At 38.9% G+C, this 144,179-nt stretch overlaps 18 non-coding genes across 18 annotated transcripts; 8 read left to right on the plus strand and 10 right to left on the minus strand.

Moving 5' to 3' along the window:
* Positions 1-1,899: 1,899 nt before the first annotated feature.
* TRNAR-UCU (transfer RNA arginine (anticodon UCU)) lies at positions 1,900-1,986 on the plus strand. The gene is given in 2 exon segments: positions 1,900-1,936; positions 1,951-1,986. It is a non-coding gene; the product is annotated as a tRNA-Arg (tRNA).
* Positions 1,987-20,328: 18,342 nt separating this feature from the next.
* On the minus strand, positions 20,329-20,435 carry TRNAL-CAA (transfer RNA leucine (anticodon CAA)). The gene is made up of 2 exons: positions 20,398-20,435; positions 20,329-20,374 (listed from the first exon to the last, which is right to left on the minus strand). It is a non-coding gene; the product is annotated as a tRNA-Leu (tRNA).
* Positions 20,436-26,315: 5,880 nt separating this feature from the next.
* Positions 26,316-26,388, plus strand: TRNAK-UUU (transfer RNA lysine (anticodon UUU)). Its single transcript has one exon. It is a non-coding gene; the product is annotated as a tRNA-Lys (tRNA).
* A 14,389-nt stretch (positions 26,389-40,777) lies between these two features.
* TRNAD-GUC (transfer RNA aspartic acid (anticodon GUC)) lies at positions 40,778-40,849 on the minus strand. The gene has a single exon. It is a non-coding gene; the product is annotated as a tRNA-Asp (tRNA).
* A 6,497-nt stretch (positions 40,850-47,346) lies between these two features.
* On the minus strand, positions 47,347-47,419 carry TRNAK-UUU (transfer RNA lysine (anticodon UUU)). The gene has a single exon. It is a non-coding gene; the product is annotated as a tRNA-Lys (tRNA).
* A 1,364-nt stretch (positions 47,420-48,783) lies between these two features.
* On the minus strand, positions 48,784-48,855 carry TRNAM-CAU (transfer RNA methionine (anticodon CAU)). Its single transcript has one exon. It is a non-coding gene; the product is annotated as a tRNA-Met (tRNA).
* Positions 48,856-51,612: 2,757 nt separating this feature from the next.
* Positions 51,613-51,694, minus strand: TRNAS-AGA (transfer RNA serine (anticodon AGA)). Its single transcript has one exon. It is a non-coding gene; the product is annotated as a tRNA-Ser (tRNA).
* Positions 51,695-54,787: 3,093 nt separating this feature from the next.
* On the plus strand, positions 54,788-54,894 carry TRNAL-CAA (transfer RNA leucine (anticodon CAA)). Its single transcript has 2 exons — positions 54,788-54,825; positions 54,849-54,894. It is a non-coding gene; the product is annotated as a tRNA-Leu (tRNA).
* A 2,509-nt stretch (positions 54,895-57,403) lies between these two features.
* TRNAL-CAA (transfer RNA leucine (anticodon CAA)) lies at positions 57,404-57,510 on the minus strand. The gene is made up of 2 exons: positions 57,473-57,510; positions 57,404-57,449 (listed from the first exon to the last, which is right to left on the minus strand). It is a non-coding gene; the product is annotated as a tRNA-Leu (tRNA).
* An 11,327-nt stretch (positions 57,511-68,837) lies between these two features.
* Positions 68,838-68,910, plus strand: TRNAT-CGU (transfer RNA threonine (anticodon CGU)). Its single transcript has one exon. It is a non-coding gene; the product is annotated as a tRNA-Thr (tRNA).
* Positions 68,911-95,721: 26,811 nt separating this feature from the next.
* TRNAI-UAU (transfer RNA isoleucine (anticodon UAU)) lies at positions 95,722-95,815 on the plus strand. Its single transcript has 2 exons — positions 95,722-95,759; positions 95,780-95,815. It is a non-coding gene; the product is annotated as a tRNA-Ile (tRNA).
* Positions 95,816-112,492: 16,677 nt separating this feature from the next.
* TRNAF-GAA (transfer RNA phenylalanine (anticodon GAA)) lies at positions 112,493-112,565 on the plus strand. The gene has a single exon. It is a non-coding gene; the product is annotated as a tRNA-Phe (tRNA).
* Positions 112,566-115,157: 2,592 nt separating this feature from the next.
* Positions 115,158-115,231, plus strand: TRNAI-AAU (transfer RNA isoleucine (anticodon AAU)). Its single transcript has one exon. It is a non-coding gene; the product is annotated as a tRNA-Ile (tRNA).
* A 2,287-nt stretch (positions 115,232-117,518) lies between these two features.
* On the minus strand, positions 117,519-117,591 carry TRNAR-ACG (transfer RNA arginine (anticodon ACG)). The gene has a single exon. It is a non-coding gene; the product is annotated as a tRNA-Arg (tRNA).
* Positions 117,592-118,829: 1,238 nt separating this feature from the next.
* On the minus strand, positions 118,830-118,911 carry TRNAS-CGA (transfer RNA serine (anticodon CGA)). The gene has a single exon. It is a non-coding gene; the product is annotated as a tRNA-Ser (tRNA).
* A 5,524-nt stretch (positions 118,912-124,435) lies between these two features.
* TRNAV-AAC (transfer RNA valine (anticodon AAC)) lies at positions 124,436-124,508 on the minus strand. The gene has a single exon. It is a non-coding gene; the product is annotated as a tRNA-Val (tRNA).
* A 4,232-nt stretch (positions 124,509-128,740) lies between these two features.
* TRNAT-AGU (transfer RNA threonine (anticodon AGU)) lies at positions 128,741-128,814 on the minus strand. The gene has a single exon. It is a non-coding gene; the product is annotated as a tRNA-Thr (tRNA).
* A 2,311-nt stretch (positions 128,815-131,125) lies between these two features.
* On the plus strand, positions 131,126-131,199 carry TRNAI-AAU (transfer RNA isoleucine (anticodon AAU)). Its single transcript has one exon. It is a non-coding gene; the product is annotated as a tRNA-Ile (tRNA).
* Positions 131,200-144,179: the final 12,980 nt, after the last annotated feature.

The raw sequence follows: 144,179 nt of genomic DNA on the forward strand, positions 1-144,179 counted from the left end.
AGAAAAGAAATCACTTACTATTCAGAAGTGTTTACCACGTGGTTACCAAGGCATAGAGGTTGCCTCTAATTCTTACTCTCATGTACCTCATATTCTATGCCATGTGCTATATGTCACATTCTATTTCTTTTCTTCTCATCCTTTTCCGTTGGCCAACAGGAAAAATGAAGGAGAGAAAGTACAAGAGGGAAGGAAGAGGAAATCCAGAAGGTGAAGAAGATTGAGAGAAAATTGAGGGAAGACGTTGTGGGGACGATGGGAAGGGAGGAATAATGGAACAAAGAAGTGTGAAATGATACCCAGTATTTCTGCCTTAGGGGCCAGTTAAAATGCTGAGAGAGAATAGTACAAGGAGCCTTCAGCCTTTCTCAGGGGCGCCCTCTCCACCTATCTTCATTCTTAAACTAACTTGTGGGAGGAAGAACACTGCAGTCAACTGGCTGAAAAAGTTCTCCACAGCCAGGAACTGACCAGATCTACCTACCACCTTCTCATTCCTTTAGTTTCCTGAAGTCCCGCCCAGAAACTAAAGAAGTGCTGGGAGGAGTGGTCCCTGGAAGAAACCGAGCGCAGGGAAAGCAACTGGGGCAGAGAGGAGGGGCTGGAGAGTGGGAGACGGGTGTGAACCGAAACCGCCTCTCAATACCTGGCTCCTAGGCTCTAGGGCAGCAAGAACTTTTTCTCTAAACTCAACCTTCAGCTCTGGTCTGACATTCATCCTTTCTGCTTTGGTTTTTCCAGACCGTCAGTTCAGAACCCGTGTTTTGTTCTGTAAGTTTCAGAATTAATTATTTTCTTTTCTGGGTGCTACGTGGAGATGAGACCAGGGGTCGAAGGCCAGAAGTTCCTTTCCCGCACTCGTTATGAATGACTAGAATGTGAGGGTGGTTAAAGGGTCTTTTGGGTCCCGACTCCGAAGATTCTGGTCTCTGCGTGGAGGAGGGGGCTTGAATCCCACTTCTGTGAGGGTCGTATTCGTTTCTGTCATATTGCCCTAAGTCGTCGTTTAGTAGGAGTCACCTGAGATTTCCTCTCTTCCCTCCACAACTCCCCTCCTGTTGCTCAGATCACAACCGCTCGCCTCTTCCGCGTCTCCGACTCTTGGACTCTCTCACACTCGAGTTTCACCTTCAACGACTTCACCTATAATTCATCCCTTTCTGTCTGCAAAGACATCAACCCACTTTATCGACGGTCGCTAAAGGAGCCACTGCTGCTGGACCACACGGTCTCACAGAAAAGTGGCAGCAAAGAAAAAGGCGTCTTTTGCATCTCAGTCCAAAGAGTCACCAAAAGAAAATTCCTGAATTAGAAAACCTGAGATATTTCCAAAGCTACCCGGATGCATTTAAGAACCTTAGCCCTCTCCTTCGAGAAAGAGGTCGACAGTGGGTTTACGTCGCAAGGTCCTCCTTTGTTCCATGAGCCCATTGAAAAACAACATATGGAAGCTATCTTTTTCAAAAAGAACACAGGAACGGACAAGAAGGGCCTCCCTTTCGCGAAAGAGAACTCTAGAATGGAGTCAGAGGAAAGGGAGCGGTGGGACCCACCTAAGTGTTAAAAATCTCTCCCAACGCCACTTGCTGGAAGCTCTTCAAATTCCATTGTTGGGAAGCCAACGGTCCCCATCGTGGAATTGGAGAGACCAGATGAAATGAGATGTGGTTTTTGATCCTTGGTCAAACTGTTCCTTGTCTCATGGAAACGAATTGATAAGTCACTGGAAGGCTCAGACACGCCCCCTTGTCGGGTATGGCGTGTCTCTTACATTATCTTATTTGCTTTTGTGTTTCTTGAGCTTTCGCGGTGATAGGTACAGAATAAACTTCCACGAAATGTATTGATAACCAAATAGTCAGTGATCTTGGGGCTCCAGCCACGCTTCAAACTTGAACAGGCTCTGTGGCGCAATGGATAGCGCATTGGACTTCTAGCATAGACAAAGAGATTCAAAGGTTGCGGGTTCGAGTCCCGCCAGAGTCGTGTATATTTTGACGTCAAGTGGATGGATACCCATGCCAATAACTTCTCTGTTCCTGTAAGAATTGGACGTTTTCTGCACAGGAAGCGATTTCCACGTCCCCACACTTCTCACTGCAGTTCATTACTACTTTCTGGTGTTTACGCCTGAGGAGTATCTTCAAAAGCTTTCCCACGTGTGTCTACAGTGGCTCCATGACCAAATAAAGGGAAAGAGAATGGACGTATGTACTACAACTTAAATATTAAATGAATACTAGCAACTGTATCTTTGTTATGAAAAACAGTTTCCAACTGGCTGTTCTCCCAGCCTTTGCTTGAGAATTGCCGGCAGGCCTTCCAAACTGTGCCCGCAAGAATTCAGCAGCGTACTCTTGAAAACGCCCCTATTTTCTAGCTGGTGAAGCTCGAGACCCAAGTCTCCCCTTTTGCCTCTACCCTCTAACCCAAAAAGCGCTCATTCGTGGCATGAGGCTTCAGCTCTAAGAACTTAATTAAAATTTAATTTGCTTTTAAACGAATGATGGATGAGGTTGCTTAGAACTAATTTTGATCCAAAACAAGGATCAGTAGGTTATTCTCTCCTCCCCCTGCCCCCACCTTTAACTGAACAAATGGAGATAGAGCCAAAAAAAAAAAAAAATAGGTCTGCTTTCCGTACTAGAACGCTCCTTCCTTAATTCCCTCAACTGGTGCCTAGCTTCAAGTATCCTCCCAGAAAATTATGTACTATTCTACAGCATGGGTCGTACTATTGTATTATAAACACCTCATACCTTAAATCCAGATTGCTTAGTATCTAGTAATCTGGCCCACCCCTACCAAAGGCCCCTGAAAGGGTCTTCTGCTTGCCATAAGATTTCTTCTTCTGGGCTACAGACCCACTGCATTTCCAGCAGTGCCTGCACCTGGCATGCTTCCACATGATATGAAGGGAGAATTGGTTAACTTCTGCCTTTGCTTGCTGAGCCTGGGTTCATAAATCCCCCAATAAAGTTATTTCTTAAACCATGTCATGTGACATGGGGGGTTTTCCCCCTCTTCAACTTGAACAACAATTTGGTAATGGTGTATCCTTTCACTACAATCAGCTGGTGTCACGATTAATCATATATAGAATATTGTCCATTACACACTCCTTGTATTATGATGTAAGTCACGTGTCTGGCAGGTTAGGCAATGAAATGGGGTGTGATGGTTTCACAGCCTCTGACCCTTATGTATTCCTGTATAAATTTCTTAGTAAATTACTTTTGTCATGTATTAAATTTACACGTGTTGATGATTTCTGAATTCTCTATTCCATTACATGTTTTATTTGTTTAACTCTGCATCAGCAATGCATCCTCTTAATGAAACGAGTTTTCTAATACGTCTTGATACCTAGTATGATAAATACCATTATCTTTTCTTCTTCAAAGTTCTCTTGACTGGTGCACTCACAGGACTCACCTTCTCTATTTCCCTTCCCTCAAAGATCACAATCCTGCACTGCCTGTTTCCTAAAGTCTGTTTTCTAATGGCTATTTTATATAATTTTTTCTGGTTTTCTAATTTTTGTATAGACAGAGGGCAACTCCCCTAACTACTAATCCTTCCTGGGTGGAAGTAGAATTTTCATTTTAAAAAATAATGCATCACAGAGATCACCAATTATTTTCAACACTCCACAGTATTTCTGCTAGATTTTTAGATTACTTAGTCTGTAAATGGGTTTGTGTAGAGATTCTCTTAATCAGTTGTTTGATTTCTTTTCATCTACATATTCTATTCCCTGTATCATTCTTCTTTATAGGAAACCATTATAACGTATTAAATGTTTACATTTTTATCATATTTTCATATAGAGTATGTAATATTTTGTTCATATCTTATTTTGTATTACATAAAGTATATTGTATATACCTATCATTTTATTACTGATTTTTTCCATAACCATCATTATTTTATTTATATGTCCTTTAAAAGCTGAGCAATACCTTATGCTGTGCATCTGCCAAATTTTGCCTTTTTATGCTCCCAAGAAGCTGCCCTCTTAGTTATTGAAACAAGTAACTCTGCCCAAACACCTTCATACACATCCCTTCAGGGACATGTGTGAAATTTTCCCTAGATATATCCCAAGCAACATAATAGTTAGAGAATATGTTATGCATATATGTTGATGGGGTTGATTGGTACCAGATTGGTATCCAGAATGAATGCAGCATTTCCAACAAAATTGAATATCCACAAAAGCCTGACTCTCTGTGGCACTATCAAGCTTAGCAGTGTTAGAGTTGTAAAGTATTGTCACACTGAGTTTGCATCTCTCATATAATCGATGCCTCTGAGCACTTCACGGTTTTTATGGTTGTGAATTTTTCCTGTAAGCTCCTGTAAACTGTTAATCTCTATTTCTTGCTCCCTAATTGTATCTGCTGCTTTTAATTGAAGATTTACAGGCAATTCTTGTATATTAACACTTATCAGTCTCAAATAATTTTCTTGTGGTTTAATAAGATCATTTTTTATTTTCAGATCTGATAAGAATACCAAAAGCTATTTTGCTAATGATATACTATTAGCATCAAGATTAAACGTCTTCAAAGTTAAGCACCATACAAGACATGTGGAGACAGAAACTAAAGCCAAAGCCACTGCCTAGATGCCTGACTGGAAAATCTGCTTTCTTTCTTCTTTATGTCTCTCTCTATGTGTATCCTCACCACCTTTATTACCCTTTATATGCAAGAACATTCAGCCCTTCATACTTATAAATTAGTACAGAAGGTCCATATAGAACGTCTCCAGCTCAGAGCTGTTGCAATTCCTGAATCCTCTCTTCTTCCTGGTGGCTCATGATGTGTAAGCTCTCCACATGGCAATACGGGGAGAATTCCTTCCAATGCACATGTGTGAACAAGTGGGGATAATAATCCAGGATAGGGCATCCACAAAGAATCTGATCTGTCACAGTGAGAAAAAAAAATTGCTTGGAGTTTTGCTCAGTTTTGGGGAGTTGGTACTAATAATGCCAAGGTTCCAGGCCATAGCTTTTGTTTTGTTTTGTTTTGTTTTGTTTTGTTTTGTTTATTGCAGTAAGATTGGTTTATAACATTGTAAAAATTTCAGGTGTACATCATTGTACTTCTATTTCTGCATGGACTACATAGCTTTATCTTACACCATATCTTGCTTTCATGCATTCCTTAGGAAACCAAAATTACGAGTAAAAGTGACTGCTTGATAGGAGAAGGGGCCAGTGATCCCTTTCCCAGGAGAAAAGTGTGTGGTAACTGGATGTGAACACAGCTGTGGAAGTGAAGGCCTTGGCTTCTGTTCTAGGATGACAACACAAAGCTTACAATTCTGAAGAAAAAAGAGCAGAATGCTAGGAATCCCTTGGAGAAGAGTGGCACCCTGCAGAATTTAGAGAGAAATCAAGAAGGAGTAAAGGATGGCTCCATGAGGAGTTCAGTCAATATCTCCTCAGTTTGGACAAGGCACAGCTGCCCTGGGCTCTGGGATGGTGGCCTAGTTTCACCACAACACCTCATCACTTAGAAAGCAATTGTCTCTTTTTTCCTTTACACGCTTGAGACATTGGTACCCTGTATTTGCAGATTCCTACTTAAAGCTTGACCTTCACTCATCCTTAGAGCATTTTGTCTCTAAATATTTTTACTTCACTGCAATGTAAATTCATTAAAAATGAAATAAGCTAAAATTATGCATTTGAAAGCCAAGAAGTAAGTATGGCTCACTTGGCACCTGGTCACAAAAGAAGGAGACTAAAATTGGCTTCAACAAAGACTTTGATGAAGGAAGGATCATAAGTTTGGACTGTGATAACTAAAAGATTAATAATAATACAGAGGACTAAGAGAATGTAAGATCTGCACAGACTTGAAGAAGGCACCAAAAATGTCTGAACAAGGTTTAGTGACCACTCCTGCTGGGCAAGGAAGGAGTCTCCCTGGGAGAATGGAGAAAGGAGAAAGCTAGTCTGTGAAAACAAGAAATAAAGCTGAGGGAAATGGCTTTGCCTGAAAAGGATTTAATAAAAGAGTTTTAAAATGACTTTGCCCAATTCCTCATCTGGAATATTGTGCTGGTACTGACTAAAAAAAAAAAAAATCCACAGAGATTACCATAAAGTGGTTATCTTAGGCTATATTTTCTGACCCATCCTCGGCAGACCAAGTGGTCAAGACTACAAAAAAAATCCTTTAGTTTCCTGTATAAAGTGAATTGGCCACTTCAGTTTTCTTTTAAAAGCAATATAGACAACAATATTGTACTATAATCATCAAACTTGCTAAGAGACTAATTATTCCAACCAACCACTAAAAAGAAATGATAATTATGTAACATGATAGAGGTGCTAATTGTTGCTACATGACAATCATATTACAATATATAAATGTATCAAATTAAAAAAAATTTGATGAGCATCTACTATATGCCAGTCTTTAAGTTACATTTTAGATAAACAGTAATAAGTGAAAAGAAATATGGTCACTACTTACAATCCTGACTTCTCTTTCTGTTATATCATTTTGTGTTCAGAGATAGAATAATACATTTTTTATACAGTTATAGTCAGATGACTAAATGAAGATCCAACTTACAAGAAGCAGGTGGTTTCTTCAAAATTGAATTTCTGGGTGGCTCTGATGGTGTAGTGGTGTGATTGTGTGTGGGGGAATGTAAATGTTCAAAGTAGATCCTATCTTCATTAACAGAGAAACTTGTGAGATCAAAACTTAAAAAAATGAATAAACAGACAACAAACAATAAACCAAAAAATTTTATTGTAGATGGAATTTGGTGAAACAAGTCACTTGCTACATTTCTTCCTATATATCATTGATATTGTCTCCAAACTTCTCAGTGTCTTTCTATTGAAATGCATATTTTATAAACAGCGAATGATTGGGTCTTCTCCTTTACCCAATCTGACAATTTCTCTCTTTTAATCAGAATTTTAGTTTTTTTTTCTTTTTTTTTTTACAACTAATGTAATAATAGGGTTGGGTTTCAGTGTACCATTTTGCTATTTGTTTTCTATTTGTTACTTTCATTCCTTGTCTCTTTATTCTTCCTTTTCTGTCTTCTTTTGGGGTTAATTCTCTCAATTTCTAGTCATTCTAGCTTCTCTGATATCCAGCTTCCTCAGTCTAGTGACGTTACCTCTTTCTCCTTGAGCTCAATCCACTATCCACTGAATGAACTAGCAAGTGCCCCCAGGGGAGACAGACTTGTATAAATGTAGACATAACCCAGTGTGGTTCCTTCCATTGTGTCAAGTCCCCTCTGTTGTCTTCCAGCCTTTGGTCACTCTCCAGCGGTTTTTAAATGGTTTACATTTTCTTCAGAGTTTATAATTATTATCAGCAGGAGGGCTAGTCCAATACAACTGACTTCATCATTACTGGAAGCTGTGAGTCGTTCTTGTAGATTTTATCAAATGATTAAAGTGAACATCCATAGAACCACCATAGTGGGCAAGACAGAACATTATTGAACTCTCAAAATATTCTGTGTCTTTTTCCAATAATAACGTTCCCTCCCACAGAAGTAATAACTACCTATTCTGATTACCATGGTAATCACATCCTTATTATCTTTGTGATTTTACTAATTTAGCATGCATTTCCAAACATTATAGATTTGTCTTGCCTGTTCTTAACTTTAAATACATTGTCATACAGTATGTATTTGTTTCTGATGCTCTTCTTTTTGGTCAATATTATGGTTATATGATTTTTTTGCATATTGTTGCTTCATACAGTTCATTTATTTTAATTGTTATATAGTATTTCATTATTTATTTGTTCTATTAATTTATTCTCTCATGTACATGGCAAGGGATGTAGTGGAGGTGTATTCGCGAGAATAATTAACACTGGCTGCTGAAATAAACATCTCCAGGATCTCTGTGGCTTAGTACAATGTACAATAAAATTTATTTCTTGCTCATGCAAAGACCAGTTCAGATAGTATGGCTCTGTTGGATAACCTGTCTCCATACAGTAACACAAGTATCCAGGCCTCTTCTAATTTCTATATCCTTTATCTCTTAGTGCTTCACTTCTATCCAGAATGATTCAAAAGCTTGGGGAAGTCACATTCTATACAGAAGATGCTTGGCCTGCAAGTTACTTATATCACTTCCATACGTATTCTATTGTCTAGAACTAATAACATACCCAAAAGTGGTTGGGAAATATAGTGGCACATACGGATACTGGTGAGCACTAACAGACTCTGCCATTTGGATCTTCAAGTCTATTAAATAATACCACTCTGTTTTCCAAAGTAGTTGTACCAATTTACATTTTCACTACAATATATGTGAGCTAGCGTTCTAAATTTGTAGCAATAAATTGTTTTGACAGAAATATTTATTTTTGTCATATACAGAGTGTACAATGGTATGTTACTGTGATTTTTAATTCCCATTTTGTTAAGTGTTAATGACTTTAAGCACCTGTCTGCATGTTAATTTTCCATTTGGATTTCATTTTCTTTGAAGTGCTTGTGCAAGCCTTTTGTGTATTTTTCTTTTTGGTGGTTTGCCTTTTATCAGTAATTTTTAATAGCTTAAATAATTATCGTAGTCCTTTGTCAGTTATATGTGTTGTAGATATCTTCTCTGTCTCTGCAGCAACTTTTTATGATGTCTTTTGATAAAAAGAAAGTTTTATATTTTAGGTAGCTGTCTATATTAACTCTTCTAATAATACTTAGAAATTTTTGTAGCTTTGTTTAAGGAAAATTCCATTGCCAAAGTCAGGAGTTAATTTTCCTACATTCTCTCTAAAATTATATGCCTTTCACATTTTATTTTTAATTTTTCTTTTTGTAAGATGAGCTGTTGAAACGTTTGACATAACAATAGCTGTGTAGTAGCACTTAAGACTCTGGAGATTAAACATTTGAGCATTGTAACATAGAAAATTAGTAAAAGAAAGATTTTTATCAGTGTTTGTAGCATATTTTCAAAGTAACGAATCATATGTATCCAAATTAAACCAAGAGAACAGACCTTAACCCACTTTGAAGTGCCCGCAAAATCAATATGGAGATATTAGCTGAATTACGTATTTTTCATTTGTTTATTTTTTGAACTTTTAATAACATTTAGGGTCCCAGAAAAGCCTATCAGGATGTAAGTATAACATCCTTCTCCTGAGACAGTACGTGTTTTATGTCGATGTCAGTATTATATCAAATGTGGCTCTATTTCTGCCAAAACTTACAAAAGCTAAATCCCATAAAAAGTCACCAAGATTGTTTGGTGGAGATAGAAATCTCCCTTTCTGGGTGTAAAGTGACAGAGAGTTTGGGAATTTTGTTTATTATCTAAATGGTCACTTGGTGGTTAAGTCCAATTTTCTAGGAAATCTAATTCTATGTCACAAGGAATTTGCACCAAAGAAATTGGGTGAGATCCAAAGGAAAGTGAGTACAAATTCAATAGTTGGTTTAATTGTATTTTTTAGCTGAATTATGAGCAAGTTGTAGCCAGATGCTGTACTCATACCAAGAAGTTAGTCAAGCTACAAAGAGTAATATTAAAGATAGGGACCCTATAGGTTTCATAGTTAAGAGATAACGTGTCTGTCAACAATTCAAAATCTCAAACCAGCAAAAAGAAAATAATATATCTTAGAAAATAACAATAGTACACAGTGTAAAGCATGCCAATCTATTGCTTCCATTATTTTGTTTCACGGATCTTAGGCAGAAGCTGTCTACTTCACATAGTTATCATCCTGGCTCAACAGTTTTGGGTGGAAGCTGTCTCCTTTTTGTAGTCATCTGCTTTTCAAAGATTCCTAAGAATCTGGAGTTTGAGGTCTCCAGCTGAGATAGTCTTCCAGTGACTTAAGGGTGGGATTTAAAATATGATGATGTTTCTGTGGATGTTGTAGAAAATATTTCTGGTACCTGTTGAATATGAAACTATGTTCTGTGCATGTCTTTTGTAATATTTAGCTATATTACCCTGTAACAAGATAGAGACTGGGACTAGGGGCAGCATTCTCAGATTTGTGATATTCAGTTATTGGTTCATAGGCAGTCAATGGGTTCCCAAGGGAGTTTATCTCTGTTATTAAAGCCAAAAATAATACTTCAGGTTAAGGAAGTTTAAGAATTTCTGGAAGTTTGGCAAGCTTAAGTTTGAAATTTTCACTTATCCTTTCTATCTTACCTGCAGAACAAGGATGATACGGGCAGTAGAGAGTTTGAGTAAGCATTAACATCTTACAAATCTCCTTAGTAACAATTCTGAGTAATTGAGTTTACATCACTAAATAGGTAATACAGATTTCATCTAGTGGGAAAAATGAGTCATGCAACATTTTTGCTATTGTTAAAATCATGGCTTTTTGACAAGAGAAAAGCTTTGATCCATCTCAAAATTGTCATATAATGACCAAGTATATTTATATACTATTTTTGGGTACAGTGAAATACAATTAATTTGTAGGATGTATGAAAGGGTCTCAAGGCTTTGACTCCAGCGTTTTCACAGTTTTTAGAGGGTTACATTGTAGGCAGGTCAGATAAGCTTAGAAACATCCTTGGCTTTACCTTTAACATTTTCTTACCAATCCTGGTTTAAGATTGTAGTCAATGTATCTATGGCATGGTAGTAAGACTACAGCTCCAGCTAATGTATTAAAACAATCAGCACTAGCAGAATGGAAGATAGTGGGATCCTCTCTTGTAGTATAACACAAATAATTTATGAGGTGTAGCCAAAGATTACCCTGTGAGTAGGAATATATCATGAACAGTAAGGACCTTGACAAATCTCCAGGACCTTTTTATTTACATCATAAAGTATACTACAATGGTCCCTGATTGACAATCACTTTATAGACAATTATTGTAGCTATCTTTGTGCTTGAACATGAATATGTTTTCTGTGAGCTGAAAAGTTAAAGATCATTGAAATGTATTTTTTTTTTTTTTGCTGAGGAAGATTTGCTCTGAGCTAGCATCTGTTGCCAATCTTCCTCATTTTGTATGTGAGCCGCCACCACAGCATGGCCACCGACAGAGGAGTGGTGTAGGTCCATGCCCAGGAACTGAACCAGGGCCACCGAGGCACAGCACACCGAACTTAACCACTAGGCCACTGGGGCTGGCCCTGAAATATGTTTATATTAATATATTTTACTGATTGTTACAAATTGAATTGCTCCCGCCATTCATATGTTGAAGTCCTAACCCCCAGTATCTCAGAATGTGACCTTATTTGGAAATATGGTCATTGCAGATGTAATTAGTTAAGATGAGGTCATTAGTTTGGCTCCTAATTCAATATGACTGGTGTTCTTATCAAAAGGGGAAATTTGGACACAGAGACAGATATGCACAGAGGGAAGACAATATGAAGAGATACAGGGAGAACACCATGTGAGCATGAAGATGATCATCTACGAGCCAAGGAGAGAGGCTTTGGACAGATCTTTCCCTCACAGCCCTCAGAAGGAACCAACCTTGCCAACGTCTTGATTTTTAATTTCTAGCTTCTAGAACTGTGAAATAAATTTCTATTGTTTAAGCCACCCAGTTTGTGATTAAGATTGTTAACATTGTTTAAGCCACCCAGACTGTGATTGTTTATGTTGTTTATGCCACCCAGTTTGCTTTGTTATGTCATCCCTAGCAAACTAATACACTTATGCATAATTAACCTAGGAAGATTGTTCTTCTCTTTTGAATTTGTCTTCTTTTTTTTTTTTTTTTTACTCATAAGCTTGGTAAATAAAGAGTTCTCACAATATTTTTGAGTTAGTTAAAATTTGAAAATGACTAAGTACACCTAATTATTCCTATTATTCTTCCTTTTTAGAAAGTAGAGGAGCAAATCTTTGTGGTACCTGGAAGCCATTCTAGAAAAGCTAAAGAATTTAGGCATAAAAGACATCTTAGTTTTTAGTATTCTGAATTTAGGGCTTATTCTCGGGAAAATCAAGTTAAGGTGAATTGCCGTGGGAGACAGGACATGAACACAAAATCACTTGAACCAATGTGCGGTAATTTGAAGACAATGCTTATAAGTCATAGTAATAGTTGTCATATTTTGGAAAGACTTGAAGTATTGCTAATTTGATTCAGATGGACTTAAAATTTAAAAGGATTATAAATTACATGGAATTTCTATAACAAACATTATCTATATTGAAATTAAGGTATTGAGAGAGAAATTACGTATTTTATTGCTTGTCTTCCTAAAACTATAGTAAAAAGATTTTTTAAAGCACAAATATGGGAAGAACAGAAAAGATAAAAGCAATAAACTTTAAAGCCGAAAAGCAGGTGGACAAATAGTAGTAGATTTTGCACAACCAGCCTGATTTATATAAAAAGATCTTCAGAAGACTCAGGAACTGAGAGCACTATGTACTGGTGGCTAAAGGGAAACTTAAAAGAAAGCACATTATCTGAAATCTGAGAAGCAGCTAGATACCTAAATTCTCTGCACCCACATACTAATGAATGTTTGCCCTTCCTCCACCCAGGAAAAAGTCTGGAGATTTATTCTTCAAAGAAAGTAAAGAACGGGGTTAGACTGTTACAGTTAAGAATATGACTACCAGAATGCGAGCAGCAGAGGATAAGCATCCAAATGAATACAAATCCCCCTCTCTCCCGAGCCCTATTCTCAGATCTCTGCCACTTAGGCCTTCCTCCTGCTGGCAGGACTGAAAGAAAAAATCTGGGAATTATGACCAGTCCAAAATGAAAGATCAAAATGCTAAAAATATAAGTGTGGGGCAACCAGTGTCAATCGGGAGAGTTTAATTTAAAAGACAAGCATATCGAGCCTTCTTTTCACCATTCCCTCAGATTTTGAGTTGTTTTTATTTTTATAACCTAAAAACCCCTCTAGAATACTCTCCACTAAAACAGTGGAGAAAAACAAACAAACGAACAAAAAACATATGAGACTTAAGCAGCAGGAGGTCAGCTCAGGAGAGAGATAAAACACACTATGAAGAGGAGAGCAAAGAGAAGTTCAGTTGACAGCTGTGCAGCAGGCCCATGAGCAACCAAGTAGAGGTCAACTGGAAAAATATCTTCAAGAAAAAATATTGGGACTGATAGATGACCTGATTTGATTGATCTTGTGGAAAACTCTACCGAAAGCAATTTGGAAGTTAAAGAAGAATTAGCAATAGATGCACAGGATCCTAGGCACATGAAAGGTTTCCTTTTAAAGTTTGCCTTTTTAGGCAATTGTTTGCATCCAACAAAGAATGGAAACATAATCATAGCTCGCAACAATGCTTATATAATACTTTCACAGGAAAGTAACATAAACAATGAATATTGAATTAAACAAAAGCTGAAATATAACTATTTAAGAAGAATAACAAATAGTGGGTGACGGTGGTGTAAGAGTTAACTATTTAACATGATGGAAAGTAAATAGATAATGTCTCAATCAATTAAACAATAATAGCAATTATACATATTATTTAGGAAAATGGAGATCTGTAAATTCAAGAAAACAGTTAAAATGTTAATTTTTGTGGCATCTACACAAGATAATTTGAGAAATTAGGGGACAGAAGGTTTATGTATTTCACAGTAAGCCTTCTAGTAATATTAAATTTTTTAAGCATATGAATGCTAGAGGAATTTATAGTGAGACATTTGGAAAGCACTCATTTTTATTTTTAATATAGAGACTATAAAGATGTGTACAATTAGACAAAAACCACCAGGGATAGTATAGTTCTCCAGGACAAGTAACAGTAGTGGTATTATCATTCTTATACTTGAGAAGGCATGGGGAGAGAGTAACTACTTGAACCCAGAAGGAGAGAGCCTTGTAGAGGGCGCTGCCTTGACATGAGGTGCAGCCTCCAATCAATGGATGCAGCCAGTCAGAAATGACCTGCAGGAGAGACACAGGAAGTAAATACCTGCAGCTCAGCCTCCTTGGTCCCACCTGTCTCCTGCTGGAACTCCCACTGACCTAAACTGACCTGAAGCCAGAGACCATGAAAACCCACTCAGGTCAGTTCCAAGGGCCAAGATCAGCATGGAGTAGGGTGAAAAGTGAATCAGGAGAGCCACAAAAACATAAATATAGCATGAGCACAAAGGAGAATTGACAATGTGAAAAACAGTAAACAATACAGAGGACAGAGAAGGAGAACAACAAAAATAGAACTAAAATTTCACAAAGGATTAGACAGAATACGATATGTAAAAAGAAAAGCAAAGGAATCCAACATAGGAATTACCAGATTTGCCAAAAAAAATCAAAGAAATAAAAGAGAACATACATTTAATAAATAATTTGGGCTCTGGTAGGCAGAGCCACCCTTAGGGTCAGTGGGACTTGGGGAAATTTCTTTTTCTTTCTTTCTTTCTTTTCCCTCTTATTTATTGATTTATTTGCAGGGCATCTGTATGTAAAAACAACTTAATTTTAAAGCGTGTTAAAAAGTTATGGGCCAATATGTGGCATAGTAGTTTGATGAAGATTTAGATTAATGGACAGAGGTGCTTACATATTTGTTTATTGTCCAATGGATGCAAATGGAGATTTTTTGGGGGGCCAGGGACCACATCTTCCTGTTCAGGTCTGGGAACTACCCTTCACATGCTTTACTGTCAAATGCACTGTTCCTGACTAATTTCATACTTCCTACCAGGAGAAAAAGATAGCTGCCACTATTCACAGTGCAACGGCTCTTCTGTTTGTACTTCAACAACATAGATCTCTTCCTCTGCATTTCCTTAATACCATTTATGTAATGCTAGTTACATCATTATTCAAGACACTTTATCATCCATCTGTCAACAGTAAATACTAGCTTATGGTGACTCCAAGTTTACTGTGCTTTGTTAATGAAGACCACAAATGCAAGTCTTACCCAGAAAATGCAGGATAATGTGAATGATAATTCATTTTTCTGGTCGTGTTAAATTTATCTCTTTTTGGAACTGTAATGAGAAAATGAAGAACAACATTTTACACTCCTAAAATGTGATTTCTTTCAATGCTGATTGCGTTGCACCATGCATTCCACACATCGCCACTAGAGGGAAGGTTAGGCAAAGGTCTTGTAGGTGGAGTTAGAAGAGGGTCCCGTTCACGCAAGGAATGTCTGTTGCTTATCCGGCACGATGTCCAGCACATCAGTTGGAGGCAAGAGGGGATATCAATCATAAGGGCCTGTTGGCGCTGTGTGGCAACCGTTTCGAGAGTCTCGGAGGAGAGAGGTGTTGCCACTCCCGAGGACACTCAGACGTTGACGTGGAGCACGCGGAGGGGATGGAGTGACTGCCTTTGGGGCCAGCAGCGGGAGTGGGAGTAGCACACAGGATGAAGGATACCTGTTGCGACCTCCGCCGCCCTCAGGTGCTGCAGACCGGAGGTCGCCTGGCGGTGAGAACATGGACGGGCGAGCCCAGAGACCTAAATTGTGTCCGATGTGAGTTGTAGTCACCCCAAAACAGCGTATCAGCACCATCTGGCGGCCGGATTTCTCATGATACATGTAAGAAATGCCACACCCGTCAGCCGGAGCTATTTGCTCTCCAAGCGGCTCTTCTGGAACCGGTCGCCGCTACCCCGTCAGGACCATCCTAAAAGCTAAAGAGAGTCTCAGACTTAGAATTTTCAGGAATGTGCTCGAAAACGCTGGGCCCCCTGCGGCGAGGGGCCAGAGCAGGAGCCCGGAATCCCCCCGGTCCAAGAGTGGTACTGCCAGAAGGGGCAGGGCAGCTGCTTAGTTGGAATCTTCTGGATTCCTCACCTGGAGACCATAAAGAACAACAAGAACTTGTACACAAGAACAAAATTCTCAGTGAATTTACAACACATTAAAAGCCTGACACTCCAAAATACATGTAAGTGCTGCCTAAGAAGGCCAAACAGGAGTCATATAGGGAATTAGGACAGGGCCTCTGGGCAGAATAGGGAATACAGAGGAATCCCAGAGGGAGCAGTCCTCAGAAATACTGAGCTCTAATCTCTCCTAGAAGGAGAGAACCAAACCTAAGCTGAAATCTCTGCAAATAGAGCTGAGATTAAACAAGACAGTGTCATGGGTGAAGGGGGCTAAGAAAGCTTAGAAAGTGCTTGTGTTTGACTTGGGAGCATCTAAACGACTGCCAGAAAAACACAATTTTGGAAACTGAGTACTTCACCTTGAAACATCAAGGCATACCATTCATCATTTTAGCCATGAAAAGAAGTCCAAGTTGTTCAGAGTGACGTATAGAAACCCTCCTGACCTGGGCTAGGTTCTGCGGGCCAAGGGAAGAGTGATCACAAAGAGACCAAACTTCATGCCTTCATTGAAGCAACATAACAGGGAATCTTTGAGACCTGAAGCCCGGAAAGTTAGTTACCCTGCATCCTCTGTTCTCTCCCGTAGCTTCCTGCTACCAGTTCAGGGAAATCTCTCTCATTTAGATCTGAACAGAAAATAGAAGTATGCTGGCATCCATGAAAGCTGCAGTAAATATAAATATAAAAATTACAGCTTGATCTTCCTCTATACATTACAAATTTGTCAACAAAATATGGCTACAAAGAATAATAACAAACAACTTATCATTCCACCATTAATTTATAAAAATCATAATGAAGCAATAATAGCTATGAAGAAAAAGACACAAAACAGAAAAACAAGAATTCAGGGAATATATTGCCAGAAATAAACATTTCATGATACGAAAATGAAGGTTATGAAATGAGAAATGAGATAATTCATAAAGTAGGGGCAAAAGACAAAAATATGTCAGGATTAAAGACAAAAATTACAAAAAGCACAAGGGGGAATTGACACTAGTGAGGACATATAAAATGGATAGTGAAAATAGAAATGAAAACTGGAAAAAAAAAAAGAAAAAAGTGATCAAATAAATTATAAAGGTAATCACAGATATAGGACGGAGGTTGATAATCTACAGCTAGAGACCAAATCCACCCCACTACTTGTTTCTGTATGGCCTCAAGCTAAGAATAATCTTTACATGTTTAAATAGTTCAAAAAATCAAAAGAAGAATAATCTTTGTAATACATGAAAATTGTACAAAATTCAAAATAAATTTTATTTAAGTAAAGTTTTAATGGAAGAGAGCCATGCTTATTCATTTATTATTGTCTATGGCTACTTTCATGCTATTCTGCTCAACATCAGATCTGAGTAGCTGCTGTAGCAATCTTGTGGCCAGCAAGGCCTAAAATATTTATTCTCTGGCCCTTTACAGAAAGAGTTAGCCAACTGCTGATATAGAATATAGGCAAGGGAGATTTAAACAAATACACGTCAGTGGAATTCGTGCAAAAAGAAATACAAATTATTGAAACAGAGTCCAGAATCTATATTATTATATGAGAAAATATTCAAAATCTAAAAGAAAGCTTGAATATATCTATTGAAAGGTCATGAAGTGTATTAAGGAAAATCGATCTAGAATGGTCAGCTCCAGGATGTTTTCTAGTAATGTTATTTGACTTTGAAGATTAAGAATCTTTTGGGTAGCAGCTACAAAGATTAAGTCAACACTAGGGGAAAGAAAATAATGTTGGCATCTGATTTCTCTATAATAACATCCAATGCCAGAAACATTGATGTAGAGAAACATCTACAATGCACTCAAGGACATAGTGTGAGCCAAGGATTTTACATATGCAGCTAAGCTCTGTTTTAAGTCAAATATTCTGGATTTTGACTTAAAGTCAAATATTTGAAAATGCAAGAGGTCAGGAAATATTGATCATACAGGCCTTGCTTGAAGAAACAGCTACAGGAAGTATCCTAGGCAAACAAACAAAAAGGGGAGAAATTTCAACAAAAGAATTACGATGGGGTACTGGATGTATTAAACTGAAGATCTAGCACCAAACAATGAGAATGTTAAGGGTAACCAGAGAAAATGGAAATAGTTTATGCCATAACAATATAGAGATGACATAATTAAAAATTTGAAAGAGTATGGAGTAATACTATGGAAAGTAGAATAAACTTACTGTATGTCTAATCTCTATCACTAACAGAAAAAATATTATTTAACGACAAATAGTCTATGCATAAGATTATTAAACTGTACCAAAACAAACACTAAGAGACATAGTATTGACTAAAATTTGGTTGGAAAGAAGGAGAGAAGAGAAGGCAATCCTATGAGTTAGCTCCAATAGAAATCTGAATAGCCTTCTTTCAGAACAGTTGCTTAAAGAGTTGAAAACACTGTGAGTAATGTCAATAGTCAATTACAACAAAACAAGGCAAGTGCTTTTAAATAATTTTCCTTGGCTTTTGATGTGTGGATAGATGTTACCAATTCTGCTTAGTTTATTAGATGATAGAGAATATTAACTTTGAATCTCAATTAAGCAAAACATTATTTCCACCAAAAGAATTCCATTCTTCTCATTAATAGGCCTATATTACAAAAAAATTTACTCAATTTTGTAATTATATTTTGAATTTAATTAAAAATTTTGTTTTATCTTTTATTATGTAAGTATCTACATCATATCCTTGATTTTGCCTCTTGGCCTATCTGGCTCTTTACAGAAAACATTTGCTGACTTGTGATGTAGATTATGTTGGATTCGGGTTATCTAAAGTAGTGCAGGGATATTTGAAGTCTTCAGCTACCGCAATTCTAGGACATTTCTTGGGACGAGAAAATCTTACCTTGTAGAGGGGGCCTGAATTTAAACTCATATATGTATTTGACTCAAAGTCCTCCTGGTTTTACTTTTCTACATTGCTTAAAATAATATTTGGGTATTCTACCTGAGGAACAAAACAAATATAATTAAGCAAACAACAGCAAACAAAACAACATTCCCAAATCATCACCCACACATGAAATAGGTAACCTTAGATAACTGACTGCCAATTGTTGCTTATAATATTTGGAACGTCTTCCATGGGAATTAAAATCCTCTGTATGAAGAGTGACCAGTGCCTGAAAACTCCAAGTCAGGAAAGATAGAAGTCGTCACTTGTGGTAGGTTGAGTAGTGCCCCACCCCCAACAAAAGATGTCCACATTCTAAGAACCTATGAATATGTTATCTTACATGGCAAAAGGGACTTTGCAGATGTGATTAAGTTTAGGATCTTAAGATGGGGAGATTATCCTTGATTATCCAGTTGGGTCCAATGTAATCACATTGTGTCTTTATAAGAGGGAAGCAAGAGGATCAAAAAGAGAGAAACAGGAGACGTGTTGATGAAACCAGAGGTTGGAGTGATGTGCTTTGAAGATGGAGGACTGGGCCATGAGTCAAGGAATGCAGGTGGCCTTTAGAAGCTGGAAAAGCCAAGGAAACAGATTCTCCCCTGAAACCTCCAGAAGGAACACAGCCCTGCTTAATCTTAGATTTCTGACCCCTAGAACTGTAAGAAAATAAATGTGTTTTTTAAAGCACAAGTTTGTGGTAATTTGTTACAACTAGAATAGGAAACTATTGTTTTCTTGTTTATTCCTAAAAACACCACTTTTTACTCAACAGTGATTTAAAACAAGGATAGAATTTCCTTCTAGTCCAGGGTTTCTCAATCCTGGCATTACTGACATTTTAGGCCAGATATTTCTTAGTTGCAGGGGCTGTCCTATGCATTGTAGACTGTTTAGCAGCATCCTTGACATCTTCCCACTAGATGCCAGCACACCCTCCCCCAGTGTGACAACCAGAGATGTCTCCAGACATTACCAAATGTCCATGGGGGTGGGATGGGGTGCAAAATCACCCCTGGTTGAGAATCACTGTCCTGGTGTTTCTGCCTCTCACATCTCTCTTATCTTATGCCACAGAATATATCACATCCAACCTCTTCATTTCACAGTCCATAGCTCTAGGCTAGCAGAGAGAAGTGATGGGGAGAAGGTATGCAAGGAAAGAAAGAGGAAGACCAGTAGGTAAAGACAAAAGAGGGTCAAGTGAGGGCAATGGAGAGGGAGGGACACACTGGACAAGGGTGAAAGAATGCTCAAAACACCTGCCACCTACCCTCACAGAGCAGTTAAAATACTAAAAATAGGAACTTGTAACCCTCGCTTCATCTATCTTTTAAGACCTATATTTTAATACTGATATATTGCTATTATTCCATGTAGATATTCATAAATATGTAATTTTTATCTAAAGGAAGAAAGAAAGAAAAAGAAAGGAGGGAGGGAGGGAGGAAGGCAAGGCAGGCAACTAGGCAGAGGGGAAAGACATCTAAACCCCACTGGTCTAAGAAGGGTGAAATATGGGTGGTAATGAAGGGGGAAGGATAGAGTTCGGTAATGCCTCCTAAAAAGGAGAAATTGCAGAATTTAAACGTGGCAAAAACAAAAACAGAATCATGTCAGAAGTGGGATTCGAACCCACGCCTCCATTCGGAGACCAGAAACCCCGAGCACGGGAAGTGGAAACTTGAGTCTGGCGCCTTAGACCACTCGGCCATTCTGACACGCTTGCCTATAGCCGTGGTATAATCGACTACTGTAATCAACAGCCAATGAGACCTGTTTTGCATCCAGAACATATAAGGTGAAACACAAGCTCTGAACTGATGGGCTGCGAAACGAAGAGGCGAAAAGACAAGGTCTCATGGAAACTAGAGGCTGTCGCTATGGCACCAAGTTAAGGCAGCCCCAGAGCCCGAGAGCCGGAGGGCATTGAGAGGCCGTTCCCGCCACCTCCCCACTCCCCCCTCCCGCACCCTGCTCCCCTCCTCCCGCTGACCCGCCGGCCGCACGGCCCACGACGGTCCCCGTGGTGTGGGAATTCTGCAGATCGTAGAAAAGGCGCATGTAGATCATGTTAGCGCTGGCTGCGAAGACCGCTTCAGCCAGCTTCCCGCGGTGCTCATGCTCTCTCCTTCCCACAATAAATTTAAAATGTAACGTAGGTAAGGAGAGAGCCAGAGAAGGACTTAAACTCCCCTTTTATAAATCTTTGTAAAGCATTTGAACTGTCCCTCTAAGACTACGAGGGGGGCATATTGCACACTCTTCTCGGTGTTGCTCCCCACGACCTCTTTCCATCTCTATTCTTCATCCACTGGCTTCTTTTCCCTCATTTTCTTTCTCCCATTAATTTCTTCCCAATGGCCTAGGGAAAAGGAATGAGATATATTATACTATATATGATAATAGAGATAGGAGTGAAAAGGGTTGATGGCCATTACCAAGTAAATAGTTTCTCTCTCTCTCTCTCTCTCACTGGTAAAGGTGGGAGGTTTTTATCTATTGTTTATTCTTCACTTTGAGACATCATGATTCTAGCTAGCTCATACCGTCCTTGTTTCCACTTCCTACGTTAGGGCTCCCAGCATTTTAGAAACCAATTGTAAATCAGTAATTGCAGGCTACTTTGTGTATGGCCAAAGGAGAATTGGTTTTAGTTTTGTCGTTGTTTAGTTGTCTGTAATTTTTTTGTCTGACTGAGCACCTGAAGGAATATTTTAATGCCATGTAGAGAAGTGTAAAGAATGAGCACCTCGGTTCAGATATAAGTGGGTTTGAATTCCGGCTCCATCCTTAGGAGAACATTGTAGTAATCCAGGCAAAGATTATGATGGTTTGGACTAGGAGAGCAGTAGCGCAGGGTGTGAGAAGCACCAGATTGGGAAGATGAGCCAATAGCTTTTTCTGTAAGGAAGGGTGAAAGGATGTGATCCACCGGCAAGAAACATATTTAACAGCAATAAACTTGGTTCTGCCCCATTCACAGGCCATCATATGATATTGGATCACAATTTGTCACCTACATGTCCACAAGCCAAAATGAACAAATTAGAAATATAAAATCAAAGTGGAAATTCTCATCAGTAAAACGATTTTTAAAATGCTCAAAGGACGCCTTTTTTCCCCCCGTTCCAATACAACTGAAGGCAGTCTTTGCAAGAACTATAAAAAGGTCTAAATGATGGAAGGTAGTTTGAGATATCCAGTAGGATTTTGAGCAGGACTACCAACAAACTTATTTCCAGAGTCTTCATGTAAAGGAAACTGTTCCATTTAGAAAGGTGACTTAATTTTTTCTTTAAGCAGGAACGTCCATAATCTATAGCATAGCCCCCTGAAATTCATATGAAGAACAGAGGTGACTCGATCAGAAGTCACAAATGCAGTCAATCAAGTGACCTATGAGTGGTGTGAACAGAAACTTCCTCAATAAGGTGATGTTTATTAGGGAGATCAAACAGATTTTTACTTTTTTGGGTCTTTAAAGTGGGAAATATATAGAGATATGGTTACATGGTAGAAGGAAGAGACATGAACTGGTAAAAAAGAAGGCACAGAAAAATGTACTGACTCACATTATTCACTGTTTATTTGAATATGGATCAATAAACTCTTAATTTTGATGAGGTTGGCAGGATAATCTAGCATGGATCCTGACAGATGAAGAGAGCTTCCCAGTTGCGTATGGTTGACTTAATTTTAAAACTCTCGCTTACACCAGATTTTGCTTGGTAATGTAAGGAAGGATTGGAGGTATAGAGAGTATACACCAAGTGGATCTGCATAGAAGAGCTTGCCAAGAAGGCATCACAGTACTCTAAATGAAAATAGCTACCTTTTTTCCACTTACTGATCTACTCTTTCTGAGGAGCCAGTCATATGGCATTATCTGCTGCTTTTTTGACCTTCCCTTCCCAAGAATCTGACCTATTGCTTTCCTGTGAATAAAGCTGACTTTATTTAACAAATATTTATTGAATGTATACTCAGTTTCAGATTCGGTAGTGGGTACAGAAGATACAGAAGCGGAGCAGTGGAGGGACAGACAGTTCACCAAACTAAAGAGTGCCAATGCACTCCTGCCAAAGACCACCAGGGACACACCTGTAGTTGAACAATTTGGTTTCATTGCTTGTTGCAGCGAGAGGGAGAATGCACACCAGGGGAACAGTGGGGTGTCTCAGTAGGAGAGTGTTAGAAAGAACTGATGATAGGATTTGGAATTTGAGTAGGTGGTTTGGGGGAGGGTTTAAGGACTTTGCTCTGGTTTGTATACTGTCAGAAGGTGGGGGTAGTACTATAATTGGATATCCTAATAAATCTTATCTAAAGGGAGGACAGACTGGAGCTAACATAAAGCTGAAGTTGGTAAAGAAGCAACAGTCATTAGTATTTAGTGGGAGAGGGAAATGTTTGGTATTCTGTGGCTTGGACAATGTTCATGTTTTATTTGCATTCAGACATGATTATGGAGTGGTCTTGTTTTTGTCTTAATCTATTAGAGAGGCCTTGCCTGATATTGATGTTCTGGGGAATTGTTTATATTCTACAAGAAAATGTCAAGACCTAGCTGTAAGTGCTAGGTCAGCTCCTGGGAGTCCAGGGCTATTTTTCTCTTTCTTATAACTAAAATATGTGGACAGCTAGATGGTGATAAATGCCATAACGAAACATTAAGCAAGGAAGAGATATGGGATGTTAGGGAGATTTTCATAGCATTAAATAGTGTTGTTATGAAAGGCCTCATTGAGAAGGTGACATTTGAACAAAGACGTGAAAGAGTGAAAGGCTGAGTCATATGAATATCTGGGGTAGATACTTCCAGGCAGAGGGAATAGCAAGGGCAAAGCTGATGAAGTGGGATGAGGCCTGGTGTTTTTGAGTAAAAGCAAAGAAACCTAGGTAGCTGGAATAGAAATTGTACGACATACAATCTCATTGCTTAACCTGTCTCCACTCTTTCCCAAACCAAGATTATCATCCCTTCCTGCCCACTACTCCATCTCTAGGTCACACTGGATCTCCCATCCCATCCTTTCTTCTACCTCTGATTTTTATCTCATCAATGACCTTGAGAGTCAGAAAAAGGTACCTAAAATTGTGTGAAGCTCAGAGATAGAATGAGGATGTCTATTTCATGTATTACTTGGACAGTAGGTGAAGTCAAAATAACCTTGGTGATGTCGTAATTTATAATAAGAAATATATATTTGATCTTCGTCCCTGTTCCTGGCACAAATTCCTAAAACCCTTGGAATTTCCTGTGATGAGAGCGACAAAGCTGTCTTTTATTGTGTTAATGAGGTAACTTTTGGAAAGCACCTAAGGATGGTGGAGGAGGGGAGGCCGGCTGGGGCTGGTGTTGAGAGGGGGTGAGGGGGGGATGGGAGCACCAACCAGGTTATTAGAGGGTTGGAATTTTCAGTTCTACCCCCTGACCTCTTGGGAGGGGAGAGGAGCTGAAGATTGAGCTCAACCAACAATGGCCAATGATTTAATCAAACATGCCTGTGTAATGAAGCCTCCATAAGAACCCAAAAAGGAGCCGGTTGGTGGGTTCGTGAATACGTGGAGATTTGGGGAGAGTGGTACACTCAGAAAGCATGGAAGCCTTGTGCCCTTTCCCCATACCTTGCCCTATATATCTCTTCATCTGGCTGTTGATTCATATCCATTAATATCCTTTGTAATACATCCATAATCTAGTGAGTAAATGGGTTTCCTGAGTTCTGCTCTAACAAATTAATTGAACCCAAGGAGGTGGTCTGGGAACCCCCTCTATAGTGGTCAGTCAGAAGTAACAACCTGGGCTTGTGATTGGTGCCTGAAGTGGAGGGCAGTCTTGTGGGACTGAGCCCTCAACCTGTGGAATCTGGTGCTATCTCCGGGTAAGGTAATGCCAGAACTGAGTTGAACTGTGGGACACCCAGCTGGTGTCTGAGAATTGTTGGTGTGGGGAAACCCCCCACACAAACACACATTGGAATTGGTGACCAGAACCTTTACCTCTGATTGACATTTAGTAATATCTAAATATTACTCCCCGAAGTATACATTTGTCACATTATTTTTAATTCCTGAAATTCTATGTGTAACATATAATACAATGACATTTACACATATATTATTTTGTAATAGTTGGTATCATGAGTAATGTATGACTTTTATGGATTATTTTCTTCATATTTGGTCAGGATTCCATTTCTCTTCATGTATAGAAAAACCAATAAATAATATCTTAAATGATAGAAGGATTATTCACTCAAAAATAAGTAGTCCTGGGTTAGGCAGTCCTGGACTGGTACAGCTACTCATGGAACGAGGCTCTTCCTATCTTCCTCTTCTGCCACCTTTGCTGTGGGATTTTGTCCTGTAGGGGATCAGAATTGGCCACCCCAAAGTGTGTCTCTTCGGCTTGATTACTTTTTAAGGACAAAAGACTCTAAAAGAAACTTTGACCTTCCTCCTAACTACCTATAAGAAGTTATGATAGAAGCCCATCCCCAAGACAGGCCATCACCATAGATAACTCTGGGTATGATAGACTGGGAGGATCCTTGCTAAGGTCGCATTGTCTATAGATAGCCCAACAAACATTTGTTTCACAAACATTTGCTTTTTCCATGTGAATTGCCTTCCTCTCCTTTGAAGTGCCAAATCACTACCTCCAACATCCTTCTTTCTCTTTAGCTGAAGATGGTATTTAAGGAGGTGGCTGCAGCCATTTTGGCGAGTTACTCAGTTTTCCTGGGTTTCTCCTATGTATACACGTTATTAAACTTGTTTGATTTTCTCCTGTTGTTCTGTCTCATGTCAATTTAATTCTTAGACCAGCCAGAAGGATCTAGAGGGTAGAGGAACAGTTCTTCCTCTCCTATAGTCTCCATCGTCTGTCTCTATAGGTGTGCAAAAAAATGTCTCATGAACCAATAAACACTGAATGAAGCACAAGCACTATTTCCTCAACTGCCAACTCATTACTGTCTTTGAATGTGTTGAGGTTCAAGATAAAATGTAGAGAAAATTAGAGGAGGCCCTGGATTTTATTCCCCCTGCCCTAAAGAACCGAGAGATCTCATTTGCAAAACTGTGAAGAAAATATTGAAGGAGGCAACTGGACTTGATTCCCCTGCATTGTGTCAAAGTTACAAGCCTCATCTTCTTTATCCATCTCTTCATTCTCTCAAAGATTCCCCTCAATTATGTATTCCAGTTGTTGCTAAAAATGGTCATCTCCCCCCTGTTCACCTACAGGTTGGTGAGGGAGCCTGCACGTCTACTCTTTTCAAACATATCTGAGGGGTAAATACAGTCTCCAACAGTACTTCTGCCCAAACCAAAGAATTCCCCTCAGCAATACTTGACCCTAGGAATGATATTCATTTTCTCTGCAATTGTGCACATTAATCGGCTGCTTAAATGAATGTACAGTGTGGAGGTTAAATGATCTGCTTGGTGATTAAATGACCCAAGTGGTTGAGCCACACTTTTGGAAGACCCTGGTAGTTCCTGAAGCCAAGGATTGCTCCACCTCATTTTAATGGTCTAAATTATTTATGGAGTTTAGTTATTCATGGGATGAATTTAGAGCTATGGTCGGGGCCTGGATAGCTCAGTTGGTAGAGCATCAGACTTTTAATCTGAGGGTCCAGGGTTCAAGTCCCTGTTCAGGCATAAAGCTCAAGTTTTATTTCAGTCACCTATAGAAGAAGGACCCTGCACTTTGCCCAAATGAACTCATTGTCCTTACCGAGTTCCAAGTCTAATCTGGCTTCATTTAATTTTTCCTACTAAAGACAAACTGAACCACTCCTAGATTTCACAAGATAATTTAGAATCATGGGCGATAGGGAAAAGAGTATTATAACAACAACAAAAATAACTTGATTGAATTACTATGAATTATGCCATTTTAAAATTCCCTCACATGGTGTGAGGGTGACACCACACTCTTTATTCTAGAAGGTAGGCTGCAGTTTGGTTGGATCCCACCAGCATATAAACTCTCTGAGAGCGGTGGCATTTATCTCTTTGATCTCTGAGGTTCCCCAGGTCTTACACTAGAAGGTAGTACACAGAAGTTTTGCCTATTCTGCAAAACATAGCTGATAGACTAAAATCCAAGCATGCTTTGAAATTGTTAGCCGTCCACTTTGTGCTTTCATTAAAAAGTTACTTTCCTTACCCCAGAATTTAGTTAATCTGTAAAAACTCTGGAAATGTGCTTCTGTGCATTTTTTCTGTGTACAGTACTATAGATTTTTGTAAGAGTTTAGATAGTTTGTGGACAAAAAGTCAAGGTTCTCACTTGGTAGATATTGTGTGTGCAAAGCAAGATTGTATTTATTTCATAATCATTTCCCTCATTTCCACTATGTCATGTGTCCCCAGGAGAAGAGGAGTGAAGAAATTCCTGCCTGAGAAACACGGTATCTGAAAAGTTGTGCGGGATTTTCCCTTCCTTAAACTGGACCTCAGATCCTCCAGTGGACAGGGCAGCAGGAATTCTCTGTATCTAGATGTGCCTGATGTAAAACGCCAGCTAGCTCCTCAACAGAAACACTTATTAAAAGGTCAAAAGTCTGCTGTTCTCCAAATTGAATCTCTGGCCCGCTCTTGAGTCCTAATTCCGTCAGTGAAAGGTTGAGATCTCTGAGAAGAGCTAGAAAAATCCATGGCTTCAGGGACTCTCAGGTCTCTGGAGTGGCTTAGTCACCTAGGGCTCAGGCTGGAACCGGAGCGTTTTACCACTGAGGACATCATTTAATCTCCACACTATACATTCCTTAAACAGCTGATTAATGTGCACAATTGCAGGGGAAATGAAGATGAAAGTTGAGCTCAAAAAAAGCAGGATCCATTTGGGAATATTTTCACTGGAGTCAATCAGGGATTGCAGAAAGGGGGTAGTTGGCCAGAGCAGAGCCCTGGGAGATGATATACACTTACAGGAGATGAGACAAGAGCAGGACACGTAGGTTCTTTCATGAACTTGAGGGGAGGATGTGTCCAATTTAGTAACGACTGGAGTAAACAAGGAGAAACCTCAGGGGAATCAAAAGATAGGAAAAGAAGGATGAAGGTTATAATTTACAACAGAGGGGATTTAAGTCTGTTGCCCTCTTCGGAGTTTTTTCTGCACTTTCATAATTGATATTTCCCAGTTTCTTTAGGGTCAGAAAAAAAAGGGAGGTGACACCCACTTCCGGGGGCTTCTTCAGTTGGAGAAGATCATCTCCCTCAGAACCCGCTTCTCTCCTGCTTCTCACCTTTCAACACACCTGCCCTACTGCTTGCTTTTCTTCCTCTTTCCTTTTCTCCACCTCTCCCCAGACCCCTCTCCTCCTTTCCCCTCTTCTCTTCTCTCTTCTCTGCTACCCCTTATTTGCCACCTAAGCCCTTTCTTTCCTATCTATAAAGGCCAAATGAAATCACTTGGTAATGTATCGCCTCCGATACCTGGAGATTCCACATTACTCCCGGTCCTCCTCTAATGTGTTTCACCACGTCTTATCTTGAGCTCCATTTTATTCAAAGACAGGAATGACCTGGCCATTGAAAAAGTAATATTCACAGCCGTGGTCATGTTCGGTCTTCAATCATCTCTGACACATTTTTGAGTACCTTAGCAGAAGAGAGAAGGATGCAGTGAGGTAGAAAGCAGAGACAGACGACAAAGGACCCGATAATGTTTCCCATAATAATGTCATTTTTAAAAACGTTGAGAGTGATGAAAGGTTAGATTCTTTGGGATACAGAATAGGACAACAAATGGAGAGCAGTGTGTTTGGCTGTGGTTTATGTAAGCTGCTTCTGTTTCTCTCACAGGAAAATCTTAGGGTTACAGAAACATGGAATAATTTCGGGGCCCATGCAAGTGTTTTGTTGCAAATATTAGGGCAAACCTACTTTGCACAAGTTGCCAGGAAAAACTGTCTTACTCATTTACAGAAGTTCATTCAGCTCCTCACAGAAGTAGTTTCATTCTTCTTTCTTGATTTATTTTTCCTCTGTTTTTACCCGTCTCCTCTACCCCTTCTCTTTCATCCCAAGACTTTCCTGCATTTCTTTCTTCTCTGAATATTGTCTTCTAGCAACCTCTGCCAAAGAATGGGATGGATATGAGAGTGAGTGTGTGCCTGGCTGTGAGCATGTAAGGGCGAAAGCTACGCAAAGGAAGATGGAAACCAAGTTAATTTTAAATTTTCCTAAGTTTTCTGTAGCCTGCGAAAGTTATATTCAGATTTTTTTTCCTTTTCCCAGATTATATGTTCTCAGGATTTTTCTACTTAGGTAGGCAATTGCCTTGTCAAAGTGAATATTGTGGAAATAATTTTACCAGTATGAAGAGATGGTAGAAAGGAGATCAAAAGCCACTCACTGTGTAATGAGACGTTTGTTTAAGACCTTAGTCTGTTAATTGAGTTTGAAATATTGGTTTAAATCCTTCGTTGTCAGGAATTTTATTTACGTTGTGATAAATGTTATTTTTGGCACTGGTATTTTCATGAAGGAGACTTCTTGCAGACTCTGATTCACCCTGGCCTTTTTGGGAACCACTACAATTCCCTCACCCCTTTACTCATTCCCACCCAGTGCTCCACTGAAATTGCTTTCTATCAGCTCTAGCATTCTCTAAAGTCTAATATAACATTAAATGTTTACAATATACTCTCAGCAAATGATAATAAACAATAATAATATTAGCTGTAGTTTCCTGCATTTTACTTTAGTCCCACATATTATTTCAACGACTCTCCTATATTTCTAGTTCACTCCCTCTAGCATGCTACCATGCTGGAACTGATATCACGATTTAGAAGTGTTAAGGAGATGATCAGGCCTTGCCAATTTGAGTGTTTTCCCTCCTCGGCCCTGGATGAAGACAGGCCTACAGAAAAAGAATGTGTTATTCTGTGACTGGCTTCCCAGTTTCCTAAAAAATTTTGCCCTCACATTGTCTAACTGTGTTGGTTTTAATTAAATACGATGTTCTTTTTTTACTTAATCTAAATATAGCTTAATTAGACATGAACAATTTGATAACCAAATTTTAAAAAATAACAAAATGCTGTATGTGCCAATATTATTGTGATAAAGAGTCTGACTCCACTTTTGATGTTTGACTGCTAACAGCTTTCAATCTCACCATTTCCTCTTCTTTTGCCCTACATCTGGGCAAACTGGTAAGAAAGGGCTTGTGCTCCCTTCCTTCCTTGGCCATGGCAGAAAGTTCAAACCATGAAAGCCCTAGTCTGCATATGAGAATCCTCACCCTGGCCTCACTTGTTAACCACAAAAAAATCCAGCACCACTCTCTCCTCCCTTCACTCAAACCAAGTAGACTCTCTGGGTGCCTGCTCTGCTCTCCCTAGAAAGCCTCCACATGTGAGTAATACATTTTTCATACCTTCTTGGTGGTGGATGGCAACATCCAACTATTAATGAGAGAAGGGAGTCTATCCTATCTCTACTGGGTGTGCACAATTGGTACCTTGAACAGGATGTCTGGGTCATGACACCACCACTAAGGGTCTTTCTTCTCTTGCTTTGGATTGCTAACTGGCTCTGCTGCCTGCTGGTGAGCATGTACTTTGAGCCGCGGCCTGCTGGCTAGCACATTTTTGAGATGTGTTGCTGCCTGCTGGCAAGCCTGTGCTTTGAGCTGTGCTGATTCTGCTGCATTTACTGAGTCCTGACAGTTATAGATTTAATAGACCTAAGTTGGAAGCTTTAATAATCGGTGTTTAGGGACAGGAGTATGATATTGAGGACCTCCTTAAAGTAGCCCTTGTCCTATCATGTGTCTTGGCCTGGCCCTATCTGTGTGTTTCTGACTGAATCTTGGGTCTTGATTCCAGCAGAAGTTGTGAGTGACGTTAGGTTCAGGGGAACAGCTCTTACCCTGCAACCACTGGTTGCGTGTCTCAACTAGGCATTGGCCCATTCTATAGAGCACTCGGGGAAAGACTGATACGTTGTGCAGTATACAGACCCATTCGGTGGTTGCCTATGTGAGTAAGAGCGGTTACCACGTGGTATGCTGAGGTCAATACTCCTAAAGACAGATGGCTCACTAGGGCCCTATACTGTTGCTGCTGCTGCTGCTGCTATTGCCCATGCCTCTGACATCAAAAAACATCCTGATCCTGAAGATTATAGGCACTCATGGCACCCTCGTGGCACAGACCATGAAAAGTGGCCCTGAATGCTTCAGCCCCTGCACCTTTGAAAAGCCAGAGGACACCATCACCTTATTAGATAACTGTGAAATAGATCCACAAAGACTCTGAGTTTGATTGAGTGCTGTGTCTTATCAACATGCCAAGGGGTTAATTCAAACTCAACTTAAGCCCAGTTTCCCTAAACCTAGTAAAGCAACAATTGCTATGGAGAACACCCCAAACCCTGAGGATACTGATTTGGGACTCTCTGGAGGAATAAACATAAAAACGAGCAGAATAGAGAAGACTTCTCCTCTCTGCCCCAAGTAAATCCAGTAACAAAATACACACACACACACCCCCTGGATACAGGGGGAGGAAATAAAATACTGAAAGAGAGGTCCCCAATTTAACCCCATTCAAAATTCAAAACTTACTAAAAAATTATACAATAAAAGATTTAAAAGGTGCCATTTGCCTTTTGTGTGTATACAACATAGGTTCTAAATAAGCTTTAACATCTGCTGAAATGCACCAGTCAGCAAACCTTCATGGCCTTAATTGAGACTAAGGCTCAAGTTACATTAAACAAAGTACCCAATACCTGGTGATACCAATAAATTTAAACTAGGTATCCTGTACTCTTAGAGGAGTTACCAACCATAAAATAAAATTAAAATAAAATAAAATAAAATAAAATAATAAAATTCTGACCTTAACGGTCAGAACTATTGCCTTGCTTAAATTCCCTATGGTCACAGCTCCCATTGCCCTAAAATATCCCATAGTAGGCATGGATACTCTGTCCTAATGAGTAATAATTAAGATAAAATTAAGTTTTTGACATAATCAACTTGACAAAATGGGAATCTATGAAGCTCCTCTGCACCCCTGCCAATTACAGTAGTTAATATGGCATAATATAAATTAAGACAGAGCCTTCAAGTAATGAACCCACTATATAAGATCTAGTTAGACAAGGGGTGATTATTTCCACAGTTTCTCATTTACTAGCCCAATTTAGCTTGTTCTTAAACTCGGTAAGAAAGAATGGCACCTAAGGGTAGATTACTGCTCTTTCATTCCATGGTGTCACTCATTAAGGCGCCAATACCAAATATTGTTGAAATTACTGACTCCATCCAATCAGTAACTTGTGTACACTTTGCAGTCACAGATTTGCCTAATATATTCTATTCATTGGCTATTTCAACAACTTCAAAGCATCTGAGTTTGCCTTCATCATCGAAGGGACACAATACGCATTTAGGTGGCTACTCTTGGGTTATCTCATCAGTCTTGCTATAGTACACAATCTTTCCTGGCAAGACCTTAACTGCATTCAACTTTCTCTAGGAGTAGATATAATATTACATTGATGACATCCTCCCTTGAGATGTATTTGACACGTTCATTGACGACACACATTCAAGAAGCTCACAAAAAGGGATAGGCCATTGCCCCCCACATGGAAAAAAATCATATAATTATTTTCATAGATGCTGAGCTTTGATAAAATTATTACCATTTCCTAGTGAACACTCCTGAGCATGGATGGATGGTCTTTTTTTTTTTTTTTTTTTGTGAGGAAGATCAGCCCTGAGCCAACATCCATGCTAATCCTCCTCTTTTTGCTGAGGAAGACCGGCTCTGAGCTAACATCCATTGCCAATCCTCCTCCTTTTTTTTCCCCCCAAAGCCCCCCAGTAGATAGTTGTACATCATAGTTGCACATCCTTCTAGTTGCTGTATGTGGGACGCAGCCTCAGCATGGCCAGAGAAGCGGTGCGATGGTGCTCGCCTGGGATCCGAACCCTGGCCGCCAGTAGCGGAGCACGCACACTTAACCGCTAAGCCGCGGGGCTGGCCCTGGATGGTCTTTTAACATGATGAAATATATACACCTCAATCTGCAAGCCAACATCTTCTTTCTTACTTATCCTTCAACATGGCATTCCTGTATCTCCAAACATTTATACTCAAGATACGCTTCCAACAATATGAAACCACATATACACATTCATTGCAGGACTATTTGAAACTGCAAAATATTGGAAACTGCTTAAATATTGAAGTATAGGAGGTTAGTTGAATAAACTATCATTTCTACACATAATAGTGTAATATGCAGTTATATAAAAGAATGAGGGGGACTGGACCAGTGGCGTAGTGGTTCAGCTTGTGCGTTCCACTTCAGAAGCCTGAGGTTTGCTGGTTTGAATCCTGGGCATGGACAGATGCACTGCTCTTCAAGCCACGCTGGGACGGTGACTCATATACAAAAATGGAGGAAGGTGAGTACAGATGTGAGCTCAGGGCCAATCTTCCTCACAAAAAAAAAAAAAGGAAGAAGAAGAAGAATGAGGAAAATCTCTATTATTCCTTTAATATCTCCTGGAGTTGTTTCTGTGAGCTATTATTAAGTGAAAGCAAAATATAAAAAAGTGTATATAATATGCTACTTTTCTGTAGAAAAAAAGGAAAATAAGATAATCTGTGTATATCTGCTTATGATTACAAAACACAGCCTCCTCACACACACACATGTGAACAATAAACCAGAATAAAAAAGTTGGTCAGTGGGCCGGCCTGGTGGCATAGAGGTTGAGCTTACAGTTTCCGCTTCCATGGCCCAGCTTTCACAGGCTGACTCCCTGGTGCGGACCTACACACCACTCAACAAGCCGTGCTGTGGCAGCATCACACATACAAAATAGAGGAAGATTGGCACAGATGTTAGCTCAGAGACAGTCTTCCTCACCAAAAAAAAAAAAAAAAAGTTGATTATCTTCTAGGTAGGAGAAGGGTGAAGGGATATGAAAGTGAGTGACATTCTCTAAGTATACCTTCTGCGTCGTTTTAACTTTTGAAAGCAGGTTAATATACTACACATTCAAAAACAAAAGTAAATTGGTAAAAATGGGAAGGGAAAAATTCTTAAAACTAGTACACAAACTGAAAAAAATGAGCTTAATTGTGTTTCAAGTTAATACTGTAACCAGACAAGAGGAAGGAAGACGGGAAGGAAGGAAGGAAGAAAGAGGGGATAGAGGGAGAAAAGTAAGAAGGAAGAACTCAAGTAACACATGAACACAGTATTTATTATATAGCCTCATTCTGGCACAGAATAGAGTATATGTGTACAGGTGTGCGTGCGCACTTATGTGAGTGTGTGTGTTGAATTGCAAACAAATTCTGAACTTTTTAAGTAATTTGTTTACTGTAGTAGTAGGGGGGAAACAATTCTGAAACTATAGAATGGAGCCAATGAAAAACATGATACTTTGGGAAGTCCCGGTTATTGCTGTGAAAGAAGGGATATACAATATGGAATGGGAGAAGACAAGAAAGAAACCCGTGGGCATGAATTTGAATTGTAGGTATTGATGTAAACTTATGATTTCTAAAACATGTATACGTGTATGTATATGCGTATCTGGTGGTGTGCTAGAACCAGCTTGTTAAATTTTCAGGAATTTTCCAAGCCAGTTGTTAAACCATTGTTAATTTGAAATTTGCCGTGATAAGAGTATATATTTACACCACAGAAACCAGCTCAGCAAACACTATAAATCAGCATTCCCCACCCAACACCACCACTGCAAGAATGGTGGTTAAACATTTACTGCTATGTACGTGTGTGTATGTGTGTGCATTTGTATATATATATATATGTATTGCTAAAAAACAAGACAACAGGGGCTGGCCTGGTGACGCAGAAGTTAAGTGCGTGTGCTCCACTTCGGCAGCCTGGGGTTCTCAGGTTCGGATCCTGGGTGCACACTGACGCACCGCTTGTCAAGCCATGCTGTGGCCGCGTCCCATGCAAAGTAGAGGAAGATGGGCACAGATGTTAGCCCAGGGCCAATCTTCCTCAGTAAAAAAGAGGAGGATTGGCAACAGATGTTAGCTCAGGGCTGATCTTCCTCACACACACACGCACAAAAAAAGACAACAGGCCCAAAATGGAGTTGCTTATGCTAAGCCCAAGTCATCAAACCAAAACTTAACTTAATTACAGTTTCAGGTCTCCTAGAAATGGAATCTTAAACCAGTCAATCAGGAATCGCTTGAACAGCACTAGTTAGGTAATCTGTCTGAAAGACCTCTGCCATCCCCTGAAGGAAAGTAACCTTGCAATAACCAATCTGCATTTGTTTTTTTCTTGCCTAGTATAACTTTCATGTCCCTGCTCCCTTCCGCCTATAAAAATCACTCATTGTGTATAGCTCCTCGGAGCTCCTTTCTATCTGGTAGATTGATGCTGCCTGATTCGAATCAATTTTTGCTCAAATAAACTCAAAATTTTTAATATACTTCAGTTTATCTTTTTAACTGTACATATATTTGTATGTATGTGTATGTAGATGAATATATGTGTACATATATTTCCTAGGTCTGTCTGCTTAAAGGGCCAAGAATCAAAGACACCCCATAGCAATAGTACACCGGATCTTGGGCTCTAACACCATTCTGCATTAAAAGGAACCAGGATTCTTGGGCTGGGGAAGGGTAGGTAAAAGATAAGCTTTGAACATCTTGTTATAACAGAAAATAAGTGTCAAAAGAAATGGTGATGACATCTAAAATGTAATAAAAAATTTGAATATGTTAGTAACATAATCAGAGTAATTAGTGACAGAGAAATGGTCAGTGGCTCCCAAACTTTGGGGCATATTGAGATAACCTGGTAAATTAGGTTCTTAGATCCAATTCCAATATGGGGAGACAGGGTACCCCACACTTCAACAAGCAATTCTTGGACATCATCAGGGTATCGGAGAATTGAATTCAATTCAACACTATCTAGCAGACATAGTGTCCCACTCTACAGGTAGAAGGCTCAGTCCTACAAGACTGTCCCCTCTCCCCCTATTCAGATGACAATCACAAGCCCAGACTGTTACTGTGCTTCTGATCCACCTGCTACAAATTGGAGATTACCTTGATCCCCTCCTTGGACTTCAGATGGCAGTCAAAAGTCCAGATTGTTACCTGTACTTCTGACTTATGGGCTACAAATCAGAGGCTCCCACAACTTCCCCGGGTTTGACTAGTTTAATAGAGCAGGTCACGGAACTCAGAGAAACATTTTACTTACTAGATTACAGGTTTATTATAAAGGGATATAACTCGGAAACAGCTGAGTTATGCATAGGGCAAGGTATGGGGAAAGGGCAAGGAGCTTCCACACCCTCTCGAAGAACCTCCATGTGTTCACCAACTTGGAAGCTCTCTAAACCCAAGCATTTTGGGTTTTTATGGAGGCTTCATTACTTAGGCAGGATTGATTAAATCATTGGCCATTGGCAATTGATTCAACCTCCAGCCCCTCACCTCTCCCTGAAGGCTGTGGGGGAGAGGTGAAACCAAAATTTCCAACCCTCTAATCACACAGTTAGTTGTCTTGGCAACCAGCTCCCATCCTTACATGGGGTCCAAAAGTCACATCATTAACGTAAGAAAAGACACCTTTATTGCTCTCCTCATTTAGGAAATTCCAAGAGTTTGAGGAGCTCTGTGCCAGACATAGCAGGAAAACCAACTATATATTTCATATTATTATAAATCACAACATCATACCTGGGAATCTTTAAAACCTACTGAAGCCTCACTCCCACTCCCAGACATTCTAATTTAATTGCTATAGGGTGCCAATCCTCCATCAGGGATTTTTAAAGCTCCCAGTTTACCCTAAAGTACAGTAAATTTGGGAACCATCAAGAGCTTTCCAAGGGTGGATCTGTAACCATGGGCCCTCCAGGACAGGTTCAACTGACCCCATCTCTTATCAACAGAGTGATTAAGAATTGCCTTTCAGAAAATCTACAAAGTCACATAGCCAGGGCATGTGTAAAAGAAGAAATCGTGACCTGAAATGACCTCGGAACCAAAGATCCTCCTTTCCACAGAACCAAGACACAACTGGAACTTGACAGTTGGACTCTTACCAGAAGGGATGGGTCCCTCATTCAGGAATATCTGGTGTTAAAATTCCTTCCCCATCTCATCAAAAATGTTTGGAACTCTGTCATAAATGTTTAAAACCTTCCATAAATACTTGAAGCCCATCAATCAAAATCTGTCCCACCAGTGTTTCTGTGTGCCAGCCTGTTCTCCCTAACCTCTTAAATTTCACCCCAAATCCTGAATCAGGGAGATAGATCCGAGGGCACACACCCCATGTCTCCCTGCAGATCGATCTCGCAGAATAAAGCTGATTTCTTTTCACAAAGGCTGATGCCATAGTTAATTGGCTTGTTTATGTGCATTGGGCAGAGAACCCCAATTTTGTGCAGTAACAGAACCTGGTCCAGCAACATCTCCATCCCCAGGGGCCCTGTTGGAAATTAAGAATATCCAAACATATTCCTGATCTACTAGAGGAAAATCTGCATTTGACAAAATACCCAGACCATTCTGACACACTTTAGAGTGTGAGATGTGCTGGCTTACAGCAGTGTTATTCAAAGAGTAGTCAGCTGACCAGCGGTTTCAGCAGCACCCAGCAACCAGCTAAAAGTGCAAATTCTCAGGCCACACTCCAGGCTTACTGAATCAAGATCTCTGGAGGTGAAGCCTAGGAACATGTGTTTTACCAATTGCTCCAGGTGATTCTTATGCATGTTACATCTACCAAACAAGAATCGTCTTTTTAACCAGATTCCCAGTGTTTTGTAAACCCATTAAAGTGAGAAAAGCTCTGGCCTAGACGACTTAAGAATAAAAAGGCTATTGCTCCAAGATGCCTCAAGGAGCACTTACCTTAGACGTGTAGACTAACTCTATGTAATGCAGTTTGTTTCAAAAGTTTTTTCAAAGTCTTTCAAAATTAAAAAAAAAAAATTATTTCAAAAGTTTGTTTCAAAGTATAGCTATTTCCCGAACAAAATTGTAACATCCTTGAGATAAGTGGTAATCACTTGCAGAAGAGTTTTTATTCCATTGGGCTCCAGTATATGAGTCAATTACACGCTGTTGTGCAAAGTAGCTGGCCATCCCGTACTACCTTTTTTGTGGTGTAAGTGGCACCAGTCCCTGTTGATGACATCTTAAAACAACTTATTTCAGTTGCACAAATAAATAATTTCACTGCTCCCTATCTTCCAAAAGGCAGCTATGAAGTGAAAATGGTACCAAACCAAATTGAGTTCACCTCCTGGTGAGTTAAAATCAGGCTCTCCACTAGAAGTAGTTGTCACACAAAGTAAAGTGTATTTGCAGCCAATAGGAGACCACGCGGAACCATTTCCAAAGTTGTGGTCCTCCTCAAACAAAGGGAGGCAGGTCCTTTTATTTCAGGTGGAGAATGAATCTTTGAAAGGGAAGTTTGTCATCACATGTAGAGGTGGGTATTACTTTGCACAGATGCAGTCTGAAAACATGCTCTCACGTACATCGCATGTTATGCTAATAAGGCCTAGCTCCTCCCAGGGCGGAGATTTTAGCATTAAGATGAAGTAAAGGGCATCTTTTGGTCGTCTCCAGGCCATCTGCACAAGCGTTGCCCTTGCAGCTGGGATCAATCTGCTTCAGGCCAGTTGACCCGGTATTTCTTCCCAGCAAAGCTCTGAGAAACAGCGTTGAGGAAGCGTTAAGCACCTTTAAACGTCCTTCCAGCTGCTTAGGGCATACACGGGTGACAAAAGCTTAGAAAACTCCCCTGAAGAGATTGATATATGGAGTGAGTTACTTCAGTCACAGACTGTAGAGCCTCTAATGACCTTAGCTATATCTCTGGACTGCCAAGTTTTGACCATCTCAATAGACTCAGACTTTTTATTGCCCTAGAAAAACAAAAGTAACTTGCATTCTGGAAATATTAATGCTATCTGCTGATCTTCTTTGCTGAAGTCCCTTCATACCACAAACAACAGAGATTCTAAATGAGGGTGAGCAGATAGGGAGTGATGGAAAGAAGATCATGGAGAACTACCTGAGAATGTCTTTGATTTCATTCATCTTCATTCAGATGAAGAGTCTGTTAGTAACAGTGTAAACTAAGGAAAGTATAAAAGACTTCAAAATGCTTTATCCAACCATAGTACTAGAGTTAAAAACATACACAACTAGATTTACTACTGGATAAACAGTGACCTGATCAAAGGTATCTCCATCTCTGCTAACACTTCCAGATTAACTCAGTTTGAAACAGTATATAACAGCTTATATAAAGGTTCACATGTGTCAGGAAAAAATTGTCAAAGTCTTGGAAATGGGCAACAGAAAATTATTGGGTGTCCTTTCAGTGAAGTGTCAGGCCTTGCCTAATGGGCTTCTGGAAATTATTTGATTCTATCTGAGTGTGCACCTTTAACTGAATTTCTATTTACTAAACTATTCTAGAGCTTTGTATGGAAAAAGTCGACTTGTAGATAACTTATACTAATGCAAACGATATTTGTCCATACCATTCAAAAAAATTTTGCCCAATAGAAAATATAATATCAAATCTTACATTTTGTGTTCATATGGATTATTAACCAGTTTTCCATTAATCACTCATTCATTAATTTTCTCAAGAATCATGAGGTAGGGGCCAGCCCAGTGGTCTAGTGGTTAAGTTCTATGCTATCTGCTTCTGGGTTCAGTTCTGGGCACCGACATACATCACTCATCAACAGCCATGCTGTGGCGGTGACCCACATACAAAACAGAGGAAGGTTGGCCACAGATGTTAGCTCAGGGTGAATCTTCTTCAGCAAAAAAAAAAAAAAAAAAAAAGAATCATGAGGTAGAATTGTTATCCTAAATGTACAGGTGAAGGGAGGGGACCGAGGACAAAGTAAAGGAAGACATTACCCAATATGTAAGGGAATGTGATGGAACCTAAATTCAAACACATATATACTTGAGGCAGAGCGCTTATGTTTTCCTTTACTCTACATTGGCTTAAAAATAATATCTTAGGTTGTTTCCTTTCTTTTTGTTTCTTTCTTTTTCTTTTTTTTTGCCAGATCCATTGAAGCTCGTCCTTTCCCGCTGTTTTAATTCACAGACATCTCGGAATTGCTGCTTCATCTAGTCTTTCTCTCTCTCTCTCTCTCTTTTTTTTTTTTTTTTTTTTTATAAATCTATCCTTCCTGAAAGCGATTTTGATCTAGTGTTGCCTAGACACTTTGCTCAAGTGTTACCACAGGAATAGATATACCATATGGCAGGGTGCTCTGCTGATTTTAAGTGCCAGTATCTTTGCTTGCGGCGTTCCAAGCTTCTGATTCTTACTGACAAGCTTGTAGTTTTGTTCTTGTGGGACCAATTTACAGTCCCTTTCACCTAAGGTTTCTTCTCGCTCTTGCCCCCTCAACTCTCCTCCCAGTCTTCCATGCACAAGGCTCGCCCTGCCCTGGCCACATCGCCCCATCTTGGGTTCCTCCGCGCAGAGCATCACTTCCATTAGTTTACCTTCCTTCCCCGCCAGTAGTTCGTTCCTTTCTTCCCCAAAGACACCTATTCCCCCAACCCGGCCCCTACCGACTCTCACCCTCACCTAGCGTGCCTGAACACGCACCAGCAACGATAGACGCATCTCTCGCACCTCAAACAGTCGACAAATGAAAATTCCTAGTTAAAAGTCCTGGAATATTCCCAGAGCCAAACGGGCACATTTTGAATCCCCGCGCCTTCGGTGACTTCTCCCAGAGGGAAGGCGGCAGTGGATTTCCATCAAAGGTCGTCGCTTGCTCAGTGAACGCATTGCTAAGCCAACACGCGGGAATTAGACTTAAAACAACTACAGCAAAAAGAGATAGAAACAAAGCAGAAGGATCTCTTTCCTGAGGTGCAACCTAGAGAAAGATTGCTATTAGAAACAAAGCAGAAGGATCTCTTTCCTGAGGTGCAACCTAGAGAAAGATTGCTACTGTTAATACCCCAGGCAAAACAGTAATATCTGCAGTCTCCCCGTCGGGGAATCGAACCCCGGTCTCCCGCGTGACAGGCGGGGATACTCACCACTATACTAACGAGGAGGACGTTGTGAGAGCGGAAAAGACTCTCTATTGAAGAGGCGCCCACACGTTGGGTCCTGAACTTTTTTTCTGGGCAGGGAATAGGTGGGAAATTCGCGGATCTTCACAATAAGAATATGTTACAAGATTCTGTAAAACGTATGTCTCCGTGTTACTTCAAAAGTCTGAAAACGACAGCCCCACAACAGATTATGACATTGCTGTAAATGATTATATCACTAATAACAAAGAAATGTTCATTAACAGCAAGGAATGCATTAAACTTAAAAAAAAAAAAAAAAAAAAAGCTCCCTCCGCTCAGAATAACTTCTCTTCTTCTTCACTTCAAGTTTATTTCTTATCTTAGATTTACCTCAAGTGTCAGCTTCCCCTGGGACATTTTCTCAGACCAACGTGAGTTAGATGTACTTCCTCTGTTTCAGTTTGTCATGATAAGAAGCGTACATGTATGTATGAATTTCTACATGGAATAAAGGTAAGAACTTAAGTCTTAAAGTCTAGGTCTTAGATTTTGCAGCATTTGCATTAAATAAGTGTTTGTTTCTGTATGGCCTTTAATTCACTATTACGAATATTCCTCAGTGAAATTCCAGCTCAGTTGCATAGGCGGCTTCACAGAGGATAGTCATTGTAGTAATTCAAGGAAGCAGAGAATTGGAGACAACCTGAACATCTATTACTGAAATGAATGTATGCACTGAGAGAAAATTGGTAAGTTTCCTAGGGCTGCCAGAATAAATTACTACAAACTGAGTTGGCTTAAAAAAAAGAGAAATTTATTATCTCTCAGTTCTGGAGACTAGGAGTCTGAAATCAAGATGTCAACAGGGCCATACTCTAGAGAAGAATCCTTCCTTGCCTGTTCCTAGCTTCTGGTAGTTCCTGGCAATCCTTAGTGTTCCTTGGCTTGTAGCTGCATGATTACAATTCCTGCCTCTCTCATCACATGACATTCTTCCCTCTGCATCTCTGTGTGCCCTCTCTTATAAGGACACCAGTCATTGGATTTAGGGCCCACCCTAACCCAGTATGACTTCATCTTAATTTAACTAATTACATCTACACAAACCTATTTCCAAGTAAGTTCACATTCTGAGGTTCTGGATAAACACAAATTTTCAGGGGACACTGTTTAACCCACTACAATTAAGAATGAAGGATAAAGTGTTATATTCATAAACTTAGTTAACCGCACCACAGTATACATTAAGAGTTGTAAAAGTACTGATTAAAATTGGTTGTGGGTGGGTGAGAGGGAAGGGAGGCGCGGAGGAAGACTATACAGTCTTATGTTATCGTTGCTCAGACTAAAGAAACAAAAGATATTGTCTAAAGAAAGAGGAGAACAAAGCTCTTAAGTAATGATGTAATGATACCTGATAGATAAAAAATACAAGGTTTCTAAAAATATTAGAAGAGGTAGAATCACAAAATAGCCTATTTTCAAAATAGACATGAAAGACCTAAATAAATGGAGAAATAGATCACGTTTATGGATAGAAAGACTTAATATTTCAAAGACATCATTTCTTCCTAAATTGACCTATCAATTCGATGTAGTTCCAATATACATTCCAACAGTGTTTTCTAAGAACTAATAAACTGCTGTAAAATTGTATGTAAGTGTATACGTACATATAAGTGTACATATGTATAAGTGTATATGTAAGTGTAAGTGTATGTAAGTGTATGTAAGCCTATAATAGCAAGGACACTTTTACTAAAAATAAGGAGAGAATTGCCAACAAGCTTGCAGAACTTAATAGACACTCCAGTAATTACTATATTACAATACAGGTACCGTATAGAACCTCAAATTGACAAAATAGGATAGAGACCTCAGAAAGAGATCTATGCTTATATACAATTTGGTATATTGACAGAGGTGTCATGTCAGGTCAGAGGAGAGTTGAAGCTATTTAATAAATGAGACTAGGAAAAATATACTATTCCCATGGGGGGAAAATATGAAATTGGATAAAGATTAATACCAGAAAGATCAAGAATGTAAATGGCAGAAACTCAATTTAAAACTCTCAGTAGCATATATATGAATCCATCAGGAACCTGTATATACTATTCTAGGTAATACTATGGAGAAATTTAATATAGTAAATTGGCTACAGCAGTGATAGAAGAGCTGATATGGCAAAGGGGAAAGAGATTAGCAACAGCAGGAAGCCACTAAAGGCTAAAAGCCAGGGCGACTTGGAAGAACCTGAAACCATAGCAGATTCGCCCTTTAAGCATTTGAAGCATTGAAGAGATGCAACCAAGGCCAAGCAGTAGTAGGTAACATCTAGCTCTCACTCTTCCTTCTTACCCCTAATCTCCATCCAGTGCCTAACATTGGTTAAGCTCAACCAGAAGCCATCTGAGAAGGAGTTTGGGAAATGCAGTTTATACAGTCCAGCATCTTTGTGGTATAGAGCACAAAAAAGGTGATGAATAAATCTGAGCACAAACAGACATGTGAGGCCCATCCCTTTTGCTACTCATCATCCAATATCAGCATTTTACCAAAATTTAACTCACATTCAAAAAGTTAATGCTCTGTACACATGAAGATGTCCTCAAAGTCTCCCAAAAAAGAAAAGCAAAGTACCATCATACCTTCAGGAAGAGACAGGAATTGAAACCATCCAGACCCAAGGTCTAGTGATACCAGCCCTGTTCAGTGAGAACTGAAGCCGAGGAGCATGTGTAGCTATTCTCATAGATGGTGCCCAAAGTAGAGAGAGAGAGTAGAAATTATCTGGCTAGTTTATCCCATTTGTGCTCTAATCTTCCACAATATATTTGGTTACTAAACTAAGCTGCCAACAGGCGGGAAGTTAGCCTGGGAAATGCAGCCTGAGGAGTTCAGCCCTCTTTCATATAGATTAGCGCAGGAGAAGGGTGAAGAAGAATATGAGAATTAATAGGCTAGTGACCATCACATCATGAGAATGTATATTGGAGTAGTAAAGTCTGGAAAGACTAGTTAAAAATGACACAGAAATGCTACAGGTTCAAGAAAATCTTGATGTATTTGTGCATATGAAATTAATAGTTTTTCTTAGCCAAATTATAGCTTAAAATGAAAACACAAGTTACACTGAGAAAGATTAACTGCAATTCAAATAGTTGAATTGAATTGCAAGGGATTAAAGAAAAACAAAAAATATATCAAGAATTTCCATGTATTAATAAGTTAAGCATATCAACCCAATAGAAAAATGGGCAGTCCAATAGATAAATAAACTAGCATTTAGAAAAAAATTCAAACATATAAATCCAAACCTAGGTAGAGATATTCAACCTCATTGTGATAAAGGAATGCAACCATGACCACAATAAGATGCCATTTACCTCCACTTGATGGAATAAAAATTAATACAAAAATAACAATGGTTGGAGAGGATTTGAATATACAATATCCCTTATACATTGCCAAAAGAGATTGTGATGGTTAATTTTATGTGTTAACTTGACTGGATCACAGGGTGCCCAGATATTTCGCATTTCGCTAAATGTTATTTCTAGGTGTGTCTGTGAGGGTGTTTTGGATGAAATTAGCACTTGAATCAGTGGATTCAGGAAAGCCTTTTGCCCTCCCCAATGTGGGTGGGCATCATCCAAGTCTTTGAGGGCCTGAATAGAACAAAAAGGCAAAAAAAGAAAGAATTCATCCCTCCTGTCTGATTGCTTGAGTTGGAACATTGATCTTCTGCCCTTGCCATTCCTGGTTCCCAGGCCCTTAGACTCGGACTGAACTACATGGGGCAGAGTGTTATGGACTGAAGGTTTGTGTCCCCTCAAAATTCATATGTTGAAATCCTGATCCTCCCTGCGATGATGTTAGGAGGTGGGACCTTTGCCAGGTGATTAGGTCATAAGTTTCTCCCTCATGAATGGGATTAATGCCCTTTTAAAGGAGACCCCAGAGAGCTCTCTTGTCCCTTCTGCCACTTGAGGACACAGCAAGAAGACAGCAGTCTATGAACTAGGAAGCTCTCACCAGACAATTGAATCTGCCAGCACCTTGATCTTGGACTTCTCAGCCTCCAGAACTGTGAGAAATAAATTTCTATTGTTTATAAGCCACCCAGTCTGTGGTAAATTGTTATAGTAGCCCCTGCGGACTAAGAAAGAGGCATACATTTTTACAACTTTGGAAAAGAGTTTGTCATTACCTCAAAAAGTTAAACATTTACATAACTTAACAAATCAACAATTTGCCTTCTAAGAACATACACACAAGAAATGCTTGTACCTCTATATTGTACAGTATGTGCATAAGTGTCTATAGTAGAATTGTGTACAACATCAAATATCTGGAAACAACTCAAATGCTCATTGTTTGATGTGTGAAAGTTCTGATGTATAGATTCTGAAGTCTGCGTCTTGAAATGAGAAAATTGCCCACGGTATATTCATGAAAATTGCTCATATATTAGCCCTCCCTCCCCAAGAAAAACTTTATGTAGTCTAAAATATAGTAATAACAGAAACAACATTTTCTGACCACCTAAAAATGATAAAATTTTGTTTTAACATCTAGGGCCAAAGGAAAAAGTAAACAAAAAGTGTACAATTTCTAGAAAACAAAAATACTTGATAGGATAATCTGAAAGGATACAGCTAAAGCAGTAATCAGAAGAAAACTTACATACTTAAATATTTCTATCAATAAAAAAAGAAATAATATTAAACTCAAGACTCTGTCTCTGAGAGAGACTTAATTTGGGTTCCCAGGAAGCAGACCCTGAGACAGAGATTGTTTGCACAAAATGTATTGGAGAGTACACATACAACAACATCAGATATATCAGTGACCCATTGGACCTGGGCCCAGACTCCATTTATTACATGGCTTTCATGTGTCCCCATTCTAGCAGGGAGGCCCTGATAATGCATTGGATTCTTAGATATCAATGCCAACTGGGATATTTGACTAGCAATTCCTTGAAATTTCTGGGTATTCCGCTTTCCCTAAAGGAAAGGCCCTTATACATGTGAAAATATGTCCAAACAATCTAATAGATAAAAAAATGCAATTGAAATCAATCTAGATACCATTTTTCTGCTATCAGATTTACAAAAATTAAAAAGTATGTCAAGGCTGAGGAGAGTAGGCACTCATTTATTGCTGGTGGGAATGCAAATTGATAAGAACTTTATGGAGGGGAATTTGGCTGTATCTAATAAAATTACATATACGTTAGTTGTTTCACCCAATAATCTCAATTCTAATGATTTACCCTGAAAATCTATCTCCAACAAAATGAAAATACACATGCACATATATTGCAGCAATTTTTGCAATTGCAAAATATTGGAAAAAACCTAAATACTCATACATGAGAGAATAGTTAAATAGATGGTTACTTCCCCACAGTGGAGTAATTACGCAGCTGTAAAAAAGAATAGGGAAGATCTCTATGAACTGATATGGAGAGATTTCTAGGATTATTATTAAGTGAAAAGATTAAGTGCAAATTAATATATGTAGTATACTATCTTTAGTCTAAGAAAAAAGAGGAAATAAGAAAATTATGTATCTGATTGTTTATTCAAAAGGACATACAGGAAGGATAGGCCAGAAACTGATAAGATTACGGAGGATAGGTGGGAATGGTTTGAAAAGGATGGAGGGAAGAAAGGGGAAAGAACCAATGAGGCAGAGTGATATTTCTCTGAGTATCTCTCTCTGCGTAGTTTTGGCTGTCAGAATGATGTTGTGTTTCGTGCATGTACAAAAATAAATAAAATAAACAAGGATGCAGCAGAGATTCAAAATGGTATGGACCTAATTATTTTAAATTAATAATATAAGCAAAAAGAAAGAGTGAACACTAATACAATGAACTTTTAAGTGCATTATTTTGACCATATCATCAAGCTAAAGACCAAAAATCTATAAACAACATTGAACTCTCAGTGCCTTTGTTTCATACTGCCCACGGAAGTCATGTACAAGAAGCCCGTGATTAGGGCTTTGAACCATAAGGCAAATCCTGGAGTAATGACAGAAACTTTTTAATGTAAACACAAAAAAGACAGCTAGTACAATTTCAAAATGTGTTTGGATATGGGTTTTTCAACTAGTAACTTTTGCAAGGTGGCGCAAATTTTCTGTGTGGGAAGAGCTGTTGTAAACCATGGGGAACCTCAGAGACAGACTATGCAGTCACTGCTCTCTTACATTCTAGTCAGTTCCACCTAAATTGCTCCCCCACACTTGCAGATTAATGAATCATTTCAAGAGAATTTTAAAATGGCTTACTTTTCAGTAATTCTATTGCTAGTGTATTATTTTTATATGCTGCCCATTTTCAATTTCTCTTGGAAACTTGGGGAAGTATGCCAGTTAATATTGGGAAAGGATAATTAAAGACTAGTCATAAACTGTTTTTGGGCAATGGTTTTGTCAGCTTTGGCTGTTAGGTTTCCCCACTTCCAGAGATGTTCCTAAATGGGCTCTATTATCTAACCAAAATAAACGTCGTAGGAATCGCCTGAACAGGGACTTGAACCCTGGACCCTCAGATTAAAAGTCTGATGCTCTACCAACTGAGCTATCCAGGCTCCTCGACAGTCTTTTTAACTCACTACATAAAATGACTACGAGCACTAAGTGCTAGTCATGTTTATGATCTTATGATGAAAGTACTAGGGTCTTCTAACGGTACTGGTTACATGCCCAAGGACTCAGCACTGGAACCGAGCTTTATTGTATCCATCATTCCATTTAAACCCCCAAACTGTGTTTTCATTACCCAGACGATTATTGGGTGGTATTTATTGCAGGGGGAATGACGAGGAAAGTCTGGCTCAGAATAGGGTGTGATCTGTCCGGGAGTGAATATTCCTGCAGTTAATGATTGCAGACAGAGCCCTTAGAGGCCGCACCTACTAGTTAGAGGCGGCTTTAGGGCGGACGCGCAGGCTCCTTCACCAGTTTACCGAGTACCCGTTCCACCAATGACTTCAGTAGGTGGGAAAAAACTTTAGGAGAATCAAAAAGTGGGTAAAGAAGAATGAAGGTTATGGCCCAAGGCAAGTATTTCAATTCCCGTTGTTTCCCCCGGTGTTTTTTTTTTTCAGAGTTTGGGGTTTCCTGGAATCTTAATGCCAGAGCAACAAATAAACATACAAACGTGACGCCCACTTCCAAGAGCTGCTTCTGTCCGGGAAACTAACTCACTGAAAACCCTCTTCTCCAAAATTTTCGTGCATCTCATTTTTTAGCATGCCCACCTTTCTTCACCTTGCCTTCTCGCTGCTTCTCTTCACTCTCTCCCCAATCTCCTCTCTCCTCTTCTCCCAGCTCGGCTCTTGTCCTCGCCTCCTCGTCTCTCCAACCTCTCATTTACCAATTTAGCCGTTTCTTCGTCTATTACGTCCTTCAGTGAAAGTGAAACTACTAGGTAGCGCCCTGCCCGCCTCCCCACAAGCACGCCGAGAGTCCACATTTATCCTTGTCCTATTCTGTTTTTTAACTCCATATTTTATCTCGAACTCCATCCTATTTAAAGACAGGAAGGACCAGGCAGGTGAAATAGTGTTCACGGCCTCTGTCATGGAAGGTCTTCATTCGTTCATGAAACGTGTTACCACCTCGGCAGAAGCAGTGTTAGAGTGACCTGGAGAGTCTGAAGATGTGGCAAAAGACTGGAAGGAGAAGGAATATCATTGCATATAGACAATAAAACAGATGCTGCATTGTTTCCCAATACGTTGTGATCTTTAAAAATGTTGATAAATACAATCTTGATAATGGCCAATTTTCATCAAGATTCAAAAGAGAACAAGGAGTGTAAGTCAATAGTGTCACCGTTATGAGTGTTTGGACTTCGTTTCCTCTGCCTGGTGTTCTTGTGGGAATCTTGGAATTTGACAAAACAGATAATAACCTGTGCTGATGCGGCGTCGTGTGAAAACAGAGTTGCTAGCAGAGGATGGTTTCGATCCATCGACCTCTGGGTTATGGGCCCAGCACGCTTCCGCTGCGCCACTCTGCTCGCTACTTGCTTATGCTTTCGTATTTTTCATTAATTTGTACTTGTCTTAACACAAACGTCCAGGTCTATTAATACTTTTTCCCTCTCTTCCACCCAGCTCTAACCTCCGTCTTTTATTCTGGGTCTGCCGCACATTTCCTTCTCAAAATTGCTGCCGGCAAGAAAATCTCTTAGGACGTCTGCGCCTTTGCAACTTAAGAAAACCGAAGCTCTGAAACCCTTTCTCAGGAAGTTGGTATTCAACCCGTTCTCATACACTAATTTGTAGGGATGGATTTAGAATTGATTTTTTTCCCGGCATCTCCCACAGCGCACGTACTGACCCTGGAGTTGGAATGCCTTGGCTCCTCGGCGTCTTTGGCAAGGCCGAGGACAGGGCAGGGGCACTGTGTGGTCGTGTGGCTCTGTCCCCCGCCAGGCTGGAGCGACCAAGGAGAAACTGAAGATGTGGCGGAAGAGAAGAAGAAAAAGAAAACACATCTGAGAATCTAACTCCCAGAGTTGAGGGAGACGTGGAAACTACATAACCGACTCACAGGAGGTGCAGTTCTGTTTCCCCCACCACAATGAAATTTCCTTCACAAGATTGTAGCGGATATTTCTATTTACAAGATTGAATAAGTTTGTGTGTCTGTCTGTATATTTTGACCACTTGGACTATAGACGTTGGATGAGAAAACAGGCTTGGATCGCTTTCTAGTTTTGTCTGTGGACCCGTTTTTGTCAGCGCAGCTGGGTTCTTCTAGAAAAGGAATCCTGCAAAGCCGTTTTAAAGCTTTTCCATCTTGTCATTTCTTAGGTAACGTCCTTTCCCTCAGCTTTCCTTCTTGTTCCTCTGATCGACTGTCTCTTTTCTTTTCTCCCACCTTCCAAGGATGTCCTAGGAGCATCCTTGAAAAAGCCACTCCCTCTTACTCAGACGTATTTGAAGCATCCTCCTGGTTCACACAGGTTATTTTTCCTTTTCTTCTCTAGGCACTTGGCCTTACAGTTATCAAAGTCCAAAGTGATCCTCCCCTGCTGGAATCTCTGTTAGCAGCTGAGCCCATGGCCACCTGCTGCCTGTTTATTTAAAACCAGACTTCTCCCATTTCAGCATCATGGTTACATGCCACATTCATTTGTATGATTTGGATTGCTCTAACATAAAAAAAAAAAAAAAGTCTTGGACATAGAGGTGCTACTAGAGAGGTGAAACTTTTAAATGGAGTTTTACAAAAACAGGTTATCAATACTCCAAACTTCTTAAGGAACCAGAAATCATCCTTTTCCAGGGGCAGAGAGAACTCTAGTTTCTTAAGATGAACCTGGCCACCAGTATCCCAAATCCAGATGGGTGATTTTTGCTGCATAAAGTCCAACCTCAGGAGATGCTGATTGATCCCTTTTCTGAACTGTTCTTTCCATTTCAATTCCCCTTTTAATTCTGCAGGGCTCTGGTTCTACTCTTTCTCATTTCCTCTGCTACAAAAGCTGCAGAATTTGTGTAGACCTCCTAAGGCCTCCTAAGAGGCCATGGGGTCATCCCTTCTCCAGCTGGTTTCCTTCCCAATAACCTCCCAAATGCATTAAATACAATAAAACTACCACCTTCAAAAAGAGAATCACTGGCCTCTGCTCTTGTACGCCAGTAACTTTTAGTCTTAAGTGAGTGTTCCCCCAGGAAAACCTTGAAAGGAAGGTCTGGAAACGCGATGAGGTACAGTCGTAGACCGGGCCTTGGTGTTGTTAGCGGTCCTCTATAAAACTGTTCAAAATTTCGGTGCAAATGTTCTCATTCCAGCAAAACTAACCTGAGTTCTTGTGGGTTGCTCCCTCTTTGTGGGCATTTATTTAGCTTTGGATTCCAGGGAATAAGCCGCATATATTTCATTGCTATCACTCACTCCTTACTGCCTCATCTTTAGCTTCAAAATTATCTTTCCATTTCTATTTAGCTGCTTCAAGTTTTTATTTAGAAGGTCTATGTTGCAGTCACAATTCAGCTACAGCTTATAGCTGCTAGAGGAGCTGCAGGTGACATTTTCATCACCAGAGGGACCAAGCCAGTATCTCTCCTACAAGATGCTGAATGTGATTTATATTCCCCAAAACGGCCAGCTTTATGGGCCTGAGACCTATGCAGTAGCACAGCTCACCCCTTCCCCCAAAACCCGCACGTAGAAGGGCCTTGCTCCTGGGGTTTAATGATCTGCAATTGCTCTCTTGAAATTCTTAATAGTTTTATCTTGAAACATGTGTTTTGCAAGTGAGGTCCAATAGGACGTGGAGTATGCACAGGCATGGGGCTTTAGTTGAAGCCTCTGCTCTCACTGGTCCTGCCTCCCAGAGATGTGTTTTCAGCAGCCGATTCGCCCTGCCGCTGGCCCCCTGCCCCACTCTCCTTCCTGATCCCCCTCCCACACCTGCCTCCATCAGTAAGCCCCATAGGAGGTCTAGGGGAGTGGGGCCAGGGTCTGGCAACCTAACCCTCGTGCCTCTCGGGGTGTGGCATAGTGACTGTCATCCCTGCCCCAGGCTGACAGGCTGGCATTGCCAGGGTAAGTTGGGTGTCAGCCTCTAACCCACCCTCATATGGGCATATTTTCATAAGTTTAACAGCACTTTCCTCCTGCTTTTTGAACAAGGGTCCCCCATTTTCATTGGGTCCTGTAAAACGTAGCTGGTCCTGCTCCCCAATTTCCCTGGTATGTTGGGTAACAATCAAATTTCTAGCAAACCGAGAAAGTGTCAAAAGATTTAATATCTTAAAGGTATCGTAGTCGGCAGGATTCGAACCTGCGCGGGGAGACCCCAATGGATTTCTAGTCCATCGCCTTAACCACTCGGCCACGACTACGCGGGATCTCTGTTGTTCCTTAGCCTAAGTGGCCAATGAAAACCTGTCCCACCAGCATTTCTGTGTGCAAACCTGTTCTCCCAAACCTCTCAAATTTTGCCCCAAATCCTGAATCAGGGAGACAGATCTGTGGGCACACGTCCCCTGTCTCAATTTTGTGCGGTAACACTCTCACCTTTGAAAAGACAGGCCCTGGATTCTCAAAGAAGGGGCCTGATGTCTTCAAGAGGAGAACGTGGAGCCTTCATTTTGAAATCTCACTGTTTAACACTCGCCTGTGGTACTCTCTCAGTAGATTTTTTTAACTTGATCATCTGAATCGAATTGTACTGAACTGACCTTGAAGTGACTTTCATTCCAGAAGGAAGAGAAAATATGAACATTTAGAGGACACCAATGAAGAATATCTTTAAGAATCAAAGATAGAAAAGGACTTTTAAATAAAAGAAAAAAATTCCAATGATAAAGACAAAGATGGACAGATTTGACTATATTAAAATTAGGAACTTTTCATTAAAAATATCATACTCATCATTCAACACTCAAAGGTTAAATAACAAATGTTATACAAATTAAGAGAGAAAAAGTAAAAGAAATATACCTAAGTGAATATTTGAGAATCAATATAACAGAGTTTGAGATGAAAGATATGAAAGACTAATAAAGAAACATGAAAACTAGATTAAAAGTTCTAAATGAGAAAGAGAGAAAATAGCTGTACATTGACTGCAGAATCAGCCAGTGATTGCTTGTATTTAGTCTGTAGATCCTGAAATTAAAATAATACACCATAGATATTCTTCCTGTTAGTATAAAAAGATAGCACCATGTCTCTTAAAAGAGAGAAAATATTGTAATCTCCCTAAAGTTAGATATTAAAACCTAAAAGAGGGGCCGGCCTGGTGGCATAGTGGTTAAGTTCACGGGTTCTGCTTTGGCAGCCCAGGGTTCATGGCCTCGGATCCCGGGTTTGGACCTATGCACTGCTTATCAAGCCGTGCTGTGGTGGCGTCCCATGTACAAAATAGAGGGAGATGGGCACAGATGTTAGCTCATGGCCAATCTTCCTCACAAAAGAAAAAAAAACTAAAAGAAAAATAGAACTCAAATATGTTAGTTGTATTTTATGAAATAAAAACACAAGGTAATGAAAGTAGGGATATTAGAATTACAAGTCGGTGAAGATTTGCCTATAGCTCCTATAATGTAAATTTTCATTGGTGCTAGGGACATTATTTATCTTTCATTATGGTAATTGTTTTAATCAACAAACATTTAATGAGCACCATAGGGAAAAATTTCTTGAGTAAATTGAAAACTATGCATTGTCAGCCTTTCTGATTGTGTGTTGTCTCCTCTTCATATTCTCTTTTGAAGCGGTTTTATCAGCTTACTCATTAATTAGTGATATATTAAAACTTTGACACTGTTTTCATATTATATTTGTTTGAAAGTCAAGTTTTCAGCTTTTCATCTGATTTATAACACCAGTATGTTTGGGGAGTTCAAAAGAGGGAGAGAGAAGTGCTAACTGGGATATCAATGGCTGAATGACAGAGCACATGAGCAAGAGGGTAGGGGGTTGTTAAGTGTGAAAGATTATTAATTGGCAGAAAAGGGGGACTCAGAGCACATTTTCTAAGTGTTTGGAAGGTAGAACACCGTAGTTCAGAAAAGGCCATGGAACGGGGAATTTGGGTTGTTGCAAACCGTGTAAATGCCAGAGGTAGTAAATAGAAATGTGAAGTGAATGGTCTCTTGAGCAACTGCTACTTGTCGTACGGTTTGCTATGGAAAGTACCTACATAAATTCTTTTTAATCCCTCAAGAATCTTGAGGGGATTTAGAGATGAAGGAAATGTTCACAGATGGTCAAACTAATGTAAAACATCACACCACACAACACATTTTTGCAGGTGATGGAGCTTAAATTCAAACATACTCGTCTGATTCAAGTTCCTCACATTTCTACTACTCTGCATTGACTTTAAAACTATGTTAGGTTCTCTGTATGAAGACCAAAACCAAAACCAAACAAAAATCCAAAACAACGAAGCTCTGATCGTTATGCATACAAAATAGGCTCTTGCAATAGCTATTTGCCAGTCCAAGCATATATGTTTCGATTGTCTTCTGTAGTTAATGAAAAGCTTCTGAAGGCTATTAATTTGGGGGACTAACTAAAAATGTCACTACGGGACAGAATGGAAAGTAAACATTGGATGAATACCTCTCATCTTAACCAAAGCAGGAAGGATTCAATCTTTTTTTTTTTATTTTTTATTTTTTTACTCAGTAGAGATTTTAGACCAAGACCTTCCTTTTAGTCCTCCATGCTCTCATATCTCTCTTATTGTGTGTCCTATAATAAACCATGCCCTGCCTCTTCACATCCCTTTTCCCATGGCAGGTGGAAAGAATGGAAGGGGAGGAAGATAAGTGAGAGAGAAAGAAAATGACAGCGGAAGGAAGGGGAGGAGAGGGGAAAAGAGGAAAGTGGAGAGGAGGAAGGTGGAGGGAACCTTGGGGAAGGAAACTGGAGGATTGTGCAATAATATTCAAGACCTCATACCCTTGCAGAAACCATTATTATGCTGAAAATAATACTGTACGGGGAATATTTAAGTCTCACTCACAGGCCTAGTCCTCATTAATAAAACTTGTTAAGATAAAATACTATGAGATACTGTGGTGGCAGATACTGTGAGCATCGAGGAAAGCTCTTGAAAGACAGTAGTTTCAACACGGCGCCAACAAAATCTATATCCCAAATCCCCTACTCCTTAAGATGAGTCGTGTAACTCGCGGTCAGCAGGGACGGACTCGCGAGGCCGGAGGTCAGTGGGAGAAAGAGACTCAGGAAGGGAGCGTGGGCTCCCGGTCTTCAGAGCTGTATTAATTCTGTCTCCCAGGGCAACTCCCTGCTTCACTGTAAAACTCGTCCTTTCCTGCCTTTAGGTTTTATTCAGCAGATATTGCTGAATACTTGTTTGCTCTTGTAACGTCTAGAAACAACTTTTTCCTGTCCTTCGTGGGTGGAACAGTCTTCAGTCATTAACATAGGTGTTACCTCTTACAGCGCACACTCGTCGTGTCAGGATGGCCGAGTGGTCTAAGGCGCCAGACTCAAGCGTCCGCTTCCCATGCCTGGGACTTCTGGTCTCCGAATGGAGGCGTGGGTTCGAATCCCACTTCTGACATGGCTTGGTTGCCTTTTTGTTCCTGGCGTACGCAATCCAAAATTTTTGCACTTCAGTCTTCTCAAAGTCTCACTCTTAAACATTCAACTCTCCTTCCGCTCTTCCAATCACAACTGTTCGCCCTGTCCACGTCGCCTCATCTTGGCTCCCACGGGGCACTAAAGCATCACCTTTACTTTGTAGTTGGGCTCTTTCTGCCCCCAAGACACCCCCACTGACAGCTCCACTCCGGCGGATGCTCGCCCAAGACCTGGCGCGCTTGGAACACACTGCAGTAAAGCAAGTCTCTCGCACCTCTAGCCAAGCAGTTGACAAATGAAAATTCCCAGTTAGAGAACCTGGAATATTTTCACAGCCAATTGAGCAGATTTTAAAATCTCGGCGCCGCCAGTGACCTGTCTTCCCAGAGAGAAAGTAGTGGATTTCCATCAGAAGGACATGTCTTCCTCCGTCAGCCTGTTGACAGTAACGAAACCCAGGGACTTAACTTAAAAACGAACAAAACAAAACAGAAACAAAAAGTAACCAGAAAGACCTCCCTTTCCAGGGAGAGACTTCAAGTCAGATTGTTGTGGGCAGGAGGAAAATACTACGTTGTCTGCCGCCCTGTTGGGAAATCAAAAGTCAGTCTTCTGCATGAGCACACAAACGAGAAAGATCTAAGCTTTCTGTAGTGGTAATTCAGCTGAAAGCGCTCCGGCACATCTGTCCTAGGGCTTTTCCAGTGGAGAAATTACTGGAAAATTCACTGTTTTTCTCCACAGAGAGAAATTGAAAGAAATAACATGGAAACAATTTACAACTGCTCGAATCGATTTGCAGCCTTTGTACTTTTGTATTAGTGAGAAAGATATACTATAAGAGTAAATACATACATTTTCTGGTTTTGCCTTTTGCATTTAACAATAGCATCAAAATACCTTCTATTGCCATCCTCCAGGTTAAGTAAGTAATGACACATTGAGGAAGGTGGCAAATACTCAAAACATTGCTTCCTGAGTTTCTATCAAGCTCCATAACATTTTCCTGGCTAGAGGGATCCTCAGAGTTCAACACTTAGCATCCTGAGCAGGTATTGGGTACTTTATAAAGGGAAAAAAATATTGTAAAATGATTTTTATTTTATTTTACTTTTTAGGTTTCCCCATCTAGCCCAGAATATTCTGTGAATGCTTTGAAACACAGAAAATAAAGTCAGTAACAGGAAAATGAACAGTCTCACTTCAAAACAATGGTTGAAAAAGATGAAAATGCAGACTGGAGAAAAATAATTTGGAATTTCATCATTTCAAGGAGAATGAGGGGCAAGAATGAGTGGTGGGTGCTTATGAATCTGTAGGGGTGAGAAGGAAAGTGTAAAAAACGGAATTGAATCATGGGGGAAGGGGAAAGGAGGCTTCAGGTTCGCAGGTAAGTTAACCACACTTGGCTGTCCGTGGCTCGTTTGTGTTATTGGTCAATGAAAGGTCACTTTCAGTTCTACTTTGTTTCATAAACATGTTTTTCCCTGTCATGTCCTGTATCCAGCCCTTTCCTCTCCCCCAACATATAGATTCTCTCTAAAGTATTTAATATTCTTTAGAAAAAAACCTACCCTCAAAAAATGTTGATATGTGTGATTTTAATGTTCATTGGCACTGTTAACCTTAATTTTTTTTTCTTATACTCAACACAGTTTGAAAAATCTATCATCTTGCTACATTTACATCTGCTCCTACACGCGGCTGCTGCCTAGTACAAAATTCACATGCCACCACTGCAATACATATGCCTGATGGACATCTAGGTTTCCTCTAATAATCTGGTACCTCAAAACGCTACACACTACACTAGGCAAGGCCAACCATGAGCTGAGCTGGAATTTCACTGAGGTACATTTAAAAGCTATACAGGAAGAGAAATTCATTTAATGTCAAAGCTGCAAAAATCTAAGATCTTAATTTTAAGACCAAGATCTTAGTCTATGTAGAATTACATAAAATGCATTTTTTACCTTCATAAAATGAAAGAAAAGACACCTAAATCACATCATTCTGAGAGGAAATCTCAGAGGCAGCTATTCATTTAACAGCGTGAACGTTTCTTTGATATTCACGATCTAAAAATGTTTTCAGCAGTGTCATAATCTTGAGGGAATTTTCTCTCTTAGAGTTTAGAAGTGGCGTAGAAGTGTGACATAGCAAATTTTTGATAGAACTTTATAACAGATTCTTTTCCGTGTGCGAAAAAGCAGCGATTTCAGTAATTCTCTCCACAGTAAAAACCCAGGGCCCAAGTGTGGATGACTGATCATTGAACCACTAAAGAAAAAACACCACAAGTTGTTATGGTACTTTTTTCTGGGAAGAGGGGATTTCCGACCCCACTGGAGGTTGTGTCCGCATGGCTCTGAAAATACCCCAGTATTCTCTAATGGGGGTAATTTTTGTTTCGCTTCGTTTGCCGAGCGTTGGTCAGGGCCATCAAGGTGAAACGTTGATCGGACCGTGGCAGGAACAAAATGAGGGTGTGTCAGAAGTGGGATTCGAACCCACGCCTCCATGAGGAGACCAGAAGCCCCAACAGCGGGAAGCAGCAGCTTGAGTCTGGCGCCTTAGACCACTCGGCCATCCTGACACGCTGGCATTAGGCTTTTAAAGTGTTGTATTCTAAACTCTGACGGATCAGCGCCCAGCTACGTCGCAGAAAAAAAAAAATTATTTCCGGAATTTGTCAAACTAAGCTGGAGCTCTGAATTCACTGAAACACAAAGGCAGGCGAGTACGAGTGTTAGTGTAGAATTCTTACAGCCTTTGAGACCGGGGTGCCGGGGTATTGAGGGACACTCGCTCCTCGCCACTCTCCCTCCCACAGCACTCCCAGCCCAGTTCCCTGTCCTCGGTCCCGCTTTTCTGCCAGACCAGGGCCTCAGGCCTCGGACAAATCTCCGCCTACGTCTCTGACCCCTCCTGTGACCCGGACCCCAGGGTCACTGTGTTCTTTGTGACTCAACCCCTCATCCAGCAGGTCCAGCTGGATGCAGCCCCGGGATCTGTGGAAACTTTCAGTGAATAAATGGCCATCCCCACTCCTCTGGACAAAAGAGTCATTCCCCTTGTTCTCAACCCATCCTGACTGTGATTTCATCGCCAGAAGCCATGCTTAGCCTTCATTTCACTACACAGTTCAGTACCCGTCGCTGTCTTCTGCCTTGCAGGGCCGCTTCTGCTCTACGGTAATAATCCTGACTCTCCTTTCTCCAGAGCTCTCGGAAGCTTGTCAGTAAATAGCACCAAGTTTCTATAGTTAGGCTGTAAGGGTGTAAATCGATAGTATACTTAAATTTGGAGAGTTATCACTTTTAAATCTGTAATTTCCTCATCTATTACTCTAAAATTAAACGCAGAACATATCTTTTAACAATTAAGTTATTTGTAGATTTTACTCTTTTTATTGTGGCTATATTTTTTTCTCTATAGTAAGAGTGCAATTACAACAGTATGCAAAATTGACAGTGTATATTTAATATATGCATATGTTGAATTTTTGCACTAATGGTTCCTATACCTTGAAGCTGTAGGGGAGGAAAAATAATTTTCCCTCTACCTTTGTGGAGTTCTTGGCTGAGACACCCCCTGTAATCAAGGACAGATTAACAGGATAAAAACAAGTTTAATTTGTATTTTCAGGAACCCCAAAGAGATGAGGGTTCCCACAGTCAGGCAGCTGAAGCTTATATACCCTTCCAAGCTAGGAGAAGCAGGCAGAGGTCTGGGATTTCAAAGAGGAGGAAGACAAGTCATGGGAAAATGGAAAGAGCAAATGTTTGGTAAACAAATGTTTACTGTGCACACAAAGGGATACAGAGAGGACTTTAAAGAAGAAGCAGGCGTTGCTAAATTCCCCCCAGTCCCCAGTCTACCACACCTTTGGTAATGTGGAAAGTAGAAAATATACCTAATGAATTTGCTGATTTACCTAAGGACATTTCCCGGCAATGTGTCGCCCGGCTTTTCCTAGGTGCCTATAGTAAAATGGGAGAGGAGAGAGAGAAACTAAAGAAAGAATTGTTCATTACAAAGGAACCAGGACTTGCTGGATATTGAACAATAAAACTATTTTGCATTACCAGCCCCTCCAGACAATGCTATAATTAAGAAAAGGCTTCTGGGAAGATATCAGATCCAAAGTGTTGTCAGGAAAACATGGTCTACAGATGAAGTCAAGGGCACAACTGTAAAGCCTTTGGTCAGATCTCAGAAAGATTTAAGGTGATTATTTAAATCAAACAGATTTGTGAATAAGCAAGCATTTGGAGATTGTAGCCCAGGCTTTCAAGCCACGCTACCTGAGTGGAGTCCAGATAAGCTATCTCATCTTAAAACCAAGGTTATACTTGTTTTAAGCCCTTGATTTTGGGAGTAACTTGTTATGCAGCCATAGTAACTGCAACAAAAATAATGGCAAAAAATAATAATAGTATTACAAATAAAGGAAGACTATAAAAGAGGAAAGAAAATAAATTCAAATAATAGATCTCAAATTTCAAAGAAGACTTTGAGAGCTTGTATTCATCTATATTTGACATTCTATATTTTACTGTATTCCAGGGGTCAGCAAACTATACCCCATAGGCCAAATCCCATCCACTGCCTCTTTTTGTATGGCCTGTGAGCTAAAATTTTACATTTTGAAATGGTTGAAAATATCAAAAGAAGAAGAATATTTCATGACCTCTGAAAATTATATGAAATTCTAATTTTAGGGCCTATAAATAAAGTTTTATAAGAACATAGCCACACTTATTCGTTTATGTATTGTCTGTGACTGTTTTTGAGCAATGGCAGAGTGGAGTAGTCGTGTCACAGACCATATGACCCACAAAGCCTAAAATATTTACTGTCTGGCCCTTTACAGAAAAAGTTTGCCAACTTCTGCTCTGTTCTGTTGTTGTGTGTTTTTTTTTCTGAAGGCACTGATAACTTTGGGTTCTTTATTGTTCTGGAGGATGGTTGGAACTTCTATTTCTTTTCAAATGTTTCTTGGTCATGTGATACCAATAAGAGGACTTGGAACCAACTCCAGGCTTCTTGGGCTAACAATTTCTCTCTATTGTAGATAAGCTGCCACTTACGGACAAGCACCTGGAGCAGGGTAGGGTATAAATCCGGGGTTTAGAGATTTATGGAAAGCAGAGAGCTAGGCATATTTTCCTCCAACACAGTGTTGTGCTGGAGGCTCCATCAGCCTTCTCTTTGCACTATGATGCACTTTATTCCCTTTCTTTACCTAAGAGAGTGATAAAGACTCTCTCCAGATTCCCCATATAGGTGAGGTTGGTGGGCCAATAAGCTCTTCTGTTCTGACTCTTCTTGGAACTGGAATACCATGTTTCATTTATGGAGTTCCTGACATTCTTGCCAATGAAATTCCCTAGGCACCTTACTTCTGCTGTTTGAACTCAGTCTCAGTTATTTATACCTGGCTAGAAACGTGTTTATGCCTTCTCAGCTACTGCTGCCTCCTTCTCATCTTACAAAGGAGGAGGAAAGAGCATTTGTTTCACTAATGCTTACCTGTTAGGGATTGCAAAGGCCAACAGCAGCTAGCACTACAGCAGCCACATTAGGCATTAGCTTTAAGGGGAGATGTTATAAATTCCTGTTGAGTCCCGTTGGCCAGATACCTGCCTCCAAAAGGAGCTGTTACAAAATCAAGATCTTCTCTTTGCTTTGTGTGTGAACTCTTAGTCCAATAGAACAAGTTGGCTACCCACCAACCAAAGGCCATACCAATGTGTGTGGATGCTGTCAGTGGATACTCTCTTTTGGGATAAATGACCATGAACACATAAAACAGCGAGCACAGCCACTCAAAGAGTGGTCTGAAACCAGTTAATCCATAAATGTTACTAGTCTGCTCTCTTTCAAGATACAGAGCTTGTTGCCAGAAGTAAATCAACTATATCACTAAACATCTTGTTTAGTTCTGTTGATTGCTTATTAGTTTGTAGGAAGAGTTCCTCAGTGAAGGTAGTAGTGCATTTAATCACGTTCTAGTACAAGCTTATCTCTCTGAGGGCCAGTAACTGATGTTTCCTGACTGGCAACATTGCACATCATTGAGATTAGAGGAGCATTACAACACTTGTGTATAGGTCAGGATTATGCATTTTAAATAGATACTTCATTCTACTAGTATAATTAGAATGAAATTTATGAAACTTTTTGTTGTTATTTTTCTCACAGATGGGGATCTGACTATTTCGTGGCCTCTAAGCATTTTATTTACCCTTGGTCAGGTCGAAGATCTTATTATATGTTATTGTCTGTTTGTACTTCCTATTCTATAAATTTCATAATTATTTTCCCCCAGATTTCTACTAGATTATTCTTACAAATTCATAGGGGCTTTGTTGGTGTATAAAAATAATTAACTCTGTTTTTTCATATATAGTACAAGTATTTTCTCTGTTTACCATTTGTCTTTACATTTTGTATATTGTATACTTTTTCATGCAAATAATTTGAATTTCAATGGGGACAAATCTGTTTTTTTTCAGACATTATAGCTTCTTAGCCCTTTGAGTTGTTTAAAAAGTTTTCCCCAACTCCTGCATCATATAAAATATTCTCCTAAATTTTCTTCAAATGTTTTATAGTTTTGTGTGCATTTAGATTACTAGTTCATTTGGATTTTTTTGGAGATATATATATATATATATATATCTCCAAATATATATCCATATATATATGCATCCAATGAAGTAGGAGTTTAAATTGGTTTCCTTTTAACTGGATGGCCAATTATACAAGTATTCTTTGTTAAAGTATCATTCTTTTCCCATGACATTGAAATGCCATCTTTATTCTGTCTAAGCTGAGATTCCCAGAAAGATGTAATTTCGATATTCCTCAGCACAAATACTCACTTCAGTATCTGGAAGAGAGCAAAACAATCAGATCATTCCGATAAAACAATGATACCAAGTTGATAGTTGTATATGGGCAAGTGCCAATTCACTAAAGGTCAGTTAAGATTACCAGAGGTTTAATATGTACTGCTTTTTTTTTTGTACAGAAAAAAGAAAAAGAAGAAAAAAATATGCCTCCAAGCTATGTCATGAACAATGATGATTTTCATGTTAAATTTGACTTTCAGCTTTTTAGAAAGGAGGGAAAGAATTATAGTGAAAATATATGGAATAATATAAATTCTGAGCTAAGTAGAATTTTTAACCTATTTGCTACTTCAAAATGGACCTATTCCGTTGATTGCTTTATGAAAAATTAAATATATATACATATATTTTCGTATATAAGATGCCCCCCCTACTGGAAAAATGATCTGGGTTCAAATCCTGGTCCATTATTTACTAGTCATATAACTTTATGCAAATTACTTAGCTCTTCTGAAACTCAAATTCTAATAGTCAATTGTGATGAATGCCAATGGTAATGTCATCAATAAAACCTCCCTATGCTAAATCTTATGATGATAAATGTTAGCCGGTATACTTCATTATGCCATCCTTTAGAAATTCTCACCATCAAGCCTTTTGAACCAACAATGAGTTAACTATGCTACCTCCTGCATCAATGTGCAGAGGCAAGTAAGTGCTGACAGCTCTACCTACCCAATCCAAGGATGGGAAATTAGTCTCCAAGTGTTTTCCCAAACTGTTCGACTACTACTAGAGAAGCAAAGTCTCCCCCTGCGGAGTGATCACTCTTGGAAGGAATATACACTTAATTGACCCGTATGAAGGAGCATCCCTTTCAAGGAAATCCCTAGAGAGATTATTTTCTCAACAAGTAGAGACCAAGTAGTGGCAATTTCTCAATGACTGGGAGACATTTGGTGGAACAAAACCTTGGAAGTTGCGGTTTGCAAAGATGTGTGCAAATCTCAGCACAATAGGTCCTAGCCTACATATTTGAGGGTAACGTGACTGCAAGTATAATTGTTTTGTGGGTGAAAATACAAAGATATATATCTTAGCAACAAATAGGATCTCAAGAGGGGAAAATCAGGTTAAACACTGAAATGTTACAACCCTGAATGTTGATGTCATTCCTAAAAAACACTTTAGTGCTCTCTCTAAAAATACACACAAATGCTTGCAGGAAAGTTATGTGAATGCAACTCTTTCTCTTTTGCTCCTGGCACGTTATTGAACTAATGCCACCATTTAGAAGCAGAAGTATCTTTGAGTCTCTGAGGAAAATAGACATTTCCAAGTATTAGGAAGGAGAACTTAGCCCTTTGAAAGTGGTAATCACCATTGTTTCAAACTTAATTATTTCCACACTTTATTCACTGTTAATAAGTTTTGGTACAAACGGTGCAGTGGTAAACGGAGAACAAGATTCAAAATCAGACTCTTTGAGGGCTATGTTTTACTGTGGTCTAACAAAAAAATGATATTTACATGTTGTATTATGCCAATGTCACACATCGTCTCACAGGGATCACTTTTCACAGCTATTCTTTTCATTTTTTGGTGTTAATTACAAAATATGGGGGAAAAGATCATTTGTTTATGGAAACGACTTTGTTTACATACCCTCCTCAACTTTAGATAGAGTAAATGTTTATTTCTGCCAATCATGAAATTCTCTTCCCATCACTTTAAATACTTTGCAATTTTCTATAAGCAGCTTCATATATACCCTTACCTTGTGATTTAGCAAATTTTGCACATAGCAATTAGATCTGGAAGGCCATATATGTAATAAAATGTTATATAGCACTTACAATAATAACAGAAGGTCGGAGAGAGGAGTGCTTAAGTTAACCTCTGAAAAAAGGGGGTTGGCAAAATATTTGGGAATTTTATTGTTAATATGTATGGCTTGTCCAATATTTGTAATAGACGTTCCATTTGAGCTCCTGTGTTTCCTGCAGTTTAAGGAAAGCACAAAGAACTCCAGGTATTCTCACTTCTGCTGGAATTTTATTGAGGGGGGGGTCACTGAAATCAGGGAAAGGTCACTCTCCCATCTTGTACTGTTCAGAAGATGGTGCACAGAAATTATTTAATATGTTTTTCTCTTACTCCATATCTGCGTCCACACACCACCTCTGTTTCTAACATGGAAGATTTGTTGTCTGGCCTTAGAAAAGAAACAGTCTTAGGTGTGGACAGTCATTCTTTTTTTCAACTGAGGTATAATTGACATATAACGTTATATTAGTTTCAGGTGTACAACATAATAATTTGATATTTGTATATATTGTGAAATGATCACTACAATAAGTCTAGTTAACATCTGTCACCATACATACTTCTAGAATTTTTTTCTTGTGATGAGAACTTTTAAGATTTACTCTCTTAGCAACTTTCCAATATTCAATACAGTATTTTTAACTACAGTCATCATGCTGTATATTACATCCTCATGACCCATTCATCTTATAACTGGAAGTTTGCACCCCTTGACTCCCTTCACCCATTTCACCCACTCCCCATCCCCTACCTCTGGCAACCACCAATCTGTTCTCTATATCCATGAGCTTTTTTGTTTGTTTGTTTGTTTTTAGATGCCACATATAAGTGACATCATATAGTATTTGTCTTTCTCTATCTGACTTATTTCACTTAGCATAATGCCCTCAAGGTCCATCCATGTTGTCACAAATGGAAAGACTTCATTCTTTTTTATGGCTGAATAATATTCCTTTGTCTACATATACCACATCTTCTTTATCCATTCAAACATCAATGGACACTTAGGTTGTTTCCACATCTTGGCTATTGTAAATAATGCTGCAATGAACATGGGGGTGCATATATCTTTTCAAGTTTATGTTTTCGTTTTCTTTGGATAAATACCTAGAAGTGGAATTGCTGGATCATAAGGTAGTTCTATTTCTAATTTTTGAAGAAACCTCCATACTGTTTTGCATAGTAGTTGTACCATACAAAACATTATTTATGTAGAGTATAAAGTCCCCAAGAGAAACAGAATGGGTTACCCCTCCAGCAGGACTAATAGAGCCAGGAAATATCACTGCAGCCTTACCCAGCTGCTTGGAATGAACCAGGCTATTGTTTGAAGCCAGAAGCTCCACCACATTCCCCCCACGACCAGACGCCTCCTCAACCATGTGTAACAGAAGAACTGTCCACATACCAGTCTCTCTGGGATCTGTAGGGAAGAACCTGTACTCTATGCCTTCTTCCTCACTTCATGGCAGTTTGTGGCAAATATATTTGTATTTCTCTTTGCAATGGCTATACTCCTAATATGGGATAACAAAAAATGTCTAGAGGTAAATATTTCTTATCAGCTGCTCAAGCTCTAATATACTCTATCATCCAAGGTTTATACAGGATAGAAATTCATGACCCAACCAACTCCTGGAAGGTATCACTACAATTACAACAGTGGTATGCCGATTAGTCTCCACTGGCCCCTCCAGACCCATTCTCTGCTCTGCTTCTATGCCCTGGAAGGCTGCATCATTTGGGCTCTCTTGCCTCCTGGCTCCTGTTTCGATTCAGCCAATGGAAGGCACAGCAGACAATGAGATGGCAGGAAGAGAGAGAAGTAGATGCATTTATTCCTCCCACTCACTCCCTGCCAGGCTGTGTCCCTCCCATACATTCATTCATGGGCAGAGCTCCCAGTGGATGAGTTCTCTCCCATGGCTAGAATTCTTGCCAGGTTCTGGCAACTCTGTCCCTTCCCCTTTCCCTTAATGCCTGGGAATGCTAAAGACTCCCACAGTTCCGATCCTTGGAGGTTTCCTTAACTATAAGAAGGTCCTCCAATAATCTCTCCTAGATTCACCCTTCGAATGTGTCACCTACTTCCTGCTGGGACACTGGTTAATATAACCAGATTTACCCAAGTCCACCTCTGAGCCTTACCCACCTGACCACGGCGGGGAGGTGCTCCAAAGGTTGGGCCTTCAAGAGCAGCAAGGTCCATGACATGAACAGTAACTTCCGTGCACTTGTGATTTCCCCTCTTGAATATAACCCTAAATTTGAGAATCAACCCAATGGCTGCTCTGAAAACACTTGTTAAAATGAATTCCAATTAGGCAAAGATTTCTTACGTTAGAAAGAGGTGGAAATTAATAACAACAGTAGAGAAACATTAATTGTCTAGGTTAGTGTCACAGAGTCAAAGGACCAGGTCTTACATTTACTAAATTCTGAATCATTTGGCTCCTCAAATGATGTTTATCAGAAGTAAGGTTAAACCAAATACAAAGAAATATTACTCTAGTATCTTCCAATTTTTTATAACTTAAAAAGTATTACAACCTAATTGTTAGAAGACTTAAAAAATGAGTAAATTCAAAAGTTAACCAATAGTCACCACCCTGTTGATTTATTTCCCTCTAAGATTTTTCTGTGCAATGTATTTAGAATAAAACTGTGATCGTGTCATGTAGTTTTGTGCTCTGTTTTTTTCATTTAATGATATTTCATGACCTTTTGCCACAATATTAAGTGCAATTTTCTCCTAAAAATCTGTAAGAGCTGAGTGATATTTTCTATATGGATATATAGTACATCAGTGTGGTGTTTGTAAGTTGAAAGGCAGACCATGACCTATTTTCTAAAATTTAGATTCACAACCAGAGATTTGGGCCTGGTAAAGGGCAGTGGGTCAGGACGTCCTTGGGAATATTGCCAACAGATTTGGTAGCAGAACTGTTGGGCATAGGTACAGGCTGCCTATCACTCCTAATTCCTGTCCTTCAACTCTCTCCTTCCCGTCTTCATTCTCATTTCCTTCATTCCCCCTGTTTTCTCACCACTGTTCCCCTCCTTTTAAAGAGTTTTTTCTAATTCTGAAGAAGCTTACACTGAGAAGAGCTTCGAAAAAGAGGCCAGGCCTCATTTTATCGGGAACTGATAGTCAGTTCTGTTTTCCTGCCCCAGACATCCTATATGTAAGTTCCCCATGCAAGACTCTGCCGACTTCTAGAGACTGAAGTTGGGAGAAAGAGAGATATCAGGGCTGGTGCTCTTCCAGAATTGTTGATCCTTGCAGGCCCTTGCATAGCTGCCAAAGCACTTGTATATAACTGTGTGTTTGCAGGATAAATATTCTATCACGTATGCCATATGTGGTAGAGATTTGAATGCATGCCAGGCATTCTCTTAACTCCTGGGAACTCCATGAGGTAGAGAAGTAACCTCCACAGTATCTAGCCCACAATGATTGCTCACATGTTAGTAAATACTACATTGAATGAATACATTTAAGGATCGGAAACCTTTATCTCAGCAGACAGAGGAAGAAAGAGAGCTCACTTAGATAATTTAAGAGCATCAAAAAATAAAACACCAAAAAAAAAAAATTAGGTTTGAGTGATTCCTCTGAACATAAGAGATCTGTGTTTCACTGAGGTCATCCATTTCTTCAGGTCCTAGAAAACAGGAGGTGAACAAGGTGTACCTAAGCCCAGGATCAAATCTGCCCAAACTGCAAACCACAGGCTTGTTGGGACTTTTTGATCCTTCGTGGGCCTGCATCCCCGAGCTTCAGGACAGAGGGTCCCTTATGCAGAGGCAAGTTTAGGATTTTGGAGAATCTGAACAAGCTGGCTCTTCTGGGAGGCAGAAGGCGGTTCTCAGGAACTTCCTAAGAAGTTCCGGAAGCTGCGGATGGATACCAGTGATAAGCTTGACCTCACATTCCGTTCACTGCCCCCGCTCTCAACTCCATTAATATGCCCATTTCTTGTTTTGCTTTGTTTAACTATCATTTGCGTTTAGGACACTCCAGGTGACAAGTGCGTTGTTTGCCTGTATATGTCTTTGGGGAATGGGGGGTGGAGTGTGGGACCGTTTCACCCTGTGAGATGCTGTGGAGAGCTGGCGGGCTGGCTACTGATAGATTTCTCGGCCTCTCCTCTGGAGGGTGGGAGACCTGTATTCCAGAGTTGGGATAGAGGCACAGAGCCTGGATTCTTCACTTTCCAACAGTGAATCTTATTTTGCTGAATTGTTTTAATAAATTACCTGTATTTATCAGTAGTCAAGGTGGTTTTGATTTTGTTTGTAATTAAGAACTACAATTTCTTTATGAGCCAGCTATCAAACCATGAAAGTAGAAAGGAAAACGATCCTTGCTCTGTTTCAGATGCACAGGGCCCTGACTTGGGACGGGAGAACTAGGATTTGTGGTTGAGTTTCTTCTCTACCCCGGTGTCCTTACATTATGGTTGTTGTTTGTCTGAGCTGAGCCCCCTAACAGCTTTTTTGATGCCCCTCACAGCCCCTTTACCAGGGTGAAAGTTAACAATTTTCTGATATCTTTGCCACCGCGCCTTTGGACAGAACTCTTCTATTTGGATTTCAGCGACGCCCCGGGGAGAAAGAGAAACGTGGCCCTGGTCTTTACGCCCGGGACTGAGGCTCCAAAAGATATTTCAGCCTCAAAGACTAGGCTACAACACGGAGAGCCTCTTTTCTGCTTCTGTCCCCTGGAGCTTGCTCCATTTCCTCCTTCCAGCTGGCTTCATCCTTTCCCTCACCTTTCAGTCTATGTCTTCTGATATTGATATCGGGGAATTTGAGACAGATTTCGCCTGTTTTTCCTCACGGCACTAAGAACTAGAATACCTGGGCGTCAATCAGTGCAAAAAGTACTGCAGAGCGGAGGGCGTGGCTGTAAATAAAATCAAGTGGCACCGTAGTCCTCATCCCAAACTCCATATCTTGGCAAATGGGTATTCCCCACTATTCGTCAACATGGAACCTCTGCCCCTCGACTGCCCTGGATTCAAAGCAAGACTACCTCCTTCGACAAAAGCCAATTGAAGGGGATGTTAAAACTATCAGAGAGTGAGGGAATTTGTTTGACCACAGTCCAGAAAGTCGGAAAGGGGATGGGAGTGGACGTCAAATTTTTTAGAAACAAATAAAAACAAACAAACTCTAAAGATTTGAACATACAAACGCCTTTAGAATAGGAGTGAAAACAGTCAGCTGCTCAGGCTCCGTAGCTCAGGGGTTAGAGCACTGGTCTCGTAAACCAGGGGTCGTGAGTTCAAATCTCACTGGGGCCTTAAACGCTTGCTGTCTTTTTCATCTATGGTAGATGGTTTTAAGGGTTGTGTTTCCTTGACACCAAAACCTAGAACTAGAAATGAATTCCCCAAATCTATACGCTAACTTCTTAGGGTACAGGACAGTACTGCTAACAAAAGTAGGGAACTGTACAACTAAGGTTCTTTATAATAGATGGAAATAAAGCTGCTGCGCCATCTGAACTCTTGACAATACATGAAATTCAGGTAGGACATCTTGAAGGGCCAGCAAAACAACAATTAATGTCAATATAAACCAGCTGATAAACTAATTTGTATCGAGTGACACTTGCAATCTAAAGAGCCCTAACTAATGTAGCCGCTGTGGACCTAAAGAGATTATACTATAATGATCAATTTATCCAACTTAGTGGACTCTAAGGCCCCCTGAAGACAGGAGTCATATCTTATTTGATATTGTATCTCAGAACCTTGAAGAGCATGGACTCTAGTCAGTGATCAGTAACAATTTGTTGAATGAAGCCCAGGTAAAAAAACGTAACCAGAGTGTATTGAGTTTGCAAATACCTTAAGAGATATACAAATTGCCTGAAAGCCAAGGAACCAAGGTCAACTAATAGGGAAGACCAAAGAAAGTAACATAGCCCTGATGAAGATTCTACCTAAATATGAAGCAACTAATCCTCCTGATCTCAATTTATTTCATAATTGGAATTAGCTGCCCACAAAAACAAACCCTTGATAACATCTGAATGAGTAACATAAATTGCTAGAATCAATAATCTATATCAAAGATTTAAATGGTAGAATTTCCCTATACCACATTTATATTAAATAATTAATAATATAATAATACCCATAAACCACAGATACACTCCTCAAAAACGTACTTTTGATTCTTGAAACGATTCAACACAATATATGTTGTACCATGTTTGAAAAATTTACTGTAAATTGCTAAAGACTCAGAACAGGCACAGGTGAATCATTTCCTTTAAAATCAACCAGAGCAGCTTTCTATTGCTTCCAACTTAGGACTCTGGCTGTTCCTCAAAGTCTTCAGGGTTCTTGATAATTTTGTTACTCATGGATACTGCTGTCTCTGCTTCTAGCAAAATCCCTTCATCTCTGTCTCTAGCAACGTCCTACTTATCCTTCAGAATTCAGCTCGTGTTTCACTTTACTCTCAATCTAGGTGAGAGGTGCTTTTTTCATAGCACCATTCGTTCACCTTTATTATAGCATATATTGCATAATATCTAGTAAATAATTGAAGTACTTTTTTCTCTTTTTCTTACTAAAATGACACTTCTTGATAGTGGGAACCAAGCTTTCTTTAGGACTGAATCACCACAAGCCAGTCGGAATTCAAACATGTGTGATGAATAATTTTTTCTTAAATGAATGAATGAGGCTAGCCCAGGTGGCCTAATGGTTAAGTTGGGCATGCTCCACTTCGGTGGCCTGGGTTCCGTTCCTGGGCATGGACCTACACCACTCGCCTGGCAGTGGCTGTGCTGTGGCAGCAGCTCACATACAAAAAGAGGAAGATTGGAAGATGGGCAGCAGATGTTAGCTCAGGGTGATTCTTCCTCAGTAAAAAAAAAAAAAAAAAAAAAAATGAATGAATGAGTGCTACATTTCTAAACCAGCACATGCTCTACAGCAAGATGAATTTATCAGGAGACTATTTAGCCTGTTGTTAAAAGAAAGTAATTTGGGAAACTAAAGCCATGTTTGCAAGAATTTTACTGTGTTAATGTCTACAGTATTTGCAGTTCATCCACTGAAATTCAGGGGCTGTGATTTTAACACGTATTGGTAAGAAGCTGTTATTTACAATATGTCACTATATTCAGTAATTTAAAAAATGCAACACGGGGTTTCCAGTTCCTCAGGTAAGGAGCTTGGATGTCCCCACTCCATCCTGACAACAATTAAAAAGCTGAACAGACTGAAAAATTAACAACTCTTCTTGAATCCATAAGAGAGAGGAGGATGCAAGGCAAACCCCTGCCCCCAAGACTGGAAAGGCAGACAGGTGAATACAGGGAGTCATGGGCTTACCAGAGCAGAGACTGATGACCAGATTCTGCCGGGAAATCAGTAGCAGAGTAGGAAACCCTGAACTATAATTGACAGATTTAGGGAGGCTCAGTGTGGGTAACTCCAAAAGTTAAAAGCTCCAGGGGAACCTAGTCATATGGTGAGTTTACCACCAGGAGCTCGACCAGGTTCTTACAGTACATATTGAAATAAAATTCCTTCATATTTCCAGCAGGAGAAAGGGAAAAGGAACCATTTTGAAATACACCAGAGCACTCTGTTCTTCTTAACAAGACCTGTCCTCAGAAGAAACTAGTTAACCAGATCCTAACCTGCTGGGGTATTATCAGAGCCTAACTGACCTGGAGGAAAGAAAATACCCAACTCCAGTCAGCTCTTGTCTTCCATGTTCGAGAAGGGAAATACCCAGCTCCGGCCCATTCTAGCCATCCTGTACCACCTCAGGGGGGAGAAGAAAACTGAGAAACACTTGTGAAGTTCAAAGTTCAGAGGCTCATTGAAAGACTGAGACCTAATCATAGAACTATAGAACATGTCCCCTCCCCCACACCTCACCACATTAGTAAAGGTCTATTTACAGCAGTTCCTTTGACTTAGTACATCATATCTGGCTATCAAAAAAAAAAAAAATTTACAAGGCATGCCAAAAGGCAAAAAGCACGCTTTGAGAAGACAGAACAAGCATCAGAAACAGACATAGCAGGGATGTTGGAATTATCAAACTGGGAATTTAAAACAACTATGATTAATATCCTAAGGGGTGTAATGGATAAAGTAAACAACATGTAAGAACAGATAGGCAATGTAAGCAGAGAAATGGAAATCCTAAGAAAGAAACAAAGGAAATGCTAGAGATCAAAAACACCATAACAGAAAAGAAGAATGCCTTTGGTGGGCTTATTAGTAGACTCGACATGGCTGAGAAGATCTCTGAGCTAAAGGATATGTCAATAGAAACCTCAAAAAGTGAGAAGCAAAGAGAATAAAGACTGAAAAAGAAAAAAACAGAACAAAATATCCAAGGACTATGGGACAACTATACAAGGTGTAACATAGGAGTAATGGGAATACCAGAAAGAGAAGAAAGCAAGAGAGGAACAGAAGAAATATTTGAAACAATAACGACTGAGCATTTCCCCCAAGTTAATATCAGACACCAAACCACAGAGTCAGGCAATTCAGAGAATGCCAAGTAGGATACATGCCAAAAAAACTACAACTCAGTATATCATTTTCAAACTATGAAAATCAGAGGTAAAGAAAAAATCCTGAAAGAAGTCAGAGGAAAAAAACACTGTACCTATAGAGAAACAAAGATAAGAATTACATCTGACTTCTCCGCAGAAACCATACAAGCAAGAAGAGAGTGGAATGAAATATTTAAAGTGTTGAGAGAAGAAAAGCACCAACCTAGAGTTCTGTACCCTGCAAAATTATCCTTCAAAAATGAAGAAGAAATAAAGACTTTCTCAGATAGACAAAAATTGAGGGAATTTGGTGCTACGAGGCCTGCCTGACCTATAGAGAAGGGAAATAATACAGGTCAGTAATTTGGCTCTACATAAACAAAGGAAGAGCATCAAAAAAGGAATAAATAAAGATAAAATTAAAACTTTTATTTTGCTTATTCTTAACTGAATTAATATATAACAGTTTGTTCAGAATAATAACGCCAACAATGTGTTTGATAATTTATACTTATGTATATATCATATGTATATATGTATTTGCTTGTGTATGTTTATATGTAAGAGAAATGAATGACAACAATATTACAAGGACAGGGGCCGGCCCTGTGGCTTAGCGGTTAAGTGCTCGGGCTCTGCTGCTGGCAGCCTGGGTTCGGATCCCGGGTGCGCACCGACGCACCGCTTCTCCGGCCATGCTGAGGCCGAGTGCCACCTACAGCGACTAGAAGAATGTGCAGCTATGACATACAACTATCTACTGGGGCTTTGGGAGAAATAAATAAATAAATAAAATTATAAAAAAAAAATATTACAAGGACAGGAAGGAGGAATTGGGATTATTTTGTATTGGAATTATAAGGTACTCACATTACCCATAAAGTGGTATAGTGTTACTTGAAAGTGGACTTGGATTAGCTGTAAATGTATATTGCAAAGTCTAGTGTTAACACTAAAAAAAGTAAAAGAAGAAATATAACTGATATGCTAAGAAAGGAGAGAAAATGGAATAATATGCATGCTCAATTAAAACTACAAAAGGTAGGAAAAGAGGGGATGACAAAAAATAGGAACAAAGAACAAGGGCATCAAATAGAAAACAGTAATGAATATAGTAGATATTAATCCAACTATATGAGTGATCGTTTAGACCAGCATCAATGGTCTAAATGCACCAATGAAAAGACAGAGATTGTCAGAGTGGATCATAAAACAAGACCCAACTGTATGTTGTCTACATGAAACCCACTTTAAATATAAAGACACATATAGATTAAAAGTAAAAGGATGGAGGAAAATATACCGTGAATACATTAATAAAAAGAAAACAGGAGTAGCTACACAGTCAAGCACCACATAATCGTCTTTTGGTCAATGATGGACCACATATGTGATGGTGGTCCCATAAGATTATAATGGAGCTAAAAAATCCATATCACTTAGTGAAGTCATAGCCATTGTAACAGCTGTACAATGTGTTTGTGTTTTAATCTAAGTGTTATTACAAAAGAGTCAAAAACTTATTAAAAAGTTTATAAAGTAAAAATGTTACCATGAGCTAAGGATAATTTATTACTGAAGAAAGAAAAATTTTTTAAAATAAATTTAGTGTAGTCTAAGTGTACTGTGTTTATATAGTCTACAGTAGTGTACAGGAATGTCCTAGGACTTCACATTTACTCACCACTCACTCACTGACTCACCCAGAGCAACTTCCAGTCCTGAAAGCTTCATTTATGGTAAGTGCCCTATACAGGGGTACCATTTTTTATGTTTTATACTGTATTTTTACTGTACCTTTTCTATGTTTAGATATGTTTAGATACACAAATACTTACCATTGTGTCACAATTGCCTACAGTATTCAGCACAGTAACATGCTGTACAGGTATGTAGTCTAGAAGCAATAGGGTATACCATATAGCCTGGGTGTATAGTAGGCTATACTATCTAGGTTTGTGTAAGTACACTCTATGATGGTTGCACAACAACGAAATCACCTAACAATGCATTTCTCAGACTGTATCCCTGTCTTTAAGCAACACATAACTGTATTATTTTCAGCCAGAGCAGACCTCAAAGCAAGTTATCAGGGATAAAGAAGGACATTACATAACAATAAAGGGATCATTTCTGCAAGAAGACATAATAATCCTTAATGTGTATGCACCTAACAACAGAGTGTCAAACTATGTAAAACAAAAACTAATAGAATGGCAAAGAGAAATAGATGAATCCACTATCATAGTTAGAAACTTCAACACCCCTCTATCAGAAATCAGATCCAGCAGGCAGAAAATCAGTAAAGATATGGTTAAACTCAGTAACACCATCAATCAACTGAATATAATCAACATCTAAAGACTACTTTATTCAACAGCAACATAATACAAACTCTTCTCAGGCCCACATGGAACATTCAGCAAAATAGACCACATTCTGTTCCATAAAACATACCTTAACAAATTTAAAGGAATAGAAGTCACACAATATCTGCTCTCAGACCACAATGGAATTAACGTAGAAGTCAATAACAGAGAGGTAACTGGAAAATCCCAAAATATATGGAGATTAAGCAACACGCTTCATGGATCAAAGAAGAAATCTCAAGAGACATCAAGCAATATTTTGACTACATTAAAATGAAAACACAATTTGTCAAAATTTTGGAGATACAGTGAAAGCAGTGCATAGAGGAAAATTTATATCATTGAATGTATATATCAGAAAATAAGAAAGATCTAAAATCAATAATGTAAGCTTCCACCTCAATAAAGTAGAAAAAGAAGAGCAAATTAAATCCAAACTAAGCAGAAAAATAGAATTAATAAGAAATAGAGCAGAAACAATCGAAATTGAAAACCGGAAATCAACAGAGAAAATTAATGAAACCAAAAGCTGGTTATTTGAAAAGACCAATAAAACTGATAAGCCTCTAACCAAGCTAAGCAAAAAAAGAAAATAGAGAGGACATAAAATTATTAATATCAGAAATGAAAGAGGGGAAATCACTGCAGATCCTACAGACACTGAAAAGATAATAAAGGAATACTATGAACAACTCTATGCCCACAAATTGAATACCTAGATGAAATGGACCAATTCCTTGAAAGACACAATTTGCCAAAATTCACACAAGGAGAAATATACTATCTGAATTGGTCTATATCTATTAAAGAAATTGAATCAATAATTATCATTCCAAAACAGAAAGTACCAGGCCCAGATGGGTTCACTGGTGACAGTTATCAAATATTTAAAGAAGAAATTATACCAATTCCCTAAAAACTCTTTCAAAGGGTAGAAGCAGAGGGAATACTTCCTAACTCATTCTACACATTACCCAAGTACCCAAATACCAAAATCAAAGACATTACGAGAAAAGAAAACTCTAGAGCAATATCTGTCACGAACATAGATGCAAAAATCCTCAAGCAGATCGAATCCAACAATGTATAAAAAGAATTCTACACCATGACCATGTGGGATATATCTCAAGTATGCAAGGCTGGTTCAACATTCAAAAATTGATTAATGTAATCCATCACATCAATAGGTTAAACAAGAAAAATCATATGATCATATCAATAGATACAGAAAAAGCATTTGACAAAATCCACCACCCTTTCATGATGAAAACTCTCAGTAAACTAGGAATATAGGTTAACTTCCTCAACTTGATAAAGAATATCTAGAAAAAACCTACAGCTAAAATCATACGTAATGGTGAGAAGCTCAAAGGTTTTCTGCTAAGATCAGGTACAATGTAAAATGACATGATCATCTATATAGAAAATCCAAAAGAATCAACAAGAACAACAAAAAACCCAAAAAACAAAAAAATGAACTCCTGGAACTAATAAGTAATTATGACAATTTTGCAGGATACAGGGCTAATATACAAAAGTCAATCACTTTCCTATATACGAGTAATGAAGAATTGGAATTTGAAATTAAAAACACAATACCATTTACATTAGCAACTCCCAAAATTGGAATACTTAAGTATAAATCTAACAAAATATGTACAAGATCTATATGAGGGAACGCACAAAACTCTGATGAATGAAATCAAAGAAGAACTAAGTAAATTGGGAAATATTACATGTTCACGGATAGGAAGACTCAATATTGTCAAAATGTCAGTTCTTCCCAACTTGATCTATAGATTCAATGCCATCCTAATCGAAATCCCAAGAAGTCACTTTGTGGATTTGAACAAACTGACTCAAAAGTTTATGTGGAGGGACAAAAGACTCAGAATAGCCAACACAGTATTGAAGGAGAGAAGCAAAGTGGGAGGACTGATACTACCCAAATTTAAGACTTACTATGAAGCTACAGTAATAAAGACAGTGTAGTATTGGCAAAAGAATAGACAAATACAACAACGGAACAGAACAGAGAGCCCAGAATAGACCCACATAAGTATAGGCAACTGATCTTTGACAAAGGAGCAAAGGCAATAGAGTCGAGCAAATATAGTCTCTTCAGCAAATGGTGCCGGAAAAATGGATTTCCTCATGCAAAAAAGTGAGTCTAGATAGACCTTATGCTCTTCACAAAATTAACTCAAAATATGAAACCTAACTGTAAATGTAAAATACGAAACTATGAATCCTAGAAGAAAACCTAGGAGAAAATCTAACTAATCTTGCGTTTAAGAACAACTTTTAGATTCAACACGAAAGGCACAATCCTTGAAAGAAAGAATTAATAAGCTGAACTTCATTAAAATTAAAACTTCTGCTCTGTGAAAGATACTGTCAAGAGAATGAAAAGACAAGACAGACTGGGAGAAAATATTTGCAAAACGTATATCTGATACAGGACTGTTATCCAAAATATACAATGAACTCTTAAAACTCAACAACAGAAGAGAAGAACCTGATCAAAAAATGGACCAAAGACCTTAACAGATACCTCACGAAACAAGATATGCAGATAGCAAATAAGCATATGAAAAGATGCTCTACATCACATGTCATCATGGAAATGCAAATTAAAACAACGAGATACCACCACACAGGTACTAGAACAGCCAAAATCCGGAACACTGACAATACAGAACGCGGGTGAAGATGTGGAAGAACAGGAACTCTCATTCATTGCTTGTGGAAATGCAACATGGTACAGCCACTTTGGAAGACAGTTTGGCAATTTCTTACAAAGCTAGGCATAGTCTTACCACACATCCAGCAATCGTACTCCTTGGTATTTACCCAAATGAGTTGAAAACTGATGTCCACACAAAAACTTGCACACAGATGTTTATAGCAGCTTTATTCATAATTGCCAAAACTTGGAAGAAACCATTATATCCTTCAGTACGTAAATGGATAAATAGACTGTGGTTCATCCATACAATGGAATATTATTTGATGCTAAAATGAGATGAGCTATCAAGCCACGAAAAGATGTGAGAGAACCTTAAATGCATACTACTAAGTGAATGAAGCCAATCTGAAAAGGCTATGTATTGTTTGATTCCAACTACGTGGCATTCTCCAAAGGCAAAATTATGGAGACAGTAAAAAGACCAGTGCTTGCCAGGGCTGGGGGAAGGGGGAAAGATGAGTAGGCAGAGCACAGAGGCTTTTTAGCAGTGAAAATACTCTTTAGGATACTATAATGATGAATACATGTCATTATACATTTGTCTAAACCCATGGAATGTACGACACCAAGAGTGAAACCTGAGGTAAACTAGGGACTTTGGGTGATTATGATGTGTGGATGTTAGGTTCATCAATTGTAACAAATGTGCTGTTCTGAGGGGGGATGTTGATAGCAGGGGAGGCTGTGCATGTGTGGAGGCAGGGAGTATATGGTAAATCTCTGTACCTTCCCCTTAATTTTGCTGTGAACCTAAAACTGCTCTGATTTAAAAAAAGTCTTAAAAAAAAAGTCACAGATAATAGAACCTACAAGGTAACTTCTTAAACCCTGGCACTTCACAAATGAAGTATGTATCTAGGAATTTAAAAACAGTGTGATTAGTCATTGAAATTTGGATTTGATAGGCAGAAAAATTATAGTCAGTTTAAAATTTTCAGAAGACTAAAATGAGAGAAAGCAATCTTTACTATTGCCAAAAAAGAAATTATTTTTTGTTTACAGCAATATAAATTATTTTGTGCCTGAATTTATTTTGATCTTAATTTCTTATCTAAGAACCTTGATATCTCTGCTTATTTAACCATGCTGGTAATTTCAAATGTTGTGAACATTTGTGTGGGGTAGGACAAGAAATATATCAACTTTTTCTATGGTTTAAACCTAATCGAATTCCTGAAAATTACAGATTTTAAGTTATGGCTTAGACCGTAACCTTCTAATGAAATCTTAAAGTGACTTACTGAGACACAAAATGCTTCTTAAAGCTGAGAAGGAGAGCAAAATAATTTTAACATAAATCGGTAGTAAATAAATCAGAAGTTTATGAGCTAAATACAAGCAACAATATGTTTGTAACATCAGGGATAATTGGGAGGTAAATCGAGGTCCAGGTTATTTAAACGCTAACATATTTTATACTGTTTATGAGACAATGGCCAAACGTGAAGTGATTTTCACTTTATTTATCAAACTGGAGAGCATTAGAAACAAACTTTAGTTTGATTCATCAGCATTGATACTATTTTATTATCATTATCTCCATTTCTATCACATAGTAGTGTTATATTAGGGGCCGGTACAGATCAACATGGCATTGTACCCATGGGCTTATTGTGAGAAATAAAAGGAAGAGAGAGAGAAAAACGCTGTTAAAAAGAAGAAAAGCATAGGTAGAGACGACTTAATGAAAAAAAGCTTTGTTATTATGCATCATTCAGATAAGAGGAAGTGAAGTATTCCTTCCTTCCTTCCTTCCTACCTTCCTTTGTTCGTTCCTTCCGTACTTCCTTCTTTCCTTCCTTTTCCATCCTTTGTTCCTTCATTCCTTCTTAAAATTTCTGTCCTGATGCTTTGGTAATGTGGAACATATGGCCTCTATTGCTTTGCAATGATTTACTTTTATCTTTACAAGTCAAACTATGTTTGCTTTTTTTTTTTTCCTATTGTCAATAGACAGTAAGATATTGTGTCCATAGTTATTGGTCCTAGGTTATTCAGTAAACTTATAGAAAAAAGGTAATACTTTTTTGTTAAATATAACTAACAATATTCATGAGCTTTAACTTCTCCCTCAAAAATAATATGCCAGTATGTTTCCTCTCCAATTCAGAAACAGCATCTGTTCAAAAGTTACTTATGTAAACAGGAAACTGCACATTAGAGCTGGGCCTCAAAAGAACACTGATAATTTCATAATAGCAAGAGTTGGGTGGAAAGAGAGAAAGGACACGAAGAAGAGCGGAGGACACTAAGAAAATCTTTATGCCAGAGTAAGAAAAAGACGTAAAACATGGTTTCTGAGTATGATTTTGAAGCTCAACTCTGTCTTCCTTGGCATAGAAACAGAGACAAATGAAGCAAGCAGCAATTTTGGGGGCACAAATCTTAGCCTCAAAGTGAACATCCAAAAAAAACAGACATTTGGCAGAATGAGACTCCAAATATCCAAATGAATGACTGAATTTTTCTCTTTTCACATGAACTGGGGGATACCATTTCAGCCTCTATGTATATGAAGCAGCCTATTCATGTGCGTCACTTTACAATCCCCAAGGTTACCACTTCCCTCTTTATTTTGATTACATAAATCAATGGCTTCCAGCATTTGTTGAGAGTGTGAATGAGTGTGTGTGCATGCATGTGTGTGTGTGGCTGTACCCATGGTCAAGGCCTGGGAAATTACAGGATGAAACTCGTAACATCCTGTATTGTCAAAGTGTCAAGAAGTGTCAAAGAATGATGGGACCTGCCAAAAGGACACACTTTGAAGGAGTTTCCACCAGCCCAATCTGAAACTAGTTGAGAATAGAAAAATCTATGTAAACCTTTATAAATTTTTGATTAAAATGTAAATCTATGAGTCCATAGTGATGTGGATAATGTTTTTTTAAACAGAAAAGAATAAAGAACTTTTGCTTACAATGGAATACTCCCTATTAGATGTAAAAAGATTGATGGAATTAGAACGTCACCATTTAAAAACCATAATGGTAATTACTGATTCAGGCAAAACTAATCAATGGATGCTAAAATTATTGGGTAATAAGATACTTATTCATGATAAAAGGAAAAATAATGACTTAGTTGAAAAACTTGTACCACCTTAACCAAGTGACCAAAGTTAAGATCACCATTAATGGACAAATTGACATCCTGACACAAAGTGCTGAGAATAACACAATATCACTTGTAATATAAACTAGAGGAAATATTAGCCAAGTCCAAACTGAGGTATATTCCATAAAATAACTGCCTTGTACTCTTAAAAAAATAGCAAAGTCAGGAAAGACAAAGGAAGAGGGAAGAACTGTTCCAAATTAAAAAGGACTATAATTGCATGACAACTAAACATCACACATAGTCCTGCCAGACACTTTTTTTTGAATAATATCTTCAAAAGATATTATTAAATTTGCATAAATCTAAATAATAATATCTGTAGGTAACATAATATCATTATATCAAGCTTAATGTCCTGTTTTTATCCTATAATTATGTTGGGTTAGGTAGGAGAATGTCTTTATTTGTTTTTCAGGAAATATACAGTACACTGTTTGAAATATTTATGTGTAAAGGGGAAATCATGTCTACAGCTACCTCTCCAATAGATAGTTCCAAATTGAAATAAAATAATAGTTACATCATATATGTATACACACACATTCATACATATATATCAAGATAGAGAGAGAGAATGGTAAAGTACATGTGATAAAGAGTTAACATTTGGTGAATCTGGATGAGAGCAATTTGAATTCTTAGTACTACATTCGCAAGCTTTCTGTAATCTGAAATTATTTCCAAATAAAAAGTTTATTAGAAAATACCTTAAAAAAAAGAAAATACCTTGGAATAATCCTGGACTCTTCTTTCATGCTCAATTTGTCAACATATCCTTTCTACTCCTCTTTCTAAATAGATCGAAAATCTAACCAGTTGCCACCACTTCCACCTCTAGCACTCTGGTTCAGGCCCCCATCAGTTTTGCCTGGGTTATTGCAATAGCCTCCTAACCAGTCCCTCTACCTCAGCCCTTGTCCCTCTTCAGTCTACTCTCAATGGAGCCATCAAAGTTATTCAAGTGAAGCATAAGACAGATCACGTCATCTGCTTATCCATCTACTCAAACCATCCAACAGCAAACTCTGTTAGGGTTAAAGTCAAACTCCTTACTCCAATCTTGATGATCATTATTATTCAAAGTGGGAGCCTTTTAAGAGTGAAAACAGCATTATTAATAATCATACCAGAACAAAGGCATCAACTGGGGTGTATGGTCACCTTGATTGTAAAATCTAATGTGGCCTCCAATATTTCTCTGATCTCCTATTGCCCTCTCCTAATTATGCTGTTGTAGTTATACCGAGCATTCTGCTCCTCTTTGAGCAACCAACAATCTTGTATCTCAGGCTCCTTGCAGGGATTGCTTCCCTCTGCCTGGAATGCTCTTCCCACAAATTTCCTCCAGGTGTGCTCTTTGTTTCCTTGAAGCCAGTACTCTACACTTCCTCAATGATGCCTTCTTTGGCCGTCCTATCTGATAGTTCAATATCCTTCTCCAATATTTAAAGTCTCCCTTCTCTGCCTTATTGTTATCATTTAGTTATATATTTATCAAAATATAATAGAATATATATTTTAGTGATTTATCTTTTATATTGTCTGTATTCCATATTAGAATGTAAAACAGCTGAGCACAGGTATTTTTGTTTGTTGGATATGGTCATATATTCATAGCCTCTACACTAATGCCTGATACCTATTAGGCAATCAGTGAATATTTTGTAAATGAATTAAAGAATGTACTTACCATTTAAATGAAAAATGTTATATTTACCAAATGTTTAAGAAAAACAAATTGATAAATTATATAAAACAATACAACACACTGTGCAAAATAGACATCTGCACTTGATGGAAAATGCTTCCTTAGTTTGGCTTGTTTGTTTGTTTTGGGGAAGTAGCTTTTATTTTTTGTTGTTGTCATGTGTTTGTTTTTAGATGTGGTGTTTTTGTTTTTATTTTATTGACGAAATCTTGAGAGAGAGAGAGAGCTGCATTATATTGATGATGGCAGTGAGTGGCAAGTACCTCAAGCATTAGTTGGATACAGAGTCCTGATAAGCAAATTTTTGTTAATTTTCCATGTATATATATCTTGATGCCCTAATAGCCACCCCACTTCATGGTGCCTGAAGGCATATCTAAAAACTGTTACTTTGATGATTATCTGATTTCTAAAATCCACCCTTACAATAAACTCCTACTCATGGGACTGATAAAAATAAAAATATAACAAATAAATTAAAATGAGAGTGACTTCTTTAGATAGAATAGACACACTTTCTCCTTATTCATCCCATTAAGTTCAACTAAAAATCCTAGGCATTACATATAAAAGAAACATGAGAAGAGACTGAAAGGTGTAGAAAAGAAAGAAGACCATCAGGTAACCTTGGGACCCAAAGAAGGACATGGTAGTGAGTTCCATGGGTTTTCTTTTTGGAGTTTATGTACCCCAGACTGGGCACTGGAGAGGTCAGCTGTGTGAAACTATATATATATATCTGCCCCTAATTCCTGACACAGAGCTCCTAAATCCCTTGGAATTTCCTGGGTGATAGGAGTGTCTTTTGTTCTAATGAGATTACTCGTGGTGTGCTCTTGGAGAGCTTCAGGATGGGGGCTGATCACCAGAAAGACCAAGCCATGATCAGAAGCTTGGAATTTTCAGCCCTTCCATCCTGTGGGAAGGGGAGATGGACTGGAGATTGAGCTAATCATCAAGCCTATATGATGAGCCTCCATAAAAAGCCCAAAACTATGGGGTTTGCAGAACTGCCAGGTTGGTGAACACATCCATGTGCTGGAGAATGGTGGACCCCAAAACTCCACAGGCTCCTGTGCTTGGGACCCTTCCAGACCTTGCACTATGTATCTCTTCATCTGGCTGTTCATCTGTATCCTTTATCATATCCTTTATTATATAGTCATGCACCACATAATGATGTTTCAGTCAATAACTGACCACATATATGATGGTGGTCCCATAAGATTAGTACCATATAGCCTAGGTCTGTAGTAGGCTATACCATCTGTAGTAGGCTATATATAGTAGGCTGTATATAGAAGGCTATACATCTAGGTTTGTGTAAGTACACTCTATGATATTCACACAGTGATGAATGACACATTTCTCAGAACGTATCCCCATTGTATAGTGATGCGTGACCGTATAATAAACCAGTAAATGTAAGTAAGTATTTTCCTGAGTTGTGTGAACTGTTCTAGCAAATGATTGAATGCGACAAGGGGTTCATGAGAACCTCAAATTTATAGCCAGTTGGTCAGACACATAGTTGACAATGTGGACTTGCAACTGGCATCTGAAGTGGGGTGGCGGACAGTCTTGTGTGAATGAGCCTTTAATCTGTGGGGTCTGTACTAACTCCAGTTAGCGTCAGAATTAAATTGAATTGTAGGACCTCCTGCTGGTGTCACAGAGAATTGCTCTGTGGACAACCCACACACATTTGGTGACCAGAAGTGAAATATTCTGTGAGTATTGAGAACAGACAGGACACAGAAGGGTTTTTCCCAAATGCTGGAAAACAAGAAACACCAAAGGGAATACATGAAAAAACCCTCAAGAAAAGCCTGCTCTCTCTAGCGAATGGACTAGGAAAGGGACAGTCTGGCAAGACAGAAAGTTTTTAGATATTAACTGAACTACTGTAACCAAACACCACTGAAAAAACTGGAGACCTAACCCCACCTCTGTCAGGCAAGGCTGAATGGGAAGTTTTAACTTCCACCCCTATCAGATCCAAGAAACTGAGCAAATCCCAAATAAGATAAACCCAAAGAAATCCATGCCAAGACACATCATAATCAAACTTCAGAAAACTAAAGACAAAGTCTTGAAAGCTGCTAAAGAAACATCTTATGTATGAAGGAAAATAATTTGAGAATGGATATCTTATCAGAAACCATGGAGGCCAGAAAGAAGTGATATTTTTCTTTCAACATTTTTCAAGCACTGAAAGAAAAGCACTGTTAATCTCAAATTCTGTATATATATATAAAAAAGATTATCCTTCAGGAGTGAAGGGAAAATTAAGATATTCTCAGATGAAGGAAAACTACGAATTTGTCACCAAACCTAAAATAATGGCTAAAGAAGTTCATGAAATAGAAGGGAAATGATAAAAGAAGAAACCTTAGAGCACCCAAAAGGAAGGAAAAATAGAAGACCAAAAACATGGGTAAATACAACATATTTTCCTTCTTGACTTGAGTTTCTAAATTACATTTTATTGTTGAAGCAAAAAGGATAACATAGTCTGATGTAATTCACAATGTGTGTAGAAGAAATATTTAAGACAATTATATTATTAATGGAGGGACAGTAAAGGGACTTTGAAGGTGGTAAACTTTCTATATTTCACTCTAACTTGTTTGTTTCTTCATAGCGGTAGTGTTTACACCAAACTACACACATGATAAAATGGCATAGAACTGTACACACACATTGCATCAATATAGATTTCTTGGTTTTAATATTGTACTATAGTTATGAAAGATGTAACCATTTGGGGTAACTGGAAGAAGAGTACACGGGACCTCTCTATACTATTTTTACAACTTCCTATAAATCTATATTTATTTCAAAATAAAAAGTTAGAAAAAAAAGCTGGAGGCAAGAGATTTGAGGATCTTATTATTATTATTATTTTTACTACCTTATAGGAAATGAAAGATCAAATATATTGTCACTTTTACATAGGAACACTTAACAATGTTTATGTCATACAATTGGAATAGCATGAATCACACCACTCATGCATAATACTGTAGTTAACTAGTAAACATGTAGCACAACATTGTAAACAGTGTTCTGAATGCTTTGTCCACCCCATCTAATGCATTTTTTTGCAAGTCAAGAAGATTTTGTTTGTCTTGCTATTCTGTAGGGAAATATTTGGTCTTCAGTAGAAAATTATGCTTTGTCTATAGCACGTCATTCAGGGTTACCTAATTCTGATTTTATGGGAGCTATTTTACAACTCTCTGAGTTGTAGATAACTGATAGCAATACAGTATAATTCCTGTCTATAGATATACAAGTTAATTCTGTCCAGTGGAGGGACACTCTCCTCCCCTACCATTTCTATGTTCATTTCAATTTTCCTGATCTGTAAATGTGCTTGTTCTTTGGATTCTCCTTTGAACTGGTTCTAACATCTCATCAGTTTATTCATTAATGAGTTAAATAAAATCTTTATCATATGTTATTTTTTATTTCTCCCTTTACCTCATGCTATATGAGCATCATGATTTTATCCTTTTTCGAAAATTATCTTTTAACAATGTTGTTATTTTTAAACAAAAATCATAGGTTTTCTTTTCTTCATAAATGTACAATTATCTTCCATATTAAATGGAATTATCAAACTATTTAATTGCTCCTCATTTTTATGTGTAACCTTTTAGGAGATAGCCATCCTTTCTCCCCAGAATCTTTAACTGAGAGTAATGAATAAATTACATAACCTTCAAACAAATCTCCATTATTTTCCTCTCTATTCAATTTTTGTATGGCCTGAGGGGTAGCAAAATAAAACTTTTGCACCCTGAGAAGAAGAACATTTTTTCTGATATTTTTTATTCAACATTTATTCTATACATTTTTTTGATGGTGAAGTGTGAATACAAAGATAATAAAAACACCCAGTCTCTGAACTCATGGAGCTTATGATCTAGCAGGAGAGAGAGATGAGAATCAATAATCATATAAATCAATGTAAGTTCACAACTGTGATGAATGCTCTGAGGGGGAAGTATGCTGTGCTGTGGGAATTTGACTTGGCTAGGGGTAGAAAAAGACTTTCTTAAGAAGATTGATTGAAATTTGAAGGATAAATACTACTTAAGTAGGTAAAAGAAAGAACATTTCAGGCAGAGGGAACATCTGAGGTGGAAGAAGCACAGTTTATTTGAAAAAACTACAAAAGACCAGTACAGCTGGAATAGCTAAGAGGAGTCACTATAGCAGCCAAGGCTAGAGAGATAGTTAGGGCCAGATTATGCAGGGTTTTGCAGGCATATTATGAATCTGCTCTCCATTTTAAGAACAATGAGAAGTTATTTCTGTATTTTAAAGTAAGGACTAAGAGTATGATTTGCATTTTGAAAAGAACACTCTGGTTGTGTGTGGTGAACAGACTGAAGGCAAAAAGACAATAGGAGGGCCGGCCCCGTGGCTTAGCGGTTAAGTGCGTGCGCTCTGCTGCTGGCGGCCCGGGGTTCGGATCCCAGGCGTGCACCGACACACGGCTTCTCTGGCCATGCTGAGGCCGCGTCCCACATACAGCAACTAGAAGGATGTGCAGCTATGACATACAACTATCTACTGGGGCTTTGGGGGAATAATAAATTAATTAATTAAATTAAAAAAAAAGACTATAGGAAAGTATAAATGAAGATAAGATGTCTATTTGCCATCATCAGGATGTTAGGTATGGCAGTGTGACATCTTCTAATTTTCCATGAAGTAGGAGGTGAGATCAATGGTGAGCATGAAGGTGGAAGTGGAAGGATTGATCCGAAGTTGAAGGAGAGATAGGACAGATGATGGAGGTACTTCCATACTCCAAAGCCAATTGAGAGAGGAGGCTTCAAGAGAACATCTAGAGAGTTTGATATGTGTAATCTAGAATTTAAGGGACACAAGAATTAGTGCCTGACCTGACTCATGGCTAAAAACCTCTAGAAGCAAGAGCCTGAGTAGCTGCTCTGACAGCAGAGTGAGGAGAGAGGTAGAGGGTGGAAGCCAATCTCCCGCTGATATCAGACAAAGATGGGTGTTTCTTGGTGACATATAAGTACCTAGTCTAAGGGACTGAGGCTTAATTCCTATAGGAAGGGATGCCCTACAAAAGGCTGCCTGCAGAGAGAGAGAGAGAGAGAGGGAGAGTATATGTGTGTGTGTGTGTGTGTGTGTGTATGTGCAGGGGAAGGAAACTTGCTGGAGGACAGGTCTGAGGGGGGCAGACAGACAAGCCAAATCAGGAGAAGCATTGCTTGCACCAAAGAATTGAGGTGGCAGATTCCTCAGGGAAGCAAGGTTTCCAGCAAATGTAACAAACTGCCTAACAGCTATGGATGACTTCTAAAACTGAATACTTTTAAAGCCAGGAGAGGACCACGAACAGCACCAGCTACACAAAATGGCAAAATGACTTTCCTTCCTTCCCTCATCTCCTCCTTTCCTCCTCTCCTTTAGTCTCTCCTGTCACTGCACCATGTCCCCCAACTTCACAGGAGCCAGAAAGAGCAGCATTAGTGAGGAGAGATGGTTCAAAAGACCAGACATACCTCCCTACACATTGTAAGTTTCAAGAACTTAAAAAGGCCTGAGCTGGGAAAAGGGAAAGTTTTTAATTGGGTAAGAATTTTAAGACTTGATATTATACTGTACTGAAAAATGAGACTTATTAGCATCGTTAAAAAGAAGTTATTCTGACACGTTAAAAATGGTAAGATTTTATTCAAGACTACTGTAGCAGAGGAGAGAGACTGAACTTAACTCCAAATATAGGAAAAGTAACTGGAGATTTATAGCCAATGAGTAAAGTGAAGGGGTCAGTGGATGGAGAATTACTAAGGGGAGAGCTCAAGGGTAGAGGGATTTTTGCTAACCTGGCTTAACAGGAGTTTTGTGAAAGATAGGCCAAGGCCTTAGATATCAAGGGTAAAGGACGAGGAATTGGATCATGTCTCAAGGGTGGGAGAATTTTTGCTAAGCTGATTTTGTAGGACTCTTGCTAAAACTGGGCTAGGCAAACCAAGGACAGGGCCCAAGGTCAAGGCCTAGGTGAGAAGAGGTCTCAGGGGCTGGCCAGTGGCATAGTGGTTAAGTCCGCATGTTCTGCTTTGGCTGCCTGAGATCCACAGTTTCGGATCCTGGGCACAGACCTACACATCACTCATTAAGCCACACTGTGGTGGCATCCTGCATACAAAATAGAGGAAGATTGGCACAGATGTTAGCTCAGTGACAATCTTCCTCAAGCAAAAAAAAAGAGGTCTCAGAGGAGCCTGACTAATGTTTGGTCAAAGAGGAAGTATGAGCAAGAATCCAGAAACACTTTTGAATCTATGTGAGTTTTCATCAAGAAGTGAGGAAAAAGTAGTCTACAGAGCAGGCTTAAAGAGGCAATATGAGAGAAAATAGTTTCTTTCCTACTTGCACCCTACTGACCTCAGCTCATTTAGTAAATTTGTAGTGCTGAGTTGTTCTGGTTCTTAATGAGAACTCTATAGTATTTTCCCATTACGTATAATCTTGGCTTTTGCTCTAAGAAATTTTATGAATCAGAGATATGAATTGCAAAAAGCAGAAGCTACTGTAGATAGTTTAAGCTGAAATAGAATTTATTTTTAAAACTGAACATCCCATAAAAGATTTTGAAACAGGCAAGAGAGATTACTGGGTACCGTTTCAATGGAATGCTGGAGTCTTCAGTGATTAGTTGATCCAGTTGAGAGTGTGGGCTTTTGTTTGTCTTTGGGTAAGCTTTTTTACAACTCTATAGAGAAAGAAGTTAACTTGTAGAAAAGTGATAGTAATGCAAATAATTCTTGTCCATAGAAATGCAAATTGTGGCTGGTGCAATGCAATTGCCTATAGCCTGTATATTTATTCAGAAGTTTGCCGGAGCTAGCATCAATTTGTAAATTTATTTTAGTATTTCTTATCTGACTATGTGTATGTGGTAGTTTGAATTATCCTTTGAACCAATTATAATATCTAACTTATTAATTAATAGTTCCCTCATAAATTAATGAGTTAAATAAAATCTTTGACATGATGGGGTTCAGGACATATTACCCCCAAATATGGCACCTTGGCACATTGAATATCTTAAACGGAAGGAATTTGAGAAAATAGCAGAAGCAGGAAGGTTGCTCTGACCTCCCCCTCCCTTGCCCTTCTTGAAACAGATCATAAAACTCCGATGTGAAATGTATCCTCCCTGTGCCAGGAGGAAGGAAGACATTCTCATCACCAGGAGTGGGGAATTCAGGGCCGAGAAATCTGTACAAACCAACCTTGTTAAACTAACCCTTATCTTCTTAGTCACTACTTCAACATTTGCTACTCAAAGCCCAAACCCCTTTGTCTTGTCAATTCTTTACAAATTGTTTGTCTACAAGGTATAAAAGCTTCCTGCTTTGGTCACTTCTTCAGGTCTTCATTCTCTTGTGAAGGCTCCCAGGTACATGTAAAAATTCAATAAAATTTGTTTGCTTTTCTCCTGTTAATCTATCTTTGTCAGTTTAATTTTCAGATGCAGCCAGGAACTCTAAGACGTTCCAGGAAAACTATTTTCTCCCCTACAGACACATGTTCACTTTATATTTATATGAGAGCTACTTTACCTTTTAACACTTCAAAATTTATCCTTTAACATTCCAAATGTATAGATATCCAAAGAATCAGGCTTGGTGTCCATGTCCCCAATAACAATGTCCCAAATATACCATGGGGCTACTAAAGCAAAGATCCCAATGCCACTGCAGCCAGGCATAGACCTGGTAGCTCACACCACTACAACTGAACATTGAGCCACTGCTGTTCCTGAGAGCCACGTCTCCATTGACATCCTCCAAAAATAAACAAAATCTTCCCAATGCTTCTTCCTCACATTACTGTCTTCTAAATCAAAGGTCCTTATGAGTGAGTCAATTAGAGAAGTCTAGATCAATCTCTGTACCGTAGATGAGTTTCTGACTTCTGCCTTGAAATGTAGGGGGCTCATAATAACATAGGATGGCTGTCAAAAGAAGTGTCCAATACATATATGATATTTTAATCATATATCCATTCATGAGTATTTTTTAAGAGCTTATTTTTATTAGGTGTCAACATACAGAAACAGAAGCCAGTTTAAGAGGCAGTGTTTATTTGGGATCAAAGAATTGCAATTTGAGGAGCATAGATTCAGGTAGAGACACAAATCATGTCCTGATTACAGGAGAGGGGCTCAGGGTTTTTATGGGAAGAAGGGAAGAAGATGAGGTAAGTTGTATTAAAGAAGAGTTCATTGGTGCTGGATGAAATAAGGCTAGGTTTGTACTTCATAGATTGGCTTGAGATTCCATCATTAAACAAAAGGCTAGACTTGTTCTTCATTGATTTTGTTAGTGATTTAATCATCGCAAAGTCCAATTTCACCAATTTAACAGGATATTCTTGTCCTTACTGACTTCATGGAATGTTGGCAGTTTGGTCCAGTTTGCAAGATAAAGAAAAAAAGATAGGCATGGCAATTCCTCTGAAATGGCTGCTCTGGCTCTATTTTAATATGGCTCCACTCATGTCATTTTTCACGTAGGAAAGGTATACTGAATTTTACCTACGCCCTGTTTGGTGCACGCCCTCAAGATTATGTAACTTTTTTCATTTGACTCCTTAATTGGTGAATTATGTTAATAGATTGTCTAGAATTGAACAAATTTTGAATTATTGAAATGATATTTTTTTTTCTCAAGTACACTTAAAAAGTGTCCTGCTGGATTCTGTTCATGAATATCTTTCACAATGATATTAGTAAGCTGAAGGGTAGCAGAATGTTTCACACTAAAATATGCCTCTTTGGTATAACGACTATTTTGAGGTGATTGTTTTGAGAGACAACAAACATAGGAGAAACTCTGAAAATAGAGTCAAAGTTATCCTTTTGTAAGGGCAATTTACATTTATAAAGCAAATCTCCGTTTGTAAGAGTGTCTCCCTCTCTGTACCAGACAAAGAAGGATGACTCTAAATCTTAAGAGAATCTTATCAGTTGAGAAGGCAGTGACTTTAATCTGCAAAACAAACTTTACTTGTTTATCATGCTTTTCCTGATAACCTGTCCAAAACTGACTTCCATCCCACACTTTTCTTCTTTTAACTGAAGATAGTATTTAAGCTGGAGTTCTAAGACACTTTGGAGAGTTACTCATTTTCCCCTGGGTATCTCCCACGTATACAGGAGGTATATATACATGTTAATAACCTTCTGTTTGTTTTTCTTTTATTAATATTTTACCACAGGGGTCTCAGTCAGGAACTCAGAAGAGTAAAGGGAAAATTATTTTTCCTCCCCTAGAAAGCAAAATTATTCAGTGCTCTTTTTTTTTTTAATTAATACATTTTTTTCTTTAGAATAGTTTTAGGTTTTCAGAAAAATGAGCAGAAAGTACAGAGATTTCCCATATTGGTGCACTCTTTTTGTAGTACTTTCATTTGCTGCTGGTGTCAGAGTAACACTGGTGTTGTAAAATAAAAAACAGAATCATTGCTTCCTTCACTATGCTATGAAACTATTTAAATATTGAAGGAGTTCAGAATATTCCACCCCAAAAACATGCCACTTTGGCATGTGGATTATTTTTAGGTAAAGACAATAGAGAACCAGCAGAGGCAGAAAAAGCTCATTATTTCCCTTTTAACTCTCTAAAATAGAGTATAAATTTCCCCTTTTGTAAAGGAAATTTACATTTATAAAGGAAACTTCCATCAAGAAAGTTATCTGTACCAAGAAGAGAGCTATTCTCAGAGACAACTCTTATCACCTGAAAGACTATTATCCACACAACACAGCAACCTTTATTTACCATACATTTCTTCCCTTACCTTCCCATAATGTGCCTCCCCCTACTCAGAAGTCCCAAATCTCTATTCTTTGTACATCCCAGGATGGTATATAATTCTCAGTCATCTATGAAACTCCTATACATCCATATGTAATTAAAATGTTTTCTTCTTCATGTTCATCTGTTTTATGTCAATTTAATTCTTATGCCAATCACAGAATGTAGAAGCGTAGAGGAAGCATTGTTCTCTCCTGCAATATCATCAAAATCATGTGTTCCATAAGGATTTGAAAAGTTTTCACCTGTGAAACCATCTGGGCCTGGTGATGTTGAGGTTTAGCTCTCTGACCACTCATTTAACTATCTCCATGGTTATTAGGCGGTATGGTTCTCTAGCTTATATTGAATCAATAGTAGTAATGTTTATTGTCCTAGAAAATCACCTGTTCTGTCCAGGTTCTCAATTTTCTTTGTTGAGTTGTACAAAGTACTCTTTTATAATTATTTTAATTTGTTCTGCATCCCCTTTGTAATTCCCAATTTTATGTTACCATTCTATTAGCCTATTATCTATTTTTAAAATAGATATTTTATCTATTTTTAAAATAGATATTTTATCTATTTTATAACTATATAGTTTATCTGTTTATAGCTATATATTTTATGTCTTTCATTTCTTCCTAAAAAATAATCTTTTGGGTCCTGTTTTCTCCTTTTTAAATTTTGTTTGAATCTATTTTAATTCATTTCTTATGCCTGCCTCGGCTCTTTAATTGTTGTTATTTTTCCAATGTTGTGTCTCAAATGCTTAATTATTTTACTTATTCTTGTTTAATGATGTGAAGGTTTTAGGCTCTGAGCTCAAATTTAGTTGTACCTAAAAGTTATCAAAATACATATGCAGAATATCTGGAGTAACGTCTCCCTTACCTCATAATATATTTTATCCCATCTATATGGTACTATCCATGAAATCATGTTGAAAAACAAGACATGACTCATCTAGCTATAATTTATTTGTTCAGGGACGATCATCTTCCCATTTGGGCCAATTACAGTCTCTTTCCTGAGTTTTACCCTTTAGACAGTTACTTGGTCCAAAGGTAGACACTCAGAAGTAGGTTTTTGTGAAGGTAATAATTTTTTAAGCTGCTGGATCCCTCACTTGCACTTCAAGGCCCTGGGAGGTGCCCAAGGAAGATGTTCATGAAGTCATATATTTTTTCAAATTGTACTTAATGTCACTATGGAGATGCATAATCAGATTTCTGCTCCCCAGTAGGTGACTTGCTTTCTTTCTGTATTTTGAAGTTTAGTAATTATGAGAATATGTCTCAGTTTTAATGGATTCAATATTTGTTCTTCGTGGAAGATGGCTTTCTTTATAAATATTTACAAATATTTTATCAAGGTTTTATTTCTTATTCCATTTAGTTTTTCTCTACTTCAGACGCTAGTTACCTGGTTTTGTTTACATCTTAAATAGGTTCTGGTACCAATTCCAGGAAACTGATTTTTCTTGGAGTCCCCTGTCTCGGGAGATAAAGATGCTCCTTTCCTCGGGGTGCCTCTCACAGGGGGGTTTTATGACTTGCTTCAGGAGAGAAGGACAGGGAGAGAGTCAGAGTGAACTTCCTGCTTCCGCTGTTTTCTCAAACTCCTTCAGCTTAAAATATTTATTATGCCAAGGTGCAATAGTTTGGGGTAGCATGTTCTGAACCTTATCAATTATAAAAATATGTTTATTTCCATGTTTTTATTCCCATATTCAAAACATAATATTATGTACTATTTCCAAAACTACTTCCAGTCATTCATAACATCATCAATTGTAATATGGTTTCTATCTATCAGGCTCTCAAGAGGGAACAGATGGTGTGTTCACACTGAGATTCTTTCAGGAGGATTTCACAAAGGGCCTGTTTAATAAAGATGCCTTGAGGCTAGGGGGAAGAACAAAGACAGCAGGGTGGTTACCACTTGTAGGCCTGAAGGAGAGAGAAAAGGAGCCGTTACTTGAAGGAAAGGTCCACTTTGATGAACCAGCCTGTATTGACGCACAGAAAGAGATCCAGAGAAATAAACACTCCAACCTCTCTGTCCTCTCATTCTGATCTGCTAGTGCTCCAACAAATGAAACTCAAGTTGAAGTGAGAGGGCAAAGGAGCCCAGGATGTGATTCATAGAGGCTAGCCTGCTGTGGAAGAGTAGGCAGAGATCAGAAGATGGTTATTTTTTTTAACATCAACAATTCAAATCACTTAGCTTTCTATTTTTTTTGCAATGTACGTGATCTTATGCTTATAATGCCTATGTTGTGTCACTGCCTTGTCTTCCCTGATGAAAGTCAGTGTGATATCCAGTAACATACTGAGTCTTGTAAATTTTCATCCCTTAAGGACAATTCCCTAGATACTCCTTCTTATCTAGATCCAGACTTGGAACACAGCACCATGAGTGTTATTATGAGGTTTATATAGATCACTTAAGACAGTGTCTGGCCCACGGTAAGCTCTATCCAACTGGTGGCTGCTATTGTTATTTAGACAGAATGACCTCTAAAGGTTCAGGTGAGCTCTGTCTCATTTTCTAGGACTGTGTGGTGGGAATGTAGGAGATCGTCTCATGTGGTAGTCATTACTAAAAAGTCTAGGTTGCTTCTCACTGCTCCTCACTTTAAGGTCTTATTTAAAACACATATAGTGATCCCAATACAGCAATACAGCAGACATGGAGATGTGGAAACAGTTCTTCCCTCCCACCCCCCTTTTCATGTGTCTGTATGGAGAAACTTGGTCACTATCGGTTACTTTCAGTCCTGCTAGGTTCTATGTGGTCAGGAATAGGCAGGCTATTCCTTTCTTTACATGATTCTCCTTCTTATTGACAGGAATTATTCCATAAAAGCCCAAAGGCTTTGTATCTCTTGTGTATGTCCGCAGGTCAAAAATAAACAAAGAAACAAAACTGGCCTTTATAGTTAGAGGCCCCAGGGAAGAAACGAGGATACTGGGTGGGATTATGTCGCAGAGGCAAACTGTCTGCAACGAAGCTCTAAGCAAGGTCAAGACAGGAGCAGGGAGGAGGTGGAGGGCTGGACACCGCCTTGACCTCTGTAACATGCAGCACAAATAAGGAGTGGTTACTGCTCTGGCAGTTTTCCCGCCAGAGATGCCAGACCAGCTGGCTCTATGACTTCGAATGCGGTTTTCAGGCAGGCTCGGGGAAGGTTTGCGGGAACCCGTAAGTGCAGCCTGGAGGTGCTGAAACGCGAGGCCAGGGGCACCGCCAGGAGCGCGGCGAGTGCTGGGAGACGCGCGGAGGGAGGGCTGGGCGGGCTCGGCTTCTCGATGTCCTGTATCTTTTAGGAAGCATCACGGACCAGCCCGGGGGTGCGCGGTGATGCGCGCTTCAGCCAAATAGCCGCTGTCTTCCACGAAAGTCATTCCCTTCTTGGAGCGACGGCGAGGAGGAGCCAGAATCCTCTCGCTCTTTCTCCTCAGCCTTCTCTCGGGGTTTCTCAAAGGAGCATCCCTGGATCCTTCGGAAATGCTGTTTCCCGGGGGCGTAGAGGAAGGACCACATACACGAAGATACGAAACTTCCGGAAGAGTCTTGAACAAAGCGTGTTTTATTCGCCAGGGTAGCCGCCGCGGAGGAAGGTGGCAAGTGTGGGTGGGAAAGAGTACCTGGCGGTCCAGCGCGCTCCCGCTCCGGCGTGTCGCGGGGACTGGGCGCGCCCGTGGCTCATGGCTCGTGGCTCGTGGCTCATGTCGCTGTAGAGTGCGCACTGAGAACCCAAGGAAAGCATGCTCCAGTGGCGCAATCGGTTAGCGCGCGGTACTTATACAACAGTATATGTGCGGGTGATGCCGAGGTTGTGAGTTCGAGCCTCACCTGGAGCATGTTTTCTTCCCTTTACGATCTCAAACGTTTCATTCTAATGCATTTTTCCCTTCTCCTTAAAGAAAAAACTAAAAAGAGGTTATAATATCTTCCCTGGTGAGACCGCGGGTATCCCCATGATTAAGGAGGCCGTTTGGTCGTTTTCAAACATAGGAAGAAATCACAAACCAAAAGGAAGCAAGTTGAATTTATTATCCAAGCAAATGCGTTTCTCTTCAATCAGGAGACCTTACAGCCAGGTTGCACAGATTCAAAGGGGTCTCCTTCACCCTTACCCAGCTCCTTTCTTTAAACTATTCCTCAGCTCTTTGGGGACCGAGCAAGGGAAAACCGGGTCTTGTGCTCTGCGATTTCGTGCAGCTGTCACCGGGGCTCAAGGATGTGCAGAAGCTGCTCCCAGGCATTTTAGCTTCGATGTCCACAAGGTTTGCAGTAAGATTGCTGAACACCTGTGAAAGCTAAACGTGCTTTGAGTCGAGCTCCACCGCCTAGTTCACATAAACCAGACTGGGAAAGAGGAAATAATTTTCCTCCAGCCCTGAAACATCCGGCATAGATGGCTGAGTATGTATCTTCCTAATTTCATCAGAAAATAAACAAATGGCCTTGTTTGAAGAACTACATGTGTCTGAAATAAATGATTCAAGGTTACTCTGCTTTTATCCACTCTCTCTTGGATTTTATTCTGGCACACAGGGCCCTCTTCTTCTGTCCCTTAATTATGGGTATTCCCCACAGTTCTGTCCTCAGCTTTCCTCTCATCTAATGATATGCACATTCTTTGTATTATATTCATTCTCTTGATTACAACCTCTCTCTATAATTTGATGACTGTAACATTTCTGTCTCACCCAGTCTTCTCATTTTAATCCAGAGCTATACATCTTACTGGCTACTGGGCATTATTGACTGGAAATTCCCACAGGTCTGTAACATCAACACAAGGGAAAATTATCAACCTCAATTCCACTCCCTCTCCTGTGCTCTGTGTCTCAAACGCAGTCATTCAACAAATACACAATGCCTACTTTGTGCCAGGTCCGTTCTAGGTGCTGAGGTCACTGCAGAGAAATAAAAAGATGAAGCCTCTGCTCTCTGGAACCTAAGTTCTAGAAGCAAGAAATAAACAATGAACAATTAAAAATGAATATATAATTAGACAAAGTGGTGAAAAGTTTTATAGAGAAAAATAAAAATAAAATAAGAGGGATAGGGGATAGAAGGGTAGGTGCTATTTTATATAGAGTTGTTACAGAAGGTCTCTCTAAGCAAGCGACGTTTAAGCAGAGGCCTAAAGGAAAATAGGAGAAGGTCTTGGATGTATACGTGAAAGGCAGGTCCAGGCAGAGGGAAGAACAGATGCAAAGGCCTAGGTGTGGGTATGGCCCCCAGAAGCATAGTTAGTAAGAATGAAGAAAAGAGGTCGCTCTAGCATATTTTTCAACAGAAGAGCTTCTTCAATAAAAGCTAAAACCTGACATGATGTTATCTATGATACCAGTTAAGACTGACCAAATGATGTTTGAGGAAACGATGTGAAAGTAAAATTGCCAGAGACACAAAGAAGTATCTCAAGGGGTTGTTCCTGATTTCTGTGTGAATCTCTGACCAGTCAAGGACTGGATTGTCTCTAGTTTCCATGGCTTGATTTTAGAAGCCTCTAATGACTCTGATCACACCAACTTCTGTGAAGTTGTTCAAAACAGAAAGCAGCAATGTAGTTTTCTAACGTTTCCTTTTTAGTAAGATATGACTATGTAATAAGATTCACCCATTTTGAGTGCACAGTTTGATGAATTTTGGCAGTTGTATTAATTTCCTATTGCTGCTGTAACAAGTTAGTGGCTTACAGTTAACACAAAGATTATTGTCTTCTGTAGGTCAGAAGTCCAAAATGGCTATCACAGGTCTAAAATTAAACTATTGGCAGGGCTGTGTTCCTTCTGGAAGCTTGAGGGGAGAATCTTTTTTCTTGCTTTTTCCAGTATCTAGAGGCTGCACACATTCTTTGGCCCCTGTCTCTCTTCCATCTTCAAAGCCAGTAATTGAATCACTCTGATCTCTGCTTCTGTTGTCACCTCTCCTCTGACTCTTATGCCTCTCTCTTCCACTTTTTAAGGACCCTTATGATTATACTGGGCCCACTTGGATAATCCAGGGTAATCTCCCTATTTTAAGATCCTTAATCACATCTGCAAAGTCCCTTTTTGGAACTTTATAAGGTAGCACATTCACAGGTTCTGGTGATTACGGTGTGGACATCTTTGAGGAACCCTTACTTTGCCAACCACAGTAACTATATACCATTGTGGAAACACCACCACATTCAAGATGCAGAACGGTACCTTTTCCCTAAAAAGTTTCCTCCTTCTCTTTTGTAGTCCATCACATCCCTCCACTCCTGCTCCTGGCCACCACTGATCTACTTTCCATCACTATAGTGTTGTCTTTTCTAGAATTTCATATAAATGGGATCATACAGTTTGTAGGCTTTTGTGTGAAACTTCTTTTACTTAACATAACTCTGTGCTAACTCTGTGGCAGATATTCATTTTTGATTCCCAGCTTCTCTACACTTAGCATATTTATCCGTTACTGAGTCTTCTTGATTCTATTTTACCTCCTTAATGTCTCTGGATATTTCCCTGCTCACAGTCCAAAGTCCTTCCCAAAGGCCTCTGTACCTTGATAAATACCTGTCTTGTGCCTTGACATTTCTTTTCTCTTCCTCTTTCTTTGCATCTACTTCTTCCACCGGTGATCACTTGTCTGTCTTCAGGGCACGGTGGGAGCTCCACCTCCATAGTTTGCATCAGATGCTCTCCTGTGGGCTTCATATGCTGTGCCAGGCACTTGACACATTTATTCAGTCGTCAGTTTACTTCACTCTCTCATTTACTGGATCATAAACTCCTTGGGAGAGACAAAGACTGTATCTTAATTGCTTTTGTTTCTTTAGCACCCAGCTCAATTCCTGCCTCTGAATAGACTGTACCTCTCAGTATACTTTTTCCACCTGTGGTATCATGGAGATCTCTGATGATTTACTCCCTTTGTCTTCCCCCATTCTCACCCCTCAGGGTGAGGGTTTATTTTTATTTTATTGATTTAATGTATCTATTTTAGCAAAATAAAGGTTAAAGTTAGGTACTGAGAAATGAACAACATTAACAAGAGAGTTTTGTTTTGTCTTGCAGTTTCTCTCACTAAAGAATGTGAAAATCAAAGGTAAGAGAAGGGATTTACCAGTGTTCATAAAAAAGTAGCAGTAACCATGACCTCTTAAACTCTTTTCTCTACCTAGAATGCTCTTCTTCATCTTGTATACATGACAGATTCCTGCACATTCTTTGTGGCCCAGAAAAAAAATCTGATGATTTCTTTCTTCTTATTAATAGATAATTTGTAATACTAAATTCATGTTTATCTCATCGTAAAAAAAGATGTATTTATATATACAACTGTCTTTCCTAGTAGTTCGCTTATCAAGGGCAATTACTATGACTTGGTTCTTTTTTTAACTTTTAATTAAGTAATGCATTTAGTAAATGCTCAAAAATATCTATAGAGTCTCAAAATAATACAGTGAAATAAAGTCAGAACTTTGTGGGAAGAGAAGCAGGATAGAAAAGGAAAAAGGAAAAAGTAAGGCGGTTTGGATGAGATGATGAGAAGGAAAAAAAAATGTGTTTCTTGGTTGTTGTTCTGTGAAAATATTGGATACTTTAAACACTATAACTCAAGGTCTCTAGAGTTGACATGTGCTTCTACCAGATGAAGGATTAATATATGTGCTTTGCTGACAATTAGAATTTGAAATGAGCTTGTTTTAGGGTAATAGCTACTGTGAGATCACACTACCATCAAAAAGGGCTAAATATTCCACTTTTAAAATTTCACTTTTCATATGAGAATGAGTCCAATAAATTTTTTAGACTATTCATGGAATGATATAATTTTAAATAGTGAAACAAGAATCTTTTCTTACCATTTTTGTGTTTTGGCTCTCTTTACTATTTGTTTATTTCACCTCAGTTGCCCTTTCTATTTCCGGTGCAAACTGAAAAGATCCGTATCCTTAAAAGGCCCCACAAGTGATTTTATCCATAACATAACTAGGGACTACTTTTGTGTCTTTCGTCACATCCAAATTATATTTCATATAGCAGTTGTGTTAATTTTTAATTTTTTTGTATAGATAATACATTTGTATTGTTCAAAATATTTTTATGTGTAAAGTTCCACCCTATTCCTATCCCCACCGACCCAGTCCCCTGCAGTACAGGCGACTGGTTTCTGTTATTAGTTTCTTGGAAAAATAGAATTATTTACATTCTCTTCTTTGCCAGATACCATTCTAGGTGAGTGTCTAGAGAGGAGCCCATCCCTTCCTGTGTAATGAAAAATTTGGCAATGCTTAAAGCGGTATCTGGTCTTTGCTCTCAGCTATTGGGAGATAATCTACATTATACCTAATAGTAGTGTATTGTTTTTAGGGTAGGGATGGCTGCACCCTATAGCCATGTCAGAAAGATCAGCCATGTGATCTAGGGTGGGGGCTTTGGGTCACTCAGCATCAAGTCAACCTGGAGAGTTAAGTTCAAGCACATGGATAATCAATCACTCATGCCTATGTGATGAAGCCCCAATAAAAACTCTGGACATGGAAGCGTGGGTGAGCTGGCAATACTCTGTGTGTATTGTCGCACATTGATGCCAGGAGAATAACTTATCCTGAGGACAATGGAAGTTTCACTTTGCAATCCTGCCATAATCCACTCCATGTGTCTCTTCTTTTGGATGATTTTAATTTGTATCCTTTCCCTGTAATAAGCTGTAACCAGTGAATAGAATAGCTTTTCATGAATTCTGTGAATCCTTCTAGCAAATTATCAAACCCAAAGGTGTTTTGGGGAACCCTCCATACTTGCAAATAGTGTCAGAAGTCAGTGAAGTCAAGGGGACGGTGATCTCACACGTTGCTGTTTGACTAACTGCAGGTAGAGGGCTAAACTTCTCTTCTGACTTGACAATGCTTCTCATGCAACCCATCAATAGTAATATATCAAATAAATTTAATTATATCTAACACCTCTCTTTTTACAACATCAAAGAGCAAATCTTTTCTGATTTTCTAGGGGCCCTCTGGGAAATCTGAAAGCCAGTTTTAGGTGCAAATGATATAAATTAAGATTTAATTGGGGGAAGCAAAATATCAAAAGTTGTCAGTTAGTGAAAACCTAATTAAATAGCATCACGTGTTACTGAAAAACAATACTTGGCTGCCTATTTAACCAAAGTGACAATAAGATTTTAAAAGTAAACATAGAGGACTTCCAGTGTCCACTCTGACATGAAAAAAGTTCAGAAGTCACCACTGCCATCCTCACAACAAGAGAAAAGTGGAAAGTTAATAACTCTTCTTAGATATTTCAGAGAATTGAATTCACAGGGCAACCTGTTGACCCAAAAACTGGAAAGAGAGGAAGATACCACAAAGATCACAGCTACCAGGAGCAGATGCTGACAGCTGGAGACAGTACCAGTGGCAGTACTTAAATTCTAATTGATATGCTAAAAAGAGAGAAAATGCAATCATATAAAATGCTCAGTTAAACCCAGAGAAGGCAGAAACAGAGTGGAAGACAAAGAATAAAACAAAGAACAAGGGAAATGAATAGAAAATATTTACAAATGTGGTAGATATTAATATAACTATATCAATAATCACTTTAAATGTAAATATTTTAAATACACTAATAAAAGACAGGACCATCAGAGTGCATAAAAAGACAAGACCCAACTATATTGTTATAAGTTGAATTGTGTTCCTCCTGCTCCAAATTCATATGTTGATGTCCTAATTCCCAGTGTTTTAGAATGTGACCTTATTTGGAAATAGGGTCATTGCAGATGTAATAAATTAAGTTACAATGAGGTCATACTGGAGTGGCGGAGGCAGGGGTGTCCTAATCCAATAAAACCAATATGACTGTTATCCTTATAAAAAGGGGAAATTTAAGACAGATATGCACACAGGGAGAATGTCTTGTGAAAATGAAGGCAGAGATTGGGGTAATGATTCCACAAGCCAAGGAACACCAAAGATTGCCAGCAAGCCACCAGAAGCTAGAGGAGCTTGCAGTATATATTTATAACTAATCTAAATCCACTTTCAAATAACACTATACCACTTCATGGGTAGCACAAACAACTAATAACAGAATATTCCCAATTCCTCTCTCCCATCCACTATAACACTGTTGTCATTCATTTCACTTATCTACGAGCTAGAATCCCTGAATGCATTGTTGCTATTATTATTTTCTACAATTGTTATCTGTTAGATTGATTAAGAAAAAAGAAATAAAAGATTTTATTTTACCTTCGTATATTCCTTCTGTCTTATGGGTTGAATTCTGTTTCTCCAAAGCATTTTGAACTAAATGAAAATGAAAATCAACTTATCAAAAGTTGTGGGATGTAGTGAAGGCAGTATTTAAAGGGAAATATAGCGTTGAATGCACATATGAGAAAAGAAGAAAGATCTAAAATCAATAATATAAGCTTTCACCTGAGGAAACTAGAAAAGAAGAGCAAAGTAAATCCAAAGCTAGAAGAAGAACAGAAATAATTGCAAACATTGAAAACTAGAGCTGAAATCAATCAAATTGAAAACATGAAATAATAGAGAAAATCAACAAAACTAAAAGCTGACTCTCTGAAAAGATCCACAAAATTGATAAACCTCTAGCCAGGCTAACAAAGAATAAAAGAGAGAACACAAAAATTACTAATATCAAAAGTGAAAGAAGGGCCATGAGTACTAGATAATAAAGGAATATTACATGTAGTTATCTATACCCACAAATTTGATTACTTAGATTAAATGAACGAATTCCTCAAAAGACACAATCTACCAAAAGTCGCACAAGGAAAAATAGATAATCTGAATAGGTTTGTAAATGAACTTTTGGGACCCCTTTCCCTGGTCTAACAGGTGAATCTAGCAATCAAGCTGCATAGGCTTATAGTCAGTCAGTCAGCTAGTCAGTCACAAAAATCCATGCTGTACTGTGAAGCAGCCATGCAGGTCATCCTAAGCCTGTGTTAGAATGACCTTGCAACCCCACACCTCATGACTGAAGACGCCAGCTGGACAGAGCCACAACAGGAAAAGATAAAGGGTACCTCACTCTCACATTCCCCAGCCGCATTTCTTGGAGATTGAAGGAAAAATAACGACCCTGGTCCTTGCCTCTTTCTACACATAGGTAACACCAACATTACAAGCCTTGTTTGATATATAACCAAAAAGCTCTTGTTTATGTTATCTTTAAAGTAAATGAATATTAGATGTGCAAGCCCTTTCCCTGCATGTACACCGCTTTGTTTAAAAAAAAAAAAAGTATATAAGCTGTATTCAGATGTGTAGACCTTCAAGCAGTTCCTCAGAATATTCTATTGGATTGTTTCCCAGGACCCCAGTTCCTCACTTGATTATCAAATAAATTCCTTCATTTGACATTTACCCAGACTCTATTTCAGTTGACAAGTTCAATATCTGCAAATCAATAAATAGGACACACCATGTTAACAAAATAAAGAATAAAAATCATATGATCGTCTCTATAGATGCAGAAAAAACATTTGACAAAATTTAACATCGATTCATGATAAAAACTCACAACATACTGGGTATGGAGGGAATGTACCTCACCATCACAAAGGTTGTACATGACAAGCCCACAGTTAACATCACACTCAGCAGTGAAAAGCCGAAAGCTTTTCCTCTAAGACCAGGAATGAGACAAGGATGCCCGCTCTTGAAGTTTATTCGACATAGTACTGGAAGTCCTAGCTGGACTAATTAAGCAAGAAAAAGAAATTGAAGATATCCACATAAGAAAAGAAGAAATAAAATTGTCTCTATTTGCAGATGACATAATATTATACATAGAAAACACTAAAGACTCCACCCAAAAACTGTTAGAACTAATAAACAAATTCAGTAAAGTTGCAGTAAAATCAGTACACAAAAATCAGTTGCATTTCTATACATTAACAACAAACTATCAGAAAGAGAAATTAAGAAAGCAATTTCATTTATAGTAGCACCAAAAAGAATAAAATACTTATGAATAAATTTAACCAAGGAGGTGAAACATCTGTACACTGAAAAGTATGTCATTGATGCAAGAAATTGAAGAAGACACAAATAAATGGAAAGACATTCTGTCCTCATGAATTGGAAGAATTAATAATGTTAAAATGTTCATAATACTCAAACCAATCTATAGATTCAGTGCAATTTCATCAAAATTCCAATGGTATTTTTCACAGGAAAAAAAATTCTAAAATTTGTGTGTAAACACAAAAGACCCTGAATAACCAAAGCAATCTTGAGAAAGAAGAACAAAGGTGGAGGCATCACACTTCCTGATTTTAAAATATATTACAGGGGCCAGCCTGGTTGCTTAAGTGACTAAATTCGTAGGCCTGGGCATGGATCTACACATTGCTCAGCAAACCATGCTTGGTGGCACCCCACATAAAACATAGAGGAATATTGGCACAGATGTTAGCTCAGGGACAATCCTCCTCACCAAAAAAAAAAAAAATATATATATATATATATATATATTACAAAGCTGTAGTAATCAAAACAGTACTGTATTGGCATTAAAAAAACAGACACATAGATCAGTGGAATAGAATAGAGAGCCCAGATATAAACCCAAGCATGTATGATTAATTAATTTACAGCAAAGGAACTCAGAATATACCATGGGGAAAGGATAGTCTCTTCAATAAATGGTGCTGGGAAAATTGGATAGCTACATGCAAAAGAATGAAACTAGACCCCTATCTTATGCCGTACACAAAAATCAACTCAAAGTGGATTAAACACTTGAATGTAAGATCTGAAATAGTAAAATTCCTAGAAGAAAAGATAGGAGGTAAGCTGTTTGACATAGGTCTTGGCAATAATGTTTCAGATTTGAAAATAACAACACAACACCATTTACATTACCACCAAAAAACAGAGAAATACTTAAATATAAATCTAACAAAACATGTAGATCTATGTGAGGAAAACTACAAAACTCTGATGAAAGAAATCAAAGAAGAACTAAATAAATAGAGAGATATTCCATGTTCGTAGGTAGGAAACTCAATATTGTTAAGAATTCAGTTCTTCCCAACTTGATCTATATATTCAATGCAATCACAATCAAAATCCCAGCAAGTTACTTTATGTATATTGATAAACTGAATCTAGGGTTTAATATGGAAAAACAAAAGATCCGGAATAGCCAGCACAATACTGAAGAACAAAATCTGACACTATTCAACTTCGAGACTTACTATAAAGCTACAGTGATCAAGAGAGTATGGCATTGGAGAAAGAACAAACAAATAGATCAATAGAACAGAATAAAGAAACCAGATGTAGACCTACCTCAATGCAGTCAACTGATCTTTGACGAAAGAGCAAAGACAATTCAATAGGGAAAGAACAGTCCTTTCAACAAATGATTCAGGAACAACTAGACATCCACATGCAAAAAAATGACTCTAGATACAGACTTTACATATATCACAAAAATTAACTCAAGTGGATGATAGACCAGACCTAAATGTAAAACATAAAACTATAAAACTTCTCTAGATAACACAGGAGAAAATCTAGGTGACTTTGGGTTTGGTTTTGATTTTTTTTAGATACAAGACCAAAAGTATGATCCATGAAAGAAAAAATTGATGTTAGACTCCATTAAAATTAAAATCTTCTGCTCTGTGAAGAGAATGAAAAGATAAGCCACAGACCGGAGAAAATATTTGCAAAACACGTATCTGATAAAGGACTGGTATCCAAAATATACAAAGAACACTTAATAATAGGTAAACAACCCAATTAAGAAATGAGCAAAAGATCTGAACAGACATCTCATCAAAGAAGTCATACAGATGGAAGATAAGCATATGAAAAGATGCTGTATATCATATGTCTTTAAGTATTTGTAAATTAAAAAGCAATGAGATATCACTACACACCTTTTAGAACGGCTGAGATCCAAATGACTGACAACATCAAATGCTGCTGAGGATGTGGAGAACAGGAACTCTCATTCAATGCTGCTGGGAATGCAACATGGTACAGTCACTTTGGAAGACATTTTGACAGTTTCTTGCAAAGCTAAGCAATTGCATACCTTGGGATTTACCCAAATGAGTTGAAAACGTATGTCCACAGAAAAAAGCACACACATATGTCTATAGCAACTTTATACAAGATTGCCAAAATTTTGAAGCAACCAAGATGTCTTTTAATAGGTGAATGGATAAACAAACGTGGTACATACATGCAATGGAATATTATTCAGTGCTAAAAAGAAATGAGCTTTCAAGCCATGAAAAGACACGGAGGAACGTTACATGCATATTGCCAAGTGAAAGAAGCCAGTCTAAAAAGGCTATGTACTGTATACTTCCAACTATTTGACCTTCTGGAAAAAGGCTATAGAGACAGTAAAAAGATAGATGGTTGCCAGGGGTTGAGAATGTGTATGAGGGATGAATAGGTGGAACACAGGGGATTTTTAGGGCAGTGAAACTATTCTGTATGATACCAAATGATGGATACATGATATTATGCATTTGTCACAACCCATAGAACTGTACAACAAAAAGAATAAATCCTAACGTAAACTATGGACAGAGTAAAATTTTCCGTAGCCATACTGTGTTTAAAACACAAAGTCCTGCTAGAGATAGGCCTCTACACACAGCTGCTCTCCCTTTCAAGACATTTGCCAGATTTGAAGGTGTGTGAGATAAGAGACTAAAAAGCTCAAAATATCTGAGGGGCAGCACTGAATCTCCTACAATTTTCCAGAGCTGAAGAGACAGACATCTGTCAGGTTCTCAAAAAAAAAAAAAAAAAAGCTCAAGAATGTGATTAACCAACCTGATCTAACCGATATATCTAAAACAAGATATACAACAGTGGTAGAATGCATATTATTTTCAAATGTACATGGAACATATATGAAAATAGATCATGTATTGAGCCATAAACCAAATTCCCAAGGATTTAAGTTATGTAGTATATACTTTCACATCACAGTGGAATTAAACTATAAATCAATGAAACAACGTGTCTAGAAAATCTCTAAATTTTTGGAAATTAAGCAACAAACACATTTTTAAATAACCTTTGGGCCAAATAAGAAATCAAATGGAAAATAAAAAATATGTAGAATTGAATGATAATGAAAATGTGACATACTGAAAATAGTGAGATGTAATTAAAGCAGTGCTCAGAGGAAAATGTATGTCTCTAAATGTATATGTTAGAAAGAAAAGATTGAAAATCAAATATTTAGGCTTCCATTTCAAGACGCTAGATAAAGAAGAGCAAATTAATTCTATGACAGTAAAAGGAAGGAAATATCAAAAATAAATGCAGAAATCCATTAAAATGAAAACAAATGTACAATAGAAAAAAATCAATGAAGCAAAACGTTAGTTCTTTGAAAAGATTTATAGAATCATTAAATCACTAGCAGAATGATTTTAAAAATGGAGAAAACACGAATGACCAATATTAGCATAAAAAAGATAATAAAATGATATTATTAACAGCTTTATGCCAGTGAAGTTAACAATTTAAACGAAATATGTGAAAAATATAATTTGCCATAGCTGACACAAGAACAAATAGAAAATCTGATCTGTCCCATATCAGGGATATGGAATCTCTAATATGAAATTTTTCTACAAAGAAAAGTTTAGGTCCATATAGCTTCACTGGTGAATTCTTACAAATATTTAAGAAAGAAATAATACAAATTGTACACAAAACCATCCAGATAATATAAAAAGAGAGAAAAGTTTCCTAGCTTTGATGAAGTCGGTATGATGCTGATATCAAAACTTGACTAGGACATTACAAAGCAAGAAAATTAGACAAAAGAGGTCAATATAGCTCAGAGAAATGGATGAAAAATACTAAATAAGATATTAGCAAATAAGATATTAGCAAATTGAATCCAGCAACGTATTAAAAGAATAATTTATCATGACCACATGGAACTTATTCTATAAAGGTAAGATTGGTTTAACATATAAAAATCAATATACAGAGCACACTAAACACCAAAAGAAAAAAAATTATATGTACATCTCAATAGATGTAGAAAAATCATTTAATAAAGTTCAATCCCCCATTCACGATTACAACTCAAGCAGACTAGGAATAACAAGTATCTTCTTTAATCTGATAAAGAGTATCCAGAAAAAAACCTACAGCTAGCTTTATATGCAATGGTGAATACTGAAAACTTGCTTCTCTAAGATTAGGAACAAGACAGCAGTGTCCACCATCACAACTTCTATTTAGCATTGTACAGAGGTTCTAAACAGCAGTATAAGACAAGAAAAAGTATAAAGACTAGAAAGAAAGAAGTAAAATCACCATTAATCATATATGGCATGATAGCATACATAAAAATCCAAATTATCCACAAACAATTATAATTAAGTAAATTTAGAAAATTTATTGTATATAAAGTGGATATACAAAAATAAATGGCATGTCTCTATACTAACAATAAACAATTAGAAAATGAAATTTAAAAAGAGGTACCATTTAAAATAACATTGATAAACATGAAATACAGAGCAGCTAATCTTTTAAAACAACACTTCTGCACTGAAAACTACCAGACATTGTCGAGAGAAATTAAAGACCTAAAAGAATGCAGGAATCTACCACGATCCTTGCCAGAGAGATCCAATTTTGCTTAAATATCAATTCTCCCCCAACTGACCTATAGAGTCTATGCATTGACAAACAAAATACTAGCAAGTTTTTTTTGGAGGGTGAAGGTGGGTGGAAATTTACAGTTGATTCTAAAATTTATATTGAAATAAGATTTATTAAAAATATGGAATAGCTAAGGCAATTGGAGTAAGAAGAAGAAAATGAGAGGCCCTATATTATTAGCTATTATTACTTATTTTAAAGTTACGGAAATTAAGCCATGTGGTATTGGTGTAAAAACAGACACATAGACCAAGGGGATAGAATAGAGAGTCTAGGAAAAAAAAACAGATTCATATACAGTTCCCTGTTTTATGACAAAAAGACATTGCAATTCAGTGGGAGAAAAGATTGACTTTTCAATAAATAATGCTGGATCAATTGAAATCAGATAAGAAAACAATGAGTTCAATCTCTATCTCACACCATACATAAATTCAAGATGTAGACTTAAATGCTAAAAGTAAAACATTAAAACCTCTATATGAAAAAATAGGAGAATAGACTCATGACTTTAGTGTAGGCCAATATTTCTGAAATAGGAAGCAAAATAGCACTAACCATAAACATTGATAAATTGGACTTTATCAAAATTAAAATCTTCAAAATACAAAATTAGGAGAGCTAAAGGTGTACCACAAACTGGGACAAGATATTTGTAACACATTTGGGCAAAGAACTTGTATTCACAATATATAATGAACCACAAATCAATAAAAAAAAAATGACTAGCACTCAACCCCATTTTTTAAATGGGAAAAAGCAAATGGAAAGGTGTAAAATATCATTAGTCATCAAAAAATACAAGTTAAAATCACAAAGAACTATCACTACATCCTAACTTGAATAGGTAAAATTAAAATGACTAACAATACCCAGTATTGGCTATGCTGTGAAGCAACCAGAAACCTCATACATTGTTGTTACTAGTGTAAGATGGTACAACCATTTGGAAAACTGTTTAGGAGCATCTAATAAAGTTAAACATTCCATATAACTTATGACCCAGAAATTCTATCTATCTATCTATCTATCTATCTATCTATCTATCTATCTATCTATCCATCTATCTGATAAATGAGGGTTTATGTTCACCCGAAGCCGTGCACAAGAAGGTTCAGTGTTTTTTATAAAAACCCAAAATTGGAAACAATTCAGATGCCTATCAAAATTAAAACGGATAAGTAAATTGTGGTATATCTATGAAATGGAAGTCGATGAAAAGGAACAAACTGCTTTTACACATAAAAATATAGATGAGTCTCAAAGACAATATTGAACAAAAGAAGCCAGACATAAGAATGCAGATTCTATCAAAACTCTAATTGCATTTTTCCTCAGAAATAGAACAAACAATCCTAAAATTTGTATGGAACCACAAAAGTCCCTGAATAGCCAAAGCAATCCTGAGAAAGAAGAACAAAGCTGGAGTATTATGCTCCCTGATTTCAAGCTATTTTAAAAAGCTATAGTAATCAAAACAGCATGGTATTGGCATGAAAACAGGCACGTAGATCAATGGAACAGAATCGAGAGCTCAGAAATAAACTTACCACATATATATGGTAAATTATTTTATGACAAAGGAGCCAAGAATATGCAATGGGGAAAGGGTAGTCTCTTCAATAAATGATGTTGGGAAAACTGGGCAGCCACATGTAAAAGAATGAAACTAGATCACTATCTTACGCCATACACAAAAATCAACTCGAAATGGATTAAAGGCTTGAATATAACACCTGAAACCATAAAACTCCTAAAAGAAAACACAAGGGATAATCTCCTTGACCTCGGTCTTGGCAGTAATTTTTTGGACTTGACTCCAAAAGCAAAGGCAACAAAAGAAAAAATAAACAAGTGGGACTACATCAAACTAAAAAGCTTCTGCACAGCAAAGGAAATCACCCAAAAAATGAAAAGGCAACCTACTGAACAGGAGAAAATATTTGCAAATCATATATCTGGTAAGGGGTTAATCTCCAAAATATATAAAGAACCCATACAACTCAATAGCAAAAGAACCAAACAATCTGATTAAAAAATGGGCAGAGGATGTGAATAGACATTTTTTCAAAGAGGACATACAGATGACCAACAGGTACACAAAAAGATGTTCAACATCATTAATCATCAGGGAAATGTAAATTAAACCACAATGAGATATCACCTCACACCTGTTGGAATGGCTATTATCAAAAAGACAAGAAATAACAAGTGTTGGCAAGGATGTGGGTAAAAGGGAACCCTTGTGCACGTTTGGTGAAAATGTAAATTTGTGCAGCCACTATGGAAAACAGTATGGAGGTTCCTTGATAATTAAAAATAGAACTACCATATGATCCAGCAATCCCACTTCTGGATATTTATCCAAAGAAAATGAAAAAAACTGACTTGAAAAGATATATGCACCCCCATGTTCATTGCAGCATTATTTACAATAGCCAAGATATGGACACAACCTAAGTGTCCACTGATGGATGAATGGATAAAGAAGACATAGTATATATATATATACAATGGAATATTATTCAGCTATAAACAAGAATGAAATCTTGCCATGTTGACAACATGGATGGACCTTGAGGGCATTATACTAAGTGAAATAAGTCAGACAAAGAAAGACATATACCGGATGATCTCACTTATATGTGGAATCCAAAAAAACCAAAAAACACAAAAACTCATAGACACAGAGAACAGATTGGTGGTTGCCAGAGGTGGAGGGTGGGTAAAAAGGGTGAAGGAGGTCAAAAGTACAAACTCCCAGATATAGAATAAATAAGTCATGGGGATGTAACGTACAGCATGGTGACTATAGTTGGTAATACTGTATTGCATATTTGAAGGTTGCTAAGAGAGAAGATCTTAAAAGTCCTCATCATAAGAAAAAAATTTTGTTAACTATGTATGGTGACGGATGTTAACTAGACTTATTGTGGTGATCATTTCGCAATGTATATAAATATTGAATCGTGATGTTGTACACCTGAAACTAATATAATATTATATGTCAATTATACCTCAATAAAAAGAACATTAGCCAGAGAAATTAAATAGTGGTGATAACTGCACAACTTTGTAAATATGTCAACCCCCTTAAATTATAAAAGACTGAATTTTGTGGTATGTGAATTATATCTCAATAAAAAAAGAATGAAAAAAAATTAAGCCAGAGACAAAATCTTGCTGGCAAAATTTAAAAACATTAACAAAAAAGAACGCAGATTCTATTTGATTCAAGGTATAAGAAGTTCAAAAACAAAGGACAATACATATAGTGAAAGTGTTCAGAGCAGTGGCTAACTTTGGGAGGGTGTCAAATGATGGAACATGAGGGAACTGATGGTGGTTACACGGGGATATTCATTAAGTAATGAAGTAAAATTCATTAAGCTGTACACTTAAGATTTGCATACTTTACTGTATGTAACTTATACCTTAAGAGAACAGAAGAGAAAAGGAATAAAAATACTGAAAGAATCAAAGATATTTGAGCACCAAACTAGAAATGATCTCAAATGGTGTTATCTTGAATTTTAGGAAGCTTCCCATTCCAGCAGGAAGCTTTGAATGACCACATCCCTAAAGCTATCCAATTCGTATCCTTAGCAACCATATATAAATTGTCCTTTATCACTCTGCTTTTTTGTTCTTCCTATCATACTCAGGAAACTTTGGGTATGCTTTCCCATTGTCTGATTTTTATGTTGGTATAGTTACTTTTGAAATGGGAAAATGTGATATTTTCAGAAAACAAAACAAAAAATTTTCTTATTTTTCCAAAAAGGAAAATAGGAGGTTAAAAAGCTATTTAAAAATAATTGACAAAACGGTACGTTCAGAGGTCGCCGAAATAGCTCAGTTGGGAGAGCGTTAGACTGAAGATCTAAAGGTCCCTGGTTCAATCCCGGGTTTCGGCAGGCACTGGCTCCTTTTGTAAATGTCGCTGACTTGCGCGTCGCTATTTGGTTTTGTGCCCTGTGAAAATTACTGACCCAGTACCAAGTGTCAGTCGTCTTCAAATACATAAGTCCACGGTGCCATTTATATGGTAAAGAGCTACATAAATTTACCATTATCATGGAAATTTCCTTTTTAAATTCTCTGGCAAAACACAGTTCTATGCCCATACACTTAAGTTTTTCCACAGCTTCCAGTAATTCCTTGAGGTAAAGAAAAACTTATTCAGTGCTTTATTTCGTGTACACTTATATGTTATTAAATACGTCTGTAAGAATCCGGGTGTAAACACTTTCAATTCTCCATTTAATTACTTCTGTTTCTGTTTCTGCTTTAACTTAGTTTTTGGCCTTATAAATCCTTACATTCTTGGCAGCACTTTGAATCTTGTAAGAAGTTGTGCTTATTTTATACAGCATTTTACTTGTTTCCAGCTACAGGGACAGTCTTAATGCCTGGCTAATTATTTTACTGTGCAGAAAAGCAAGAGATGACAGCTTAAACAAAAATGGAATTTTAGTAGATTAAGATTATAGGGGAAGATATATGTACACAGACGCACACACATATATATGCTGTAAAATAAAATAGGCATTGTTAATATCGATTTACTATTTTCCCTGAGACGTTGTTAGATAATTAATTAAAAGAATCTAATCTGGAATATAACATAAATATTTTGAAATTCTCTTACAAGACATTTGTGGCAGATGTTGTGGGTGTGTATTGCCAAAAATGTAGGTGGAGATATTAAAGATATGCTTGAATATGCGTAAAATATTTTGGGCAGGATAAAAAAGAAACTGAGAACTTTGGCAGTCTCTGGGGAGGATATGTAGATAGTTGGTGTGTAAGACAGATGGAGATTCACTGCTCATTCTAGACCATTGTGTACAGTTAAAGAAGGAGAGATCTTTTACTGAGCCCTTCTTTTGGTCCGGAATCACTGCTAGTAACGTTCATACACGATATTTCATTTAAAAACAGGATAAATAATAGTATAGTTCTTGGATCTGGGACCTTCACTCTACCAAGGGACGCAATTGACGGTGGGGGTGGGGAGAGGATAGTAGATCTAAATCTTAGATTTTACCAGCTGGAACTGTGCTGATTTTTCTAGGCTCTGGTGCAGGATTCCCGCCGGCAGTGCTTGGTTTGGGTTACTAAAGGGACAGCCAGTGCCCAGGCTTGTGCCATCTACCCGTAAAGCTCAGGACAGGATCCAGGAATGTCAGGGAGATTAGCCACCCTAGGGAAATCCATTTGTCCGAAGGAGGAGTTAAGGGTAATCCTTTTGGTGTTAAAATTACATAACATACATTGTCTCACGATGGCTTTACACGTGAACATCAGGAGTTTTGGAACGTACGAGGGGATCCTCAAAAGCCAGAATACAGTTGATTGACACGAGTCAAGAGGACGTGTGACTGCAGAAGCCATATCAGATAGATCCTTTTTAAGCGATTTTTGAGCACTCGAAAGCCTTAGCTCTTGAAACCCAGGACAAGAGCCCTTGAAGACTAGAAAAATAAAACGTCGAAGAATCTGGCGAGACTTGAATACTTCTAGAGTAACGCTAGGAGCCCAACGTTCCTCCCTTGCGCCAGCGTCGGTTCTAAAATCAAGAAAAGCATTACTTGTTGAATCGTTTAGCTTTAAAGTAATACATTCGTTGAAAATTTACTAGGCGTCCTTCAGCAGGAAAGTTGGAAAAATACAAAAGAAATAATACAACCCCAGGAACACGTAAAGGGAGATTTCCTGAGGCTGCAGGAGATTTCTTCCAACTTGTCTTCGGGTGATAAGACCAACAGTCTCACCAAGGACCAAAGAGCACAGCTCACTTATTCTGGCCTCCCCACCCCGAGGCTTGGACGCTTTGGTTCGCAAAATGGAATGTGAATGACGCACAGAATATGCTGTTGGATGAGAATTTTAATACTTAGCCGAGAGCCACGGTAATCGCTCGCTTCTGCAAACCACTGCTGTCCTTTCTACCACCCTCAAAAAACATACTAGATCCCCTATGTCACTCCAGTACTGTTGGGCTGCCCCTAATCCAACAGTGGGTATCATTGCCGATGACGTCAATGCCTACATTTGCGACTCTTCAAAGACCCTGAGAACACGCGGCTCCTTTCTCCAGCCCCACTCGCCTTCCTTCTGGTTGCCTTGAACAGACTTAAAAGTAATACGTCATAAAGTTACAAGTCATTAAAGAGAATTTTGCAATTTGCAATCGAGCACAGACATGCTCTAAAAAGGGGAGGCTCCCTTCACCCATGATTGAAAATCCCATTACCGTGTATTTTCCACAGAGAAATAAACTAGACTCAGTCTCTGCACAAAAATTTCTCCGTGGAATTTGTTGTCCAAATCCGAAGAATTGAAATAGTGTAGACTCCTTATTGAAGTCTGTCAATACGGCTTAAAGATCTCTTTTGAGGCAGGTGGCGGTGGGAAGAAGGAGAAATTCCCTCTCTTTTTATTTAAACAAACACAAAAATGTCAGCGAACTTACAATTTTATTAAAAGACAGTAGTTTCACAGGTGGCCGGTTAGCTCAGTTGGTTAGAGCGTGGTGCTAATAACGCCAAGGTCGCGGGTTCGATCCCCGTACGGGCCACTTCAGGGAGCGTTTTGGCCTTCTCTTGCGGACAAAGTAGACATCTCCAACTCTCAACCACCTTACAACCTAAAATCGCCACTGTTCAGAATCTGAAGGTCAGGCATTCTCCTTCTCTTAACGGAATAGGAAGGCCATACGCTTCCGTTTCGTTTTGTTTGTCGCTGTTTTAATAAAAAAGTAACATCCAAGCACTAGAAAGAGTTTCTTGAAGAAAATTGGGGGAGTAGCGTGGGAGCGAGGCGGGTGTGTTTTAGGGAATGGGAAATTTGGAACAGTTAAAAAATTGCCTGCTTACTTTTTTAGTCAAACTTCTGGAGACAATACTATTTTGGCTCATTAAATGAGTTTCAATAGAGAAAAGGAAGCAGACTCAGCGTGGCCAGTGACTTGGGTAGAGCGTGGTGCTAACAGCAGCGATACATGGAGTTTGCTCCCAGAACGTCTGTGCTTCATTCTTCTTTCTCCTTATCCCGGTCAGTTTCCAAGGCAAATATCCGCTCCACTTGAGGTTGCCGTTTGGCTTTCGTCGAAAATCTTCTCTCCCTTTAGCTGTCAAGAGCAGGTAACTGAATGCGATGCTGTAAGAATCGCGAGCTCGCCTTTCCACTTGTTAAAGCCCAAATAGACGTGGACCATCGGAGGCAGCGCGCTTGGTGGTTTCATTCATTCCAACCGCAGCGCCCGAGAGAGAGCACGTTGGTAACTTCAATAAATTTATCTGCGAGGCAGAGAGAGGATACAAGCTACACATTCGGAAACCGATTCACGTATGAAGATACTCTTTTGGTTTAGTGCGAGGAATTTTCACCCGCTTGACGGTGATTGCTCCCCAACCTCTCCACTCTGCCTCCACGCAGAGTGTTCAGAAAGGCTGCCCCAAAGCTGCCACTTCCCACGTCTTCCTTACACCCTCATCTTCTCCTGGGGTGTTTAATTTTTCAAAAAAAAAAAAAGGGATTCCCGTTGGTTCTCCTGTCTGCTGAGGGCCAGTTTCTCCAGCTCCTGCCTATGTCCCGAAGATCGCTGGGCCGGGCACGTGGGGGAGACGTCGGGGCTGAGCGGCGTGAGCTGGCTTCAGGGACGAGCTCTAAGGGGCCCGACTAAGGCAAAGGGCCGCTTGCACCCCGCATCCTCACAGCCGAAACTTTCTTGACTCCATTTTCCCCCGGGAGATGTTCCTTTTCTTTTTGCTAGTACCCATGCGAGGGAAGAGCTGTGCAGGAGAGACCTCTACGAGTGAAGACTCTCCCCAGTGGGAAAAAATATTGATGGAGAAGATACTGGTAGAAAAAAATTTTGTTTATTTTTCTTTAAAGCTTCTTTGATTTTAAAACCTTCCTTCGAAGGGTCTTTTTCTGTCAATCTCCTTTCTCAAGTTCAGGAAGACAGGAAAGGCAGGAAGAAGAAAATCTTACAGGATGGCTCCTTTGATGTTTCTGAAGTCTCTTTCAGACTCAACTGACAGCGATATGGGGTAGCACCACAGAAGGTGAAGGATCAGTTCCAGGAAAATACATTGGAAGGACTTTAAGAATTGTTTCAATATCCTTTTTTTTATTTTATTTTTTATTTTTTTTATTGCAGTAACATTGGTTTATAACATTGCAAAAATTTCAGGTGTACATCATTGTACTTCTATTTCTGCATGGACTACATCATGTTCACCACCAAAATACTAATTACAACCCATCACCACACACATGTACCGAATTATCCCTTTCACCCTCCACCCTCCCCCCTTCCCCTCTGGTAACCACCAATCCAATCTCTGTCCCTATGTGTTTGTTTATTGTTGTTATTATCTACTACTTAATGAAGGAAATCATACGGTATTTGACCTTCTCCCTCTGACTTATTTCACTTTGCATTATACCCTCAATGTCCATCCATGTTGTCACAAATGGCTGGATTTCGTCGTTTCTTATGGCTGAGTAGTATTCCATTGTGTATATATACCACAGCTTCTTTATCCATTCGTCCCTTGATGGGCACTTAGGTTGCTTCCAAGTCTTGGCTATTGTGAATAAGGCTGCAATGAACACAGGGGTGCATGTACCTTTGCAAATTGGTGTTTTCAAGTTCTTTGGATAAATACCCAACAGTGGAATAGCTGGATCATATGGTAGTTCTATCGTTGATTTTTTGAGGAATCTCCATACTGTTTTCCATAGTGGCTGCACCAGTTTGCACTCCCACCAGCAGTGTATGAGAGTTCCCTTCTCTCCACATCAATATCCTTTTGAAGAAAGTATTCAGAAAGTGTGCAGGAAAAAGCAAGGCTAAGCGAGCCAGCCAGGAGTCGAACCTAGAATCTTCTGATCCGTAGTCAGACGCGTTATCCATTGCGCCACTGGCCCCCACCTAGAAAACATCCTGTCAATATTAGTGTTTTCATTACTATAAACAGTTTATATCAGACGGAGAAATGGTTTTTTGTGTGTGTGTGGTTTTTTTTTTTTTTTTTAGATATGGATTAGGACCAAAAACCGTACTGATTCTGGGAAAGCATGATTTATTTTGTGATTCGTTTGCATAATATACATTTACATAAAATGTTTGGTGTTTTTTTTTTTAAACAGTGACCAATCTTCACCTGTTCTCTGACTGTAAGCATTGGAAACTTGTTTCGCGCTTAGCAGCTGCTTCTGCTGCTTGAACAAATATTTGTTGCTTGAACAAATCTCCGTGGATTCCATTACCTATTCCCTGTCCATCGCTCTATTTACGTCCTCTCTTTCCTCTTTATCCAGCTTATATTAGCTCCTAGTTTTCACCTCTTCATTACTTTTTTTTCAGAATATTCCTCTGCCCCCACAACATGCAATAAATACAAAATGCAATAAGGAGGCAAGAATTCTATAGAAGTGTACCTTTTAAGAATCGCATGTGGCAAAGAAACTTAGAAACTAGAACTCATTTGCTAACATATATAAAACTGGCTTACAATTTACCTCGCTGCCCGAAGTGGACAAAATAGCGGAAAATGCGAAAGTGCTTACAAAAGAGAGATTTAGTATGTGGAGACGGAGAACAAAGTTTCGTATGGGCTTGAAATTCAAGGCAAATTCAGAAGTCAAAATATACCCTCTCCTGTGTCTCAGTTTCCTCCTTTGTACAAAGCGCTTCAAAGAGCGCGTGGCAAATATGATGGAGTATTATCCTAAATTGTTATCGCTCTCACCAGCCTTTGATGTCAGGACAAACACTCGATTGCTGCCTGAGAATGCTTTCAGGAAGCTGCCGGCTCTGGATACTCAGAAAAGGAAACTGTCCCCAAGATTTTCAATGTCTCCTCTGTTTCCTTTGCGGCTTTGATCAGACAGTCTTATCAAATTTAACAATTTCATCTCAACGCAGCCAGTATTTTTGAGCGCGCTCTAAACACGGAGCTCCGTGAGAAGACTGGGCTCAAGAACTTCACAGACCCAGACAATGAAAGAGAACGACGGAACTCACAATTCGCTGGTGCCTGCCCTCCTGAAATATTCGCGTTGCAAATAGGAACTGCCCCCTAAAGATTTCTATGCGCGCTGGGCGGGGTGCGATTAAATTTTGCGGCAGCCTCAAACTGCGGCATGTCCGCCGAAAACGAGGACGCTGTGAGCAGGATTTGAACCTGCGCGGGGAAACCCCATTGGATTTCGAGTCCAACGCCTTAACCACTCGGCCATCACAGCCTCACACGTAAGGCTTTCCACTCATTAGACTGAAGACGAGTATGGGTCATTTGCCGTGTAGTGTGAAAGAAGAGGCGAGACCACCGACTCTTGAGTGTCCCCAAGAACATCTTCTCCAACACCACGCTTCCATGTTTCACTTAATGGCAACTTCAACTTTTCAGATATTTAGGCAAAAAATCTTGGCAACGTCCTTGACTTCAATTATACTTTCATTCTGCACATGTGAGGGAATTCTCTTTTCTACCTTGAAAACTTATCTTGATCTGAAAAACTTCTCACCACCCCAACTGCTACTACCCTGGTCCAAGATATCTTCATCTCTAACACGGCACACCTATTGCAAAAATCTTTTAATACAGAACATTCTATGAAAAGCAGAGATCTTTTTGAACCTAAAACACTTTACCGCACAGCTTTGCTCAAAACTCAACAGCATCTCCTCATTTCGTGGCGCTAAATGCCAAAGTCCTCGCTGGCCTGCAGGGTTGTTTGTGATCTCATTTCTCTGGCTGCAACTTCTTGCTCACTCTGCTGCAGTTACTTTTGCCCTTCTTGTTCTTCATTGTATGTATCAGGCAGGTTTCTGTTTCAGGGCCTTTGCACTGACTGTTTCCCCTGCCAGGAAAACACTTGCATTGATATATGTCTGACTCAGTCCCTTACCTACTTCAGGTCTTTTCTCAAAAATCACCCTATCAGTGAAACACGACCTGAATATTGTATCTAAAACTATAAACTCCCCTCACTCCAGTGCTTCTCCCCATTCTTTGTTTTGTTTTTCTCCATATCACTTAAGATCATTTAACGTGCTAACTTTTTATTTTGTGTGTTGTCTGTCTCCTCTATGAGAATGCAAGCTCCATGAGGGCAGGGATTTTTGTCTGTTTACTGCTAGATTTCCAGTACCTAGAAGAGTGTCTGGTATACGGACAACATTCAATAAATATTTGTTGAAAATGCATGAAATGGGTTTTAAAATCCCATTTTGCAGATGAGGAAATGAGATTCAGAGAGGTTATTGAGTTTCCCAGGATCACAACGTAATAAAACCAAGGTTGAAACCCAGATGTTCAAGTTTCCTGCCTAGAGATCTTTCTACTCTTCCAGAGGTGCCTTAGAGGCAGAGGGTAGGGTTGAGGGGGAGGATTGGAAAGCAAAGTTCTCTGAATTGGGGAAAGAGGGAGAACCACAGGGGGAGTGGGATGGTTCTTGCTACCAAACCAAATAGCTTCCTCCATAGGAACTGTATATCTGACTAGAATTTTTCTGATGCCCACATTCAAGGGCAACTCTCTGTGTAATTTTTCTTAGGGAATGTTGCCTTGACATCAGTACCATCATTCATACCCATTCCATTAAATGAAAAAATTTAATCCTCCTTTTTGTCCTGAAATATGCATTTCCCTGTTTCCTCCAGGGGAGCAGTACCAATAACAAGCATAATGTTTATGAGAGCTATCTCTGGTTACCCTCCATGTCCTCAGAGCCTCTTCATACCTGGCTTTCTCTGCCTCTCCCTGCACCGGGGAAATTGCTATCATATTCTATGCTCAGTTTCACTCTCTTAGTATCTGTGTCTTGCCGTAGAACTGTCCTTCTTATAGAAAATTGCAGTAATGAGGAACACTTCAGCCTCAGACACGTATGAGTAAAGATACTGGCTCCAAATTTTACAACTTGTGTGATCTTGAGAGAGTTATTTAACCTCTCAACTCTTCGGCTTCTGCATCTATAAAACAGGTAAATGACTTAAATAACAATAGCACCTACCCCTTAGGCTTGCTTGTTAGTTTATATATGAAAAATCATTAAACACTTGATTTAATAGCTGGTAATAAATGTAGTTATTACTATTGTTCTAGCCGTTTCTTTCTCATTATCAGTTTCAACAACATAACATGTGAAGGGGATCTGAATATGCCACCCCAAAATATGCCGCTTTAGCATAAGGATGATTTTGAGCTGAAAGTAATTGAGAAAAAGCAAACACAGGAAGGGCTCTCTGTCCTCCTCCTATCTGCTGAAAGCAGGGCATAAATTTCCCTTTGTGAGAGTGTTCCCCTCCCATCTCTCACACCAGAAGAAGGAGAACAACCCTTATCACCAGAGGTAGAAAGTCAGCACCAAGGTGAGTCTGCACAACAAATCTTGCTAAAATAACCCTTATCTTCCATTAGTTTTCCCATATATTTACCTTCCCACAATTACTGTCCCTAAAAGCCCCAATTCCCCTTTTCTTTGTCTAGTCACTTCTCTACAATTTATCACTCTTTGTTAAAATGATATAAAAGCTTTCAATCTACCTCATTCTTTGGGTTTTCATTTCTTTTCTGTGAAGCCGTCATGCACATAAAACTAAAATAAAAAATATTAACATCAATAAAATTTGTAAACTTTTTCTCCTGTTAATCTACCTTTTGTCAGTTTAATTAGTAGATCCCAGCTACAAATATAAGAGAGTAGAGGAAAATTTTTCTTCCCCTACATGTGGAAATTGCAAACATCAGGGCTTTGGGAATTTGAAGAAATTATACCCATGTCCAGTAGGCTATTAAGGAATCAGCATGTAATGTGGATCCCGGGGTACTCATGTTTGAATCAAAACTCACATACTAGCTCCACACTTAGGCAAGATAAAAGTGACCACTGCAAGCCTTGGTGTCTCAACTTGAAATTAGAAAAATATGATTTCAATCTTCTTAAATTTAAGTCATGTTTTGTGGCCTAACATATGATTTATCCTGGAGAATGTCCCGTGTGCACTTGAGAAGAATGTGTATTCTGTTGCTTTTGGATGGAATGTTCTTTATATACCTATTAAGTCCCTCTGGTCTAACATGTCATTTAAGGCTGATGTTTCCTTATTGATTTTCTGTCTGGATGATCTATCCATTGATGTAAGAAGGACATTAATGTCCCCTATTGTTATTGTGTTGCGGTCTGTTTGTCTCTTTAGATCTGTTAATATTTGCTTTATACACTTAGATGCTCCTATGTTGGGTGCATAAACATTTACAAATGTTATATCCTCTTGTTGGATTGACCCCTTTGTCACTGTGCAACACCCTTCTTTGTCTCTTATTACAGTCTTTGTTTTAAAGTCTATTTTGTCTGATATAAGTGTGGCTACCCCAGCTTTCTTCTGGTTTCCATCTGCGTGGAATATCTTTTTCCACCTCTTCACTTTCACTCTGTGTGTGTCCTTATGTCTGAAGTGAGTCTCTTGTAGGCAGCATATTGATGGATCTTGTTTTTTAATCCATTCAGCCACTCTTGTCTTTTGATTTGAGAATTTAGTTCCTTTACATTTAAAGTAATTATTGATAGGTATGTACTTATTGCCATTTTGTTAATTGTTCTGGCTGTTTTGTAGCTCCTTTGTTCCTTTCTTCTTTTCTTGCTCTCTTCTTTTGTGGCTTGATGACTTTCTTTAGTAGTATGCTTAGATTTCTTTCTCATTATCTTTCTTGTATCTACTAGGTTTTTGCTAAATTAGGAAGATAATACCTTCCTCAGAGAATCATGGTAAGGGTTAAGTCTTAATACCAGTATCCATCGAGTGCCTATTAGGTACTAGGCATATGCAAGGCAATGTAGTTTCATTGATGAGCAAAACCAGACACTGCTCCTACCTTCAAGCAACCTACCACATTCCAGTGAGAGACAGACAGTAATCAAGTTATCACACTGATAAATGTAAAATGTTCAGGGAAAGGGAATACATAGTACTATGAGGAATACAGGACTTTCACTTAGGGATTTTAAGGAAATCTTCCCTGAAAAAGTAGAGATCTAAGACCAGCTGAGATCTAAGCATGAGCAAGAGATAACTAGATAAAGAGGCAAGCACAAAGCTTTTCAGCTGGAGAGAACATCATGTGCAAAGTCCAGAGGTGGGAGAGAGACTGATTGCCTGGAGGCCCTCAAGTATGGAACATACACTGCAAAAGACAGTGAGCTGTGACATGCGTGTGGGGAAGTACCTAAGATGCAGTATTTGGGGCAGTTATATGTAATGAGTGTTGTAGAAGATAACATCTATAAAATGTGTAGAATATATCAGACTCTTAAAATGCTAGTTTCTGCCTCCTCTTCTCTTTATCCAGTCAAAATACTCAGAATATGAGATCCGATGTGACCTAACCTTTAAGGAAAAGCCAATTAAATTTGCCCCAATAAGTTGGAAAGAATTCACATCAGAAGGAGCATGAGAATCCTCTTGGCCCACTGGTGGGATCTTAGCAAATTCTGAGCTCTCGCGCCCTATCCGGAGAGCCCATTCTCTGCCGCCCCCGTGCGGTCACTTAGTGCAGAAGCGGATGTTAACCGAATTGAACAGTAGCAGATGAGACGAAATAATTTTCCTAATGTGAGTTAGGAAAGTGGAAGCACTCTCCTTCTAGTGTCATGTCCATTCCAGAAAAACAACTATCCCCCTTAAATACCTGATGTTTAGCAAAATATGTCATGAAACACACACAAAGTCTTGAAACTTTTAAACCCTTTCTTGGTTCCGAGAAATCCCTCAAACGGTGCGAACACTACACTGATTTCAGGAATGGTCCCGATCCTTCCTTTCATCCAGGGCAGTCTCTGCCTGCTGGGCGCCACTTCGAGTGGAGCTGGATGCTAGATGCTGAGTTCTGGGAGAATGCCGCGTTAATTCCATTCAAGAGGAGGCTCCCGGCAACGAGGGAGCGCCCTGAGTCCCTTGGGCCTAGAGGGAGGAGCGAGGCGGGGCGGGGCGGGGTGCAGGGCCGCCCAGTGCTGCTCAGCCCACCCCTGCGGGCGAAGGCGCGGGCCAGCATTTCCCAGCGCAGGGGGAACAGTGGAGTTGAATAGTCTAAGATCAAACCCCGCAGAGAAACAAGTCCCAAAGGATCTGCCTGGAGGCGGGGGAAACGAAGGGAAAAGGGTTGTCCCGAAAATGAAAGTAAGAGTTTCCTTTGTCCAACACAGATACTCGGGGAGTTCTTGGGGGCAGGAATATCTTCTTATTCATTCCTCTACTCCCCTCTCCTCCTCACACCTCTTCTTCCCATTACACGCCTGATGAGTTTTGGAAATATCGTATATAATAGTAATAGTAATAATAATAATAATAATAATAATAATAGCCAGAGAAGGCTGTTGTCCTTTAACCGACACTCGGTGGCTGGCGCTGCCCAGTTTCGAAGCGGAGCACTTTTCTTTCTTTGAAGTTCATGAGAAAGTCATTTTGCGGAATCCCACACATCCCGCTCTAGGGATTCCAAGGGAGCCAGTCCTGTGCCGCGGGCGCCTTCTCCGGTTGACACCGCTCGGGCCCCTCTGCCCTTCTCAGGCAGCGGACGGCGAGCGGAAGAGGAGAAAGAGGGGCCTACGACGTGCGGGGAGGGGGAGGAGGGGAGACTCCGGATTCAGCGCGGGTGGCGTCAGGACAGCTTTCATTTTAAATTCCTGGACCTCAAAAGGAACACAAAGGTTCGTGTGTGTTTTTAAGTCGTGGAAATGGACAGACTCAAAAGCGAAAATGGAACACTGTTTCCGCCCGGTTTCGAACCGGGGACCTTTCGCGTGTTAGGCGAACGTGATAACCACTACACTACGGAAACTTGGTGTTGAAAACCCTGCAAGTAAAAGCAAACATCCTTGATGTCCTGGGTCTTTTTCTTGTAAATGAGTTTTCCAATAATATCATCTACCAGTAGAAATGTGTTCACTAAATATATCTGCTATAATGTTCAGAGCAGCCTGTTTAGAAAAGCCAAAAAATTGGAAACTACCCCAATGCCCTTGAAGGCTTCCTAGAGAAAATGACAGCAGATCTGAGACTTAGATGAAAAGAAGTATGACAGCTGTAAAGGTTGGAAAGGAAATTTTGTCATTGGGGTCTGAATGGAGTAGGCATGGTCTTTGGGAGGAAATCCAAAGATTTGAAGCAGAGCATGAAGAGAAATGAGACTAAATGGGAATATATGGGCCAGATCAGAGGGAATACTTGATGTGCCTTCCAAAGAAGGTATATTTTAATCTGAAAGTGATTGAAAACTAACCTTTAATTCTTGGAGTGTTGATATCATCAGTGAAGTGTTTTTTGTTTTTGTTTTTTTAATCAAGGTGTAATTTGCATATATTAAAATGCACTATTCTTACACTCAATGAAAAAAAAATACGTGACATAAACTCATAGATTCAACAAGCTCAGCAAATGACAACCAGGATAAACATAAAGAGAACTATAACTAGCCAAATTATATTGAAATGCTTGAAAACCAAAGATTACGAAAAAAATTTTTAAGTAGCCGGAAAAAAAAGATAATATATTTTAGGTTACACAAAGGTTGACTGGAATAATGAATATTAATTCAAAGGAAGGCAGAAAAGGAGGAACAATGAACAAGTGGGGCAAATGGAAAAAAAATAACATGATGATTGGCTTAAATCCAAATATAAATAATTGCATTTAATGTAAATGGGATAAACACCTAACTAAAAGGCAGAGATTGGCAGGCTAGATAGTAAAGTAAAATAAAGAAAAACAGGAGCCAACTGTATCTTGCTTACAAGAGACACACTTGAAAAATAAGACGACAGGTTGGAAGTAAAGTGGTGGGGAAAGATATACCATGAAAACACCAACATTAGAAAGCTGCTGTGGATATATCAATATCAGACACACTAAACTTCAAGGTAAAAAATAAGGCCAAAGATAAAGAGGAACATATCATAATGATAAAATGATCAATTCATCAAGAAGACATATTAATTCTTATATGAAGTAAAACTGAGAAAACTAAAACAAGAAATAGAATAACCACAACCAACGAGTAGCTGATGAGAAGCTAAAAGAAAAGGGGAAATCAGTAGGGATATAGAAGACTAGACCTATACGTGTTAACCAATCAACTTGACCTAATTGGCATTTATAAGACACTACACCCACCTACTGCAAGAATACACGTTATTTTCAAGTGCACGTGAAAAATTCACCAAAACGGGACAATCAAGCAAGTCTCAACAAATTTTAAAGAATTAAAATAAAATAAAAAAATGTTTTCTGACAATAACAGAACTAAACTAGAAGACAATAATAAAAAGATAACTAGAAAATTCTCACATACTGGGAAATGTAACCATTACACTTATAAATAATCCACAGGTCAACGTAAAAGTACAATGGAAACTAGAAAATATTTTGAACTGAAAAAGCTAAAATACAACACACAACTAAAGCAGTGCTTAGAGGGAAATATATAGGTTTAAATGCATATACTAGAAAAAGAAGAAAAGTTTAAGACTGGGAAATTTTAAGGAGGAAATGATGGTTCGTATTTTAAGCCAGAGACTCTGCTGTGTTGAGAATGGCTTCAGATGACCAATCTTGAAGACAGGAAGAACAGGAGAATGCTGTTGTAGATTATGGTGAGGAAGAGCTATTGAAGACTCAAATAGGAACCAAAAGAAAGACAGAGGGAAAGACATCTCACATATGCTGAAAGTAAAATCAGCAAGACTTTGTGATAATTTGATGGTGGGGTAAAGTGGTGGGAGAAGTCAAGTTTAACACAGATTTCCAATGGGATTGATGATCAGTTGAGTTTATGGTGTGCTGTGCTAGTGGTATCTATATGAAATCCAGGTGGAGATGGAAATATGAGTTTGAGGCCAGGGAGAGACTTCTTTTAGATGAAGATATTTTGAAAGATCAGCTCCAGGCAGGCAGCCAAGGCCCTTACAGTGGATGAGGAAATTCTGAAAGGTGCAGGAAGGACCAACTCCAGACACTCCACAATGGAGCCAAGATGTAAATGTCAGCACTGCAAAGCACCAAGATGCTTGAGATTTTTCCATGTGTAATCATGGTTTAGGTACAAGGCACAGAGAACTTAAAACTTAACAACCTGTGGGGGTTCAAGACTCCTAAATTTGTTGTATCATCTATATGGAAATGCAGACACAGACTCAGCGTTAAACTGTTCCAGTACAGGGAAGAAAGTACGATAACAGGTAACAAGGACAGTTGAATCCAGAAGATCTCAGCTGAGTCTGCAGAGTAAGAATGTTTGGAAGTAGTTATCTGTAGTGTAGTCATCATCACATTCACTTCATACACCTAGAGTTTCCTGATTGGACACCAAGTGGAAACACTTCCCAACCATTTCTCTTCCCCACCACTTTCAATCATCATCATGCCTTATCTTTCAGCTTTTTAGGGACATTTCATTCAAATCAATTCACCAAAGTTTATCCATTGCCCAGCATTGGGAATGAATACCTAACATGAAGGGACATGAAGGAGAAAGAACCTCACAGCTAACCTAAGACAAGACTAGGCCTACGTAAGAGCACAAAAGAACAGCTGTCCATTTGAAGATCTCAAGGCGGGGAACATTTAGTGGAGGAGGAGGTTTGAATAAAGAATAACTTACATCAGGAAAGAAATTATATTTCAATTAAAAAGAAGTTCCTTTAGCAAAGACACAATTACGAATGTCCAGGACTTTGTTTAAAGTTGTTTTATAAAGTAACAACCTCTTATCATTTAGTACTGCTGAATACTCAGCTCTTCTTGAGGTACAGGACGTCATTGGTTAGATTCAATTCCATTTGAAGGGATTCTTTAAAATGTCACTCTTCTGACACATTTCCATTCCCAGATGCTCAACAAAGAAGTAATCAATCTGTTGGTCCATGACAGTGAGGAGTAAGAAGCCGCTTATAATGCAATCCATTGCTTGTAGAATTCTGTGCTCATTGCTAAGGAAGGGGGAGTGGGCATTTGTAGAGTCTGACAAATAATTGTAAGATAGATCTTAGATTGACCAAAGAAATAGTGCAGATAAAACAGAAACACCATAGTTTTCAGGATTTGATGTCTTTTTCTGACCTTTTATGTAAAAATCTGCCTACAAAAGAGTCTAAGACTTCAGGACTCAAAATATTTTTCATTCGCCTCCAGTCTCTTGTTAGATACTTTACATGTTTTGTTGTAAGAACCATGTTTGTTAAAAGAACCATTCTTCTTTTAAGATGATGTCGTAGTCTCCTCTTTTCAAAAATTTCAGTGATGTCCTGGAGTGCAGAATCGTTTAAAAAGTAAGAACAGCTATTACGGTACTCAATTTTAAGTTTAAATTAGGTTTTTTTTTAGCCCTTTCTTTTATTTTTCCCGCCTTACCGTCCTTTAGAACAGGACTAAGAACAAAAATACAAAGGGAAATTGCAGGTTTACTAGGAGAAGTGGTCAGTAGCTAGGAAGATTCAAAGGTAGAGGATTTAAACTCACCACCACTGACCATGGATCACTGTCTTCAATGCACTATCCATTGTTCCTCAATGATAATAGATAAATACTTCTATATATTATTTTGCAATTAGAAGAGCCAATAGCCATTCAATGGTCCACTGTAAAAAAAAAAAAATCACCTCTATTCTAAGTGTGTTGAGGGTTCTGAGGTTCTAAAAACAGTGAAATCTCAGGAATCAAGCAAATCCTAAGGATATCTGAAAGGGCATATTTTTAAAGCTGTTGAATCTCTATCACTTGATCTCAAACGGTAGGACAAATGGGCAAACCTCAGCTAGGCTAGGCTACCTATCCACTGCTAATATGATGTTGGGACAAATATTCAGTCCTTAAATTACTCTTGTTATATGTACTGGGAATGACATTGTTCAACCTTCTACCTTTGTTCCCTTCCACAAAGTACCCCATTTTTCCCAAGCAAAGTGTAAAGCCTGAGTATTAGAAGATTCATCCTGTGTTAGTTCAAGTTGGTTCCTACTTGCCTAGAGAAAATATCTTATACTATCAGGTTAAGTTCACAAAATGGAGAGAAAGGACAGGCCCCGCTGGGATTCGAACCCAGGATCTCCTGTTTACTAGACAGGCGCTTTAACCAGCTAAGCCACGGAGCCAACTTTGAGGGCTCATCAAATTACGTATTATTTGGAGATAATTTCGCACTTCTCTCACCCATAATATTTCTAGTAGTTGGTTTGCCAAGTGATTTGAAAGCAAGAAAGAATAGACATCTGGTCTCAGTCAAAACCAAAGAAGAATGTTTTTGGGGAAGGATAAATACACGGACTAGATTGAGATGACTATATCCTCATGAAATAGTGTCCCAGTATGGACATCACTAGACTACAAACTGGCGAGGGAACAGAGACCTTTGTTGAACCCCAAAGGAAAAATGAATTGATCTTCTATTAATCATCATTTTGCTTTAACCACACCTGCTCTCTTCTCTATTAGCGCGGAGAAGGAGGGGTTACTGGTCAAAGATTAGCACATGTCTGACACACGGTTGCTGAAAGACTGTGAGGATATGTGCGGTAGCCGTCAAGTCGCCCTCCAGGATGGCGGCACGCATTCCTCAAGTTCAGGAACGTTGACTGCTGATGGTTCACAGCTAGGCTGGTCTCTGAGACCTGCCCTCAGCAGAAGAGAGTCACCTTGCTCAAAGTTATACCAACCCTTGGTGACTGCCCAAATCCAAGACTGATTGATGGAGGAATAAAAAGGCCTGCCAACCGCCCCCCCCCCCCGCCTCAATTTAGGACATTACTCAAGGGCTATTCCAGGTACAAATACCCCTGTGAGACTGGCTGAGGCCCGTTACAACTGCATCAAGTTCAACTTCTGCCTCTTCCCAATCCTGCTTCCCTCGCTCCCATAGCTGGTGATCATAAGATCGGTCCCAATAAACCTCCTGCACACAAATCTCCATCTCAGTGTCTGTTCCCCAGAAAACTGACCTGTGACAAAAAGCAAGTGACTGATGCCTACTTTGATCTCTAGAGGTCAAAGTAAGTCTGAATGTGACCCAAGCTTTCAGATATGATTTACCATAGCAAGTGCCGGAGTAAAACGGAATGGTAATAATAATAATATTTTACAAACTTTCAGAATTTTCACCACAGAACAAAACAAAGATATCTACTAGTTGAGTCAAAAGACGTACAAAGTTAGTGAAAGGTGCCAAAAGACCAGAAGAATAATTTATGATATTAAAAGCAAAGAATTGAAATGGAAAGTTAGACAATAAATGGCAAATTTTGCTAATCAAAGGGTATGATTCTCATTTCTAGGAAAAATGTGAATATCAATGTACTAAACACTTTATATATTAGTAGTACATATCCAAAAGAAAACTATATAATATATAGATATATATGCACACGTACTTATAAATGGAGGGAGAGAGCATAAAGGCTTTTAAAACGTACGCAGGCCAAGTAACTTCTGAAAATATTATTACCCCTAACTTAGAAACAGTCGTGGTGGGAGGAGGGGACTAGAACCTCGCAAGGAGAGCAGAGGGTGACTCAGGAATTAGCTGCTCTACTGGCCCTTCCCTGGGTTGACACCTGCCAGCAGGTGGGTCAGGTCGGGGCTGGAAAGGGCGCATCTCCAAGTTGTGACTCTGGAAGGAGGTTTCCCCTCTCCTTCCTCTGTGTTGCCCGACCCGGGCCTCGGTTCCTCCTCCCCTTTCAGATCCCGGCGTTTCTCCCCCGTCCACATAATGATCCTGACTCCGGACACGCCCTGGCTGCGACATCCCCTGTCACTGATTTGGGCGTCCTAGTTCTGCCCAGGAACGCGGCTGGGTCAGCTGCTCGCGAGAGTCCATCTCCACGGTTCTTTCGCCCCCGCTGACCCCAGCCTCGCACTCGGGCGCCACCAAGTGTCCGCTGACCGGCACTGCAGCGCCCAGTCCCCGACTTGCCCGCGCGCGGAGCCGGAGGCCCGGGACACGGAGATGTGGATTCAGGGTCGCGGTGACTGCGGAACCACCCCGAGGCCAGGCGGCGACAGGTGCAAGTTTCCTGGTCCCGAGGCCTCCGGGAAGAGCTGACCTGCTGGAATGGTCTCCAGGAGAGGAGAGGAATCTGGATCCCGCGCGCGGGAGCCAAGTCCTTCGAGGCCTATGGCGGCTCCGTGGTCAGTTCCGTGATGCGCCCGTCACAGTCTCAGGAAGCCCTGCTCGGAGACGTCGGCCTGAATCTTCTCGGGTCATAACTGGCGGCTTGAGAAAGACTAAGTTTTTCCGGAAGAAGGACGGTTCTTTGAGGCAAAATATGGAGCTTTTTCCCTCCTCCTCACCCATCTTCCCCGCCGTAGGGAAGGATGAGAAGAGTGGGAACAAGTCTCTCTTCTTCCCAACAAAAACTTCAAGAAATGCTGAGCGTTGTTTGCAATTTGGAAGACATCAGCAGGCGTGCTGGCCGGTTAGCTCAGTTGGTTAGAGCGTGGTGCTAATAACGCCAAGGTCGCGGGTTCGATCCCCGTACGGGCCAAGCTTGGTTGCTAATTTTGTCTTCCAAAATGGAGAGTAACATAGACCTACACTCGCCTCTTACTGTTCTTAGCTCTGTGGTCTGGACTACGCGGAGAAAACGAGTCTCAGAATAAAAGAAGGACTTTCAAACGTCCTTGCTGATGGGTCCTGGAACCCTAGGTGGGCGAAGTAAACTGATCCGCTCCCGTTGCCTGGGCTCCCGCCCTCCTCCATCTCACTCGCAAGGTGAACACGCTCAAGATAAAACGATAGCAGAGACCTGGCAGTTAGAAGGTACCAGAAAGGGCCTTGCTTTAGCTTTATTTCGTTCTCCTGTGAGGAAACTGTTTCTTGTAGATAAAAGTGAATTATTTGCTTGCTTCCTCCGAAAAGAAACTGTAAAACCACCCACCCTTCATATCACTCGTTCTGGGTCATTCTGCATTCCCCAGTTCAGTCTAAGAGAAAATAAGATTTAAAACTGTGAAAAAAAATTTTTCCAAAACTTTAATAGTAAGCATGACAAATATCTTTGTTTTACACACTCTGCACACTTATATAAAAGGGACACATAATTTTGAACATTTTTAAAATTTTTTCTTGCATAAATAATACATTCAAGTGTTTCAATAAGCAGAAACTAAAAAAAGATACATTGAAAAGCTTCCCTTCCATCCTTATCTTCCATCAGCCCATTTCTCACCATCACCTCCCATAGATAAACTCTGTCATTTTCCTCATTTCTGCTTACTGGTTTTCTTTATGCATATACATGTAAATATTTATGTTGATTATTATTTTTCTTCTTTTTCACACAAAAGGCATAATTATTTACTCATTGTTTTGCATTTGCACTTTTCTCTTAGCATATCTTGGATATTTCAAATTGCACTTTCAGCTTTGTACACTGTCGCAATTAGAGCTTATTTTCAAATGAGTTGGTCCTGCCAGACAGGAATTGACTCTGGAAACTTAACCGTTGTACAAAGTGTAGGCTTTTCCAACCCAGGGAAGGAGGTGATGGAGATGATATCCTTAATTTTCTCTTACAGTGTGAACAAACCACTTTCCTTCTTAAGCCATATGATGTTCAAAGAGGTTTTGTTACCCTACGGGAAGTGGGTTTGCTCACCCGTTCTGCAGCAAGCCAATCTCTGACACAGGGTGTAGTGGAAGAAAGTAGGAATTTTATTGCAAAGCGCTGAGCGAGGACAAGGGCGGCTAACTCTGTAATCGCGAACTCCTGGAAAAGTTACAAGCAACGTTTTTTATTTGGAGTTTTAGGTAGGGGAAGGGGAGCACGTGGCCTCGGGGGCTGAAGTTTTGAGTCCCCTGCGCAGGGGCGACTGTCTTTCACATTTCTTCATGGGTTGCATGCTCAAATTCGGAGGGGCTCTACGTGTTGCATGCGGTGGATTTTTAGTCTGCGACGTCTAAAGTTTACAACAGGTCATTTTAGCTTCTCAATGCACCCCGGCGATGTTTGGGGGTGGGGGGAGCGCTGTCAGCAAGCTGCTCTATTGGCGGTCTCGTTCTGCAAAACAAGCTCAGAAATTTTGGTTGCTTTGTTTCCCACGTCAACCTTATGGGCAGAGGCGTGGTTTCACCGGAATGCAGGGAAATTTTAACTCCTTCCTTCTCGGTTTCAGTTTCAACATGGGCTCACAAGCTGCTCAATAACCAAAGGAAATTATGTATGATTTCAGCAAATATTTATTGATCTCTCACTCTTCGGTGTGGCAATCTATTGTCCTTCATGAAAAGATGTGAAGGAAATATTGTGACAAACGAGAGTACAAAAAGTGTGTGCGTGAATATGATCCCTTTAAAATATTACATTGCAACTAACTCTCAAATGGATCAGGAAAAAAAATATGAAGATATAAGGAAAAACCAAACAAATGTAGAAAATGTGTTAACACTTGGTGAAATTGAATGAAGATTATATAGAAGTTCTTTGTATTATTTTTGCACTTCTGTAAATCTGACATTTTAAATATACATATTTAAAAACTTTAAAAATGTAAACAATGAAAATGTGTATACACATATCTCAAAGGACATTCAAAATGTGCTAAATAGTAATTCCCTTTAGATGATGGAATTATGGACCATGTTTATTTTCTTTTTGTTTATCCACACTTTCTACAATGAGCCCCTATGTATACTTGTAGTATGTAAAAAGAAAAAAAACTCAGATAATAACAAAGAAGGAGAAAAAAATCAATCAATCTCTAGGGTGTTTGCACTCAATATACCTCCTTTTCCTTATTGGGGAACTAAAGAAAAGAAAGTAAATTACTAAATAATAAAGTAAAATTCCTATAAAGAATCACCCTGCTATGCTAGTGCAGTGCACATGGCTGACGCTTGGAGTTCCTTAACTGGGAAAGGAGTTTTCAGGTCCATTGTCCAGATTCAATATTAGTGATGAGATTAATATTAATTGAAAAATGGAGCAATTAATATCCTACAGTATAAATCAAGATGCTATGAATTTGGTTATTTGAATAGGAGGATTCCTCGGAATATGGTCATGCTTTGACAAAATGATGAACATGCTTTTAAGAAGTACTGTAGTGACTTAGTTAAAAGGAAGTTCTCCAGAGCTAAATGATCTGAATGCTGACTCTAAACTCTGTCATCAGTTTTTACCTGCAAAATGAGCACGATTAATATACCTACCTCATAGTTAGTTGTTATATTTAAGTATGTTAATTCATTTAAAACATATAAATAGTGCTTGGTACATAACAATTGCTTTATAAGATTTTAGTTACAACTGTTATGTTTAAATACAAAATATTGAAAAACCAGAGCTGGATTATGGCATAGCAACTCTGGGATCAACTCCAAAAAGCAGATCCATTTTATTCTCACAACACAACATTCATTTCCAAATTCAATTCCTGTTCTTTTCCACCTGTCCTAAGAATCAGCTGATTTTTTCATCTAGGATCTGACTTCTTCATATGTTCATGCAAAGTTTTGTCCATTACTATTTTCCGGGTTCATTTTAGAGCTTTTTCATGTTGAGTTTTTTTCTAGGTCAGTCTCATTATCAAGTCATATGTCTCTTGTTTATCACCAGCATTAGATTTCCATTATTTCCTTGTGGAAGGAAGCTTTTAATTTTCCTCAGGAATGTATTGATTGATTGCTCTAAATTAGTTTGTTCTTATTCCTTCCAACCACTCATTCTTATCATTCCCAAAGAGTTTGCAGCTTGAAAGACCCTTTCCCTATCTCTTATCTTCCTTTAATGTGGTCTCTAAGATGCCAAATATATCAAAGTCCTCACTTGCTATCAAATGTCCCAATTTGCCACTTTCATTACAAGTGTTTCCTAGAATTTGCATAGGTTCCAAGAACAGATGTTCTGCTTCCTTAAGGATATTTTGGAAACGTGTGTGTGGAAGGCATTGTTTCTCACCATGATTTGGTGGTGACTATTGGCATTTAGTGGATGCTGCCAGGGATGATAGGCATTCTGCAATGTGCTGAATTGTCTGCACAACCAAGTGTCTTGAATTCCATTAAATTTTTTTATGTTCCACTAGACAGTTGTTACTGAACCAGGTTCGTTTTTGCCCGCTGCCCAGAAAGCCAAACACCGAGACGACGAGATTGCAGAGAGAGAGGGTTTACTCACAAGACAGCCAAGTGAGGAAAACAGGAGAACAAGTCTCAAATCTGCCTCCCTGAAAATAGGGACTCAGGGATATTTATGGGGCAGGGGCAAGGTGGTCTGAAATGTGAAGATAGATGATTGGAGGTGAGGAGAGGTGGGGTAATTGATGATCTGGGCAAGCGTAGTCAGACTTCATGCCTCTTCATAGGATGCATGTTCACAAAATGGCACATTGGCATGACCCAAAGGTGGAGTTTTCAGCCTCTTGATGTCAAAAAGTCGCTCATCGGACATCTGCATGGGCCCAGTTGATGGGTTGGTGGTCTCAACCGGCCTGAAGTGGACAAGGGGCTCTAATTCCTGAAAAACAGCTCAAACATCCATTACTGTGGTGACCCAGGCTCCAGGGACATGTTATCTATAGGAACCTAGTGGGAGTCAGATAGCATATTGCCTAAACAGCACAGCTGACAATGGGCAGGGGAACAACTAAAAGCTGCAATCAGTAATTGCAAAAAGGAAAAAAAAACTTTAGTTCCTAGCTACTTAATCATCAATGGCTAACTGTTTACCTGTTTCACAGTCACATAGATTTTTTTTAAAAAATTTAATTTCTAAGCATAGAACTGAACTCTATATTACATATGAAAACACAAAAAATGACATGGTTCTAATGTAGCCCAACATCATATTTTGTTTGGAGTTTCTCAAGACCTGTTCACCATACGGAATACTGTATGCAGGTCTGCATTTTTAAATGCTGCATTCACGATGATTCTAGTATATGGAAAAGCACTGGATTACTTTCTTTAGTCTTCTAGGGTTGTCATGTTTGAGAATTTATACATTCAAATACATATTATTTGATTAAAAGTTACTTTCAATTATCTTCTAACAGTCATTTCTTTTCTAACATTAGAGTTGGAGCATTATATTGATTTTTCAAAATCATATGATTTTATTTATGGCTATATTATTTAAAAGTGATGGATAAGACAATTTTATAAAATAGGAAGGTCACTTCAGGATAGCACAGCTAGAATTACAAAATATTTGTTATAAAGAGGAGGCATTGCCTGCGAAGGAATTAGGAATGCCTAGTATAGAAGAGCTGATAAAATACTTCGTTTCTTAGTTACTTTCCACATTTGTTTAATGTTTGAATTTTTCATTGTTTTATTTACTTCAGGCATATGTAGGGGAGGCAAACTTTTCCTTTTACCCTCTTAGGATTCCTTGTGCGTGGGCCTGAGAATTAAATTGGCATAAGACAGAACAAAAGGAAAAAGCATACATGTTTATTTAATACAGGTTTTACAGGAGCCTTCATAAAGAATGAAGACCCAAAGAAATGGTGAGACCTACTTCCTTTTATATTAAGTTGAATAAAGAGAGGCAATTGCAGACAAGTGACTAAACTATGTCATGAGGAGGCTAAAGGAAAATAAAAATTATTTTAACAAGGTCAGTTTGTATAGAATTCTCTCCCTCTCAACTTCTCCTTGATGATAAGGATGTTACTTTCCTTCTGGTATTGGGAGGACATCTTTCATTGGGAATTTCATCTTCTGCTTTTAAGAAAAAGAAGAAAGATCAGAGTGTTTTTCTTGTATTTGCTTTTTTCAAGTGCCTTTTACTCAAAGTAGTACATGTGCCAGAGCGACATATTTTGAGGTGGCATGTTCTGAACTCCTTCACATTCATCAGATCCTCTTCTGAATACATAAGCAGGGTCTTTCCTCACTCTTGGGTCCTGCCTTTCAAGACCCACTATCTTGTACCCTAGGGTTATTGCAGACAGCCTCCTACTCTCCCAGCTTCTGCCTACAATTTTGCGTATAAGGTTGTTTTTGTTCCTCCATGCACAAAATTGTGTCTTAATGTAGCCAAAATTACAAATGTTTTTTGATGGCTTCTGGATTTCTTGTCTTTCTCACTCTGAGGGCATCAAAACAAAAAATTTTTCCCATGATTTCTTCTAGAATGCTTTCATTTTTTATCCTTAAATCTTTGGTCCAGCTAGAATTTTTTCTTGCAATGTGTTGTTTTTCCAGTTGGCTGCCCAGTTGTCTCGACATGTTTTATTAAATTATCCATGTCTTCTTCACTGATTTAAAATGCCAGTTCTATTGCAGACTAAATTCTAACCACTTTAAAGTTGGAAGAACCAGTAGGCTGATACTGATGTGTTTTTTGTTTGTTTGTTTGTTTGTTTTTGTGAGGAGATCAGCCCTGTGCTAACATCTGCCAATCCTCCTCTTTTTTTTTGCCGAGGAAGACTGGCCCTGGGCTAACATCCTTGCCCATCTTCCTCCACTTTATATGGGACACCGCCACAGCATGGTTTGCCAAGCAGTGCGTTGGTGCGCGCCGTTGGCTGGAGCGGAGTGTGCACACTTAACCGCTTGCGCCACTGGGCAGGCCCCTGATACCCATGTCTTGAAGAGAAAAGAGCATGGACCTTGGAACCCAAGGATCATCTATTCTAATTCTGCCTTTCCCATTGACTCCCTCCGAACCTCAGTTTCTTTGTTGGTCAAATGGAAATGTTAATTCCTAGTTCATAGGGTGGTGGTGAGGGTTGACATCAATAATGTGTATAAAGTTATATAGCAAAGTATCTGACAAATAGTAAATTCTCAATAAGTGTTACTCCCCTTTCCCTTTAAGAGAAACATTCCCTTCTTTTAAGAGCCATCCTTAATAGAAACTCAGAAATCAAATAGGTAAATTGCTTCTGTAGGGGAGGATAAAGTTTTCCTCGACCCTTTTAGGGTCCCTGGCTGGGTCTGAAAATTAAACTGACAAAGACAGATTTACAGGAGAAAAGCATACAAATTTCATTGAATTTTTACATGTACATTGGAACCTTCTCAAAAGAGTGAAGACCCAAAGAAGTGACCAGAGCAAGAAGCGTTTATACTTCTTAGGCAAAGAAACTGCATTTGTGAGGAGTTGACAAGACAAGGGGTTTCCGGCTGTGGTTAATAAATTGTGAAGAAGTAACTAAGAAGATAAGGGTTAGCTTAACAAAGTTTGTACAGATTTCTCCTCCCCCAAATCCCCACCCCTAGTGCTAAGAATGTCCTCTTTCCTCCTGGCACAGGGAAGGTACCTTTCATATGGGAATTTTATGACTTGTTTCAGGGAAAATGGGCGAGGGAGGGGGAGGTCAGAATAACCTTCCTGTTTCTGCCATTTTCTCCAATGCTTTCAGCTTAAGATATTCAGTATGCCAAGGTGTGTCCTGAATCACATCACTTCTATGTTTTGAGGGCAAGCTCCAAGTTTCCACAGTTTAAACGAAAGTCCTTCAAGACCTGTTGGCTGGTCAGGGGGTCAGTTTCCCAATCTGCCCTTTTGGATCTCAAGGCTTTTCCCGGCTTTCCAGGGTAGGAAGAAGGAGCCCATCTCCGATGGTTTCAGTGTCTGCCAAAAGGAATTGGTGAGTTTGAGAAAACTAAGTTTCTCCTGAAAGGCAAGTTTCGTTCTTGACAGAGGCAAAACTTTCTTTTCTGTTCTTTTTAACCAAAGGGGCCTGAGGAAGGAGTGAAGAAATTCTGTATTTTTGGCTAAGAAATGCCAAAAAGACAATACTATTAAAAATATTAAGGAGTACATATAGCTCATGTTCTGGCCGGTTAGTTCAGTTGGCTAGAGCGTGATGCTAATAATGCTAAGGTCGCGGGTTCGATCCCCTTACGGGCCAGTTTTGATTCCTCACGGTAAGTAAATTTTTACACCTGCCCAGATCCGAAATCAGCAACTGAAAAGGCAAAGTTCAGCTGGTTTGTTGGATTTGGTTCTATTCAATCCTGCAATCCCCAGAGTCTCGAGACTTTTCCACTCACACAATAGCCTTGTTACTGCTTTAATGTTTTAAAAAAGTAACATACAAACATTAAAGTGGAAATATTTTCGAAGAATATTAGATGAAGTGGGAGTGGAGAGTGAGGGGAACCAGTGCTTCTCAGAGTCCAGCTCTCTATAATCATGTGCCCAACAGGAACAGATACTTGAAAATTGATAATATACGTTTTTTAAAATGATGAATACGAGCATATCTCCCCCCTCAGGAGTTTATCGTGTTTGAGTGGAATTCATATATATAGAGGTATATTTGTAGATATTAGTATCATATCTAATACATAATGTAATAACAGCTACCATTTATTCATTCAACACACTTTTTCCAACAGGCTCTGAGCCAGTCATTGTTTCTGACACTAGGGACGTAGGGCTGAACAGAATGTATATTTTTTCAGGAGTCCATAGATATAATTCACAGACTGCCCAAGAGGGTCTATGGCACAAGAAAGCTTAAGATTCTTCCCCTAAATCAAACTCTATTCACTAAACTTGTCCTCTTCCACCACACAGAGTCCTCAGAATAATTAATCAAAGGAATCTGGGTAGTGAACAGAATTACTGTCAAGCACACAAGAGACAGGCAAAGCCGAGGCCCAAGTCTGACTGATTTCACTGGTAAAGATACAACAAACCACTTTTAGTTTCAGTGACCTTATAACTTAGGACAGGAAAAGAAGAGTAACCAAAGGTACCAGCTCCCTGGGTCTTTGTCCCGCACACCAAAAAAGGAAGACACTGGAACAGAAAGGGCCACATGACTACAACACAACTTATAGAACACCCCGTTGGTGAGGAGCCAATTTTAGACTGCAAATGAGTGGTTTATAATGTGCAGCTTTACCTTGAGGGAGGGCCAGGGGAAAAAGTCTCATTCCTCATCAGAATTTGAGAGGTCATAAGAAACTATCTCATGACAGCTTCCCAGATGAGATAGGAAGGTGAGTGGGAGACGGCCTTGTAGCAGTTCCTCACAAGTGTCTCATCCTCTTGTTTTCCAGGAGGATCCCAAGGCATTCGACGAAGACTCAGATTCAAGCCTTTGCCTGCATAGCCTGTATGGATACGTGCCAGGTCTCCAGGGTACCATGGTGGAACTGTTCCCCTATAATTACGCACACAGAAACAAAGGAAACCCACACTGCCTATCCAGTATTTCTGGATTACATATGAGATAGCAACCAGGAATATTAAGAGACGATGGAATGAATAGGTAATTTTTAGACTAGAACTTTAAAAAATACTCAATTTAATATACATGGAAAATGTTTAAAAAGATATCACATCCATATAAGAGAAAAAATGCTAAAAAAAAGAAACAAAGAGCAAGAAACAGATTTTAAGCCTTTCTCCCCTTTTGGCCCCCAAATAAATAGAAAAACTGGAAATGTGGTGGAGGAAGTCTCCCATAATATGTATTCCAGAGACAGAATCATGAGAAAACAGAAGCGCCGTTCTGGACATCCAATAACTCACTGAGAAAAATCCCAGAGAGAAATGGAAGGAGGAAATTGTCAAATAAGTAACGGAAAAGATTTTCATTGTGTTGAACAAGGGCACGAGTCCTCAGATTGAAAGAGTCTGCGAAGTGTCTAGCATAAGTTATTTTCAAAAGACTGATACCAAATTACATCAGGTTCTAAAAGCTTTCAGGGGTAGTGGCAGGGGGAGGCATTCATCTACAATAGAAGGAGAGTCTTCATAGATGTCTCAATGGCAACATTAGAAGAATGTTAGAAGATACTTACATAATGTCTCAAAATTCTAAGAGAAAATTTTTTGTTTGTTTTTGGCTTAAACAACAGAAATTTATTTTCTCACAAGTCTGGAGGCTAGAAGTCTGAGATCAAGGTGTCAACAGTGTTTGTTTCTTCTGAGATGTCTCCTTGGCTTGTAGATGGCTATCTTCTTTCTGTATCTTCACGTGGTCTTCCCCTGTGTATGTTTGTGATGTTGGATTATGGCCCACCCTCTTTGAAGGTCTTATCTCTAAACACAGTCACATTATGAGGTACTGGGGATTAGGACTTCAACAGGGAAAATGTTTTAAATACAGAATTCCATTGCTATGCAAACCGCCAATCAAATGTGAAGTCAGAAATAAGACATTTGTAAACATATGATGACTCAGAAAGTTGACCTACAATGCACTTCATTTTAAAAAGTTATTTGAATATATACTACAGAGGGAAGAAGGAGGAAGAGAGAAAGACATGGAACTCAGGAAATAGTGAATCCTATCTAGGAGCTCAAAAAACAAAAATCTCAGGATGACAGCTTTGCAAGAGGCCTAGAATGCAACCAACCCAACTAAAACAGGAGGCTAGAGGTCTCAGGAAAGGAGACTTAGTAGAAAGAAGGGGATCATGCAGAACAGATTTAATTGAGAGCTTGGGAAATATTGAGACTATGGTATTAGGATGCATCATTTGGCTGCAAAATAAAAAAGGAAAAATCCCATTTTAATTAGTTGAGAAAAGGAATATAATATCTCATTTAACAGGAAGTCCTGAGATAGGATGGGAGTTGGATCATGACTGACTCTATTTCTCTATGATCTGCTCTGTTCTACCTCCCTTTGGTGTTGGCATTACCCTTAGGCTGTCTAACCTTATAATAATCATTAATATTGCAGCCAGAAGTACCCGGGGCAAACTGTTCTTTGCTCTTGGCTCAAATGGAAGTCATAACCTCTTCTCCCAACCATGAAAGTCTGATTATGCCAATTTAGGTCCCTTGCCCACCTCTGAACTGATAATAGCCAGCAGGGAAATACCATATGCTTATTGGTTTAAACCTAAATCCTTAAATCAATCACCGATGAGGGCACAGGATTTACGTATTTATCTTAGACTAATGAATTGCCCCTGGAACTTAAAATGAGGGTAGAATCCCCTGAGTTATCTAGTTTATATCTATGAGTAATGGACATGTGGACAAAATCAGTTATAGGAGAAAGGGTACAATGGGTGCCAGGTAGCAACTGTGCCTGATAATATAGATTGGCTCACTCTATACCTCTGCAACCCCATTGTAGTGTGACTTCCTGTACATTGGAGCCTGGACAGGTAAAAGCTAAATTTCTCAGACCCCCTTGTCACTAGGATTCCCTGTGTGACATAGCTTTTGCTGAGCAGATGCACTTGTGCGAGACTTGGAGAAGTGAGTGTTGTGAGACGAAGGCTGGATAGCTCTTCTGGCATGTGTCAACCTAAATAAAGAGGCAAACTGAGGCAAGCTCAAATTACCAGAAATTGAGTTTATTAAGAAATAGCAGAGGAATTGCAATCCAGGAAAGGCATGCAATAGCAAGCTACAGGAGAGTCCACTGAGCGTTTGGAGCAGGATGTATTTATGGGCAAGGAGAGCAAAGAGGGGGAAGTCTGCCCAGAGTCCAAGCAGTAAGTTCATTGGCTTAAGGATGGAGAGAGATTCTTGGAGGATGTTCGTTGGTCAGGGGATAAGTCTTGCTCTTCTGTAAATCAGGCATCTAGGGGAAATCAGTCTCTCAGTTAAGTTCTGTTCTTCTGAGAGTACATGTGTGAGATTCTCCATTTCATATCCTCCAGTTCCATTTTAGATTAAAATCCTTTCACACATGCTGGGTTGTTGGGGTATTTTTGTTTATCAGCAGCTACTGTGACAGAAAATCTAGGGTTTTGTGGAACAGAAAGTGGCAGCAAGAGGATTTCTACTGAAACCGTTTCACGGTGTGATTGGGGATTTTCCGGGGTGAGTGCCTCGGGCAGTATGGTATCCACACTAGGTTCTGGCCTCCAAGAAATTCTGTGTACTCATAAGAAATCCTTTTTGGTTTACCATAGTTAGAGTGGATTCTATTTTCTGCAACTAAGAATGCTGAGTAGTTATCAACATGGTCTGCTGCAGTTGTGACAAAGGTAAACAGTGGGAAATTAAAAAAAGGCAAAAAAGAAAAAAAAAAAAAGTTAAAAAAAAAAGAGTATATCAAAGCCGTGGTCCGTATTTGAAGCAAAGTAAAATTTAAAGGAGTCTAGGCAACTGATGGAGGATAAGAGAAGACCTTGACATTAGGAACATTGTAAATGACTCCTGACTTTTTGATTGGCTTACTGCACAATGAGACTTACCCTTCAGAGATCAGTCTACAGGGTTTACTCTTTCACAGACCCTGACCCTTTTACTCTTCTATCTGATTGACAAATACCATATTTCTCTCTTTTCTTTCCTATTTTATCCCACAGCCATAATAATCTTTTCTCTTTACCCATTCCACTGATTATGTCCCTTATTTCTCTTTTTATATCTCTATCACCATCCATATTCCTTGATTTTCTTTTTGCCCCACCACTCCATCCTAATTGCATTACCCACTATTACCACTATCTAAGAGACCTTCCCATTCCTACTTCTTTCCTATTGTTCTTCTCTTTCATTCACATAAACTTCATACCCAGGCATCATACTCTGTTTATTTCTTCATCTTGTTCATTTTTTTCCATACATATTGCTAACCTTTTTCTCTCAATCTTAACGCCCACCTCTTCTCCTGGGTTCTTGCTTGACTTATAACCCTACTCACAGATTGTTTGAAAGGGCTCCTAATGCATGTTGTGTGTGGGGAGGAGAAGGAGGTTGAGGTTGTTATCCTATTAGAGTGGACAATGACTACTTACATGGTGAGCTCTTCAGGTGGGAAAACAAGGAATAAGAATGTAGAGTTTGCTACAAAGCAAGAAATTCCTATGAAAGTTGAATTACCTGAAAGATATATCTAGCAGAAAAAATGTGAATGCTTCTTTGTATATGATTCCAGATAAGGCTGTGAGCTTTGATGGCCATTTAGAGAGAGATTTGGGGAGTTCTTTAGGAGAGAGAGGATGAGCTTACAGCGAACTCTGTCCTTAGTGAACCCTGGGTGGTGAACACATACCGTGAAGAAACCTTATCAGCATAATGATATGAAAAAGCCTTCGGTTAGAAGCCAAGCTTTACAGATAATCTAAAATGGAGTAGGTCTTTACAAATATTAAAAAAATGTGGAAACATACTTCTCATATAAAAACTACCTTTTGCTGAACAGGAGGATATGCTTTGAGAGAAACCAAGTAAAGGAAAGTAGTAAGCTTTCTAGTCAAAGCTCATTCCTCTGACACCAGAGATCTGAAGTAGAGAAATGTTATACCCTGTGTTAATGGTTTAGAACAAATTTCATGCAAAGCTCTTATCTTGTTCAACTTTAAATGACCCACACTCCAACAATACACAGACACTATTTCTCTAGCACTTGTATATATATAGGTTGCATCATATTATTCACTTGTTTGACTATTGTCTGTTTTAGTTATTTTATTTATGTATTGAGTTGAAAGTTCCTTGAAGATGTACTGTAAAACTTAGAAGTTTATAATATCAAAGTGCATGAGTGAATGCAGGTAAATGCTTCATTAGGAACTCATGTTCCTAATTCTCAATTACGTGTGATGAAGAATTCATCATAGACAGAAGCTTTATGACCCTAT

The sequence above is a fragment of the Ceratotherium simum genome, chromosome 13, assembly GCF_057802395.1.
Source record: "Ceratotherium simum simum isolate JZ-2026a chromosome 13, ASM5780239v1, whole genome shotgun sequence".
In the NCBI taxonomy this organism is placed as follows: Eukaryota; Metazoa; Chordata; class Mammalia; order Perissodactyla; family Rhinocerotidae; genus Ceratotherium; species Ceratotherium simum.